General features: G+C 34.1%; 15 protein-coding genes and 2 pseudogenes across 28 annotated transcripts; 11 read left to right on the forward strand and 6 right to left on the reverse strand.

Moving 5' to 3' along the window:
* The first annotated feature begins 9210 nt into the window (after nt 1–9210).
* Nucleotides 9211–12840, forward strand: LOC114749585 (signal recognition particle receptor subunit alpha). Of its 2 annotated transcripts, XM_028938099.1 has the most exons (10): nt 9211–9315; nt 9659–10645; nt 10776–10860; nt 10985–11080; nt 11184–11336; nt 11446–11553; nt 11666–11785; nt 12032–12157; nt 12255–12338; nt 12436–12561. In XM_028938099.1, the coding sequence occupies exons 2-10, from the start codon at nt 9681–9683 to the stop codon at nt 12559–12561; spliced, it is 1863 nt and encodes a 620-aa protein (XP_028793932.1). In that variant the 5' UTR covers nt 9211–9315; nt 9659–9680. The 2 variants fall into 2 exon arrangements, with proteins under 2 accessions (XP_028793932.1, XP_028793931.1); XM_028938098.1 differs by lacking the exon at nt 9211–9315 and having other exon boundaries at nt 9681–10645; nt 12436–12840.
* Nucleotides 12841–15426: 2586 nt separating this feature from the next.
* Nucleotides 15427–16358, forward strand: LOC114749609 (early nodulin-55-1-like). Its single transcript, XM_028938131.1, has 2 exons — nt 15427–15672; nt 15970–16358. The coding sequence occupies exons 1-2, from the start codon at nt 15477–15479 to the stop codon at nt 16356–16358; spliced, it is 585 nt and encodes a 194-aa protein (XP_028793964.1). The 5' UTR covers nt 15427–15476.
* A 5454-nt stretch (nt 16359–21812) lies between these two features.
* Nucleotides 21813–27290, forward strand: LOC114749583 (probable cyclic nucleotide-gated ion channel 5). 3 transcript variants are annotated; one of them, XM_028938095.1, is made up of 8 exons: nt 21813–21968; nt 22771–22866; nt 23221–23803; nt 24477–24689; nt 24976–25277; nt 25446–25557; nt 26031–26267; nt 26399–27290. In XM_028938095.1, exons 2-8 carry the CDS (start codon nt 22787–22789, stop codon nt 27083–27085), a joined length of 2214 nt encoding a protein of 737 aa, XP_028793928.1. In that variant the 5' UTR covers nt 21813–21968; nt 22771–22786; the 3' UTR covers nt 27086–27290. The 3 variants fall into 3 exon arrangements, with proteins under 3 accessions (XP_028793928.1, XP_028793929.1, XP_028793930.1); XM_028938096.1 differs by having other exon boundaries at nt 21859–21876; XM_028938097.1 differs by lacking the exons at nt 21813–21968; nt 22771–22866 and having other exon boundaries at nt 23430–23500; nt 23589–23803.
* A 538-nt stretch (nt 27291–27828) lies between these two features.
* LOC114749638 (transmembrane 9 superfamily member 10-like) lies at nt 27829–31665 on the reverse strand (annotated as a pseudogene).
* Nucleotides 31666–34155: 2490 nt separating this feature from the next.
* Nucleotides 34156–37729, reverse strand: LOC114749595 (uncharacterized). The gene is given in 11 exon segments (XM_028938115.1): nt 34156–34387; nt 34390–34542; nt 34545–34625; nt 34704–34742; nt 34745–34762; nt 34765–34796; nt 35243–35457; nt 35564–35665; nt 35759–35841; nt 36925–36966; nt 37347–37729. Coding segments are annotated over 11 exon segments (936 nt in total). The 5' UTR covers nt 37489–37729; the 3' UTR covers nt 34156–34358.
* A 1765-nt stretch (nt 37730–39494) lies between these two features.
* On the reverse strand, nt 39495–44352 carry LOC114749589 (leucine aminopeptidase 1). The gene is made up of 10 exons (XM_028938105.1): nt 44119–44352; nt 43467–43881; nt 43185–43379; nt 42753–42978; nt 42363–42489; nt 42058–42153; nt 41249–41326; nt 40890–40950; nt 40360–40547; nt 39495–39835 (listed from the first exon to the last, which is right to left on the reverse strand). The coding sequence occupies exons 1-10, from the start codon at nt 44335–44337 to the stop codon at nt 39707–39709; spliced, it is 1734 nt and encodes a 577-aa protein (XP_028793938.1). The 5' UTR covers nt 44338–44352; the 3' UTR covers nt 39495–39706.
* Nucleotides 44353–45578: 1226 nt separating this feature from the next.
* Nucleotides 45579–48631, forward strand: LOC114749598 (26S proteasome non-ATPase regulatory subunit 9). The gene is made up of 5 exons (XM_028938117.1): nt 45579–45843; nt 45990–46050; nt 46300–46404; nt 47162–47519; nt 48361–48631. The coding sequence occupies exons 1-5, from the start codon at nt 45703–45705 to the stop codon at nt 48380–48382; spliced, it is 687 nt and encodes a 228-aa protein (XP_028793950.1). The 5' UTR covers nt 45579–45702; the 3' UTR covers nt 48383–48631.
* Nucleotides 48632–50055: 1424 nt separating this feature from the next.
* Nucleotides 50056–54017, reverse strand: LOC114749593 (uncharacterized). Its single transcript, XM_028938111.1, has 6 exons — nt 53608–54017; nt 52639–53158; nt 52003–52060; nt 51841–51924; nt 51546–51687; nt 50056–50747 (listed from the first exon to the last, which is right to left on the reverse strand). The coding sequence occupies exons 2-6, from the start codon at nt 53120–53122 to the stop codon at nt 50373–50375; spliced, it is 1143 nt and encodes a 380-aa protein (XP_028793944.1). The 5' UTR covers nt 53123–53158; nt 53608–54017; the 3' UTR covers nt 50056–50372.
* A 1832-nt stretch (nt 54018–55849) lies between these two features.
* LOC114749590 (probable WRKY transcription factor 32) lies at nt 55850–60680 on the reverse strand. Of its 4 annotated transcripts, none has more exons than XM_028938108.1 (5): nt 60248–60680; nt 60099–60148; nt 58978–59684; nt 58720–58881; nt 55850–56900 (listed from the first exon to the last, which is right to left on the reverse strand). In XM_028938108.1, the coding sequence occupies exons 1-5, from the start codon at nt 60603–60605 to the stop codon at nt 56558–56560; spliced, it is 1620 nt and encodes a 539-aa protein (XP_028793941.1). In that variant the 5' UTR covers nt 60606–60680; the 3' UTR covers nt 55850–56557. The 4 variants fall into 4 exon arrangements, with proteins under 4 accessions (XP_028793941.1, XP_028793940.1, XP_028793939.1 ...); XM_028938107.1 differs by having other exon boundaries at nt 56272–56912; nt 58720–58878; XM_028938106.1 differs by having other exon boundaries at nt 56272–56912.
* A 3332-nt stretch (nt 60681–64012) lies between these two features.
* On the forward strand, nt 64013–66834 carry LOC114749594 (probable purine permease 5). Of its 3 annotated transcripts, XM_028938113.1 has the most exons (3): nt 64014–64371; nt 65413–66524; nt 66625–66834. In XM_028938113.1, the coding sequence occupies exons 1-2, from the start codon at nt 64335–64337 to the stop codon at nt 66477–66479; spliced, it is 1104 nt and encodes a 367-aa protein (XP_028793946.1). In that variant the 5' UTR covers nt 64014–64334; the 3' UTR covers nt 66480–66524; nt 66625–66834. The 3 variants fall into 3 exon arrangements, with proteins under 3 accessions (XP_028793947.1, XP_028793946.1, XP_028793945.1); XM_028938114.1 differs by having other exon boundaries at nt 64013–64371; nt 65416–66832; XM_028938112.1 differs by having other exon boundaries at nt 65413–66832.
* A 3622-nt stretch (nt 66835–70456) lies between these two features.
* On the reverse strand, nt 70457–73886 carry LOC114749588 (probable LRR receptor-like serine/threonine-protein kinase At2g24230). The gene has a single exon (XM_028938104.1). It carries the CDS (start codon nt 73256–73258, stop codon nt 70694–70696), a length of 2565 nt encoding a protein of 854 aa, XP_028793937.1. The 5' UTR covers nt 73259–73886; the 3' UTR covers nt 70457–70693.
* A 5290-nt stretch (nt 73887–79176) lies between these two features.
* LOC114749592 (BTB/POZ domain-containing protein At4g30940) lies at nt 79177–81488 on the forward strand. Its single transcript, XM_028938110.1, has 2 exons — nt 79177–80171; nt 80503–81488. Exons 1-2 carry the CDS (start codon nt 79576–79578, stop codon nt 81239–81241), a joined length of 1335 nt encoding a protein of 444 aa, XP_028793943.1. The 5' UTR covers nt 79177–79575; the 3' UTR covers nt 81242–81488.
* Nucleotides 81489–85462: 3974 nt separating this feature from the next.
* Nucleotides 85463–86522, forward strand: LOC114749610 (uncharacterized). Its single transcript, XM_028938132.1, has 2 exons — nt 85463–86313; nt 86416–86522. Exons 1-2 carry the CDS (start codon nt 85746–85748, stop codon nt 86520–86522), a joined length of 675 nt encoding a protein of 224 aa, XP_028793965.1. The 5' UTR covers nt 85463–85745.
* Nucleotides 86455–89425, forward strand: LOC114749596 (reticulon-like protein B21). Its single transcript, XM_028938116.1, has 8 exons — nt 86455–86475; nt 86572–86674; nt 86794–86868; nt 86961–87105; nt 87632–87701; nt 87972–88037; nt 88525–88647; nt 89074–89425. Exons 2-8 carry the CDS (start codon nt 86583–86585, stop codon nt 89232–89234), a joined length of 732 nt encoding a protein of 243 aa, XP_028793949.1. The 5' UTR covers nt 86455–86475; nt 86572–86582; the 3' UTR covers nt 89235–89425.
* Nucleotides 89426–90927: 1502 nt separating this feature from the next.
* LOC114749579 (RNA polymerase II C-terminal domain phosphatase-like 4) lies at nt 90928–94798 on the forward strand. 6 transcript variants are annotated; one of them, XM_028938089.1, is made up of 10 exons: nt 91027–91113; nt 91199–91234; nt 91316–91461; nt 91930–92006; nt 92199–92314; nt 92524–92704; nt 93370–93659; nt 93884–94069; nt 94145–94183; nt 94266–94798. In XM_028938089.1, the coding sequence occupies exons 3-10, from the start codon at nt 91316–91318 to the stop codon at nt 94557–94559; spliced, it is 1329 nt and encodes a 442-aa protein (XP_028793922.1). In that variant the 5' UTR covers nt 91027–91113; nt 91199–91234; the 3' UTR covers nt 94560–94798. The 6 variants fall into 6 exon arrangements, with proteins under 6 accessions (XP_028793923.1, XP_028793924.1, XP_028793922.1 ...); XM_028938090.1 differs by lacking the exon at nt 91199–91234 and having other exon boundaries at nt 90928–91113; nt 91354–91461; XM_028938091.1 differs by lacking the exon at nt 91199–91234 and having other exon boundaries at nt 90928–91113; nt 91357–91461.
* A 2141-nt stretch (nt 94799–96939) lies between these two features.
* On the forward strand, nt 96940–103609 carry LOC114749611 (RNA polymerase II C-terminal domain phosphatase-like 4; annotated as a pseudogene).
* Nucleotides 103610–103626: 17 nt separating this feature from the next.
* LOC114749612 (uncharacterized) lies at nt 103627–105045 on the forward strand. The gene has a single exon (XM_028938133.1). The coding sequence runs from the start codon at nt 103627–103629 to the stop codon at nt 105043–105045; it is 1419 nt and encodes a 472-aa protein (XP_028793966.1).
* Nucleotides 105046–120077: the final 15032 nt, after the last annotated feature.

Below are 120077 nucleotides of genomic sequence, written 5' to 3' on the forward strand. Positions count from 1 at the left end.
ATTCTTAATCTATTCAAATTAGTTAGTTAGGTCTTACATTAAAAACCGAAGGAATCGTTTGATTAGGCTGCTTGATGCTACCTTAAACCAGGAGTAGTTTGTTTCTACCCACCATGCCCGTAGCAAAATCACTTAAAATATAATTATTTTTAATAAAATTACAATCACATATGATAGTATCTCAAATCTAGATTTAGAGGGTGCATCTGATCGATTATATGCAATTTAGCATTTTTGTTTGGAATTAACAAGCAACAATAGGTTCTTGATGAAGCCCTAGGAGCCGTGTCTTTCATTAAAACCGAATAGGTTGACGAAATATAAATGGTGTAAAGTCAAAGACACTGATTCTTTTCCTTTGAAGCACAAAACCAAAGTTCAATTATTGTTTTCTACTTACCGTATTCAGTTATTGTTTCTTTTTGTGACAATTCAATTACTGTTTTTACATATACAATGTCCGACGTTATACATGCCAACAGGCCCATCCAATTAATGTAACAAATTTTCTCGTGAAATACTCCTAATCCTGTTTAAGAGAGATTTTTAACATCATCACTAGAATTGAAAGAATTAAAATTTATTAACTCTATCGATTCATTGTGTGTTTGTAACCAGTAATGTGCTCCTCTGATCCTATTTATAAAGCACTTCCAGTATATTTCATAGAGATCAAGGAAAATCTTAAAATGCATTAACTCTCTATTAAAATATAACAAGTTTTCAACTTTAGTCATATTTAATATATACACATTTTAAAAGAAATAACTACCTACACTATAATAAATGAAGGACAAAATAATACATTTATGCTGAAAATTTAATGAAGTGACTTATAAATAGGACCAAAAAATCCTTCTCTCTCTACCCTATAAATAAGACCAGAGAAGTATATATTATAATCAATTAATCATCAACAAATACAATGCATGTGAGTTCATTGGAATTAATGTAACACAACATTAATTAATTGCATATAATAGACCACTTGGATTAATGCAAATCGATCACATCTCATTAGATGGCTACAATTGAATACGTTGATTATTGGCAATAAAATCTATATATAAAATGGTGAAATACATTTTTAGCTTCGAGGTCACCAGAGTTAAGATATGCTTAGGACCTAATGAGTTATAAGTTAATTCCTTGCTAACTATACCAACATTTGTTAGTAACTTCTTTCTTATTTTAAAAATATATACTTTAGTCAGATAGATATTAAATTTTTTTTATCATACTATTTTCTTCTAACCTAACTATTTTTTGAGTGATTTTTATACTAATAGGGATGAGAGAGAGAGAGAGAGAGAGAGACTATCAGTTTAGGTCCTTGTACATTGAAAATGAAAGTTTGTGTTTGCGAGTCGGATTTCTGTAGTCTAACGACAATCAAAAACTGTAGGGCAGGTGTTTGCTGCTCGATCTCATGCATGCACACTAATTTCTTAATTAATTCACTTTTGTCTGATTGAAAATTTCTCCTTAGGATCCCTTTTAAGTCTTTGAAACAAAAAATTGCGGGAGACTGAGTCAGTTTCGTCTTTGGTCGATTTTGATCTTGTAAAGTTATTGGTTTGCTAATTAATTTGTATTAATAAGATACTTTTAAGTGCAAAGCGTGTTAAAACTACAGTATCGATCCCTAATTATTGAGCTAATTTTAGTCCTATATATAAGACATATTCATCATATTTATCAATTTTTTCTAAATTATCCCTTGGATATTCCCTCAACCATAATCAAGTAAAAGAAGGAAGAAAGATATTAAGAAAGATGATTATGGTATTTTAGGAAAAACATGTCATATTTCTCATAATTAATTAACTTACCTAATTTTCTTAATCTAGTTAAATATGTCTTATATTAAGGAGATGAGGAGTAAGGTTTGACTGATTATTGCAATGTTAAATCAAATGCAAGAATTAGATGGTATGTAGCACAATTAATTATGGGGGCCTCTTAAGCAGGAAATTTGTGGACAATTTTTGACTTAGATTTTGAATTGGAGCGTAGTAGATACGGTCGATAATAACAAGAAGGGTTAATATCTTTTTTTAAATTACTATCACTAACCTTATATTCTTTTTATAAGAGATAAATAATTAAATCATCATTGTCAACACTAAGAAATATGATTAAAATTAATTGAGCTACTTAAATATGTTACAGATTTAAAATTGTTTCAAAAAATGCCCATATTAGATGTTTTACATAGTAACTTATTAATGACACTAACTTAATTATGTCATAATTAATAAGAGCATAATGGACATAATGCATAATGCACGCAAATAATTCTCGCACGCTACTTAATTCAATATTTTTTATGCTTTGAAAAAAATACTTCCATCCATTTTACCAGACTATCACTTGTTGGTTAATTATCTGTTTGACAGAAGAAATTGCTTCGCAGTTTAGTTGGTGTTCACTTTTCCACCGTATAAAATAAATTACATTTTTTTGAGGGAAAAAGAGCGTATAAATTCAATGATATAGTCCTTCCCCAAAAAAACTGAACTAATAAATATTTTTTTAAAAAAAGTTACATTTCAATTTCAACGTAAAAATTTTCATATTTTTAAGATAATAACATATTTGTGTATTTTTTTCATAACTATTTTTTACCCGCTTCTTTATTTTTGTTTGTATCCGTATTATTTAAACTATTGACTTTGCTTAAAAGATATCCAATTCTTTTAACTCAACTATTTTTTTTTTGGATTATTTTTAACTCAATTATTGATTGTGATTTTGTGTGCGGAGATTCTTAACTTTGTTTTGAAGATTTTTGGTTTTTAATTTTGTGAAAAACGGATAAAGAGTTATCACTTAACCCAAATGGATGTCTATCGGGCCTAAGGCTTTCATTTATTTCGTTTTCAAATAGGCCTGCATTTGGGTCGTTGGCCCAAATGGATGTCTATCGGACCTAAGGCTCTCTTAGGCGAACGGAATTTGGGTGTCGGAGCTCGTATCCAGATCATGGCTCGAGTTTCAGGTTTGGTTTTTTAAGTTTTTTATTTTATTTTTTGTTTTCACTTAGATTTTTTTTCAATACCAATTACTCCTTCTGTTCTTAATTATGACATAATTGTAAATAGTCTTTATCCTAAATGTAAGACTTATTTTTTATTTATTAATTTTTTCAAATCATTCATATTGATATTGATACTATCTCAATCATAATCGAATAGAAGAGAAAAGAGGATATAAAGGAAAATTATTAGAACATTCTAGAAAAACATGTCATATTTATTATATCAAGGGAAGTAGAGGAACCATTGAATTGAATTGCATGTGAAAAGGGCAGGAGAGGAAGAAAAAAGAGTAGATGCTAAGACTGGGTGCAAAAATCGCGTATAAATGTTCAATAAATAGGTGTAATAGGAAGTTCCCATTTCAGGTCATGTATGGCAGGTCACCTAACGGTGTGCTGGATTTGGTGTCTTTACCATTCAAGTCTCACTAATCCTAGTTAGAGATAAGTCCGAACTGAGTGATGTTAGAGAATTAGCGGATGAGTTGGTTAGGGGTAAAATATTACTCAAAACCAGAGCTAGCTGGTTCCCCCCGAAATGTATTGAGGCATAGCAGTTGACTGGACATACTTAACTCTCTTAATCTAATAAATTAGTTAAATAAATATTACATTAAAGATCATAGGAGTAACATTAAATATTAATTTGGTATTTAAAAAAGTACATTGCACCAAATAATACAAGGCAAGGCATATAAAAGCAAGGAAGGTTACCTAAGAAAAAAAGAAAAAAATAACAGAAAAGGCTGGTATAGGTGTTAAGAAAAACACTTTGATGGAGTGCTAATAGAAGAAAACAAAATAAATAAAGATGATATTCTACTCTCTCTTTTTTATATGTATCAAAGTAAGCATAAAAAAACAAGTCATATATTGATCACTTGTTAGTATGATTTATTTGTAGATTTTGTATTTTATATTAGCATATATTTTGATGATTTGAATTTCTTGTATTAGTAACTAGATTTGTCAATTGTATATCATTCCCCATTTTTATCTTTTCAAATCACATATCCAAAAAATCTATTTGCTTTTTCCACTAGAATGAATTGCTTCTTCACACAATATATTTTCCAAAAAATATGTCTTGTTCCAGAGAATAGAAAGCAACTTTTTAGTATAGGTGTTAAGAAAAACACTTTGATGGAGTGCTAATAGAAAGAAAAACACTTTGATGGAGTGCTAATAGAAGAAAACAAAATAAATCAAGATGATATTCTACTCTCTCTTTTTTATATGTATCAAAGTAAGCATAAAAAAAAAGTCATATATTGATCACTTGTTAGTATGATTTATTTGTAGATTTTGTATTTTATATTAGCATATATTTTGATGATTTGAATTTCTTGTATTAATAACTAGATTTGTCAATTGTATATCATTCCCCATTTTTATCTTTTCAAATCACATATCCAAAAAATCTATTTGCTTTTTCCACTGGAATGAATTGCTTCTTCACACAATATATTTTCCAAAAAATATGTCTTGTTCCAGAGAATAGAAAGCAACTTTTTATCTAGTTTACAGTAGCTCTGAGACAGAATAACCCAAAAAAAAAAGTACAGTTGAGGATCTTTTTTTCCAAAGGACACTTTGTATAGATTGACCTTAAAAACAAATCTATCTGCGACAATAGAGTTGAGAAAAAACCTAGTCATTGTTATTAGAACCACAAAATCTTTGTCCCATATGCATTGTAATAAAAAAGAAACACTAAGAAATTTTACACTAAACCTTGGTCACTAAATTCTAGAGTGAATATTATTTATTAGACAAAAACAGAAATTGTGAAAGAAAATGATAATAAGAGAATAAAAATTAATTAGAAGTAACATTGGTAAAAATATGTTTCATCTTAGAATAACCTCAAACTTGATCTTCTTTAAATTCATCTTTAACCATCCCAAATATTTCACAATCTTAATATTTGAAGGTATATCGGTATCAGTCTTCTGTATCAGTAGGAATAAATTTTGATCTACTGCAAAGTTGAGATACTGAGAAGAATGGCCGCTCAGCATCATCTTTAGCCCAGCAAAAGATGTGCGGATCACCCTAAAGAAACAAAATCTTTGTCCCAGCTGCATTGTAACAAACAAAAAACACTAAGAAACTTTACACTAAACCTTGTTCACTAAACTCTAGAGTGAATATTATTCATTAGACAAAAACAGAAATTGTGAGAGAAAATGATAATAAGAGAATAAAAATTAATTAGAGGTAATATTGATAAAAATATGTTTCATCTTAGAATAACCTCAAACTTGATCTTCTTTAAATTCATCTTTAACCATCCCAAATATTTCACAATCTTAATATTTGAAGGTATATCGGTATCAGTCTTCTGTATCAGTAGGAATAAATTTTGATCTACCGCAAAGTTGAGATACTGAGAAGAATGGCCGCTCAGCATCATCTTTAGCCCAGCAAAAGATGTGCGGATCACCCTAAAGAAACAAAATCTCTGTCCCAGCTGCATTGTAACAAACAAAAAACACTAAGAAACTTTACACTAAACTTTGTTCACTAAACTTTAGAGTGAATATTATTCATTAGACAAAAACAGAAATTGTGAGAGAAAATGATAATAAGAGAATAAAAATTAATTAGGGGTAACATTGGTAAAAATATGTTTCATCTTAGAATAACCTCGAACTTGGTCTTCTTTAAATTCATCTTTAACTGTTCCAAATATTTCACAATCTTAATATTTGAAGGTATATCGGTATCAGTCTTCTGTATCAGTAGGAATAAATTTTGATCTACCGCAAACTTGAGATAGTGAGAAGAATGATCGCTCAACATCATCTTTAGCCCAGCAAAAGATGTGCGGACCACCCCAAAGAAACAAAATCTCTGTCCCAGTTGCATTGTAACAAAAAAGAAACACTAAGAAACTTTACACTAAAATAAATTTTGATCTACCTTAAACTTGAGATACTGAGAAGAATGGCCGCTCAGCATCATCTTTAACCTAGCAAAAGATGTGCGGACCACCCTAAAGAAACAAAGAAGCTTAATAATTTGACAAGTAAAAACTCAAGTATGAACAAATCAATAGACAAAGAAGATAGGGAATTCTAAAAATTCTGATACAATTTTTAGAATATCTTTTATTATTGCATGACAAAGAAAGTGAAATAAGAGATAGAAAAACATATTTGCAAAAATACAGTAAAATTAATAAAATAATAGGTCAAATTAAAATAGAATATGTCATTAGGATCAAGTAAAGCATCGTAAATGATGTGTTATATGAAACAAAAATAGAAATGGCAGGAAGGCAGGTATTTACATACACTTCATGTTTATTTTTGTAATCTTTTGCAATCGGTTCTCGCATCACGTATTCACACTTGTGTTTAATGTACATATCATCATGAAAAAATTAAAATAGGAAGAGAATGAATATATGATATTACTCACACCTGGACTAATGCAAACAAATTGGATTTAAGGGAAGAGAATTTCTGATGCTAAAGTAAATATAAAACACATTTGGGCCAATGCAAATAGTGTTAATTTTTAGAGAGAAAATAAAAAAGGAGAGAGACTATGGGTGAGGGAGATGCATAAATAGGAAAGCTAGAAGGACAAAAAGAGAAAAATGAACAAAATTGAGGAGGAATATTCTATCTTCTCAATGAAAAAACTAAAGTATTTATTCATAACAACATCTATTTATAAACTTAAGATTTCCTTTCTACAGAGAAATATTCTATCTTCCCAATGAAAAAATTCAAGTTTGCTTACTAAGACAATCACTATTTGCCAAAATAATAACAACAAAAGTATATATAGGAAACTTACAAAAATAATTAAAGATACAAAACAAATTTTGCTACTTGCTAGCTATAATTAAAAGTAAATAAGATATTAAAGTAAGCTAGACTTCTTCAAAATAATAATTTTTATATTTCATCAATATATCATCTGTTTCCTTTAAAAAAGAATTAAGTCTTAACACTATTATTATATTTAGTGAGGGAGATATAACCATACAAGATCTGTCATTTTTAATCTATGAATAAACCTTACTATGCACATCCAAAGACACATACATGTCATGCTTGGCACTTTTAGTCATAATTTGAGACACTAAAAGAAAATAGTCACAAAACTAGAAACATCAGACTTACTAAACAATTTATAAATATAGCATGAAGGTAAAGAAAATAAATAAATAAATAAATAAACACACATGTAGGTACGTCCTCATAAATCATGTAAAATCAAAGTATCTAATGGAGTGCAACTTAGGTCAATTTAGTTGGTGATACGTACCTTTTTAGATTTTTTGGGTTAAATGTCAATGCAATTTAAAAAAATTATATGTGAATGTCAAATGATCCTTACAAGTTAAACCTAATTATTTATGTTTCCTGTATTGATTAAATGAACGAGATTATGAAAGTATGAAATAATAGTCTCCTAGAAGTGTGGCTTGTATTATCCTAGTTTAATTAAATTAATGGAGATTTGAACAAAAGTAGTTAGATTCTAAAGAAACATATGAAATAGAGAAACATTAGCGATAATTTAACAACAATTGTGACGCCACGTATTATTTGGTATCAAAGATAATATCCTTAATCAAAACTACCATACAATAACTAATTTTTAGAGTAAAATTTCCCATCTCACTTAGATGTCTATCAATTGGTATCAAAGCCAATACTCTTATAGTTTCTTCACTATATCTTAAAATTTTAATGTTTAGTTTCATGAATTATCACTTCTCTAATACAAAAATGTTAATAGCTAGATTAAAACTATTAGACACTTACTAACTAATTCATAAATACTAATATCTAAATACAAACTTACAGAAACTATGAATGCACACAAACACACAATTGTAAAATACAATAACTTTTTCAAACTTTTGTAAAGTTGGCACTGTGACAATTATATATATATATAATTTTTTTTGTAGAGCCAAATGAGTAGGAAGGCATATCATATCTGCAACCCAATCATGCTTATGATTAGCCTGATCCAAAAATACTCTCTTTTTTCAAGCTGCATTTTTTGGATCAGGCTAAGCATTTTTTCCCTTGGTTTAGATATAGGTATTGAGCCTCACGAACACCCATATTTTGCGCCACTAATAAAATGTTAAAATAACTAAATTATCAATTTTTATCAATTTTTTTAGAACTTTAGTAAATATGTTTACAACTTAGAAATTAAAATACTCAACAAATGACACAAAAAAAAAACTAACATTAAGTTCTATATATATATTATCAAGTTTTCTAAACACATATAATTATGTGTCCTTTTCTTATGTGAATTTGTAGTTTAATAATAATAATAATATTTTAAAAATATGACACACGATAAGTTAATATATTTAATATAAAATTTTGATTTAAATATTATTTTAAAATTAATATATTGTCATGTTACCAATAATTTTTTTTATCACAACTTTCTCTGAATCATATATGTTTGTTTTTGGTCCTGTAATTGCCATCTCGAAATAGAGTAATTTTCCTTAACCTAATTCATAACTTTAAAATAAAGAGAAAATTACACACAAGTCTCATAAAAGATAATTAATTCTGAAAAAGTCCCTCAGAATCCCCAAATGCTTCCTAAGTTCCCAGAGACTTTAGGAAAAAAAATTAAAATTGTAAAATTACCTACTTACCCTCACTGATAGAAAAGGTTGTGATTGGTTACTGTGTAGGTTGTGACTGTATGCTGTGCATGTTGTCATTCGGTTGAGTATGAGTTGTGATTGGTTTTTGTGTATGTTGTGAATGGCTTAAATGTAGGTTGTGATTGGCTGCGTGTAGGTTGTCACTGTAGCTGTGTATGTTATTATTTGATGAGGGCAAATAGGTAATTTTACAATTTTAATTTTTTGCTTTGAGGTCCCTGGGGACTTAGGAAGCATTGAGAGATTTTTAAGGACTCTTTTAGAATTAATTGTCTTATATAAAATCTGTGTGTAATTTTTTCTAAAATAAATTATTAGCAAGATTTTTGTTAAAAAAATTATTGGGTCAAAGTGGCGAGTACAGTTTCAAACCGAAAACAATCTTATTCTCAATTATTACCCTGAGAACCTTGGAAGAAACTGGCAAGCCGCCCTTAAAGTCACGCCCCATAAAAGGCCTTACTTTTCCACCACTTTCATTCCCAATTTTTATCATTCATGTTTATTCTTCTTCTTCCTCCCTTAGTTTCAACAAACGCTAGATTTTATTTTAATTTTCTTATCTCATTTTTATTTTAAGGTTTCTCTGAGCTCCAAGAAATCGCAGGTACCTTTCTCTCCCCGATTGTCTAGTTCTTCCTTGTTCTCTGCATCGCTGCATGAAACAACGCCTATTGAAATCGATTTTTTTCCTCTTGTTTTTTGTTTCCATTAACAACCCCTCCTTGTAAATTTGTGTTATTTTACTGTGATTGAATCTAATTCTGTTTTTTGCGATTCAGCCCGATCGAAGAATTAGAATGGCGACATTTTTTTTTCCCTATCGACTCTAGGTTTTAAATTATTGATTTTTGTTTAATTTGAATGAACTCAATTCATATTATGGTTTTTTTTTTTTTTTGGATTCTACAGTTTTGTAATCTGTGAATTTCTGGATTTTTTCCTTGCAGGGTATTTCGAAGGTGATCGAAGATGTTAGAGCAGTTGCTCATTTTTACTAGAGGAGGATTGATCCTCTGGACTTGTAAAGAGCTGGGGAATGCTCTTAAAGGATCACCGATCGATACCTTGATCCGATCTTGTCTTTTGGAGGAACGGTCTGGCGCTGCATCTTTTAATTATGACGCCCCAGGTGCTTCGTACACCCTCAAATGGACCTTCCATAATGAACTTGGCCTCGTGTTTGTGGCTTTGTATCAACGGATCCTTAATCTGTTGTATGTGGATGATCTGCTTGCTATGGTGAAGCGGGAATTCTCAGAGATCTACGATCCAAAAAGGACAGTGTATCATGATTTTGATGAAACTTTCAGACAGCTAAAGATGGAGGCCGAGGCTCGGGCTGAGGATTTGAAGAAATCAAACCCCGTTGGTAGGGCTTTAGGTAACAACAAGAAGCAAGGGCAGGGTCAGAAGACTGGATCTGATGGGGGAAATAAGAAAAAGAGTGAAGGTGCTTTGAAAAGTGATGGTGGGGATGGTGATAATATCAAAGGCTGTAAGATGGAGAATGGGCACTCCAATGACCGTGTTGTTGCTTCTAAAGAATCTAACTTGGGTGGTAATATTAACGGTAAGGAGAATGCAAGTTCCAATGTTGGAGCTTTTGATGTAAATAGGCTTCAGAAGCTTAGAGTGAAAGGAGGAAAGAAGACAGATGCTATTACCAAAGCCTCCAAGGTAGAGCCAAAGAAAAAGATGACGAAGAAAAATAGAGTTTGGGACGATTCACCTCCTGAAACAAAACTGGACTTTACAGATCCTGTGGGTGAGAATGGGGAAAGCAACATAGAAGTTGTGGCTGCTGATCATGGTGAAAGTATGATGGATAAAGAAGAGATTTTTAGTAGTGAAAGTGAGGATGAAGATGATGATGTGGAGATGAACAGCAAACCTGATGCTAAAAAGAAGGGATGGTTTTCATCCATGTTCCAGAGGTAAGATTGCTGACCTTGCAGATTCTTAGATTTTTGTCAGGTTCTTAGGTTTTGGTTGCTTATTTGTTTCTGCTTTTCAGACTTCACTGACTCGATTAGTATCAATATTCACACATATCCTTGTGCTCAGTATTGCAGGAAAGGCTAACTTGGAGAAGTCGGACCTTGAACCAGCTTTGAAAGCTCTGAAGGACAGGCTCATGACCAAGAACGTGGTATGTGTTTATAGTAAACAGTTTAAATTCTTTTTCTGCTTTACAAAACTTGTTATATATCAAGTCCTTTTGAATTTTACCAGTCAGCTAATATTGATTACAATATGTGGTTGTGCCCTTGTAGGCTGAAGAGATAGCTGAGAAGCTCTGTGAATCAGTGGCAGCAAGTCTTGAAGGCAAAAAGCTAGCTTCATTTACAAGGATATCTTCAACAGTGCATGTCTGTTCTATTCCTTTTCCTATCTGCATTAGATGCTTCCCTTTATAAATGTGTGTGTTTTTATAGCCAGCATACTGATAACATATTCCCAAAATCAATGCAGGCCGCAATGGAAGAAGCACTTGTTCGAATTTTAACTCCTAAGCGTTCTATTGACATACTAAGGGATGTGCATGCTGCCAAGGAGCAGAGGAAACCATATGTTGTGGTATTTGTTGGTGTTAATGGAGTTGGAAAATCTACTAATCTTGCTAAGGTGAAGAGAAGATGAGATTTTTCCCTACTCTTCTTTTAGTCGGGATTTCTTATTGAGGATATGCTTTCTGACCAGATAGAAATGGTCTATTTTCTTTGTCATTGTGTAGGTTGCTTACTGGCTTCTGCAGCATAACATCAGTGTCATGATGGCTGCTTGTGACACATTTCGATCTGGTGCTGTTGAGCAGTTGCGGACTCATGCACGTAGACTTCAGGTTTATATTGATCATACTCCTCAAACATCAGTAGAATTTTGCTGCACATATATTCATAGATCATGTCATAGTAAGTTGCAGAAAGCATAGATTGATTGTTTCCCCTTTGCAGATCCCTATATTTGAGAAGGGCTATGAGAAAGATCCTGCTGTTGTGGCAAAAGAAGCAATTCAGGAGGCTTCACGCAATGGTTCGGATGTGGTCCTTGTTGATACCGCTGGTCGTATGCAGGTACTATTTAAGTTCCATGAATCATATATCCCGTTTACGTGGGTTCAAAATACAAGGTGACTTCTGTTACTGTTTTTCATGGTCTCAGGACTCAATTTTTCTATTTTTCTATTTCAATTATAACTCTTCCTGCTATGAAGAGGATCATTGCTATATGGGACTGCTTGAACAACTCTGGCTCTTTGTTTGGAATAAGTTCATCTTAAAGCTGCTATATTCATCTGGTATGTCGCTACTGGTTTTCAGGATAACGAGCCACTGATGAGAGCATTGTCAAAGCTTATATACCTTAACAATCCGGACTTGGTCTTATTTGTCGGAGAAGCACTGGTTGGAAATGACGCAGTTGATCAGCTTTCAAAGTTCAATCAGGTTAAGTTCTATACAGTTAGACATCATCCAACTGCAATCCCATTATGTTTCTATTTCCTACGTCGCAGTTATTGAACTTTAAGTTATTTTGCTGCAGAAATTAGCCGACCTATCTGCATCTGCTAATCCCAGATTAATAGATGGGATTTTGCTCACAAAGTTTGACACAATTGATGATAAGGTATGAGTTCTGAAACTGCAAGTTGGAATGAAAGCTTCTACTTTTTCTTGGGAATATTTGGTGTTGATGATGATGATGAATCAATCCATTTGGGCAGGTGGGAGCTGCACTTTCAATGGTTTACGTATCAGGAGCTCCAGTGATGTTTGTGGGCTGCGGACAGTCCTACACTGACCTCAAGAAACTCAATGTCAAATCAATAGTGAAGACTCTCCTCAAATGATGATGCTGGTTTTAGGGTTTTGTTCGCATTGCTGTTCATCTGTCCTTGAATGTTTGTTTTGTGTTTGGATGAAGTATTCGATGTTGCTCCGTTTTGATCCCATCCCTTATGGACAAAATTGTGGCTATGATGACTTTGGAGGCTGTTTGGTTTGTTACCGTTGAAAGTCTTTCCTCGTTATTTAATGTTTTACTTGTGAAAATTGTAGGCACTTACCAACCACTTGCGCGCGCGCGTAAGGTACTTGTTTTCAATTAAATGACGTGAATTTTTTATATATATGATTATTTATCCTATAACAAAATCTTATCATTAATATTTTAAAATTATATTAAACATGGGCGGATTTAGTACCTAGATCCTTTTCATAATCACTTATTTCGATTTTATTTATAAAATATTTTCTTATTGATTTTTAATGCCTGAACCTTCATAAAATTTGGTCTGACATTTATTATTCAGTACAAGAATGAAGTTATAAGTCTATAACCATCCCCTAGTGATGGGAAAGAATTTTCAATTTTTAATTATCACTGAAATTTATTACTTTGTAAATGAATGATCTTGTAGTTCAGTGGTATGAAAAATATTTTATAAATAAAAGGTCACAACTTGTAATCTCATGCGGTTAATGTTTATCACTCTCTATGGTTCATTGCTGCCTCCAATGACTTCCATCTATAGTTGAAGATTCCCCACAGACTTACTTAGGATCATTCAAAATGCTGCTTTACCTCAAACACCCCCCCCCCAAAAAAAAAAAATCTCCTCTCGGTTCGTTGCCTTTATTTTCTGCAAGGTTAAATTTTTCGGTAAAATTTTGAAGTTGGGCTTAGATTTCAAGTCTCTGTGCTGTCAATTGTTTACGGTATGAAAATGTGGCCCGAGATCAGAACATGTGGCCGATGAAGTGGAAGATGGAGGCTTTTGAAGCTGCCACATATCGACGCCGATTTCAAAATATAACGATGGGAGTGAAATTGAATCGGTATTACCGGAAAGTCATCGTTTGTTGTCGGACTCCGGCGCCGACACTAGTGGGGCGGGTAACCGCCTTTCATTTTTGTCTCGACATTTTGAAAAAAAAAAAAGGTTTTTTTTTTTAGTTTAACCACATTAAGGTATTCTTGTAAAATTTTCTACTTTCATACATTATCGTAAATGTAATACTCCTCCGGTCCTAATTATAAGACCCAATTAACTTATTTGAAGAGATTAAGGAAGTAAGTTAAGTTGGTTATTTATAATAAATAAGTGTTGTCATTCCTAAAATATCCTTGCTAATTAAGTATATTGGCTAAAACTATCATTATTAGAAGGATTATATTGGGAAAAAATACATAAATATAAGAGACAAAATGGATTGGGGTCTTATAATTAGGACCAAATAAAAAGTCAAATGGGGTCTTATAATAAGGACCGGAGGAGTACTTTATAAAAATATGTAAAAGGCTTTTATACTCGATCCAGTTACAAAGTACTATCTCCGGTTCTAATTATAAGATCCAGTTGACTAATTTGAGGAGATTAAGGAAGTAAGTTGAGTTAGTTATTTGTCCTAAATAGGTGTTGTCTTTCCTAAAATATCCTTACTAATCAAGTGTATTAACTAGAACTATAATTATTAGAAGGACTATCTTGAAAAAAATTGAGTAAATATGAGAGATAAAATAGATTGGGGTCTTATATTTAGGATCAAAATAAAAGTTAAACATGATCTTATATTAAAGACCAGAAGTAATATTTAAAGTATGCGAAGTACATACCACTCTGGCCTTTTTTAGTTATCACTTGTAATAGTTTCTCACATATTAAGGAGATCATTAAATACATAAAATTTTTCACTTTTACCCTTATTAAATAGTTAGTATATTTTTTCTCATACATTTCCTCTCTCTTTATACTTTTATATTTGTCTTCTTTAATTAATAAGAATAGAATTAGAAATGAAGCATTAAGAAGACAAATGAAAAAAGATCAAAATCCCTTTCTACAAGTGACAATTAAAAAGGACTAAAAAGGTAATGTATTGGAGTAAAATTGGCTGTCCAGAACCCTCCATGACCCAAAAAAAAAAAAGTATTATGACAGACGGTGAAATTCAATTATTTAGCTACTTATCAAATTCTCATGGGAAAAGTATTTACATTTAATATTTGACAGTATCTTAGCTTGAAGAATACTTGTGCGTAGAAATTTTTTTTAAAAAAAAAATACACGAATGGGTTTAACTAATAAAATATTTTGATGTAAAACAGGAAGGGAAAAAGGGGAAGGAAAGGGATCAAAAAGGGTAAAGAAAGGGAAATAAAGAACGGAAAAGAGGAAATAAGACGAAAGAAAATGATAATTGCAATATTATTTAATAATCAAGTATGTCGTCTAATGAGAAATATAGAATTACTTATACTAAAATAATAATAAAACTGAAAATAACAACAACAACAACTAATCTTAATAATAAAATAATAAAATACTAAGAAATCTAAATAATCTAAATATCCTAGAAAATTCAAATATTCTAAAAATATAATTATTTTTTATATCACATCATATTTATAAAAATACTTACTATTTATTAATAAGATTTTGATACCAACAGCGGAATTAAACTCACCATCTTATAAATCATGAGCTAATTCTTACTAATTTGAGAAAATTTCAGTGAATTTTTGCTTGACAACCAGAATACTCCTGGAAAAGATCAAGCGTGATGAAACGTAACCAAAGCTGATTCGTTTTTGGCATAAACGCGTGCCACGTAGATCACATACAGAGGTTCGTCGCTTTTAAATACGAATCTCACCAATTCCGGCTCACTCTCATCTCTCAACTCTAAGAAAGTCGCAGTATTCACTCACTTTCTCACTCTCTCCATCTTGTTCCATATTGCCTTCTCCTTCAAACCCTCAACAATGGCTTCCTTCTCCATTCCACCCTCTGCATCCTTCTTATTCTCTGTCATGCTCGCTTTTCTGCTGATTCCTTCATCCGAAGGCCGCGATTACTTGGTCGGAGGCTCTCAGGATTCTTGGACGCTCCCTCGTCCTTCTCCAGATTCCCTCAGTCATTGGGCCCATAGGCGGCACTTCAGAGTCGGCGATGCTCTCTGTAATTCCTCAATACTCTGCCTTCTCTTTTCTCTCTTCTCAGCCTTATCTGTTTTAATTTCCTTCGGTTTTCCATTTGCTGTTTTCACACACACGCTCGCTGCTTCGCCTTTCGAAAAAACAATAACCGTTACGTTTGATTGTTCTTCACATTGCGCCTTTATTTCTATTCATTGCATTTAAGTTCCGATGAAATTGATTTATTAGCTCCAAGAGCGTGTAATTTTGTATCTCGTATGTATTATAGTATTTCATTCGCTCACATTCTCTGGACAAAATTTCGGTGAGATTTTTGCAGTATGGAAATACGACGGGAGAACAGAGTCTGTGCTGGAAGTGAAAGAGGAAGACTATAAAAGCTGCAACACAGCGAAAACGATATCAAAATACAACGACGGAGATACCAAGGTAGAGTTGAATCGCGCTGGTTCATTCTACTTCATTAGTGGATCAAATGGCCATTGTCAGCAGGGCTTAAGGCTGGATTTGGTGGTCCATTCCGGTCGGCACAGCGGGAGCGTTCATGGGTCGCCTTCGCCGTCTCCGTCGCCTGCACCGGTTCCTTCTCCGTCTCCTTCACCGGTTCCTTCTCCGTCTCCTTCACCGGTTCCTTCTCCGTCTCCTGCACCGGGGCCAGCAAAGAACGGCGCGTCGCTTTGGGCTGTGGTGGATTCGCGGGCCTTGTAACGGGTTTGGGCGTTACGTTGGCTATGATGATCTGATGTTAGCATGCGTCTCTCGTGATTATTCAGTTTTTGTCTGCTTGCGTCCATATTTGAACTAAGCAATTAGCTGGAATTGCGAGAGATATAGTAAGCTTAGCTTAAGAAATATTTCTCAATAAAGTTATTATTTAAAACAATTATTCAGTTTTTTGCCAATTAAATCTCTTGTCTTTTGCACAAAACAGTAATACAGCATATTTATTTGTCCCTCACAATAGTCAAAATTAAAATTTTAATTAAGAGGAGTCTTCATATTTAATACCCAGTAATATCTTAAACATTCCTCTAATTAAAAAAAGTATATGTGGTTAATTTAAAAAAAGTATATTTCATTTGTTTATTTATTAAATTATTCGAACATATCTTTTTTTTTTTTGCCGGAATATTCAAACATATTGCGCATATTGCAGGAATTATTTCGGCTTGTCGTTTTAGCATTATTGTCTTTTGAAATGTGGCATTAAACAAGTTCGGTTAAAAGTGTTTCACATGTTATAAAAAAAAATGTTTCACATATACTACTATCAATACATTTATATTTTACTGGCTGATAGTTTTGTGGCCTTAAGGAACATGCATCATTCATCTTTGCTTTTGAAGATTAAAAATTTTTTTTTCTGGATCTTATATAAATATTTAATGAGATCAAGTTATTCCAAAAGTGAAAAAGTTTAGATATTTGCAATCAATTATCTAAAAAGATGGTAAAATTGATAGTCATAAAATTCAAGTCGGGTGATTTACATGGAAAAAAGCAACGGGAGTTATCTGTAATTGGAAAGTATCTAATAATATCAAAGAAAAGTTTTATCGCATTGCTATAAGACAAACAATACTATATGGCGGTGAGTGTTAGGATTTAAAGGGACAAATGAATATAAAGTGGTTGTAGCCAAGATGAGAATGTTAAAATAGATGTGTCGTCATACAAGAAAAAATAGGATTCGTAATAAATATATATGCAGGAAAGTTGGAGTGACTACTATTGAAGAGAAAATGGTAGAAAACAGTTTGAAATGGTTTGGTCACGTGCAAAAAAGGCTTTTGGAAATGCTAGTGAAAAGAGTTGATCAAATAGTATGGAGTCCTCTAAAGAGTAGAAGACGGCCAAAGATAACACTTAAAAAAGTTATTAAGCTGTATTTTTCAATTAACAATATATCTAAAGATTTGGCTTTGAATAAAGACGAATAAGGTCATGTGATCCATTATAATTGACTCTACCTAGTAAGATAAGGCTTATTGTTACTCTTCCATCCAAAATATCCCTAAGAAAGGTGAAATTAGATGAAGAGGATCAATTACAATAAATGTAGGTAAACTTAATAAAACAACATAATAGGTATCAAATTAAAAATTGAAAGAAAGTATGCACATATATTTTTCCCTTTAAATTATCCACCACGTAGATGCTATTTTTCATGTTTCATGATTCTTGTCAATTTTAAATTCGAAGAATGCATTAAATTTTTTTTATTTTATGCTTTTCCCTTGATAGACTCTGTCGTAGGAGCTTATCAAAAATTCTAGTTTGCAGAAAATATGTAGTAATTGTGCAAGTCCTTGGTCGATCTCTTGAGGAGCTAAGATTCCTTGAAAATCAGTTAAAAGAGTGTTCAACAAATTAAGTTGAAGAAAAGTTATCCTATGCAAATTGTTGGTTCAGAAATTCCTTTGAAGAGTAGATTAAGAAAGAAAATGATCAGAAGCAGAGTATCAAAAGAACAGAATTGAAATCAACGAGTTGAGAAACTTCCTTCGGAGAATTCCCTAGCCTTCATTGCCTATTCATAATTCGTTTGCATTGATTAGAAAGATAAATCTGAATATGCCTTCACAGATTTAAGAACATGAAATGCATTCAGAGCTCCTAGATGAATACTAAACAGCATCCATTAAATTTCAATCAACTCAGTTACAATCTGATTTGAACAAATCGAAAATCACAACTGAATCTACTTCGAAACAAAGAGTATTAGACACCTAAACACATAGCACATTCGAAATCCTGATTTAACAATCATAAAGAAGTGCATAAACTCAGCTAATAAGATCAGAAATCACATGTTCTGAACAGAGAAGAGTATTTCCAAATCTAGAAAAAAAAATAATCTGAACAAACTCTCTTTCAAGCTCCATGACTCAGGCTTCGGTTGAATCTCCAAAGGAAGAAGAAGATTCAGCTCCTCATGGCCGCAGGAATGGCTTGGGTAGATCTTTGGATTTGCTTCGCCATTGTAGAACTGATGCGAACGGGAGGTGTGGCGGAGAAGGCGAGATAATCTGAAGTCGAGAGAGAGAAAAAGGTGCAAGTGAAAGAATGTGTAATACCCCCCGTGTGTATCTCTCTTTCTTTAATAATAATATATCATTTTCATAGATCCTCCGGTCCCCCCACTTCTTTCTTTAATTTCTGTCCAATTCCATTCGGTCCCCACAGTTCATTTTCAACTTGAATTCTTGGTCAAAGAAGAACTACCCACGTGTCCCTCAATGCAAGTTGAATTTGTGTACAGCTGGCTAGCACAGTTGGTTTCAGACTTTCTTCAAAAACTCCACATTTTGGTATTCTGAAGTTGGCTCTGTATTTTCCCAATTTGCCCCTAAAAAAATTGTAAATCTGAAACAATATTAAGGCTCTCAAAATATCATTTTTTTAACTTAATTCCAGTTAAAATTTTTCTAAACTCCCATTTATTTTATACAAGCAAAATGTGATTAAGGAGTTTCATCATCCCTTTATTAAATTTAGATTAAAAAAATAATTTTTTTCAAATCCAGCCCATCAAAAATTCCCCTCCATTTCCCCCCATCATTTCATGTAGCAACATCCATAGAAAAGGTCAAACAGTTACTATTATACATGAACACAGAACGTAGTAGAGGAGTCTCCTAATATTTCTTCATTAAACACTCTTAAACTTCCACGTGTTGATCTCACAAAGCCTCCCATGTCCTACAGGCTGCATCCTACATTTGTACACGATCCCATTATTTTTCGCCTTATATTCTTTCTCACCACTCCTATATAAAAACTACACAACCCATCAGAAACAGATCGATCCATAAAAGAAACATAATCAACATCAAAACAAGACTACTACGTTCTTACAACCGCCAGTTCGAGATCATCATCTACCATATTCAAGTTCTTTTCTTTTTTCTTTTTGTTTCAGACAAGAATACTATACTATAATATGGTTGGTCGAGGGAGAGTGAAGATGGCGGCTTCTCCTTCTTCTTCATCGTCTTCGTCTTCCTCAGGACGACAACATTCGACAGAGGTACTGGGCCAACGTAGGAAGCTGCCTGTGTGTCCCATGAGAATGGCCCTTGGTGGGTTTGCAGCAACAGTTGTTCTGGGTTACGTCGTCTTGTACGCCAACAAGAAGCCTGAGGCTTCCGCCATGGATGTCGCCAAGGTTACCACCGGCATGTCCCATCCAGATAACACCCATCCTCCTAAATAAAGACCCCCACATATTCATCACATGTGTCATTCGAAGATCATCGTGCGCATCGAGATTAAGAAATGAGCGGCCGTTCTATTCATCATGATTTATAAGCACTGTTATTTGTTAATGATTTTACATTATTTATATACTACATTCGGTTCTTAATATAAGACTCTGTTTGACTTTTATTTTGGTCCTAAATATAAAATCCCAATCCACTTTGTCTCTCATATTTATTCAATTTTTTCCAAGATAGTTATTCTAATAATTATAATTCTAATCAATACACTTGATTGGTAAGGATATTTTAAGAAAGACAATACTTATTTAGGACAAATAACTAACTCAACTTACTTCTTTAATCTCCTCAAATTAGTCAACTGGCTCTTATAATTAGGACCGGAGGTAGTATGTTAATTATACATGTAAGGGTCATATGAATATGATTCAATCTGTATATGTGATCAGCTTCACATGTCAGATTTACAAAAAGATTAAATCTTTGCCATTAATTACGCGTATTTGTGTGTTTCACACTTGCATTTTGACGAAAATAGATCACCCACTTCCATCCTTACTAAAGCATTATCGTCTTAAGACTATGGTTGTTGTTGTCATATATATAAATATATATCTGGTTTTCTTTACTTTTTGATATATTTCGTCCTATCCACGCATGCACATTTAGTTCTTTTATAATGTTTATCTGCTACATATAAGAGTCAGTATTTGGGTTTGTTTTCGTTTTAGAATCACCCCAATTTACTGTCTTTAAATTTCTAATTTTTCTTCTAAATTTTGCTATTTATATTATTACATAGTAAGGGGAATTTTTATAATTAAAAAGAATATTTTGAGAAAGCTAAAATATTTTTTTATAAATAACTAACTTATTTAATTTTTTCTAATGTTTATAAATTAGTTATTCAATTCTTATTTTTAGAACTTGAGAGAGTATATACTTAATTTAACGTTTTCTTTTAAACTATACAGGCACATATTTTTTGTTGCGTGAATGCATATATATTCCTCATGGAATTCATGGATGGCATATAATATATTTGCCTTTATTAGAAGAACAAAAACAAATTTAAATTGGTACAAGGCTGTTGGCACAACTCAGTGTTCTCTGCAAAATGAATAGTAAATTCCTAATATTGATTACTAATTCTCACAATTTGAAATAATAAAATTATAACAACTCTAAATTTATTTTAAATTACATTTTTTTTTTTGCCAAATTTTAAATTACATTTTAGATCATGTAAAAATATATCAAAATCATAATAATTATCAGATTCATTTTAAAACTTTTGAATTGAGGCCATCACAATAACATGATATTTGAGTTCAAAGAACAATTTCATTCTCTCCCCATAATTTCAGTTGAACTCAACCATTCAACTATTGGCATATTTTAAACCAATAATTCAATGAAACGTAGGCATTCCTTTTGCCCCGGGTGACATATGGATCCTCCATTCCTTATAATTTATCTTCAATTAATTCACATAAATAAAAAATTATTTAAAATCAGTTCATCTTCTTGTCTTATCTTTCCACAAATACTATTATAGGAAATAAATTCTAACTCAATCTTACTTTTTCAATCCTTTCTTTTATCGTGATTACTCAATGTTTTGGCTTTTAGACAAAAAGTTTGCCTTTTTATTTTTATTTTTTTCCCCCGCCCGCTGTACTGTATGATATAGATACGTTGATGATGAGTGATGATAGTGAATTTGCCATATCTTTAAAAAAGGTGGCAGGATCAAAGGAGATGGCTTTTGCATGTGCGACGGTGCATGCTTGCAGGCAGCAGTTCGTGCAGGCATCACCGTTTCGGCGGTTCATTGTTTCTCATTCTCTCTCTCTAGCTGTCTGATTTCCTTTTCCATTTTTTTAATGAATTTTTTCAATTTTCATTTCTTCCGTTTTCTTGTTCTCTTCTGCAGTTATGTTCCCTCTCTCTCTTCTTCTCTTTTCTTCCCACAAGGATGACGTGAGCCTCCCACAGATTCCGCTGTGAGATCTTACTGCTTCTCTCTCTCTCTCTCTCTCTCTCTCTCTATTCCTTTATATCACACTCACCGAAAGATCGCGTATTTGTCTTCAAGGTCTGATTCTCTTCTCTTCTTACTTGAATTTTGATGAAAACTAGTGTTAGAACTCAGATTTACTTCGGTTTATTGCTTGTGGTTCACACTGGACTTTTCATGTGGGTGCTACTGTTGAGAGTTGATGCATAATAAGTAATTAGTTTCTTGGATGAATAAATGGGATGTTGTTCTTTAGATGTATTGATTTGACTTGCGTGCACTTATGAACCGAGAAAACAGAGGTTCCTCTTGACCCCCTTTGTTCGGTTCGCGTAGAGGGGTTCCAGGGCGTGATGTGGGGTTCTTACAGATAAATAGAAACTCCAACACATAAAAATGGTATGGGGTTTAAATGGGCATTTCCTTGGATAATTAATATATCTGACTTGAGTGTGGATTTTAGATATCTCCTTGGCTGAAACGACACAGAATAATCGTATAATTAGTTGATCCGTATAATCAAAATAAGCGTCTACTTGAATAATGATCTGGTTCATTCGTACAGTGAAATATTTAAGTGCTAAGGTGACTGAGTCACCAAAATAAGATTAGTAAATTCAAGGGGAAGAATTACTAAATTTAAGTGCTACCAGTCATTGGCTTCTGTGGAAGTCAACTAGTATATGTTGGTGCTATCAATCTACATTATAGGGTAGAAGTATTTTCACGTTGTAAAACTTGAAGAGAGTAAACAAGAGCTTTACTTTCTTTATATGCATGCCATTATGATAATACTATTTTCCAGAACTTGAATTGCAACTAGCACCAGATTCATTCAGGAGATTTTTATTAGTCATTGTTACGTTTCGCTTGGCTGCAGGTTGTATATATCTGGTATGCATGATCAATATTCAAAGATGTTTGACTGTGGTTACAAGTCACAATACGAGGGAGGCCAGCGGGAGAAATTTGTGAGGTGCCAAATATAGTGCTGCAAGTTTACACTTGTAGAGATATGAATCAGAAGATTGTTAATAATATTTATATGTACTTTCACTTGATTCATTGCTTCAAAATTATCAAACTTGAGCATTTTGAAGTTGTACGTTGCTTTACATATGCATAATTTGGTGCTTATCTTAGTGATGGTAGTTTGGCAGCATAGACGTTTAACTGTAAGATGCTTTTCAGTTAGTAAATGTTTAGCTTATTGAGGCCTGGGTCGTAATATGTAAATGTTATATTTGATTAGGCACTCTCCATTTTGAGAACATGCAATTAATCATTACTTATATTGATATGTTTCTCGGACTCTCTCATTTAATTTTAGGTTGGATCACATGGACTCCAGACTATCTTCATCTTCTGATGTTGGACATAATAAGTGTGGATTTGGTACAATGAGATTAAGCCATGGCGGTTATGCACGCATTGGAACCACTGGATCCTTTAAAAGGGGGATGAGAAAGGGATCTGAAGGGCTGAAGTCAATTGGCCGATCACTTGGATTTGGGGTATCTAGGGCAGTATTCCCTGAAGACCTTAAAGTGTCAGAGAAGAAGATATTTGATCCTCAAGACAAATTTTTACTCTTGTGGAATAAGCTTTTTGTAATCTCATGCATTTTGGCTGTCTCCATTGATCCATTGTTTTTTTATCTCCCTGTGATCAATGACTCAGTAAACTGTCTTGGTATAGATCAAAACATGGCAATCATAGTCAGCACTCTGAGAACAATCATTGATGCTTTCTACCTTATACGCATGGCTCTCCAGTTTCGTACTGCATACATAGCTCCATCGTCTCGTGTTTTTGGACGAGGTGAACTTGTTATAGATCCATCACAAATAGCCAAGCGATACATGCTGCAATATTTCATTATCGATTTCCTTTCAGTGTTGCCCATGCCACAGGTTGAGAAGATTCTGTTAACCTGAACCAATCTCTATTTTTTATGCTGTAAGATTATTTTCTTTGGATTTTTAAATGATTGTTTTGTATTCATTCCCCTTGAAGTAGTAGAAAATCCGGATACATGGAAAATCCTTGGATAATACTCATAACTGAAAATATAAGTTGTCCATCATTTTTCATGTAGCAGGCACTTCTGTAGGCGTAGACAGATAATGAACTTGAATAGCATGTCTGTAATCTTCTCAAACTTTTCTAAATCCCAACTCAACCACTCTAATTCTACCATAACTAAAAATGACTTAAAGTAGCCCAATTAAATCTGTAAGCAAAATCACAACAAAAATTATATTTAAATTATGAAAATAATATATAATTGATAATGATCTCTTTCTCCTCCATCAAAAATCCAAGGAAATTGGTATTTATTGGTAGATTTGTTATCATCTTTTTTGTTTTGATTGGATTTGAACTACTAGCAACTCTTTTCTGGCCCTATGCAGCATGTATGTTCTTCCATAGGTATCATCTCTTTCAAAATTATTGACAATATATAGATTTTTGTATCACTGGAAAGATGGTGTTTCCATATTGCTGCATCAATTCTAAGGAGTACAAGGAAACTCAGCTCATATAGCTTCCCTTTCTCTTTACCCTTTTTGTCCATGTATCCAGATTGTAGTTTGGAGATTTCTTCGGAGGTCAAAAGGTTCAGATGTATTGGCCACAAAGGAGGCCTTACTGTTCATTGTCTTGCTTCAATATGTTCCTAGATTGCTTCGGATGGTACCATTGACTTCAGAACTTAAGAGAACCGCTGGCGTCTTTGCTGAAACTGCATGGGCAGGAGCTGCGTATTATTTGCTATTATACATGCTAGCTAGTCATGTGAGTGTTTGTTTTCTTTTCATCATGTTTGCTCCTGTTCCATTGTAAAGAAGAGTGGGTTACGAATAAAGCATAATGGTGTCATATAATTCATGTAACTGATTTCACTTAGTAGGATAAGTCTTGTTGTTGTTATGTCTGCTTCTGTTAGTATTCCAGCCTCAATGTAATTAAGCTATTACATATTCTCCAGTTCTAGCTGCATTATTGTGCTCGCTGTCCAATAATGACTTACCAGGTTTTCCAGGATTTAATTTAGTTCTTTTCGACTGATTATTTTTGACAGATAGTTGGGGCTTTTTGGTACTTGTTAGCTGTTGAACGCAATGACTCATGCTGGCAGAAGGCTTGTAGTGAAAATGGATGTAACAAAAATTTCTTGTACTGTGGCAACGAGCACATGGAAGGTTATAGTGCCTGGCAAAATAGAAGCAGAGATATTTTCAATTCACAGTGCTCTGTGAATACTGAAAATCCACCTTTTGATTATGGAATTTTTACCCAAGCATTTTCATCTGGGATCGTTTCATCTAAAACGTTCATCTCTAAATACTGCTACTGCTTATGGTGGGGGCTCCAGAATTTGAGGTACACAAATATGTTTATTCCCTTTGGAGGTTTTCTCCACTGTCTCAGAATTTATGACAAGTACATTGTGATTTTTGACACTTATATTATATCCTTTCTTCTTATACATTATGATAAAACTATTCATTGATTTTCGCTTAATAACTTCAACTTTTCATTGAAATACAGTACACTGGGCCAAGGGCTTGAAACCAGCACCTATTCTGGGGAGGTTATATTTTCAATAGCGCTAGCCATTTTTGGGCTTATCCTCTTTGCACTCCTGATTGGTAACATGCAGGTATACATAAAATAGTGTAGACTAGCATATCTGCATTTCAGATTGAATTATTACTATGTTGGTAATATACTAGATTAACCAGTCTCTGGAAACATGAATCATGCAGCATCTCATTACCTGCATCAAACACGGAAAGAAATTAGATGGCATTGAATGTTCCAACATGCAATCCATTTCATATGAAAGGTAGTTGAGTGAGATTAAATAACACTGAGTGTTGTTACCATGTAAGTGCCAGGGCAGTAGGAGATGCCATATGATATTATGTTACGTCGTGATCTTTTGCCTGTTAAATCATGTCTATATGACAATCATATGTATTCCTGTGAGAACTAGTTATTTTGATGCACAGAAAGATCCGAGGTGGTCCTGCAATATGCGTCTTTTATAATTGTCAAGGTTATTCGCAAAGGAGTGAAAAGCGATTGATAGTAAGAAATACTGAGGCTTTGTGACGTTTGCTTTGATTACAGACGTACCTTCAGTCTCTTACCATTAGGCTTGAGGAAATGAGAGTCAAAAGACGTGATTCAGAACAGTGGATGCATCATCGCTTGCTCCCCCATGAGCTTAGGGAACGTGTTAGACGCTATGATCAATATAAGTGGTTGGCAACGCGTGGTGTTGATGAAGAAAGTTTGGTGCAGAGTCTACCGAAGGATCTTAGACGGGATATTAAGCGTCATCTTTGTCTGGCTTTAGTGAGAAGGGTACGCTGTGAAATACTTCAATTTGTGCATTGGTCCAAAAGAACAGAGAAACACCTATTTGAGCAAAACATTGAAAAGACCATTTTGGACTCTCAAGTCATTATTCACTGACTGCTTCTCTTGCATTGCAGGTTCCACTATTCGAGAGTATGGATGAGAGATTACTTGATGCAATTTGTGAGAGACTGAAACCATGTTTGTTTACAGAGAGTACTTACATTGTTCGAGAAGGAGATCCAGTTGATGAGATGCTTTTCATCATCCGTGGTCGCCTCGAGAGTGTCACCACTGATGGCGGGAGAAGTGGATTTTTTAACCGCACTTTCCTAAAAGAAACAGACTTCTGTGGTGAGGAGCTTTTAACTTGGGCCTTGGATCCCAAGTCTGGTTCTAACCTTCCATCTTCTACTAGAACAGTTAAGACACTTGCAGAGGTTGAGGCTTTTGCATTGATATCTGAAGATTTAAAGTTTGTTGCAAGTCAATTTAGGCGGCTCCATAGCAGGCAGGTTCAACACACCTTCCGCTTTTACTCACAACAATGGAGAACTTGGGCTGCTTGCTTTATTCAAGCAGCCTGGCGTCGTTATTGCAAGAGGAAGATGATGGAGCTTCGTCGAAAAGAAGAATCCGAGGAATCCGGAGGAGCTCGCAACAATCCCAGTGGTGGTTCATACAGCCTTGGTGCCACCTTCTTAGCCTCAAGATTTGCAGCCAACGCTCTTCGTGGTATACATCGCAATAGGAATGCTAAGACTGCCAGGGAATTGGTGACACTACAGAAGCCACCAGAGCCTGACTTCACTGCAGATGAATGATGCAAGACTAGAATTTTACTTGTGAGCCTGGTTTCATTGACCTACCTTATTTTTGTTGGAGTGATCAGGAAATGCTAAGTGTAATGATTTTACAGTTGCAGTTTTGCGGCTTGCCAGAGTTTTTTTTTTCCTTTTTTTGTTTCCATAATAAATACTTTATTACCAAACTTACTGATATAGTAAATACATCAAGTACACTCATTCAGTTCCTTGCCTAATACCAGAAGCATCAGTCAGACTAATGCTAAATTACTTCCTTGCGAGAGTTGTGAGGCTAGTAAGAGTTATAGACTTACCTGTTCTGTTGTAAATTAAACAGTAAGCCAACTGTCTCTGTTAGGCCTGCCACTCTGGCCGTTTTCAATTGATATGTGGAGAAGTTTACGTGGTTTTATGATCGAAAACTTTTTTTGAACAAAAATTTAAGTGCTGGGTAGAGTTTCAGATATTTGCTTTTTATAATCTTTTGAATTAAGCTTCGATCTATATTATGACGCTATGAGGCCTTCATTGGAGGAAAGAAAGTACTGCTCTGCTTTTTAATCTTAGCTCGGCTATTGCATCATATAACATTTCATTAAGGAAGTCACTTTCAACTTGGAATTATTTTTTGGAGGTATTTACTTTTCCTTGTAATGAACCAACTTCAATAAGAAGTCACCAATGCAAGTGAAAGTCAATTGGATAATATATTACACTGTATTCATAAAGAGATTCCAGGTTAGTGCTTTAAATAACGGTTACCAGAAATATGAATGTGATTTAGAACAGGATTTATAAGAAGTTCCACATTGACTATCGATATAAACTGATTCAATTTCCCAAGACAATCTAAATCAAGGTGTACATTTAACACTTCCAATACTTTCTTTTTCAACATGGGTATGGTGGACTGCAAGATTACTTAACAGGATACATGAATGTCTCGTACAAAAATAATGAGGATATTCAACAAAAAGAAAAGAATTAGGGAAGAAGGATTCCTGGAAAAGCAAAAAAAAAAAAAATCTTTCGGAAAACAACCTATGCTGAAGTGACTAACAGTTCTTATGTTTAAACTTGAACCAATGTTCTAGCCTGGGCATGCCCACAATTCCCTGTTCCAAATAAACAGAAGAGCTGGCTCAAAAGATTCAACTACCCAGCAATTTCTTTGACATTGCCAGGATCAGTCAATTTTCACGGAGGAGTAGATAAGCCTGGTGAACCAAAAGCAGGCATAGAAGCCAATTGTGCCGGTCAACATAAAAAAGGCGTATGAAAGAATAAGCATGTAGCCAAAATAAAAAACCCCAGATACTGGTTTTGTGATCTCAAGTTTTGTGAAGAAGTAAAAGGCTGAATAGAGGAAAAGGTAGAGTGCTGAGGAACCTGCAGTCAAATAGGACCTCCACCACCAAAGATAGTCTTCACTACACAGCTGGAAGTAGCAGAGGACAATGGAGATCTCAGCACAAGTGACAATGAGGATTATGGAGACGATAAAGAGGAAACCGAATATGTAGTAGAATTGATGTAACCAGATTGATGTAAGAATGAAGAAAAGCTCGATGAAGACAGCGCCAATGGGAGTATTCCCCTATTAGAATGGAGAAGATTGGGTTCATGTACCATGCCTGCTCAGGTATCTGCCTGGCAATTTTGTTTGTCTTTATAGGATCCTCAGGCGCTGGCTTTCTGAAACCCGTATAGGCACCAAGGAAGACAAGTGGTACTGAGATTCCAAACCATAAGAAAACCAGAGCAAACATTGTTCCAAATGGCACAGCCCCAGAGGATTTCTGGCCCCAAATTAGAGCATTTAGCACAAAGAATACCGCGAAAACAGTGGCAGGGAACATAAAGGCAGTCTTGAGAGTGATCTTTTTCCACTCTGTGCCCTTGAATGTCTTATAAAGGCGTGCTGAAGAGTATCCACCAAAAAATCCCATAAAGACCCAGAGCAAGAGCATGACTGTCATCAAGCTCCCTCTATTTGATGGGGAAAGAAATCCAAGGGCAGCAAAAATGATGGTGACAAGAATCATTCCAAAAAACTGAACACCTGTTCCAACATATACACAGAGTAAGTCTGAATTTGACGGAGGCCTGAAAACATCCCCGTGGACAAGTTTCCATCCTGTCTCTTCTTGGGCTTCTTCTTGGGTCTCTAACTGGTTATACTTGGATATGTCACGGTAAAGTGTCCGCAACATTATCATAGCCACCATGCCCGAAAGGAAAAGCACAATCATTAAAGAGTTGATAATTGAAAACCAGTGAATCTGATCATCAGCCATTAGAAGATAGGTATCCCAGCGAGATGCCCACTTCACTTCACTCTCCTACAAGGTTAAATTCCAGATGTTATAAGAAAAAAAGATTAAAATCCGATCCTCACTGAAGATGTGCAGTAATTCAGTCATGGCATGGATTGGTTAACTAACTAACCTGGACATCAACTCATATGGATAATTTCTTATCTTCCACCTCCTGAGGAGATTCATTGTTGTAACTAACCTGGAACTCAACATCATATGTAAAGATATTTCCTTCTTCTTCTTCCACTCCTGAGGAGATTCAGAGCTGGTGACTAACTTTCTTGCGTGAGGATCACATGTAGTTAAGCGGGTTTTCTCATTCCATTCGCCTTCATATTGATGACTTACACTATATTAGGGAAATAATGTCAATTACGAGTAAAACCGACAATTAAAAAAAAAAATCAGAGGGAAAAGATCATAATGCAACCTGAAAGGCTTAACCTCAAAGCCTACAATCCTTGATGACCCTGTCACATGATCAGGATGGTGCTTAACCACGAATGTTAAGTGGTTGTTGATAAAGTACTTTTCTTTCCTTTTTCTGTTTACAATCGAGTACAGCAGAAGGTCTAATTAGGTTCAAATCAACCATTAAAAGTTAATATCATTGCATTCTACTTACTCCAGCATATTGTCCTTTAAGACCGACAAGAAAGCCATGAAGATACACTATAGAAGATTCCTGATCAGGCCTCTTAGAGGAACAACCAAAGGAAGATTGTCTAAAATCCTGCAAAAGTTCAAGGGCAGAATGCCAAAATTTATGTCCAAGGGTCGAGAGACACAAAGCTGTGATTGAAATTAAGGTCAAACACTCATTGACTCACATGTTCACGGGTAACTCATCATCTATCTTTTCCTTAAACTCTTTGGCTGTCTTTGCATTGAGAGTGATACGACAAAGAAACATTCACATTTGAGGTTCTCTCATCTTGAACTGGACATGGCATAAAATTTCTTTTAATTTCTGAGTAATTTAACATAATAAGAAAAGGAAGAAAGTCAGAATTTCTCCACAAACCACATAGGGAGAGTTTTCAATACGATCACCACGAAGAACTTCCCCGAGATTCTCTGCACTGTCAATGATTTTATCTGGTCGACAATAAGGCAGTGTATATAGGAGTAAGGAAGCTGTGTTTTTGTAGAACTCAGTTTTGTTTACTTTCACCATCAACGGATCCCCCTATGACCAATGAGCATAAGAATAAAAATTAATGATAATAATAATATCATTAGGAAAATTTCTCATGCAATAATTGAATCAGGTAAATGACTATACTGGTAGTTAGTAAGGGAGCTGGCAATTATGTCAGACTAAGACCTTGGAAGCTACCTAGGAAATGGCAAATTTAGTTGATAACATGTTAATTTATGATTACAGTAGATATAGAATGACAATATATAAAGTATATACAGTTATGTGAGAGAAAACGCATGTCTAATGCCCATGAATTCCATTGCATGATAGAGGCAGAATTACTGTAAAATGGAAATTAACGTTACAGGGCTTTCTCACTCCATTTATAATTTGACACGAACATCACTAATCAAATCCTATAATGGACCTCAATTCTAGTGTCAACTCTGTGAAGAACACATTAGTGCATTGAAGACAAATGCAAAACTGCCACCTCGGACATAAAACTTCTAGTTAGCAAGGATTTTATTACCCACGATCCCGAGAAGCAAAATACAACAACGAAATCGGATCTCACCAATTCACAAGATGATAGAGGACAAACTCATTGCATGTTGATAGAAAATCAAAATCACTATAATCCAGATGATAAATTAACTAAAATCACAAACCAAAAAAGGTAATGAACAGGGGGAAGAATCATAAATAAACCAATACGATCTAGCACTGATCTGACCCGATACTCACCGCAATTCCGCAAAGGCAAAGACAATAGACATGCATTCACATGGCCAACAAAGAAGGTGAAATTACCTTCTGGAAATCCTGGGGTGCCACACCGGGAAGGTAAAAACAACTACATGGACAACGAGCAGAACACATGCAGAGATCCATAGATGAAAGCGAGAGGTCCTCTCGCCATGCTTTCGACAAACGAAGATCCAAAAACTCTCTTTTCCTGTCTCTCTCTCTCTCTCTCTCTCTCTCTCTCTCTATCAATCTATTTGCGAGTTCTATGAATGTTTGAGTCTCCCTCGGCTCGCTGGGTGTGATGTCTTCTCATTTCTCGTTCATAAAAATTGGAACTTCCGACACACAGCTTCGGGTTCTCAACACAAAAATGGTGGGATTTGCGTGACATTTGGGTGATGGTTTTGGTGCAGTTATAGCCGTACGATCATCGATCGGGGTAAAGATGTCCGGCGAAGATTGGTTCAAATGATCAGATATAACTGAATTACTACTTACTAAGATTACTTTCATTAATTTCTACCAACTTTATAAATATTTTGGTAATAAATTCCTTTTTGTCTTTATTTATTAAATCAAAACAAAATTAGTAGACTGGTACTTTAAATTACTGAACCATTAAAAGTTAGCATCTTTACCCAAAAATTCTCAAAAGGCAGCTTTTTTCATACGGAAAGTAAACAAATTCTTTCATATTTCAAAATATTAACTTTGATCTAAAAACAAAGCCTGTTATCTGCCTCTCATATCTCTGGCTAGCACGCACAAGTATAGTAAAATTCGTTTGTTCCAATTGACAAAAAAAAAATCTATATTAAATCACATTCATAATGGGAAACTAAATTCATATTGCTTTTTAAGAATCATTTTGCCAAGGAAATAAAAATTCTATCAATAAGATAAATCATATAATAACTCAAATAAACTGAAGTGTCATTTCTTACATTTTAATTATCAAATTAGTTCATTAATAAAGCTAACCCATGTCAAAATAATTCTTTTTAAGAAAATACAATAAAAAGATATTAGACTGTGAAAAGTATACAAATGCTTACAAACATCATATATTTGTTATTGTATAATTAAAAAATAATAATAATACCAAAAATTCAAAAGTTAATTTCGATAAAACTATTATCACTATCTTTATTTCCCATTGTTTTTTGAAAATAACGACACACTATAAAATATGTTTCGTCACCTTTTTTTTTTTTTTAAATAGTATGTGTGTGGGTAAAATTGACAATACAGGAGAAAAGACCAAATTCAGTTGGTGAAAGTTTGGTAAATAGTAAGCCATAAGCAAACACCTATCCTTGCTTTGAAGAATGGGATTGATGTGAAAGCTCCAACTTTTCTTTGTCCACACGGAGAGCTTAGTTGGACGCCAAATAACTTTACAAATACATCAAACTAATTTTCAAAATATTACTTTCGATTAAAAATAAAAATTAATTGATTAATTTAAATAAATTAAAATTAGTTAAATTAATTATTTATAATACATAGATTTTTTTCAAAATTTCCTTACTAATCATGTGTTTAGTTAGAACTACTATAACTATAAAATATTTACACGTACACCTACTATAAAAAACTATTTTGAAAAAAATAGACCAATATGAAAAATAAAGTAAAATTAGAGTTTATATTTAATATCATACTCCCTCAAAAATCCCGTCTAATTAAGACCCAATTCTTGAGTTTGGTTTTGGTCCTAAATAAAGACTCATTTTTCATATTTTTTAAATTCTCTATTAATTACACCTTAAAGATCTTCCCTCAACCAAATCAAATAAAAAAGGGGAGGGATATTAAAAAGAACTTATTGGTATTTAGGAAAATGTGTCCATTTCTTCTATAAGGAACTACTTTACCTAATTCCTTAATCTATCAAATTAGTTAAATAGGTCTTATATTTAAAGACCAAGATTAAAAATCAAACCAGTTTTCATGTTAAATATCAGAGATAGTGTATACCCACAAAGAAGACACTAACGCCGGTCGATCCTGGCTTCATGCTTTGTCTGAAACTTCATGGGCATGGTTCGAGCTGGGAGCCCTCGTCCATGTCATTTGTCCATCGTTTGTTATCATTGTTTGCTTGTGCTATTACATACGTTAAACATAACAAGATACCGTCGGTTTCCTAATCTTAAAGTGGATACTAACTTTGATCTAATTATAAGACATTGGTTTCTTATTATTGAAGTGAGTACTACCTCCAGTCTTAATTATAAAACTTTTGTTGTCGATCACAAACAAAGTCTTATAATTAAGGACCGGGAGTATATTAAATCTTCTTCTCAATAAAATCTTATTTTATTTTTTATATTTATTTTTTCCAAACCGTTTTACCTAATTTATAAACTAATATGTAATCAAGTGCATTAAAAAAAATCAAGTCGCATTTATTATACTTAACTAAATTATGGGACTTCCTTAATTTGCCCAAATTAAATAACTCTTATACTTAGAACCAGAAATAACAACTTGAAATAACATGCATAATTAAAACTGCATTCTCCTTTTTTTTTTTTTTTTTGAGGAGCTTTCATGTTGCTTTGTTACAAGAACATTGGCTTGTGTTAATCTTACATAGCGCATTAATTGGTAATAGTTTTCAAAGTAACACAAGTGACAGGCCCCATATGGCGTGCCTCTCTACCAAGTAAATGGCCCCATAGCGCATTCCCACATCTTCATTCATATTCTTTTCTTTCCTTTCTTAATAACACGAATGAAGTCCATTAATAAAGTGACAGGCCCCATATGATGTGCCTCTTCACCAAGAATTATGATCAAGTGCTATTGAGTCCATGGAAGCGTCTAACCACCTTCTGGACCTGCTTATGTTAAAACTATTGACACGTTAATTGACAAGAATCAGTTAAAAAAACAACTTCATTCACAATCATATTGATCTCTGTTCAACACAAGAAACCTGGGGCAGGCACGGGGAGTGTACAGCTAATAAATTAATGCTCCAACTCAAAATGAGAAGCACAGAATGAAAGTTCAACACCACGAGCTATGACCACACAATGCATCACATTTCATAACCCAAGACATACAAAATTCAGTTATCCTCTTGTACAGGTGCAGGTGTGGCGGTGGTGGTTCTAACATCCTCACGGTGCGAGGAAGCATAAATTCGGCAAATATTGGATAATGAGAGGATGGGTAGTACCCATCCATGTTATCATTAACCACTTCACATGAAACAGGAATCAAAGACCTACCTCTGAAAAGGATCCAATCATGTGAAGATCTTGTGTTTGGCGATCCCAGCAGAGGCAAAGTGCTCTAAATAATTTGACGAATTCAAGAGCTCCCTGTTTGTCACCTAGAACCACCAGATAATACTCAGTATTGGCATAGCTCTGTCATGCACAGTAGAAAAGTGAAAGCAACAGAACAGTACCCTTGAATCCATGATAAGTTCGGATTAAGGAAACGTTTTCCTTACACGGGCACTAGGCATGCATCCCGCATATCCCCAACTACACCATGCTCTCTGCAAACAAGTGAGTTTAAACACAAGATTACAATGCAACCTACTCAATGGTACTTCAGTTAGAGATAGTTTCACAACGCACAACATATTTATCTTCCAATGAATTTCATAGAACAATGATAAAATAGGATGTGTTTTGCATTTTTCTTTTCTGTTTTTGAAAGAGGTGGCCCCGGGGGCGGGGGGGGGGGAATATGTCGAGTTCTTCCGGCAAGAATATGGGAGAACTAAGAACAATGATTGCTCTTAAATAAATTATCATATTATTCTCCATATCATTTTCTTTGTGCTTTCTGTATTTTACTTCTTGATGATAGTATCATCTAAAGGTACAGAATAATATCTCCTGGAAATATGAATTTGAACTCCTAACAGGGTAACATGAAATAACCTGGAAGATAAATAAGTGACTGAGGACTAGACCCTTTTTCTATTAAAGAAGCTACCTCGATCTCCCAAGAAGAAACCGTCCTGTAGTTGATTCCTTTTGTGTATTGAATCCTCCACAGTATACAACCGGCAGACTAGGGGGCAGAGATGCAATGTGCTGCCATGTGAGTAAAGCACTTCGTCTACGAGCACGAGGGCTGAATTGATCCATGTTTGTATTTACTATCTGAAATGAAAATCCTGGCGGTTCAACCCCTTTTAGTTGAAATGTGTGGACATCATGTCAAGGAACCAAGAATACCAAAGTTGTTTCAACATAAGTAAATTTCAGAACAGATTAGTTGACTTTGAAAAAACATAAAGAAATGTAAGGATATGGCCCATGTTGCTATGCAAGGAACTTCAGAACCCCATGAAATGCTTCCGGGTACAGAGGGAGACTCAGAAAGCCAGAAGGTTCCACCTTCCAGAAGCCCTACCTACAATTTTGAAAGCAATAATGGGGATCAACTGATAACTTCAGTGGAGGATAACTTAAAAATACGCCAAATAAATAATATTGAGCTAATTACCTTCTCCTTGTCATAGAAGATTGTGCACTGCTCGTCAGTAGTGTCTTCAGGGCCTTTTCTTGATATGCCAAACTGATCATAACCTGGGTTATTTTATAAAAGAAATTAAGTGCTCCATTAAGAGGCTGAATCAGGTTATACACTAATAACTGGAAGCTGCTCATTCTATCATAATACAAAAGATTTCTATGCCAATTCTTTTTCCATAGTAAACCTTTCAGCATTAGGTTGAAACAAACTCTCCAGAAAACACAGACCATCCCCTTCTTTGTTAAACAGCCACGCAAGCTTTCTCATTCAAGAATTCCCTTTGCTTTAAGCAGATTGTACTTTTATGGAGGAAAATATCTGAATCGTACTTGATCTAGTAAACACACAAATCCACAAGTAGCAGAAAACAGGATTACGAAACCGTTTCCTGGTGAAGAACATTTGTTTTTTGCAATGCAAACCATTTCCAATTATCACCGGATTTAACTTTATTTTATTGCGAAAGTAAATTTAAGATCATTATATCATGTTATGCTTTGGTTATTCTCTTGAATTCTTATGAAATCATCAGCAGTTTCTTTTACACAATACTTAAAGTTGTTTAAAAAATACTGTTGGAAATGATCATTACGACTGAAGAAAGGAAAGCCAGTAATTGAACTAAAACTTTCCCATTTAGAATGAACGGCTCCGAAAAGAAAGAAGAAATGTTGTCAGAAGCACATGATATTATTTCCTAAAAATTGCAATACATAACCATATTACTCGTAATCCAGGGGAAACCTACAATATCCCTCTTATTTTCCCTCTTTATATCAATTCGGTGGCTTCAAAGAATCACCATTTTGCACATATAGTTTCTTGGCACAGCTTTAATATCTTCTTATCTAACCCACACTGAGATTTTTGAATGATACTTGCAACCATTTCAAGACAAGCATATCACAGAAAACTTGAGCGGCATTTAGCAATACATTATATGATAGCCCCTTATCACATTGCCATAGCAACTAGTACCATATATTCCTTGTTGAAGCCTGTGGCTGTCTCCAAACTAGATTTGGTCAGGAGATGCACAATGCTTGGGCACAACCACGCATATAGTAGAGTGACGCGACCAAAAACTAACTATATATAGCTAAACTTGGAGAATAACTTATTTGAAAAGATGTTACCTGGCAAACCCTGCTGAAGAAAATCCAACTGCGATTTCACTCCTGTATCAAGGAATCGAAACAAGACATAGGAGGAATTAAACTAGATCAGAATAATGAAGGTAGAAAGTAGAAACTAGAAAACAAAAAACGATCCACCCAGATCAAATATCAGAGGGGGAAACCAAGTAAGCGAAGACCAGCATTTCAACGAGCACAGTAAGAACCTTCAAACTAAAACATCAGTTTCCCCTATCACTTATTCAATGGACAAAAGCAATAGAATATTGAAATCCAGCTTCATCCGAAAGGAACCAAGAACGAAACCGAAGAAATATACGGGCAACAAAAAGAAACCATATCTACCAAACCCAAATCAAAATCAGGATCCACATCCGCTTAAAAATTCTTCAAAAAAATGTTACACATATGAAAGGAGCAACCTTGTTGAGTGCAAAGGATGGTGGGGGAGTAATTAGTAATAACGCTGATACACAAACCCCTCCTCTTCTCCCAAGAATTAGGACTGTCCGGTGGCTGATCATCGTGGAGATTGAAGGTCATCACAGTCAAAGAGACACTCATCTTTATTACCTATCTCTCTCTATATATTCTTCCTACTTCATGATGATTGATTGATAGTCGATTGAATGAAATGGAAGGGAAGAAAGGAGAGGTTGGAGAGACAGTACAATTATATATTTACTCTTGTCAGCTCTTCCAATACAGAGTACCTCAGAGTCAGAGCGTGGTCGGACGCTTTGAGCAAAATGCCAGAGAGCGAACAGAACAGGAGTTTTCTTTTTCCTTTCTTTTTCTTTTCCTCCCCAAAGAAAACTAGGAAACTACAAAAGAGAGCCTTGACAGGGAGAAAAATGAGGCTTTATCTTTCTGCCTGAAACGCAGAGACTTGTAATAATAAAAATAACTAATATATGAGGAGTAGATTCGGTGCGTTTTGACAAAACGGTGTCGTACATGCTGGAGGCGCGGTGATAGATGAGCTTTGAACTTCGCGGGGGCGTTACCACCAAAACGCATTCCCGTATCGTGTTTGTGCCATCAGCATGTGACGTGATTCGTTCAACACTCGGAATCTGGGAAACCATGACGTCTTTTTCTTTTTCTGTCTTAGGTTTTGGTGAGGAGAGGGGAAAAAAATGATCCTAGGAGCTTTAATTTGAGTTATATACTCCAAAATATAATAAATTAAGATGTTAAATACAATTGAAAAAATATGTTAAAATGTTAGATGCATGTATAAAAATATTGATACATCACAAAATATTTTAAAATATTAAATATATATTCAACACTCGGAATCTAGGAAACCATGACATCTTTTTCTTTTTCTGTTTTAGGTTTTGGTGAGGAGAGGAAAAAAATGATCCTAGGAATTTTAATTTGAGTTATATGCACCAAAATATAATAAATTAAGATGTTAAATACAATTAAAAAAATATTTTAAAATATTAGATACATGTATAAAAATATTGATACATCACAAAATATTTTAGAATATTAAATATATATTAAAAAATATTTCAGAGTACAAAGTGTTAGATGCACCGTGCACCTTCACTGTTTTTTTTATTTTGAAAAGACGGTAACTTAGTGTAGATGAATAAGTTCTATAGAGCCAACCACCAAGTTTTGTTGCAATACATTATATGATATGCGCTGTCTAAGGTTAGAGAATTAAGCTTTACTATTGATAATTAATAAATAGCACATTTTATTAGAATTTTCTAATTTACATACGAATATGTAGAAGATTTGATCCTCCTTTAAAATTTAGGGGGTGTTTGGCAATACGATGAAACCATGGTTTGGGTTCCAAATTTACCAAACAGGGAGGAAAATTAAAAAATCGCGGTTTTGGGCTCAAAATCATGGTTTCAGGAGAAGTGAATTCATTCTGCTTTTGGCTTAAATAAGAGAGTATGATTATACTTGTCAGAGCAGATCTTAACGATAATATGACTTTAACACCCATTAATTATTTTTTATAAACATATTTAATCTTATGTTTTATAAATATACACACATATTAATTATTTATTAATTACATTATCTCATATATTATTAATTATGTTGGTAAAAAATATATTATTAACAATTTTATTCTTTCAAATTAAAATATATTATAAAATCTATCTTTTATATAATTATCATATTAACTCATGCTTTTTTTAGTAATTTACACATATAAAAAGTGTTTTTGATAACAATTATTCAAATACTCTCATTTTATTAGAATCACTTTTTCACAAAATCTATTCTCCAAATCATAATTTGATTTCATCTAAACACTCCCTTAAAAACTTGTCAATTCCGTTAGTTGAAACATCACTTGAGACCTTTTTTTTTGTCACTCAACCTTGTAGAAATTACAATATCTAACGATTTTCTTCCTTTTTATTTAAATGCAAATCTCTGAAATGAATCAATCATCACGGTATGCTTCCCTGATGGTGTCAATAATTGAACCAAGATTCTTTGATTATTATGTTTTTGGCCATAAAAGATTCTTTTGATTAAGCTTAATCCTTTTGATTGGGAAGATTTTTGTTTGTTATGCTACTAAGTAATGGAAACACGCAAGAAAAGTTCTACTACTTCTTATAAAGGGACACACTAAGAACCATGCAAGTTGAAGCAACAAGTCAAGGCTGCAAACTACACAAACCATGAGAGGCTATTTACTCATCATCATTGAACCAGAAACCCAGAAAAAAGCCTGCAATTATTTCATCCTCTCAGATTTACTCATGTTCTAACAGACTTTTATCCTTTTTATCATTTAAGGAGCATTTTTCAGAACCCATTCCACCAAGGTAGCGATGCCGAATCCTGTCGCCATTGCCTTCTTCTCACTCGCCACTGGACCAGCCATGTCAATATGCAGCCATTGAACCTTTTCATCAACAAACTGCAAAAGCACAGAATTATTATTATACTTCAGAAACATCAAGCATGCCTGTACAGGAGAAGAACAAAAAGAAAACACCATATTCTTCTGTTAACTGAGATTAGTTGTATGTTGCATGCCGCTATTAAACTCTATTAAAAACTTTCTAGATATATCATTCATCATGAGATTTCATTCTATATATAACTTCCTCAGGTGTTCTTAATCTTCTATTTATTTTTATGGAACTAAAACCAATCTACTCACTTTTCTTCGTTGGCACCTCTAACGTCCTTTGCATGTCCACATACCTTCCCCCCCCCCCCCCCAAAAGGCAGGGTATTCCGTGGAATGCCAATCCATTAGTATTATTCAACTGTCATGTACAATACCAACTACTGTCTTGTTCCAATTCTTCAATCTCGGTTTGTCGGTAGAGAATCATGAAGTGTAAGAAATGGGTACAGCATTTGGATGCATTTTCTTTCAAAAAGACATGAGCGGAAATAATTAAGTTTGAGGAGTTAAATGATTAGAGAATGTGCCTGTTTCAAGAAGAGAGCCGCATTTATAGCACCACCCTGTCGACCACCAGTGTTTACCATATCAGCTACTCCTGATTTCATGAATTCCCAGTAACTTTCCTCCATTGGCATCCTCCATAATTTTTCTCCACTCACTTCCGCAGCTTCAAGTATTTCTTTTGCCAGTTCATCACTGGGTGTAAACACACCTATAAAAAATGGTAGAGTTGACAGTCAGTAACAGGTGATATTCGTCAATATGAATAAATCACTATTAAAGTTCAGCAGATAATGAAATCGTCAAGTGTCACTGGTGGGAAAGCCACCACAATGTGGTCATTTTAATAGCTATATGGCTTTCAAGTCCTGCCTCTCACAAAATTAGCTTTTCTCTCACCCAATATGTGAAAAAAAAAAAGTTCCATTGCCGCCTAAATAGCTAGTGTTTTTCTCTTTTTTTCGTCATCTAAGAACACGTGGGTATACGGTTCTTAAAACTGATATCAGAACACTATGGAATTCATAATATCACTAGCTGATTTCATGGTTACCTGCAATTGAGGGTCCAAGTGCAACTACGCAGGCTCCGGTCAAGGTTGCCAGATCAACTATCTAGAAACAGTTCATCATCCTGTTAGCACAGTTCTAAAACCAAAACATACATCGAACAAGTTTAGATCTATAAGAATTGAACTTGAATTTCCCACATGCACTAAGAAAATTGCATAAACAAAGTTTAATTCAATCAGACTAACTAGAATGGTCTCAATATTCTCTTCTGCTACTATTTTAAGAAATGGATGATGAAACATGCCAAACATACAAAAGACATATTAATCGTCAAAGAAAGCAGATCTGATATGATTTCAGTAAATATTGGAGATGCATATGCATAGTTGTATAGATGTACCTTTTCAACACCTTGGTTGCAAGCATATACCAGAGCATCTGCTAGGGTGAGCCTCCCCTCTGCATCTGTGTTGTTAACCTATACAAAGAGGTTAAGCCAATGACACATACTCTACATGATTTCATACACTGATACTTAATGAGTAAACAAATTCAAGCATTTCATTCCTATTATTAACCTTCCAAAAGCTGGAAACTGAAATTCCATGATATTCAGAAGTACACCAGATATGTATTTGTACTAGATATTGCTAGCACAGGTTTGCAGCAATGATACACTGAAAACATTCTCAAAAGTTTCTAGAAAAATGCATGCAATATCTTGGGTCATAATTTGGCAGGGGGAGAGGGAGAAAAGCTTAAATATCTATGTGTCAGCTCAAGCTAATAATACAGTATATGGAAATTACATTCATCAAGGAATATCTCATAAAATCCATAAGTTGAGCTGCACAAATATCTCAAGTCCATTCACTAGGAAATGTCATTAAAAAAAACTAGATAACCTCAAAACTCCAAATCAAAGAGTCTTCGTCTTGAAATGATCTAGGGCAACCTTTTTTTCAAATGCAAAGAAATGATACATTCATCCAAATAAAAACAGTTAAAGAAAAGCTTGTTCTAGTTGCTTTAAATAATTTTGCAATAAGAAAAATATACAATACTAACCCTACCTAATAAAAAAGCGAACAGAATTAAGCCTTACTCAAAATGATAAGACCTTAATCAAGATCCAAATCTTTTTTATTCCATACTTTATGCAGTAAGTTAGATGATATATAAATAAGCATGAACCAAATAAATCCTCACCTCTATAGTCTTTCCATTTGAAGCCGTGACAATGTCTCCGGGCCTCATGCCAGTGCCACTTATCATATTCTCACAAGCAGCAACTATAAAATGAACCTGCACAAGCAAGCGTGCAAACAATCACATAGTATGGATACATTAGATCACCAATGAAAATTTGAGAACTGAGACAACCTTTCTGCAACATTTGTCCCCAAAGGGTAAGCAAAGAAAAAAGATTCAAAAAAGAAGACTACACATTAATCAATCAATTCGCAAGATACGCTGCATGAGAAAAGTCAAGGATAATGAAATAAACAACTGACCTCGACCCCAAGAGGTTTGATTTGACCCAGCGCTTTCGCTGCACCTAAAACTGCAGCTGAACCACCCATATCAAATTTCATGGTTTCAACTGCACAGCCTGGTCCTGTCTTGATGTTGTAGCCACCACTAATAATTTGCACATAAAATAACAAAAGATGATAAGAAGGAAAAAGAAGAAAATGTAAGAATTCACACTTAAACAACAAAAGAAAACATGTATGTAAAATCCCATGAAGTAGTTATTTATACGTAAAAACCCAAGAAGTAATGAAACCTCAGCTTTAAAACCATGAATAACAAACAAGGGCGTATTTCATTGCAAAATCATCACTTGATTATTAAGTTCTAGCTAAAACAGAGAGAGGCTTGGCTTAAAAACATTTAATTACCTGTCAAAGGTCAAACCTTTTCCAACTAAAGCCAACTTGACTTTGACAGTTCCGCTAGGAGGTTTATAACAAAGATGGATGAAATGAGGAGGATTTGCGGATGCTGCTGCTACACCAAGATATGACCCCATTTTCAACTCCTTGCATTGCTCTTCACTCAAAATTTTAGCAGTAAAAACATCACCATACATAATAGCAATCTTAGATGCCTCTTCTGCCAATACCGCTGCGGTGGACAAATAATCAAGGATCAGTCAACTATGGGAATAATTCATTTGTCAAGACTGAAAACTAAATAAGCATATGAGTATCATGAAATGAGTCTCCGCTTAATGTGTCAAGGAAATGGAACTATAAAATTGATCACCCGCCTGACCGTAACAATAAGGTATGAGGACTATATTTTTGACAAGCAAAGAATTTCCTATGAACCTGGTGTGAGCACATTAGCTGGAGAGTTTACAAGCTCCCTTCCGAAAATAATTGCAGTAGAAACATCTTCTGCATACTTAAGTTTCTTCTCCACTTGAGGCCCTGTTCCCAAACCAACAATGTCCACAGATCTCAGGGTTGGTTTCTTTGACTCTGACTTGTATCTGGTATCCTCAAATATCCCCAGTATAGTCCCTAACACAGTTCAACCGGCATGTCATGTTTAACACAACCACAGCTCGCACGACTATAGATAACTAGACAACACTATAAAGAACATACCAGATGCTATTGCAGATGCAGAATTAAGCTTTGATTCAGCAGAAAGCCCTTCAGAAGAGGCAAGAACAATGGCAGCATTGGTTGCCTGAGCAGACTTTACAGCAGCTGCAACAGCCTCGCCAAAGCTTTTAAAAGATGATGTCGTTGAAGCAGACTTTCCAAGCCCAATCAAACCAACCCTCTTGGATCCAAGCCCTGATATTCTAAGTATAATCGATTGGCCTACTTTGCCAGTGAAATCCTCTTCAGAAGAAGCCTCGGCTAATAGACCTCCCAACTTTGAGTCAAGCTTCTTTAGAATCGGATTCCCATATTTCAAGTTCCCATCTTTCTCTATGTCTTTCTCCGTAACACCCACTGCAAGTATGTCCCCTTTCCACTCTGTTACGTCAACCTCCTTTGCAGCAAAAGAGATCTTCCAGAATTTTTCACAAGCAGAAAATAGACAAATCAACATTAAAGCGATAAACTCAAGGAGAAACAGTCTCAGGTAAACAATGGGTATTTATATCTCGATTAACTAACGATTGATCAAATAAACTAGAATCAACCATGAATTCTAGGCAGATACATCAAACTCAGGATTGATTCAAAACAAAAAACGAAACTGTACTGAGAGAAAAAGAGAGCGAGAGAGAGAGATTCAATGGACCTTGGGGATTTCGATGTTAGCCGGCTGAGTAAGGCCAAGAGTGGCCCGAGCGAGAGTGTGAGCCATTAGCTTCTGCGTTGCTGGGCGCAGAGGGGCAGCAGAAATTGAAATGCGCGAAGCAGAAGCCGACCTCAGTGTGGCAGTGACGAGAAACAAAGACGACGACTTGGAAGAAGAAACACGCGATGTAGCGATCAAGGATGCTACTCTGGCAGTCATTTCTTGGTTTGCGAGCCTTTTTTATCTATTTATAATTATAACTACGACGACTTCGGAATTTTTCCCTGTAAACTTGCAATGTCTTTAACAAAACCGGACCGTAATTTTTTTTCCGAGCAGCGTAAATATAAATCTCGCTGAGAAATTCGGATAGCATGTTAGGTTTTCCCCTGATTCTACAAAATCTCAAGGAGCGAAACTGAAAAGCACCCAGTGCGAGAATATAAACTTATTTAGAATGATTTATAAGTGATTTACTTGATACCAGATAAATACATGTGATATGTTTTATTCCGGAATAAGCCAATCCAAACAATCACTAATCCTCCTTTGGAAAACTTAACTCCATTGTGTCAGAGATTCTTATCAAGATTCACCGAAACTCAGGTCTTCTGCCCTTGCGATGCTGGATCTTATGTCAATGCTCTGTAACTTTTTTAAACCAATTGGAAGAAACAAAATCTATGGTACTGGAAAAATCTCTAGGCAATGGTAATAAACAATTTTTTTGGGCTAATATTATATTTAAAAGGTGTTTGGATAGAATTAAAACCGTGATTTTAAAAGTACTTTTACAGTATACAAAGTAAATAAATATATGGAGGAGGTTATCTTGTTTTCCGGTGGAGGCTTTCAAACACCGTCTTAGTCTTTGAAATTTAATCATAATTTAACACCTTTATTTTGCTGGTAAAAAAAAAATTCTTTATTTCACTACTCATGCATTTATCATGCTCCTAGCTAAATGTTTAAAAAAATTATAAAAAGGCTTTTATGTTAGTTGGGGACCCATTTAAAATGATTTATAAGTAATTTTTAATTATGATTTATGAAATATAAGATAAGTCTGTAAGAAGAGTTTTATCTCAATTTATATAAAACGTGCTTATAAAATACTTATAAATGTAATTTAAAAAAGCTCTGAGTCATAGGTCTTAATACACAAATAGATGTTATTTGTCATAAATAGAGTTGTTTTTCCTAAAATATCTTTACTAATCAAGTGTATTGACTAGAACTACCGTTACTAAAAAGATCACCTTAGAAAAAAAAATGCATAAATATAAGAGACAAAATAAATTAAGATCTTATATTTAGAATGAAAATAAAAATCAAATAAAATTTTATATTAAGTATTAGTAATTCATTAGATTTTGTAAGCTTTTCGTATGAATAAGATGAACATGATAAAACCTTTTAAATTTTAAATTGGCCAAAACACAGACATATTGGCAAGCTATAATCAGGTGCAGCGTCGCATAACGCTGTGAGGCTGTAGCAAATTCCAGTTTAGCGAGCTATCGACTTCCCCGGCCTGTGACGGCGCAAAGAGCGGAGGAAGAAGAAGAAGTTGATTGCACAGAAATGGTTGCAACGAACGTGAAGGGGGAGACGCTGTCTCTGATGGACAAACGGGCTGCGATGGAGGCGGAGATGAACGCAATCATCGAGCGCCTCAATCAACCTGGCGGTCCGGGGCTTTCCGGCAATCTTGTTGATTCTGAGGTTTTCTTTTGGTTCCGACTATATAATTTCTCTTTTGCGCATCCATTTGGTATCCGACGGCTGATTATTGCAATTCGGTATATATTGCTTTCAGTTTAAAGTATTTTTAGCGTGCAAGCGTTTTAAATAGTTTGTTAAATTTCTAGGGATTTCCTCGGACGGATATTGATATTGCAGGTGTCCGAGCCGAGCGACGTCGTCTTGCCGGTATGAATCCCATTCTCAGTATTTGTTTTGATGAATAATTGCATAAACATGTGGGACTTCAAAACAAATTGAAGGGCTGGCTACGTCGAGTGACCATTGCGCCTAATGTTGGTCGCATGATTTTGCAACAAAATGTCTTGATGTAATTAAAAAAAAAAAAGGCTTTAAGGTAGTTGCTACATTAGCGTTGGTTTTGCTTCATTGTCCTGCCATTTTTCTCCCTCATTTCCCTTTTCCTTCTCTATGCAGAGCTGCGTAATGATCACAAGGAGATAAGTGAGAAAATAAATCAAAATATTGAAATTTTGCATGCAGCAAGACTTGGAAGTAAATCGTCACCCTTCAAAGTTTCAGGTACCCTTCCGCCAAGTTATGAATGGTGTTATATCACTTGTTTAGTGGTAACTTTGGCTTCTCGTTGATGTTACCTGCTGGAACTTCGTTAAGATAATATACTTTGCGCCCCACTCATCTACAAGTAAGATTGGATTGTTTTTTTCACTGTAGCCTTAGGATGCTTTTCACTTTTGTGAGTGAAGATGTCGGTCAGAGGATGAGAAAGATATATAAGATGGCTTTTCTTCACTGATAAGAAAGATGTTATATATATATATATATATATATATATATCACCTTTTCTTCTATGACTAAAAATGACTGTTGTTTGATTTAACTCATTCATCACCATTGTTAGGTTATGGCCTGCATGTTTGTGCGTCTGTGTTTTGATAAACAACTTGTGGTGCCCTTATTCCATAAGAGGCACGAGAAAGAAATTTTTTATGGAAGGTCTCTTGTGTGTCTGTCTTTAGAACCTCCATGGACCAAAGCTTTAAAAATCCATTGACGAAAGCTTCCAAGCTTGCTGGTCAATTTTGCTACCTTAAAGGTACCCAAAAGTTGATTTCAGAGTTCCCATGCAATGTCTCGACACTAGCAAAGATTTGTAGTTAAATAAGCTTTTGGAAAAATTACGATGTTTTAACTTGTGAAATTCTCTATGTTATCTTTCTTCCCTTTTTGGGTCTTAAGTTTGACCTAAAATTACTCTATAGATAAAAATAATTAATGGCAAATATTAAATCATGTTATATGTTTGCCTTTCTGCAAGGTAATGAAGATGGACTTAATACTCAGACCTCATCAGCTGTTGATGCTGGTTCGTCATTGCAAAATGTTCTTCTAAGGCATTCTCCCACTTCCATGGATGTGGATGTGGTTGTTAGCATACCATTTGCAATGGTTGATGAGATATCTGATTCGTCACCGGCTGCTGAGGATGGATTACAACTTGGGGATCAAATTTTGAAATTTGGCAGCGTGGAAGCTGGAGATAATCTGCTCCAAAGGCTAGCTTCTGAGTCACAGTCAAATATGGATCGTCCAATACCTGTTGTTATCATGAGGCAAGGTGCTATGATCAATTTAACTGTCACACCCAGAACTTGGCCAGGCAGAGGTCTATTGGGGTATGTCTGCGATACCTATAATTTTTTATTTTATGACTCGTATTATTTTAGCACCATCCGCGTTTTTATTTTGAGAGAATAGGTATAAACAACTAATATAACTTTTGCTTTCACACACTTTCCCATGTTCAAATAATATGGTCAAACGGATCCATTGTTTTACATTGACGTCTTTTCAAAAAAGTACTATTTTACTATTGACGTGCTTGAAAAAATTGCTGTGGTGATAAGTCTGTCCTTTCGTTTTTTCTTTTTACTCCTTGTGCTTCTAGAGGATACCTTATGCTTTGATTTCTACTTTTATTATTTCAGCTCAAACTATTTCGTTTTCAATAAAAAAATGCCCATCCTGTTTTGATTCTCCTTGTTTGGGTAAGCTCCTGTTATACATAAAGCAGTCTATTTTTACTGTGTAAACTCTCTTCCGGGAAAAAAACATTGCTAGATACCTATATTAGGATTCACCATTCTGTTTAACTGAATCTAATAGGCTGTGCCCTTGCTGATAGTTAGCTTAGAAATTTTTCCCTGTTCTTGCTCTTAGAAAGCTACGCCAGTAGGCATGCTTCAATTGTGGATTACCTTGTCTAGGCCACTGTATGCTCCTCCTGCTCTAAGTTTTCTATAATAAGTTGAATGCCATTTTTAGCATCAAAACTATCGTAGTACAAGTTATTGGTTGTGGCCATTAATTAAAATTAATGGGCTAAACTTTTGATTATAGCCAACAAAGAGAAGAAAATATTCCTTTAGCATGAATGATGATTAGTTTGAGTTACTGCTACTGCCAATAACATGCTCATATTTATTGCGAGGCTTCCTCTGTGTTGAATGCATGCAGATGTCATTTTCGGATCTTGTAGCTGCAATGGTTTATTGATCTCATGGTGTGACAGTTGGAAGAATTTTGCCTTGCCGGTATCCTTCGTCCCGTGTCTTGGTCCAGGCCTATAGTGCTTTATTTCATATTGGAATGTTTGTTTTTGTGTACTCAAAGCCATGACCTTTGATTGTGTGGCTGTCGGGATTCCAGATTTTCTATTCATATTTCAGTATAATATAAACGCATTTTGAGCTGTGCTTGTGGAAATATAGATTAATGTTCTTTATTTCCTGAAACTTTTTTTTTTCCTTTTTTTCTTTTTCATGCGATGGGAATGGACAATAGCCTAAAGGAATGTGACTTAACAGAAAAAAGAATTGAATATATGTATGTAAGTATAAAATTAAGAGTCTTGTAATCTAATTTACTCCTTCAGTCTTTAATATAAGATCTAATCGAAGAGTTGATGATGCCCTTATGTGTAAAACCTGTTTTACATATTTATCAATTTTTTTAAATTAAATCTATTAATATTCTTTTCAACAATAGTAACTTGAAGAGGGAGGGAAGAAATTAAAAAATATGTTTAGAGTGTTTTAAAAAACATATCATATTAACTAATTTAATTAATATTTTTAATTTATTCAAATTAATTAATTAAATTTTATAGGATGAGTAACATGTATTGATCTTCTAAGTCAATTTTTGAGGGGCCAATTTTATAGCTTTTCGAAAGACTGAATATCCAGGTCAACAGACCCGCCCTTCTGTAAGTCGCTTCAGGGTTCCTATCCTTTTTCAGGGGGAATCGTATTGAAGGACGAAATTTATAAATTAATTATTAAGAAGGCCTAAGAAGGTCTTCAACTTCATTATGATTAGTTATCATTCACACAATAGAAATTTATAATTTAAAATATATTTAACATTTTTCCATTCAAACAACACAAGTTCATAAAGAGAACAATTAATATTTATCATTAGATCCTTAAAAAAAAATATGAATTCGGTTCTTAAACAATTCTTTCCTTTTTGGCTGCCCCATGCTTAAGAGTTTTCTCTTTTCCCCGGGGGGGGGGGGAGTGAAAATCAAGGAGAGGACGCGTGCCAGGGTGAGAATAGAATAGTGGCCAAGCAAGAGGCTAATTGTTGGCGATCCAGAGACAAAAATGGTGCAAGCTTGTGTATGAACGAGGAGTACTCTTCGAGAGACAAGAAAACATAAACCCCCACTGTTTTTATCATTGTCATCTCTTTCTCTAGCTGTCCAACACACTTAAAGGCGTTGATAGGCAATCGCCACGCCCCACCTCTAAACCACTGACCTTGTACCGCACTCTTAACTCATTCAAATCAATCACTAATATTATCACACCTATTCTTCCAATATTATCATTTTTTTTAACACAAGGATGCTGGTTAAACCATGCAAAAAGAAAAGCTAGTTAGGATAAGAGTTAACACCACTTGACTCGACCTTGTTTGAAATTATGATTAGAGTCTTCAGCAGCAACTTTTTAATCGTAATTTTTGATGTATGAGATAAGTATGTGGAAAAAAATTTATCTCCATTTAGAAAAACATGCTTATGATAAGCATCTCTTATATGCAAGATGCAATTGAGAATTTTTGCACTTATTCTCCTTTTTTGGTGAAACACTTGTGTTAAAGAAGGTGTAACTGAGCATTTCACTCAATCCCTGCGGCCGCGGGTTTGGAAGAAAGCTTTAATAACTGGTTTTAACTGTACAGGAAATAATAGTACACCAGTTTAAAAGGCTGCCTGAAGAAGCTTCACACAACATTACAGACGCAGGGTTGAGTATCATTCACTTGAGCTTTAGGAAAAATCTACAATCTAAGAATCCATCATCATAATCAAGTTCAGGGAGAACATGAAATTTATACACAAATTCCCCACCATCATTACTTAATCTAATAAAAGGCTAGTATTAAATGAGTGGGCACTGGCCAGTATGTCACTGCTGATTTAACCTGGAGGGCTCTTATCAGCCAAGACAGTGAAACCATCATTCCGAGGAGAAACTCAAATCATCAATGGCGATGGAAAGATCTGATTCTATTACATTGTCACTCTCCTTTTTTTCATGAGCATTGTTCATGATTCCATTATTCTCTTCCTTCCCTTCTGCTGCAGCTATACACTCACTGAATCTGAAGCAGCTGATGAGATGGTCATTTGTTAACCCAACTACCTGCATGAAGGAGTACACAACAGTGGGCCCCACACCCCGGAATCCTCTTCTCACCAGGTCTTTGCTGATTACATCCGCTTTAGGAGTTTTTACAGGAACCTGCCGGGGATATCTGAATCTGCTAGCTATAGGCTTGTGGTTCACAAAACTCCATATATACTTGTCAAATGACCCAAACTCATCAACAACCTGCCATGAGTAAAACCTGCAAAAAGTTAGGTAAAGACACAATAATAGCCACAATGCAATAATAGCAGTTCAATTAAAGAGAAAAGGAAAAAAAGAAAGCATTGTAGGGATTGATGGTTGAAAAAGTATCATGACTGATAGAGGGTCACACCAGCAAAGCAAGCTGGCAGGATAAAGAATCCGAATAATTAGGTTACATATCACTCTTGTAAACTAGATTACTATAGGCTCAGGATGTACGAAGGATTATAGTATAGTTTGTCCCATATGGGTCATGCAAATTTAAAAAGGATCAGGTCCACCATTGCGATTACCTTTATTGCCTAACCTACCAGATTAAATGATAACTGGACGCCAATTTAAGTCATTCATTTGATCATTAGCCAAAAAAGTTTCATTTATTTGATCATGCTGAGAATTAAAAACACCCTAAGCGACTACAGCTATGCAAGTAAAAGCAACAACAGCACTTTTATACCGATGATCAATACAGAGAATAAAGCAAGAAATACGGCAACCAAACTTAAAAAGGCATTAATATAGAACACTAGGGTAACAACTTATTTATATTCGTACTCTGCATAAAGGAAGTATGATTTGCTACCTATCAGCTGCTAAAGTCTCAATATTACATTGGGATTGCATTCAAATATCAGCTTAAGGAATTACAACGAAATACCACAAACCTATATCTTGAGGTTCTCTTAGTTTCCAACGGTTATGGAAAAATGAAATAATTGCCAACCAACCCAAGAGTTACACTTATCCTTTGCAAATCAAGAGAAAATAATAATCTACCTTTAATATTTGACGTGCATTCTCGATTATAGCACGCAATTTAAGTTCTGAAAGAAGGGAACTTGCAGTAGTTCCTGGCGCAATCATCTTCTTTTCATTCAATTTAGAGACAGCTACCGGATCAAAGTCTGCAAATACTTCCCTGAAAAAAAATTCTTATTAGCAAAAATAAGAAGGGCAAAGAAAAGATATAATCCTACGGCTGAGGCTAAAAAGTTCTTATGGCAGCCACTTCATATTTGAGGCTAGAAGTAAATGGAAGCAATATTGAACCTCAAGCGAGGCAATACAATACCTAAAAATGTGCCTTTTATTCAGAATGACTGGCCAAGTGAGTTCAGATAGAGCACTTGATAGTACAAGAAGTTCAAATAGTTTCCTACATAAGGTAAATAGTGTCAAGCAAAATATCTAACAAGGTATATTAATAACATAATCAAAATTGTGTTTAACATACTTGTCATCATGCACTGGAAGTCCCCATTCTTCATCATGGAAGGCGGCATAACACGGTTCTGATTTCAATTTTCAACAGCTGAACTTAGTCAGCAAACAACTTTTGAAAGCTAGTCAAGTTCAAGAGCAAAAAATCAAAATATATCGAAGAATTTTCTAGTAAATGTGTGGCGATGGCATTCAGCTGGCTCACATACAACAGCTGTACGTCCATCAGCATATCATGTCTGTGCCTTTTATTTAAAATTCCCAAGTTTCTCTTCAAAGGGAAAATCATCAACTGAAATCTATGGAGAAGGTGCAAGAATATTTAATGTGACTGTTTTGAAACACATAAATCCAACCGGAGGCATGTTCTTAATTTAATGCATAATCTCTTCAAGAACTGAAACTTATCTCCAAGTTATTTGAGAATCACAATATCAGCTCTCATACATGTAAAATTCTTGACTAAAGCAAAATGTGTACTCTCATTCATGAGTCATTCTTAAAATTTAACCAAACCACAAACCGAGATATTCACTAAACAATGAAAAGTAAAGCTGATCCATTCATTAAAACGTGGCCCTGGTTTCCTCCATCATCAGAAAGAAATGCCACCTCAAGAACCTAGCAATAGTCAAAGAAGATTACTGACCAGTATTAGGAGTGACCCAGGCACACCTTTTCTTCGGTTGTGAACCATCAGGTAGAGATTCCAAAGAACCATCGGAAGAAACACTTCTTGGCTTTGACACAAATGACTTCCTTCGAGTGACTAGGCTATTAGACCGAGTCAATCTGCCTGTAGATGCTCTACTGTGGAATGAATCCGTAGAGGCATCGGATGAGCATGAAGCATTCAGAGACAAATTAGAATGCAATAGCTGTTCATGCCTGCGGAGTACTGAAGGAGCACTGATAGAATGTGACTTAGGAGTGGAAGTTACGTTTGAAGACTGATAGGAGTTTTTCTCTTTAGCTGATGCAACCTCGTCCCTCAATTTCTCTACCTTCCGCTGTAGCTTTGAAGTGGGTTTTCTTGAACTCAATGACCCTGTCTTGTTTCCAGTTGGTCCAAGCACAGGCCTTACCTCCGAATCAGCAACATTCGTTGACCTCAATCTGGGAGCTCCCGACATTTGTAGTTTCAGAACTCTCCAAAACTGGCAATCACCCTAAGTATTCCAACACCAGTCACCCCAAAGTGAGAGCTTGAAATTTCAATGCTCCATTAGGTGACAGTGAAATTCAATATAACCTTCACCCTTCATCTAGTTAAACGCTTAAAGAGAGCAGAAATGATAAAAACCAGAGTCACTAGCAAATTTTAGCCAACACACAGTGTGCAGTGACTTGGCACCCACCTCTCTAAGAACAGATCTCAGATTTCTACCTCCAAAGTGAGATAATTGTAGTCAAGGATGCTTGGGGGCATCACTCAAAATCCTCAAATCACACAAATATACAGTGAAAGCCATAAAAAAAAACTTGAAATTTAGAAGCAACCAAACACCCGACCCCATTCCCCTCATACCCCAATTTAACGTAAGAAAAAACCCCAGAAAACTTGAAGCCAATAGAATTAATCAACATGACATCATCAAAGTCAGTAAGATGTGTTCACCTTTTGACCAAAGCTAGGGTTCAAATGGATCGAATAGAGGGATACATTCCATATTCATGTAAATTTCAACTGAACTCCAGAAAGCCTTGAAACTCCAAAACCATTCTTCATTGCTGAAAACGAGAGAGCTTTCCAACCTTAAAGAGGAAATGCAGGCGTTCAAACTGAGGCCCTCAATTTTTCAGTTGCCCCACATGGAAAAAGGGCTGACACATTCCTTGCTTTGGAGTTCCCATGCTAAGTTCCCAGAGAAAACAGCACAGAAAGTTTTCAGGAAAATGCGAGGAAAAGGGTCATCCTTTACCAGCGTGACATAACAGAAGCGTTGGAGAGAGTTGGGTTTGATGATCTAACAACATAGGTTGAAATCCAACAAGAGCATTTGGGGGAGATGGAGTGAGAGAATGAAAGAGCGAAAAAGCCAAGGAAGCGAATGAGCGTAAAGACAGAAGAGTGAAAAGATTGGGTTTAACCCGGAAATCTGGTTCTTCCTGGAGTAATTACCGGCAGAGCCGGTGCCTTGGATTTGCCTCACTCCGGGAAAAAAAATAAAAATTCAACTTTTCCCCAGACTCGACTTTCTTTAAAAAAAAAAATGATTTTAATAAAAAATTTTAAAATATAATCTTAAATACACAACTTTTGTATCAATTATATATATATATGTTATTATTACGAAAAAAACACAGTTATTATATTTAATTGTAAAAACTAGTTCAAATTCAGATGATTGAACTCAGACGCGCACACGATAAAAAAAGTTCTTTTACTAATTAAGTATTCTTTCTGGATAAGTTTTCCTTTCTTTTATTCTTTATTTTTTTCCGCTTAAGTTTCATTTTAAAATCATTAACATTTATCTGTTAAGGCCCCATTTGGCCCCCCAAAAAAAAAGACAAATAAACTACATCAATAATTTTATTAGAATTGACTTAATAATTGATTATTAATTATATGTTATGTTATACTCTTCTTGTCCTAGGAGTGGAGGAATATAAAAAAATTAACCACGTCTTCATTGATAGTTATAGAAGATTCCTATAAAATTTTCAATTTACCTGTATTACTTTTTCGTATAAAGCTATTCCCCTCACCTAACATGAACACGGGCTACACAGCTATATCAAATAATTAATTTTGATTAAATAATTGTAATTTATCCTAAAAAAAGCAATATGATTAAATTTAAACATGATTTAAAAATCTTGATTAGGAAAATTTTCCACTATCATTGACTATAAATATATCTATCTTCGTTATTAACAGCGCATCTCATCGCTTTCAATGTGTTTAATTGGAGACTTGGAGGGGCACAAAGAAGATAAGGCAAAGGAGAGAAAAAAAAAAATTATTCAATGTTTATCATTTTTTTATAGAAATTGTTGTTGTTTTATTTAATTACATTACTTAGATTACTTGATTATTTTTTCACTAATGAACCGTGAATCGTTCACTGTTTTATATTTAAAATCCTTTTTTTTTTGGGGGAAAAAGGTTGTTAATTTTTTTTTTTGGGACACCGCTTCAGGTTCGGGGGCAGTGGCGGATGAACACGAGCAGAGTCAAATCGAAGTGTCAATTCTTAAAATCTCAATCACTTCTTTTGTTTGATAAGCTCATTAAGAATACTATAAATAAGTATTTAATTTAATAATTACAAGTTTACCTTGATTATTGTCACGAAACAGTAATAAATTGATTAATCAATTGTACAAAGTACAAACACGTGCCTAAATGGGTGAAAATACCCAGTAAGCAACACATATACACACAGATTTCGTATTAAACTTCTCTGAAAATTTGTATTAATTTTAAGACTAAATCACACAGCCCTCATAATAAGATTTACATAATACGTATACAATCTGCTTAACTCTTAAAATTTGATTAAGGAGCGTAACGCAAAATATTAGTGGTTGGTTCCCATCTAATCCCATTTGGTTTTTCTTCTTGTTCGCTTTTCTACTATTTTGACATTTTAGCCTATCCTCTTTGGGAACATCGCTACTACGAATAATAGAGAAATCATAACCATAATTTTCCACCATAAAAAAATAATAATAACAACAACAGACACTTCACACATAAGAGTTGATCTATTTCCAAATGGAACTAAAAAGAGTTGACCTCGTGTCTTACACATTTATGAATCAAAACCCACATCTCATAATGAAGAATAAGACCCATTTTTCCACTTTTTAAATGCACTACCTATATTCATTTTCTGAATGTAAAAACATCAGAAACAGCAGGTATCAGTCGTGTGTTTATTAAATAAAAACTAGTTTTGAAAGTGACGCTTCAACAAGTCTGGTTTATCCAACTCCCCAGGAAAAAAAAAAAAAACTACCTAAACAGATGTTCATACATTAAATAACAAAGTTTGAGGACGACAAGCCATTGACCAAAAACATATAATTGAAAAAAAGGCTGATTTTCATAGCCCCCAAATTATCCATTCTGTGGTTCCTAAATAAATATTTTTTAGGAAATAACAAACTAGTTGTACATCTGGTTTTATGAAATATGAAATAAAAAACACATATTTACCCAGGAACCCCATCCCCATTCAGATCCATCTTGTTCAGCTCTGCACTCAAAAGAAGAGCGAAAGAAACACAAAGAAGAAGAAAGCATACCAGAATATTTGCGGATACATGGGCCTTTGAGGATATATGATATGATATGCTATTTCTCACCCTCCATTGGAATCGAAGGGTACCAATCAACTCTATATTCATTCCTACTACTACTGATCCGTTTCAAACAGGTTAAAGGGGGTAAAACCAAACATGCAGTACCTGTTGCTTTGCTAAGAGGCTACATGGAGGATAAGGGGAAAAGGAAAACGGAAAGGGAAAGGGAAAGGAAAATGGGGTTGGAGGAGAAATATACGAAACCTATCAATCAACTTATAGCGATACATCCGCCCGCTACCTGAATGATGTATTCAGCAAGGCTTAATTTCACCCATGCTTAAAAGAGTTCGAGCCGACTCAATTGCTTTCTCACCCCCGAGGTCGGAAGCATCTTCAGTTAATTCTTCTTCAGAGTCCTCCGACCACTGAGCAGAATTTTCTTGGTTTTGCAGTGAATCAGTACTCTTGAGGTCCAAGTTGTTTGACGAAGCAGGGGCAATAGTAGCCACAAGAGGAGCACTTGGTGGGCCTTGTCGTTTCCTGGGCACAGGCTGGTCATGGTTATGTGCTCCTTTATATGTAATGATGACAGCAGTAGGATCATCTACTGCAGTCTCAATTTGCTTACGGACAGGACATCCAGCAGACGTGCATCTGTAGTAATTTCTGGAAATTTAAGAAGTTAGTAAAAGAAAGGTTTTGAAGCCCAATTTGAGAGAAAAGAAATAAACAGGGTGGGGATTTTGAAGGCAATGAAGCAAATAACAGAATAAAAGCATCTACTGCTTGAAGAAAACATCAGTTTCGATCATTGTTGCTTCAACACTTGATCCCATTTGGTATGAAGCATTGAAAATTATAGGCAAGGATGAGAATTGGGATTGTGAAAACCCATTAAACAAGTGTTTAATTTGAGAGATTGCTTACCACTTGGGATTGGAGAATACTACAAACCCATTAAAAGAGTGTTTAATGTAAGAGATTACATGCTACTTGGGATTGGAGAATACCGTGGTGGGATGATATTCTCCAATCCCATACATGGGTTTGCTCAATCCCAAGTAGCAAGCAATCACCAATAGTAAATGCTCTTTTAATGGGTTTTCACAATCTCAATTCCCATCCTCACCTCTTATTCTCAATATTTCATCCTAAACGGGATCTTAGTGTATTCCTTCTCTCATGACAACTAGGTGGTACTCCTTCTCTCATGACAACTAGGTAGAAGCTCCACTCAGCAAAGCAGAAAGGAATGGACCACACCACCACCAACAACACAACTTTGACTCCAGAAGATTAAAAATATTGTATCTCTCCCTGTGTTAAAAGGGATCATCCTCCCATTATTCCGACTACAGGATCCAAATAATCATTGAAAAGGTGGAAAACGTAACCTAAGCATGCAGAAAAGCTTATAAAAATAATTGATTTTTGGCAGCCAGGTTCCTTTGTTTAATATAAGGCCATATATGTTCCACACTCCAAACTTCTTAAACTTGCTGATGCCTAACACAGCTGCACAGTGAAAACGCATCTACAAGCCACAAGAATGATGCCACAGCAGCATGGAGACTTCCGGGGTTGCACTATTCATTGCCATACTCAATTCACAGCAGTGGTTGCAAATGACCTTGGTTCTTTGGCTTCCTTGCTCAATGACTGATTCTACAAGAGGACTTTCTAGCTTTCAACCCAAAAAAGACATGTGGACTTGGTTTGTCCAAGAATGTTCGGCTTGTCTTGGTGAATAATGTAGGGTTACTAGACAGGCATTAGAATGCTGAAAGGGTAATTCCAAAAAATTGTTTAATAACAAATCATAGCATAGGAGGTTTTTCAGCTATTTAGTAAACCTATGATTTGGAGCTTCTGCTTCTGGCATAATAGAGTGTAAATGAGAATACTTGCATCTTGATATTAAATTTGACACTCAAAATATCTGTGTCTTTATCGTCAATTGATGAATATAACTATGAGAGTTGTCGCCTAAGCAATCCCAAACAAGGAAATATAATACAGGTACTTTTAGCTTTAAAATAGATGAATATAACTATGAGAGCTGTCGCCTAAGCAATCCCAAACAAGGAAATATAATGCAGGTGCTTTTAGCTTTAAAATACTGGTTTAATGTTCCCAACCCACCTCCCCCAAAACATACACCAAAAGGAAACAAACTACCGAGAAATAAAAAATAATAATAAATACATTTTATAAGTCAGGGAAAGAGACAGGCCATTGGTTTGACATTCTCAAAGATACTTGCAGGTATGTTTATCATTCTTAAAACTACTTAAAATCATATAAATGCATCCTGCAACTGTTTATCTAATTTTATATTTCATATAAATAGTTATATTAAGCACCATTAGATTAGGTAAAATTAGTGATATCAAAGGTATGAAAACATGAAATATGTGAAAGAAGAAAATAAAGACAAAACAAAAAGGGAAGGCATAAAAATGTTGGCATGCACCTGGGATGGGAATTTCCTCTGACCATTTTCTGTCCATACTTGCGCCATCGGTATCCATCACCTGATATCCCAACATCCCCTGCTGCATGTACAACAAACTTAGATTTCTTTCCAGGTCCCACATGCGAGTCCAAGTTTGTTAAGTCACCATTCTTCACTCTGCTAATCAAATTAAAGAAGAACATCAGATCAAATGCTAATAAATCTTTCACGACAAGATTTGAAAAATAGCTTTTTACTTCTAAAGAAAAAACTTGCCTTCTTTTCAGCTCTGGTTCATCAACATGCTCCACCTTCAGAATAACTTTACCATTCTCACTAAGACCAGATGAATTTTGCCGTTTCTTATCAGCACTGCACGGTAAATGTTGTAGACTTTCTTTTGTAGAAGAGGTTGGATCTGCATCCTTAAGCCCTCCAATGGTCTGTTCCGGAAGATTGGCTTCTACTGTAGGTTCACGAGATGGCATGAACTTAATTTCCCCAGTGGTGTTAGTCTTCCGTAGTGGCTCATGGCTGTGTTGACCTTTATAAATGATCTCTATCATATGCCCTGACTGATCGCAAAATTCAATCTTCTTTGCACTACACCCTGAATGAGTACACCTGTAATAGCTTCGAAAACCAGTTGGACTCTTCACTTGCTTCTGACCATACTTGCGCCAGTTGTATCCGTCAGATGCAGATGCCCTTGCAACATTAACAGCAGAAAGAGCTTTACCACCAGAAGAATTTTTCTTGCCTGTTCCCGGCGTGTGCCCATTATTAGCATTCTGAGGAGATGGTATTTGTTCTGATACAGTTGAACTAGGAACAGATGATAAAGGTTGTGTAACAAAAGATGGTGATAGCACGGACAACGGAGTTGGATATACAGACACCGCAAGTCGATCTTCTGTCTGATTACAAGCTCCCTGAACTGTTTCTCTTACAATAATTTCCATCTTTGAAGGCCCATTTGGCTCCTGAGAGAGGATGTTAATTCATAAACTGGTCTATTTCAGAGCTCAAGAAACCAGATACAAGTAGGTTATATGGACGTGCCTTATAATGATGCAAACTGACTACAGATGCTTCCTTGGATAACGATGGACATGGATATCATCAACAAAGCAACCAAATGACTAATTTCTCATAAACTTCGGCTTCCCAAGTGTGACAATTTACAATGACTATAGAAAGTTACTTTCAGTGATAATAATTTTAATTTATCATCCGATATGTAAACCATTTCACCACACCGTGACCATCCACGGATAAAGTGATTTAGATGCCAATTTTAAAGTTCAAGACAGTGTAGTGTAGCTCGTAAACCACAGGAAGGAGAAGAGTTGACAACAAAGCCAAAATTAGATGATCACAGAGGTAATTGCTCTAACCTTACTTTCATCTCTGCCATCAATCCGCGTACTAGAGCTGGCTTGCAAATCTGTGGCACATCCCTCACATTTCACTATCTTTAAAAAATAAGACATGAAAGCACGACAAAAGGAAAGACTTTAAAGCGCCAGTTAAAAATGAAGCTTACCAGCACTCTTACTGGCCACCACCGTTTCAACCGAAGAGGGAGTAGCTAGGGTTTCTGAAGCAGATTCTTGCGGCTCTGCCTCCTCATCCGTAGGTTTACAATTCCGTAACTCGCTAGACGGTTCTTCACAGACTCGTTCCCGGTGCTTCTTCTCCTCATCATCGTCGTCGTCATCATCATGCTGCCCTTCATTTTTATCACGACCGTCTCGTTTATCCTCTGGTTGAGCAGGACGATCAAGGGTTCGAATTGGAGGCGGCCGGAGAGCGTGATGCTCAGGCATGGCCGCATAGGGGATGGTTCGGAAGAGAGAGGAAAGCCTTTTTATAGGGTCGGATGCATGACTCTGAAGCGGCATGGTTTTTGCTTGGAAGCAACGAGAGACTAAGGTTGGTCTCTGTGTTGTGGTGCTGTGGAACGTGACTCTCTCTAAGTCTCTTTGACTGCCATTGACTCTCACAGAGCTTGGTTGAATAGTTAAATGGAACCCCAAAGTAACGGTCATCGTCAATTTGGCCGTCAAGTTTAACGATTTGTTTCGCGGGTTGCGGATGATGTGAGTTGACGGAAGTTTGACTCACGCACAGTGAGAGAAGTGTGTCTTTTTTCAAATGGATTCTTGTTGGACCAATTCATTAAAGTCGTTGGAATATGAAATGAGAAGCACTTTCTTTTCTGGGCCAATGTAGATAACTTTAGTAACAAGGCTTCTTGGCAAGGCGCCTCGTCATCATCCCCCCCTCCCCAAAAAAAAAACAAAAAACAAAAAAAAAATTGGAGTGGCTCTCCATTTTAAAGGGTTTTTTTTGTACAGTAAAAATTTAGATAACTTGAATCTTAAAAGTCAGAAGTTAGAGGCTCCCAGGCATCAGGGTATTCTTTTAGGTTTGAAAGCATTCATAAGAGTACTTACAAATTCGTTATTAACTAGGTTTTCATATCAGTAACAAGATATTATATTCGGTCTTTAATATAAAAATTAGTTTAACTTTTAATTTGATTCTAAATATAAGACTCTCAATTCACTTTGTCTTTCATATTTATTCATTTTTTTAAGATAGTCATTGTAGTAGTTGCAAATGTTAAAATTTTCATCAAATAGTAGTTTTAGCTAATACATATACTACATCCGGTCTTTAATATAAGACCTTATTTAACTTTTATTTTGATCATAGATATAAGATCTCAATCCACTTTGTCTCTCAAATTTATGCATTTTTTTCCCAAAGTAGTCCTTCTAACAATGGCAGTTTTAACCAATACATTTGATTAGTAAGGATATTTTGGAAAAAACAACATCTATTTATTACAAATAACTAACTTAACTTCTTTCTTTAATCTCCTCAAATTAGTTAACTAGCCTTATAATTAGGACCGGAGGTAGTAATTAACAAGGATATTCTAGGAAAAAAAACAACACTTATTTATTACAAATAACTAACTTAATTATTTTTTTTTAATTTCTTCAAATTAGCCAATTAAGTCTTTTATTAAAAACAACAGATAGTGTGAACTTATAATTTTATGAGTTATGAACTAACTTGAATAAACTTTTTGTTGGCTAATTTACAGTTAGTATGTCTGATAAAATAAAATCATTTCTAAAGGAAATGAAGAGACATTCGTAACAATATAGTTAAAACTCTCATTACTTAAACAAGTAGTTGGAATCAAATTTTAATTCTTATATATATATATATATATATATATATATCAATTTAACTCGAGACCCCGGAGAGATTAGACTTTATTGTCATGAACTACACTCCACGTACCTCACCCAAAAAAAAAAAGGATATATGAACTTTTATATGTTCCTTTGAAAAAAAATATCTAAAATATACAATTTTGCTTTCATTGTTTTAGAGATTTTTTTTTAAATATTGTATAATTTTTAAATGTAAGTAATAATTAACTTATAATATTTTTATATTATAGAATTACCTTAACAAATGATTTATTTAATATATATGGACAAATGCCTCCTCTCATATCTTTTCCTACCTCCAACCTTCAAAGACCTTAAAAAGAACATAAAAGAGTCAACCAATACTCAAAAAGCTAGCCCATTCAAATAAGGGGCCTGCCTATCTCTCCCTCCAAAACCTCAACTAACAAGCAAAATAAATTAGTCTCTGATAACACGATGAATTAGTATTTAAATTTTTATTAAGAGAAGTGTATGCATTGGTCCATTCAAATAATGGGCGCAACCTACCTTCCTCATTTTGCCTTATGAGAGGCATTCCTCTCCTCAAATCTCAACCGACAAGAATTGGGTCTAGTAAAATAAATTAGCTTTTCACAATATAATGAATTAATGTTTAAATTTTTATTAAGCGAGGTATTCACATTTAGTGCTGGTGTCTCCTATGCTTTCCCCACTTTTTCCCCTCAGGTTCCTCCCCAAACCCTAATTAATTAATTTCCACCCAATCTATGTACGCTCACAGATTTCAAAACAACAAATTTTTACACAACCCAATAATCTGCTAAGTTAACATGTTCACCAATGAGCTTTTTTTTTTTTTTGGGTAAGATCACCAATGAGCATCGTTGATATAGAGGGGACTAGTTAATTTTAATTTTAATTTACATTTAACGCCATAATATCTTGGGATTGAAAGGGAACACTTGCCGACAACAGGAGGGGATGAGGATTCATCAATCATCATTCATCAGCCCATTTGTCTTCATACTTATGGTTGGTCTCTCTCCCGTCTTGGTTTGCTTCTACTTCCTGTCTCACTCCCCTGGCCACCACCAAAGCATGTGGTGACGGTTAACGGGACCACTTTCTTCCTAATTGAAGCCGCAGCCTTCTGAAAAGGTCAAGATAGTCCTTAGAAATATACGCTCTGCAATTAAATACAAATTAATATAGGTGGCAAAAGCTAATTGGTTAACTGAATTAACTTGACCTTGTTAACTGGCCCTAAGTTCCGTCCTTAGAAGTTAGAAATATACTCTCTGTAATTAGATACAAACTGTAGATATCTCGTGGAAAATGAGTGGGACATGTCGGCATATATGTTTTTGTTTGTGACGTGGAGCCTAAATTATTCATAGCATTGTTGACAGTTGACAAAATTGAGCGAATCTACATGTACAGGGACCCACAAGGGTCAATTTGTTTAAATTCCTGGATTTTTTTAAAACTATAATTTACAGATATTAGTATTTAAGAAAAAATTGCTTCACCCACACAGCCTAATAATCAAATAATCTCTAAATGATTACAGTTTGCTAACCGACAGAGAGAGAGAGAGAGAGAGAGAGAGAGACTAAGTGAGTTGAATTCTTGATTTTATTAATATAGGTCTAGTGTCTTAAAATTCAAAACTTATTTTGTCATTTTTGGAATTACTTACAAATTATTTGTATTCAAAATTGACATGCTAGCCGTAAATAGGTCACATAAAATCTTAAATTAATTTTTTGCCATTAAAAAAATATAAAAATTATTTACACATAATAAATTGCAAGAAACTGGGCAACTTTAAATTTTGAAAAATAGCAATTGTCTTGTCAATATATTTTGTTAAAAGATTTTGTCCAAAATATAAAAGCCAAAAGTCAAAACAAAGGAAATTTTTATTAAAAAAAAAAAAAAAGAAGTAGACGAAGTCGTCTTTATAGAAATTGAAGAATTAAAAAGATCATAATGTACTAAAATCCAAATGAAAATTAAGCATGCGACAAAATCCAACCCTAATTTTGGGTCGCCAAGAAAAACGTAATCTTGGGGGTGATTTCTTTCTTTCTTTTGCCTGACTCAAAAACGTTGTTGTCATTGAATTATTGATCGATAAAGGTAAATCAAATCGGAGCGAAAATTTGTGGTGGATGCCATTAAATTATTCATCGAGCGTAAGCGCTTACTAATCACTCCCGTCCCTGATCCACTCGTCTTCTTTCATCCACTTCCCCCACCATAATCCTCGCCGATGAAAACAGAGATGCTGTAACAATCAGCTGAACATATTCTATAATTTTAATTCTGAATTCAAAAAGGAAAAAAATGATACCCAGACGCGTCAACAGGGTGATGTTTCCTACCACGAATTGAAAAACCCCTGTTTCGGTGATGGCCGTCGTCATTCAGCGACCCTTACTGGAATCAGGTATCTTCCCTCTACTTTCTTCTCTGGTGTTACTTTTTGTAGTTACTTTAGTCATTTCTAGCGTTAAAAAATTCCTTGCTTTTAGGAGTGGGAAAATTTCCCTGTTTGTACATTTTGATTGTGTTTCCTGATTTTTATTTATGAAGTTGGGATGAAGTGTTGCAGACTCTGGATATTGTTGTGTTGTTTGGAAAAGGTTTATGTCTGCACTTCACTGGTCCTGGTTTTTTAAGTAACCCGGGAAAATAGAGATAATTTACCGACAATCTGGGGCACTTATGCCCTTGAATCCCTTGGAAATGATTAACTATTGGATTATACTGGGAAGCCTGAATTATTTATCGGTTGAGGTTTGATATCACTTCTTTATTGTCTCATCGTGTAAACGAGGGTCCAATGGAAATAATATGTAGATGCAGTATTTATTGGGTTATCTAAATCCTAGAAAACTATCTTGCTGTATTTGATTGATCTTTTCGGACACATGTATGAATTTGAATTCATTTTGTACAATTATTTGGGTATTTCGAACAAAAAGCTTGGATGAAAATAGAGAACATGAAACAGGCAATACATGCTTCTACTTTGGGGTTCAATTTTTGGTTTTCTTCTGTCATAAATGAGTGATGTTAAATTTTCTCATCTTGGGCTGGCTTCTATATCAGTTAGGTTTGAGAATTAAAGCACGCTTGAATTCACCTGTACGGCACAGTCCAGGGATGTAGTCTGGAAATTTGATTCTTACATCACCATAGCTCAATTAATACATAACAGCTCAATGCAAAGAGTCCACTTTCCCTATACGCCTTGCTGTTTGGAAATTGCACGTGTTTTAACCTCATCTAAACCAAATGTATTTATATATTTCAAGCTTCTTGTTTTATGGCTGTATTTATGTAGCTGTCTTTGTTGACTTCTCATTCATGGAAAAATTTGCTTTTGTTCAAAGTATAACAGCCGTGTTCATTTCTTTATAATGGTGTCCTGACTCCTGAGCTATTGTTATACTCTGTTGTTCCTGATAATCTTTGATCCTATCAGCAGAATCTATGGAGGACGAGCCAACCATTCCTGCCACTTCTCTGTGGAGCCAATTATGCTTGTTTAAAACCCAGACTGTGGAAGCATACAAGAAAAAGCCAATTACTTATTGGATTCTTCTTGTTCTCAGCATCTTAGCGATGCTCATAGCATTTCCCGCTTCCAGCATTCTGTCTCGTGTTTATTACTCCAATGGCGGCAAGAGTAAGTGGATCATTTCTTGGGTTGCTGTTGCAGGATGGCCATTAACTGCTTTAATGTTATTCCCTACATACTTTGCCTGCAAAACTTTCCCTACTCCTCTGAACTTCAAACTCACTCTGTCTTACACTTTGCTGGGATTCTTAAGTGCTGCTGATAACCTCATGTATGCTTATGCCTATGCATACCTCCCTGCATCTACAGCTTCGCTTGTAGCATCATCATCCCTTGTGTTTTCTGTACTTTTTGGCTATGTTCTTGTGAAGAACAAGCTCAATGCCTCAATCATAAATGCCGTTGTGGTTATAACTGCTGGAATGACCATCATAGCCTTGGATTCAAGTTCAGACCGATATGGTAACATCACCGACAGCCAATACATCATGGGATTCATTTGGGACATTCTGGGATCTGCTCTTCATGGGCTCATTTTCGCACTCTCAGAACTGGTCTTTATCAAGTTACTGCAGAGAAGATCCTTCCATGTTGTGCTAGAGCAGCAAGTCATGGTCTCTCTATTTGCCTTTGTGTTTACCACTATTGGGGTCATAGTGAATGGTGATTTTCAAGAGATGGCAACAGAAGCAAGATCTTTTAAAGGCGGTAAAACCGCGTATTATCTCGTTCTCATTTGGAGCGCGATCACTTTTCAGTTGGGAGTGCTAGGTGGTACTGCTGTGCTTTTCTTAGCTTCTACTGTGCTAGCTGGTGTGCTTAATGCAATAAGAACACCCATCACAAGCATTGCCGCTGTTATACTGTTGCATGATCCAATGAGTGGTTTCAAGATCCTCTCTCTAGTTATCACCTTCTGGGGATTCGGCTCATATATATATGGAAGTTCTATGTCTGAGAAATCAGCGTGACATGTTCCTAGATTTTACTCTCCTCTATCCTCCAGAGGCTCTCAAGTAAATTCATATCATAAAATTAAGAAACATGTAGGCATGCTAAATGTAAATCTGTTCTGTTCAATAATAATTCCTTTTTCATGTCTCTCTATTGATGCAGATCCAGCTCTAATCTTTGTGCACACGCACGCATGTGTGAAGATTTAACATTCGAGATAAGACTCGTTGCTAAATTTGTAATATATTGCAATTTATAATTATGTCTTAGATTGAATGTATTTTTCATTTTCATCTAAGAGGAATGGAGAACAGAGTTTCCCAAGGATTGAAGGTGGTCCACTTTTAAAATTCAAGTTGAATATTGTATATATTTGTTTGTCCTTTCTGTCTTTGTATGAATTTAATAAAAAAACGGTCCACTCTTAAAAGATTCAATGTCTTAATTCAAATTCCTGGTATGATCTGGACATTTCCTTGAGGGTCATATTTATTGTGATTCTCCCCATATAAGAGATGAAATCCTTCTAGATATTTATTAATTATCTAAATCGAATTTACTAGACTAAGAAATTAAGCAGATAGATTACTTTAAATAGTTCTTTTAAAAAAAAAAAAAGATAAAGCAAGATGAGAAATCAGTTATCTTTTCTGGGTGCACGAGATTGATAGTGCCAGGACCAACTTTGCAACTGCATTGAGAAGGTTAAAGCTATATATCCATAGCAAGGATGCAGTTTATCTGCTTAATATCTCATCGTAACCTTTAAGCATCTTTTTATATATCATTTTGTCTCATTCCAAGAAAAAAGTCTCTCATGCTCCATAGACGCTTTAATAACGCGCATCAATCAAGTTGTTGCTTAAATGACAATTTTATTATGAGAGCACATTTAAAAAGATCAGTGTAATCTATATAATAAAAATTGGTACAACATAAACTAAAGAGAGAATTTCGATCCTGCCTACATTTATTGTGAAACCCAGAAAATATAGCAATTCAGATTTTTCACATTCATGGAAATAAATGTAGATAGTGGATTATGAAAGCGATGAAAAGATGAAGAAGAAGAAAGAAACAATGAGTATAATTATGAGATAAACACCTGTTTCCAAGTTCTAATGCATAAATATATTAATTCAAGGCCCAAAAAAATGCATAAAAATATTAACGGGAAAAAGTTCAATTCAAGAGCACAGTGATACCATGATGGGTTATTTGCATGCTAATAGTAAATGCAAGTGGAGCCTCCCATAAAAATGTCTTACGAGTATCTCAGAAAAATTTTAGATTGTTTCACTTTTTTAATGCACTTTGAGAATGCTGCTTCAGAAAAGAAAATCTAAAGAATGGAACTTGAAGATTTGGTTGCACGTGAATTATGAAGATACTCCTCCGATCCTTAATATAGGATCTAATTATTAAATTGGTTTGGTCCTAAATATAAGACCCATTTTTCATATTTATCAGTTTTTTGTAAATTACTCATATGAATACTTCCTCAACCATAATCAAGTAGAAGAGGAGGGGGTATTAAGAAAGATGATTATGATATTTTAGGAAAAACGTGTCACATTTTTTATAATTAACTAACTTACCTAACTTCCTTAATCTAATCAAATTAGTTAAATATGTCCTATATTAAGGACTGGAGGAGTATATGTATATGTATATGTATATGTGTGTGTGTGTGATAATGCGGTCCAGTCATGGCAGAATTAGTCAACATTTTGCACTCTAATGGTTCTGAATCCATTGCTTCATCACGCAATTCAATAGTGGATTAGAAATTTCCATATCACGCATATTACTCTTTTAATAGCTTAAGAAATAAAAACAAACTCTGCAAGCTCATAAATTGTCCTTAGTGCACTTATCAGTCCTCTCTTGCTCATGAATTTTCCACTCAACAATGAATCCGGCCTCTCACTATAATTTCAACTTGAAGCTTGCAATCATCATCATGCTTCGCATGTTAAAAATTATATATATATATATATATATATATATATATATCTCGTGTGTGTGTGTGATTCACACTCCATTCCAGCATCATTATGATTCATGAACATGCCTCTATCTTTTACTTCAGAAGAAAATTTGCTACTCATGTTTTAAATTAATATAGTTTCAATAAGAAGTGAGACTCATTCAATTTATTATTACCTGAAATATTAGAATAACAGTATCAACTAGTCTTGTTTTATTAAGTGGAATTGGCTGCATGAATCATGTGGCATCACTGTGCTTTACCAACAATCAAATCTTTAAATAGATTGCTAATCAAAATGTTCCATTCAATAACTTCATCAAGGCTTTTAAGTGCTTTCTTTTGACACATCCGAGCTACCTTAAATGATTTTTTTTACCATTTTTCCTTCAACCAGTGCCATGTCTACTCAAGGGTGAGCATCTGATTTTTCGATTAGGTTTTCGGTGATAACCAAATTAACCGAATAACTGAATAGAGTGAATTTTAAATATCAAACTAACACCGATTAATCAAACTAATCGAAATCGTATTAACCAAAATATCTTGGTTTGATTAATCGATTAATTGAAATATATGAATATGAAAAGTGATTTTTAAATTAAAAATAATAATAAAACACAATTACAACCATTAATTAATAAATGTTTCATCATTTAATGTGATTTATTATAGGAAAAATCTCAAAAAATAACTGTTAAACTTCAAAATTCTAAATTAGGAATTGCTACAAAAATGTGTTATCATTTGCTTTTCAAATGTAGTCATTTTCTTTACGAGTGTGGTAATCAATATTGATTTAGAATTTTAAAATTCAACAATTATTTTTTTGAGATTTTTCCTTTATTATAATAGTATTTATTATAACCATATTTGTTGAATATAAATATATTTAAAGAGTTTACATATACCTACATATATATTTATTTCAGTTTTTAAGTTATAACTGAATTTTTTCTACTAACCGAACCGAATTGTTAAAAAATAAAAATCACATATGTAATTGAAAACCGAAATAACCGAACTGAAAAATTGAAATTAAATTCGATTCGTTCTGTTTTTTGTTGCAATTCAGTTTTGCTCACCTTGTGTCTACTCTTCCTTTTATATAATCATTCCGAATTTTATTTTTTCTTATATAACCACATAATTATAATATTAATTGAAATACTAACAAAAACGCACAACGAAAGATGAACATGCAGTTGTGTGAAAAATGGGCCTCATTGAATTCCGCTTTATTATAGTTAAATAGTCCAGAAATAGTGGTCCATGCACGTTTCACTTTCTTCTTCTAGACACTGCAAGTGGTCCCTGCAATGAAGAAAAGTTGAATGGAAATGATGCACTAACAGTCACTCAAATTGCTCCCTTCAGTTTGTTTTGTGGAAAGTGAACAAGTTGGAAGAATTCTTAAGTGTTTATTATCATCAGATTTGTAACAGAAGTCTTCAAACGCGGAGAAGAAATTTGTTTTCTAATAGCCCACAACGTCACATGATGTGATGCCGAGTTGTTAGAAGGATCACATGCTGTGTTCCTTGAAGAAAACTAGATTACAGGCATAGATTTCAAATAAATTTTGTCTTAATTAATAGGTACATAAAGCCAAATTCAACTTACTAGTTGGGGCTCAAGGACTATAGAATCAAATCCAACCGGATATCACATAAGATAATAAAAAAAAATTAATGCAAAATTGGCTTCAGTGCCATTTGTTTTATTTGGTGACACAAGGAAAAAAGAGCAGGAGGATTAAAGTGGCTCATGTAATACTCGGTTCCCTCTCAGATGCAAAGTTTCGTCAGTTTAATCAATCCAGGATAGTTGCCAAATTGACTCCAAAAGTATATAAAAACAACGATTGTGAACATATTTTATATCAGTATTATAATTGATGGGTTTTTAAGAATTTTTTCTTTCAGTGTCGGATGGGTTTTTATGAATTTTGAAGTGGAATGATAAAACTTCTGTTCTGAGGATTAAATTAGTGGAACATGCATCTTTCAAGAACACCAAAGATAATATACATAATGAAGAAAACAAGCAGAAAAAGATTCAAAGATCAAGTTCAGGTGTGTATATTCCTCCAAGCTTTCTTCCCCAACTAAGCATGGAAGCCAAAAAAAGAAAGGAAGAAGAAACAAACAAACATTTGAAACAACCCCATGGTAGCAAATTCAAAGGGAGTGAAGATAAAAAGAAAGAGACTAAATTCTTTGTGATTTCCCCCCTTCACTACTAAGCAGCAGGCTCAATATCTTTCAAAAGTCCCACTATCTGCTGCATGCTAGGTCGCTTAGAGGGAAGATCAGCAGTACAGAGATAACCAATCTTAAGGGCTTCTTCAATTTGATCATCAATTCCTCTATCATTAATTTTTGGATCAATAGCTCTTGAAGCTAGGTTCTTTCTTACTAGTGCTCTGACCCAACTCACCAAAGTCCCCTCTTTCTCCTCAGGATAATCATCTCCAACTGGTTTTTTGCCTGTTATTAGCTCAAAGAGAACAACCCCATAACAGTAAACATCAGATTTTGGTGTTGGGAGGTCATCTTCAGGTTGACAAAACTCAGGTGGAACATAGCCGGGAGAGCTTCGAGCCATCTCCTCATTCAAGCTGCTTCCAAAAATCTTGGCCAGCCCAAAATCTGACAACCTTGGTTCCAAGTTATAGTCCAAGTAGACACTGCTAGCTTTAACGTCCCTGTGAATAATTGGAGGGTAGCAGCCATGGTGAAGAAATGCCAATGCTCGAGCAGTACCAAGGGCAATTTTGTGTCGAAACCGCCAGGATGAGAGTGACAATCCCTCAGAGCTGGCATTGTGAATTCCATTCATGTCATCTCCTTCTTCCCATGTGTCTGTGCTCCAATCATCAGTCCTCTGTACCCCAAGTGGCAAGTCATGAAGAAAGTTTTGCAAGTTCCCATTCTCCATGTAATCATATATGATAATTCTTTGATCCCCAGCAAAGCAATATCCAGTTAGGGGAACAAGATTGGGGTGCTTGATTCGACCGAGATACTCAAGCTCCTTAGCAGCTTCTTGATCCGTCAATGTAGACCCAACAACCAAAACTTTAACTGCCACATGAATGCCACTGGGCAGAAAACCTCGGTAAACAGGCCCGAACTTGCCTTCAGCCAAGAGGGTACCCCGATCAAAATTTGAAGTTGAGTACAAGAGATCCGCAAATGTAATGTTGAGTAATGGCTTCTCAAATATTACTACTGGGACTGAGTTTGCTTGCTTGACATCAGCCACCCAGGTAGTTGAATCAGTCTGGAACGAGAAGGGACCTGAAATGTTCTGCTCTTCTTTGTAGGAAGTTTGCTTAGTCGCCCATGATTTTGTTTTCCTTCTGCAACCAAACGCTAGAAATAGAAGACCAGAAAGCAAGCAGACCATTGAGAGGGTCAATGCCAGAGCTAACTTCATTCCCCTGCGTTCATTGGTTCTTTTGAAAAGCTTCGGATTTGCAGCAATTGGGCAATTGTCTGATGATCCATAGAATGCTGTTTGCAGGATACTGGGGTTGATTCCCAAAGAACAGAAGGTTAAGTTATTATAAGAGAAGTTGTATTTCTCCATTGATGGGAGTTTCTCCAACACAGTTTGAGGGATTTCTCCACTCAAATTGTTGTATGAAAGGTCAAGAACTTGGAGGTTTTCACTTCTTAGAAACGGAATTGCCCCAGTAAGATAATTCAACGAAATATCAAGTGAAGTCAAATTACTCAGCCGTGATATTTCAGCAGGAATGTGGCCATGCAGATTAGCTTTGGACAAGTTCAGATATTCCAATCTTGAGAGGTTTTCAATTTGCGGAAATTTCTGACTTGTAAACCTATTGTGAGCCAGATTCAGGTGTTTAAGATTCTGGGCTTCATTCAGATACTGGAAAATTTCCCCACTAAGCCTATTCTCAGACAAATCCAGATAAATCAAATGAGACCAATTGTACTTGAACTTTACCTGAGAAATCTGACCCTCAAACTGGTTCCTGCTAAGGTCAATTACCTCCAACCGTTCCTGAAACATGCCCAAAAAAGAACCCTGAAAGGAATTTGCGGATATGTTAATACTAGAAATGGATTTCAATCCTGAAAAATCTGAATCATGACCACGAAGATTATTCCCTGCAAGGTTCAAGCTTTCAAGTTTTGGAAAAGCAGCTCCAAAACCTTCAGGAAGAGTGCCATTAAGCTGATTTAGTGAAAGATCAATAGAAACTAAAGACCGACACTGTAGAATCCCAGAAGGTATGCTCTGCTCAAACTTGTTTTTGTCAAGTTTGAGGATCCTTAAACTCACAAGGGAGCTAATAGCTTCAGGAATTTCCCCAGAAAAATGGTTGCTGGACAAGTCAAAGGTTTCGAGGAGACCAAAGTTGCCAAAGTTGCTGGCAAGTGAACCTGATATCTTATTGGAGGAGAGGTTAAGAATCTTCAAAGAGCCTAAGCTCCAGAAATCAGAAGGTAAAGCAGTGATTTTGTTGCTACTAAGATCCAAAATTTGTAGCTTGCTGAGCTTGCCAATGGTGTCATCAGGAATAGGCCCAGAGAGTGTCATACCAGAAGTTTTCAACTCAACAACATGTTCTTTATTTGCATCGCAGGAAACGCCTGGCCATGAACAAACAGAAGCAGAGAAGTTGAAGGCTTGTGAGGAAGGTGATGCTGCTAAACTCATGTTCTTCAAGAACTCAGACACAAAGAAACCATCAGTATTTGGTTGCTGGCAAGCCAAATGCTCAAAGAAAAACGTCAGAAGTACTATGGAACCAAATGCCCCAAAGCCCATTTGGAGGTAATTTCCGAAACTGAGAAATATGAAGAAAAGTGATCCCAAAACCTCCAAGAGCACTCTTAACACACCTTTTAGAAGGTCAAGAACAGAGTGAGCATATCTTGGAGAATGGATAGTTTCAAATTACACAGAGGCCAAAAATTTTACTGCATTAAATTATGAAGCTCCATGAACCCAGTAAACAGAAAAGCCTCGCTGAGCTAAAAGTTACAGAGATAAGGAGAGAGAAGAAGAAGAAGAAGAATAGAAGCAGAAGGAGACAAGATAAGTAATACTTTTTATCTGGAAAAGAAATCGATTCTGAAGAACAAGAAAAGCTGTGGGCTTTTAACGAGTTTTCCAAGAGAAATGTGACTATCTGCACAAATCCCTAAAAGCTCAAGACGAAGAAACAAGCTTTGTCTGATTGAATGGTTTTGCCTAGATAGTGAAACGCTAAAGAAAAGAAAAACGTTTTTCCCAGAGGAACAAGAAACGAAGCCAAGTACAGTTTTTCCAGAGGGAAAAAGAGTACTCAGATGGAAGGATTTGGATGAGAGCTTTATACTCAGATTGAAGGATTTGGACGAGAGCTTTATAAATTAAAAGGAACTGAACTGGAGTCTCACCGGAACAAGCTCAGTGAATTTTGTCGAAAGCTTTGTTGGGGAATTCAATGATGAAATTCTTGCCTGAAGGGAAGTGCTTATCACCTTTTTCACTTTTGCTTTTTAATGAAAGCTATTTTCTTTTCACACTTCATTTTCCTTTTCACACCTCATTTTCCTTTCCCATTGTTTTGTTTTATTTCTTTTAGTTCATTTTCCACTAGTTGGCCAGAAAGTAAGGTTAATTTTCCACTTGAGAAATTCATAATTTATTTTGTATGTAGTTGAATGTCTTTGAATTTAATTATCTTCTTTGGGGAGAACGTAAAATCTAAATGTCATGATGTATGATTATATATATATATATATATATATATATACACACACACACCTCTCATGTTTTGTTAAAAAAAATAATATTTAAAAACTAGGACCTTTTTTTTTTTGCCAAGATAAAAACTTGGACCTATATTTTATACTTGTTTACTTGAATGCTCACTGTAACAGTCCTAAAAACGATTATATAATTTCAATGGGTTAGCTAGGAGTTTGGTAGAAAACTGTATAAATTGTTGACTTGTAAACTGTCCTAGTTCTTATGCTTTTGCTTTTTTTGATATGCTTAATCATTCATATAATTCTGGATTTCTGGCTCATCAATCCACCATGCGGGGTCATCCTTTCTTTTCTGACAGTTCAGATTTTATAAAGTAAATTGCAAAATTTTTAAAATTATTTATTAAAAACTTTTATATCAATTTTTTAAAAATTTATTATGGATTTTTTTCAAAAAAAACTGTTACCACGCTTTAAAATTTACAAAATACATGTTTTTCTCCATATTACATGAAACATGCATGAAGATTGAACCATACTAGTGATAGACAATAAAGATATATGATATGATGGAGTTCATGTAGTTCTTTTTTCCAAAAAACATTAAGCTGCCTTCTTCGGTTATTTTCTTTCGTTTTTTGTTTTTTTAAATTTTCATTTTATTTATCCTAATGATTTTGATAAGATGCAAAGCGATCATATGTGCTCATCATTAAATTTGGATATGCATAATTGCATCCAGATGCTATAATCTATAATTGTGTGTGTGTGTGTGTGGACAGTTAATTAAGTTGATAATTTGGGTTATTCTAAGCAATATTTATGTAACAAAATATATATATAAAAGCAACAATTTTCAACCAAGTCATATATATATTGACATGTAAAATTTATAACTTTGCGTTATATATGAAAACAAATAGCATTTTCTTTGTCTAAGAATTATGTAGAATTCGTATATGGGGGAGCCAGAAAATTCTGCGTTTTGTATTGGAAAAAATGAAATAAAATTTCTTGTAATAATGATGATTGAGTTGATTATTGTGTCTTGGAATGTAATTTTTTTTTTTTTGAAGAAAAAACAGTTAGTGTTATTATTTGCGAAGACATAAATGCCACAGCGGTATCTTTGTCTGTTGAGTACAACTATGTAATGCTTTTATTATTGGATGTTTTATAAGTTAAGTTATGAGTGCTGTTCAATGCAGAATGATGATAAAATAGAGCATATCCACAACATGAAACATTATTATTCATAAATGTTGTTCACGTATGTTTGTGTATTCTTGTTTACAATATACACAGCATTTACTAAGCAAATCTGGCCACTTGATTTGCACATGGCAAATTGACATCTTCATTAAACTTATATATATATATATATATATATATCTGTGTGTGTGTAATGGTTTCATACATCTCAAATTTATACATGAAGCAAACTAATGTCAATGTGTCACGGCAAATTATCTGACATGGACAAATTTACGTGCGCGGGTTTAAATTGTATAAAACAAAAAAAAAGTGATATTTCACCTAAACAATACAAAAACAAAATGAAAATATTAATCAATTCAATAATCTTATCGAGATGGTTGAAATGAGATATATACATATGTGTGTGTATATCAATTTATGATTTATGATATATTTAGATAGATATTACTTCGTCTGATTTTAAATATAAGTATGATAGCTTTTCTGATTTAAAGTATAATTAATATAATCTTCGGTCATTTAAATTTGCAGAAATTTTGATTTTAGTCCATCAAATTTCAAACTATAAGATTTAGTCTGTTGAGACAAAATGATCCAGATTTTTATTAAATTACAATGACTAATATTTTAGATGGAAGAAAACCTGATAGATCAAAATCTATAATTAAAAGCTTGAGGGATCAAAACCAAAATAAGAACAAATTTAATGTATTAAAAATTATAACCCTTTAAAATATAAATTACTTTTTCAATTCTAAATGTAAGACCCATTTTGTAGTAATGGGTCTCATACTACTTTAAAAAATATATATATATATTTAGATCATTACACGCATCTTTTTCTTAAACACCAATGGTTCATATTTGGAAGATTAGTCAAATTATCTTTAATTAGTTTTTTTTAATGCTTGTAAAGTAGGCATGGAGACTTGTACCATACACTGTAGAGACTGTGTGCATAAAGAGAGAGAGAGATGTGAGAGTTTGAAAAAAAAAAACGAAGATGAAGCTGAGAGAGGGTAATGATTTAGGTAAATTAAGAGGAGGATTAATGAGTGAGATGGACATAATTAGTAGTAGTATTGATGATCATGACAGCCACTCTCATTCACCACTTATATTTGTTTCCTTTTATTTTTCTCCCTTTAATTTCAATATTGCGTTTTGTGTGTGTGTTTGTGTCTATATAGTATGAATATGAATTTTCCTAATCATGGTAGCATACTTATACTTCAAAAACAAGTTAAATTAATTATTAGCATCAAAAGCTTCTGAATCTGAGATGGGACCATATAGATGTGCGTATTCCTAAATCCTATTACTGTATTTTTTTCATCAACATATATAAATTAAAATGCAATAAATGTATTAACTGTTTAGCAATATTATTACGAATATATAGCATATGCAAATAAATAACTTCCCACAACTTTAAAAAAAAAAAAGTCATGATTTTGCCGTGATTGATGACCTGCCTGGCTTGTCTGTTTGGGACTGTAAGTGGCGAGTGGGTCAGGTGCTTGGGCTCATATTCATAATTTTTTTCAGCACTGACGGCTATTGAAACCCCATGGCCCATGATACTGCTACTTGGTTATAAAGTCAAATTTTATGTTCTTTTTTGCCAACCAAATTATATGCTAACATTATCAATATATGTAGCCCTAGCCCTTTCTTTGTCCATTTTCTCAAGAGTTGTTGTCGCTGTCTGTATACTAACTCAGATTCTAATTGATTAATTTAAAAAATTATTTTATTATAATATATATTACATAATATTTTTAAAACAATGACGTATATCATTAGATTATATGCCAGTTTATAAGTTGAGAAAAATTAATTTGAAGAAAGATAATAAATATAATAATTTAAAGTAATCTGTTTAACTTTTCTAATCTTTTCAAATTGATCAACTGAGTCTTATATTAAAGATAGTAGTAATACCATCTAATAACCTGTTGGCACACCCGTCAAGAACTAGTCCTTTATCAGCGTGTACATTAGTTGATGAAGCATTGTGATGTAGTTGGAGAAAGAAAATGCCGCACTGAATCTACCTTTTTCTTCTTCTTGTTTTCCTGCTGAAGCTATGAGAACACTTGCATTCACATTAATTTTCATATTCTCCTTTGTGTGTGCGCGCGTCTGTGAGAGAGAGAGAGGATATGGGCTAGGAATGATTGGAGGGGCCCAAGAAGGAGGTCCAAGCCTTCTAAGTGTAGGCTTCTCCTGTTTTTCTAACGAAAGCTGAGATACCTCATTCAATAAAATGAATTACGAAAGCACAAGGCCAAGTTCCCCGTATCCGATCATAAATTCACCACCTTCCTATAACAAGGTAGCTAATGCAAAAATAAGCTTAGCTTATTTTAGGAAAGACGACTTTAGTTCTCTTCAAGTGGATCTAGATTTCAGGTGCAGAAAGGAAAAGAAAGGGATTTATGAGTCCCAACTAATGCGCGAGGTCTACCACAATTTTTATCTCTCTCTTTCAACTTAGATCCTCTTCTCTTAGAGAGAATCCTCTTTCATTTTAGGAAACTGGTGCTTAACTGAGAAACTCCCTTCTCTTTGTGGCTTCTCTTCTTGTTCCCTGTGATTATCTTCTGCCTTCTGAGCACTACCCCTCTTAAGCGTTTCTTCTACCACTGGAGATTGGCTTTTTTCTTTTTTCTTTTTAAGTACCATTCTTGAAAATTCATGTTACCAACTACCTAAATTCCAAGGCCGAGGGCTCCATACCAAACTGTTAATTGCTCCACCTTGGTGTATCAAAAACACATACAAAACTGTTACAAATGTACTTGTGCTTTTAACATATTCCCAGGTTTTATCTTATGTCCAAACTGTTAACCGATATACCTAATCATCTCCAAGTTTCTGTTAGTTCTGACATTTTTCACACGCATTCCTCTTAGAAGCAAGAAACAGATTGCAGATACTGGATTTATAGAAATTAATTGTAAGATTCTCTGGTAGATTCTTGAAATTATTGAACTAAGGATAATTTTATGATAGCAGCCCAGATACCAGGAGAGGCAAGTCTCTTGGTTTTGCATGTTTTGATAACATCATCAACGAGTTGTTCAATAAAGTTTCCAAGTATGACAAGATTGGATGTGATACATTTGGCCACACCAACTGAGAAAAAGTAACGTCATGATTTCTATCTTTCCTTTGAGTTCAAGAATACCTTCGTATTATGTCTACTCTAAGTTGATTTATGCTTCATTTGTCACTAATATCATATGAAAAACAGACCATTCCATGGCTGGCTGGCCACCAACCTTTGATCAATAATAGTTGCCTTTACTCCTTATCCTTATAAGGTCCACCATTCCATCTTCGTTCCTAGTACCTCTTCAGATTGATGACATAGAACACTTCCAACAGATATAACACATATTAAAAAAATTTAATTTTTCATCATAATTCTCATAAAAAAATTGACTTATTTTTTCAGTTTTATCATTGTCCACAACTAATACCCACAATTTCTCATTGATAATTATTGAGCGCATATTAACTAGCACAGAGGTAAAAATGGAAATATATTTCTTAAAACTACAAAATGCCCTACATTTTGGACCAACCCTAGCTTGTAGAAAATGTTTTTCATTATGGATTCACTAGAGAAAGTATAAACTGTAGATAAAAGATAACTGAAAATATGTGATGTCATATTATTGAACGTATTTTTCGATGCATTAGATGAATTTTTAAAAATAATGTACTAAAGTTTACTCGTAATTGCTAGTAATGGAATGGTCAACTGTATGTCTGGCAAGACGCGGAAGGAGGAAAAGGAAAACAAAAGAATTCGCTGTGATGAGTGAGCAGAAACCAATCAACTATATTTCGAATCGCAGCCCTTCTGAATCCTTTGATTCCACTTACCCAAGTCCGACAAATTTTAAAAATCCCACCTCTCCTGCGAATCTCACGTATTCCTGCAATCCCTTCGGCATTTGCGGGTTTTTATTCTTTCGAGTCGAACGTTAATTTATTCGATCAAACCCGTTATTTTCTTCCACTTTCCGGCAAGTATCGCCTTCAAAGTTTCCTGCTTTGTGCTTGTTTATACTAACCCTTTGCCCCATTGAGTTTCTAGCTACTGAACCTCATCGGGGGTTTTCAAATTTGTCTTATTCTTCTTAAAGAAATTCGATCATGGGGATTCAGAAGGACAGGGTAAGATTCAATGTCGGAGGAAGAATCTTCGAAACGACGGCCACAACCCTCGCCAATGCCGGGCGTAATTCAATGTTTGGGGCAATGTTCGACGAGAACTGGAATTTGGTCGCTGATAATTCCACTGAGCACTTCATCGATCGCAACCCCGATTGCTTTGCCGTTCTTCTCGACCTCCTCCGATCCGGCGAGCTCTACATTCCAGTGAACATCCCGGAGAAGCTCCTGTATAGGGAGGCTCTCTACTACGGCCTTCTCGACCACGTCCGTACTGCAAAATGGGGTCCCTTTGATGGCAATAGATTGACCCTTTCTCGCTCCATAACGGGTCAATCCCCCGGCGACGGAACCGCCATTCGCGGCGGCCCCGATGGTGGTTGCTGCGTCGCTCACGGAAGCATGGTTCATGTCTACGATTGGATGCTCGACGAACATCCCCCTTTAAACCTCGATTACCAAAGGGTCAACGATGTGGGGTGGGCCGACGCCGATCATGTTGTCATCGGCGTCAGTCAGCGGCTCGGCCGTGGCGACGGCGGATTGGGTCTCTTCCGTTCGTCAACGGGGGAGCTCAGGTAAACACACAGGCTATATTCGTTTTTTCGTAATTGAGTTTTGACTTGTTCAGTCTTATACTTCCAATTTAGAGACTAGATTCTGTTTCATTTTGAATTGTCTGGATAATATGTTGGATGATTATATATATTGTTTCAGGAGTTTTAGCCAAGTTAGAAGTATATTCGATGTTACTTATAACTTGCTGGCCATTGTTTTGCTTATCCATTCTTATGATTAATTAATATTGGTATAGGTAACATTATGAGAAATTTGGATTTCTCTTTTGTTAGTTACCTTCTTATTCTTCACCAAATTGATATTTAAACTACATTGATTCTACATCATCAGGCATAAGTTCCCAGTTCGCCATGAGAACGAAGTGAAGAGTTTCACAGCAGGAGCATTGAGCTTCAGTTCAGATTACAAGATATTCTCTAGCTGCAAAGGAAGAAGCAACGAATATGGCATCGGTGTTTGGGATCAGATCACTGCGAAGCAAATTGATTTCTTCTATGAGCCTCTGGGGTGGTCACTTGGTGAAGCAGACAAGCTTCAATGGCTAGAAGGGAGAAACTGCTTACTGGTTTCTACTCTGTTTCCCAGAAAAGATAACTGTTACATAAGCTTGTTGGATTTCAGAGACAAAAACATGGTTTGGTGTTGGTCTGATCTGGGAGGTCCAGTTCTAGCCGGAGACGAGAAAAGGGTTCGAGACGCGATAGCAATGGAGGACAACAACTCAATCTGTGTTGTGAATGAGTATGAAGATTTAGGGTTTATGGATTTGAGAAATTCTGGGGTTGCTTCTGGTATAAGGTGGAGTTCAAGAAGTAGGTTGATGAAAGGGAAGATGCCAGAAGAGCCTTGTTATCCCAAACTGGCTCTGCATAATGGTCAGCTTTTCTCTTCTATGAACGATTGTATTTCTGTGTTCTGTGGCTCTGACTGGGTTTTGACTTCTAGGCTTAGAAGGGGCTATGGAGGTTCTATATGTGATTTGTCCATTGGAGGGGATAGGCTTTTTGCTCTTCACAGTGAGGAGAATGTGTTTGATATATGGGAAACTCCAAGGCCTCCAATAATATGATTCAAACTAAGTTTAAAAAACAAAGAGCTTGCTTGTGCTTTACATCGTTCTTTTTGTTTGTTTGACCCCTTTTTTCTGCTTCTTCTGAGGTAGTGCCAAGGCTTTCACTTGTATATAATGAGTTTTTTGGGTTGTAACTAAATGGGTTGTTTTGTTTTGTATGAAATTTGATATGTGAGTTTTGTAAATAGAACTCACGGCTTGTTATAATGTTATATTTTACTGCTGTATTATTTTGTGCTTCAAATCTTTGGTCATCTATAAAATGAAGAGGCATGCCCTATGAGATGAAATTTTTGGTCATTTTGGGGGAGATATAATGAAAAAATAAAATAAAAAATCAAACGCATTTTATGAATTTATGTTGTGTTATTTCGTGAGAGTAGATTTGGATTCATTGAATCTGAACTGTGAATATCATCCTAAGAAGGTAAACCCATTGCTTATAAGCTTAATATATGCTAGTGCTTACTTCCGCACCATCCTAAATAAAAGGTTAAATTTTCTCTAGTCTCCTGTACTAATTATTTCTTTCCTATAATACCTCAGTTCATTGAAATATTTTATTTTTGTGTATTAAATGCTAAGAATTAAATAGCAGGGACGTTCTTGAAAAACTGGAACAAATTCTCTATATATTAATTGAAGTATGTTAACTATTTTTTAATTATACAAATTAGTTAAAAAAAACTTAATACATATATAGAGGATTGAAGAGAGAAGTTAAAAGCCCGTTTGAAACGATTTATAAGTAATCTTTTAATTGTGATAATAGATTCATTGTTTATGATCTGATCTCAATATGTAAATATAAGTAACCGATAAATAAATCCAACTAAAACGTGTAATGATAGTATGCTCAAACTGTCCTACATCACTGTTCAATGTTCATTTACCCTTTTTTTTTTTTCCCCCCCAACGTCTCTATTCATTTGCTACTTTTTTGTGCGCAGAGGGTATCAAATGAAGACAGAACGTAATAAACAGTAGCAGGACTGTACAGTACTCTTGTTAAAACCCTAAATATGAACTTAATGAAGGAATGGCTCCCCCCCCCCCCAAAAATGTTAAGAATATTTTTGCACTTTGAAGTTTGTAAACAGTTAGATCGCGCATAGATAACTCTGCAATTAAGAAAACATTGTCAGTATTAAGATAATGACCGCTGTTGTCTCTTTTGAGAGTAACCTGAAGGGCCAAGATACTCTATTTTAATAAAAGAAAATAAAATTAGGGGCACCATATTTTAAAAAAGAAAAAGAAAAAGAAGAAGCTCCGTTACAAATATATTTTAGGAAAAAATGATGTTGTGAATAGTAATTATGTAATCTCAAATTTCATAAGATTCCTGCGTCATCTGAAACCTAATATCTAAAAGCTTTTGTAAAAATCATGAATCATATGGTTGGAAATTAAAAAATTCCTATATTTATAACTCAACTTTCAATTTTTGAAAAAATTACTGTAGTTTCAATCCATCTAGTTCTTAGATTTTTTGTTTTTTTAACCAGAGTTTGATCCTTCGACATTATTTATAAAATTTAAGATCGTGAAGTGCCATTGTTATGTGCCATTAAGCTGTGATGGTGATGCATTGTGATGAAGTGTTCCAGTCAATTAAATTATGGGAGAGGTATGTGAGGGGCACCATGAATGGTTCACAACAGCAGAATATGCCAAACACGAACTCAGTACCTAAATATACAAAATACTTAGGTCTACCCCATTAAACATTTCTTGTGTACCCACTTATATTTATCGAGAAAATTATCCATAAATTGCAGGTAAAGAAAATTAAATACAGAGAGGTTTCAAAATATCCACATTTACAAGTTAAATTTACATATTTATAAGTCAAATTTAACAATGTAACTTTACAAGTCATGTCACCAGAGGCCTTTGCAGCCTAGTAGTATGGAATATGGATGTTCTCTTTTAAGTGGAACATCGTGGGTTTGATCCTACTTATAACCTTCAACTATTAATTTTTCCCGTTAATTTAAAAGAAACATTTATAAAACATATCTGAACTGAACTATTAACATGCTTGGTTTTGACATAGTTCTGAACAAAATGTGAGTTTAATCAAAAGCCACTCTTAAACTAGCTTAATTAAACAGGCATGTCTCTTTCACCTAAAGGACTTGTAACTTAAAGGTGGTAATCATAAATTAATGAAGTGAGGAAGCATTGTTGAAGAGTCAAATAAATGTTCTTTTTGGGACCACTTTTAATTAAAGTGGATGTTTGCACGACGGGGATGGAACATTGCCAAAGTACTATCATTTGTATAATTGGCATCAAAGCAGTTGGATTTTTCATTCAATTGAATCCAGAAAAAAAAAAAAGCTTTAAAACATAATAGTCAAAGAATTGAAAGGGCATCAAGGAAGTCCAGATTTTGCCACAAGTAATATTTTGCAAAATTTGGAAATAGAAAAAAAAAAATCAATGTTGATAACAATAAATGATAAGCCGGGTAGGTAAAAAGTTCTGATAAAAAAGGTAAAATAATGATAAGACAAGAACTTCCATTTGAGGCCTGCGTGCTTAAAGTTGCGTATTCACTGGAAGTGCAAATCCCTCCCTCACAATGCACAAATCACTCTCCAAATGGTCCATTGGATGTTGGATTGTCATTCATTAGCGTCGTTTTCCCCTTCCATGAGAGAAACCGCTTGCTAGTTTCTTTTATAAACCGCTTGGAATCTCCAAAAGCCCTTATTTAAGTAATTTGAAATAAAACTCTTTATATGTACTTACTTACATTGTATTTCACAAATCATGGTTGAAATGGTGGTGACGATGAAGTTTGATAACTGATAAAGTTTGATAACATAAATAAGAATCCGTTTTGAAAATATTTTCATAAAATAAGCATATATGATATGAGGGCGATATGGTCATTTGGTCAAATTTCAAAATTTCTTTTGTTGAGGTGATTATTTGGTGCCTTTAAAATTGAGGTGTCATTTTATTATGAATTATGATTTTCCATTTCAACAATCAGACTGCTTTTTGCTAGAATAAAACAGTTAGACTACTTAAAGTTTATCTCACATTGAAATTATTTTCCAAATATCCTCTCAATTAAATGATTCTTAATTAATAACTTCTCTGATATAAAGAAAACTAGCAAAATCCAGAATTAGGGTTTTGTTTTGTTTTTTCCTTTGTTTGAAAAGGTTTTGTTTGTTTATCTGTCGGTGATTCTCTCTCTGGTTGCATCTTTCACACCAACCTGATCACTGTATATTTTTTTAAACAATGTGTTCCCTTGACATAATGACCCAAAAGATATCACATTTCTAATCTCTAATACTATTTTTGGTTCTTGACATGAAACTCAATTAGTTAATTAAAAAAATTTAAAAAAATCATAAGTTAGAAAAGAAAAAAATATAAATAATTTAAAATAATTTTTAATGTCCCAAACATTAGGCAATGGTTGGAGGTAATATTATGTTGTACTACTTCCGATCATAATTATAAAAACTAGTTGACTAATTTGAAAAGATTAAAGAAAGAAATTGAGTTAGTTATTATAATAAATATGTGTTGTTTTTTCTAAAATATTTTTACTAATCAAGTATATTAGTTAGAATTACTATTATTAGAAAGACTACTTTAAAAAAAATACATAAATATTAAAGAAAATGAATTAGGATATCATATTTAAAATAAAATTAAAGTGAAACAAGTTTTTATATTAATTATTGAAACTAGTATTTTTTATTCAATGTGTTCGTGTTGTTTCGCTGCCGAGCCGTGAATCTGAGATCATTATGACTATTAGATGCTCTATGGGAATGATGAATCAGGGAATCCGATTATAAAATCCTCAATAAAGGCTTCTTCTTTAAACATTACAATCATTCAATTCTACCCAACAAGCCCCCAAACTCCTCCTTGGCTTTTGCCTTCTTTGTATTACCAGGTACCTTAACTGAAAGAGGAAGGAAAGTGAAACCAGAGCTGTCTCTTACCACACGGTTCTCTGTTTCTCTCTCTACGTACGGCCATTTCTTCTACCGGAAGCTTCGTATATCCGTTCATCATCTTGGTCCCATTACAATACTGATCGTTATTGGAGTGAGAGGGAAGGAGAAGAGTGTTACAGAGATGGATGTGGGGAGAAGAAGAGGTGGTGGGGCTAGAAGTAGTGTGGTGCCGGGGTCGGTGTGGAGAGCAGGATGAAAAGTGACGAAGTAAAAGGGGGGTTAAGGTCTTTAATGGAGAAGAAAGTCCTGAAGAAGGAGGGGATGGTAGGAGCAGATTGAGAAGAATCTCAAATGGGAAGAGGAAGACCTGGAAATCGGAGAGCTCTGAGGGTTTCGATAGGAATCTAATTCATGTAGCTCGACGAAGATCATCGGAGACACTCAAGAATTGCGATGAACTGAGCAAGGGCCTTAGTGTTTCTTTAGATGGAATTAAGAAGAACCCAATTCTTACCAGGAAAATTTCTTCGTCCGCGGAAAAAATCGAGGGAAGCCCCATTCTCATGAGAAAGCTAAGATCCACATCCGCTGAGGAACCGGAAACAAATTCGAAGCAGCTGAAGAAGTCGAAATCAGAATCTGTTAATCAAAATGTTGAGGATGTCGATGGGCTAGGTGACGGAAATGCGGAGAATTCAATTGTGCCCAGGAAGGCGAAATTAGTACCGGACGAAGTTCTAGATGAATCTAAGAACAAGACTAATGGGGTTTGCAAGGATTTCGGTTTGTGTCAAGAAAAGAGCATTTCAATCCGTTCAGTAAATGCAGGCGTGGTAAAAAATCCTCCTGAATTATCGGTGAAAGTTGATGGCGACATTATTGCTGATATTGACGACGAAGCAGATGAAAGAGATGAAATAGATGAGGAGATGAAGATGGAGAAGGAGAATGTGAAGGAAATCAATGTTTCAGAGCTCAAGACTGTGAATGAACCGCAACACAAGAAGGTTCTGATCCAAAGGCGATTTCAACATGATGAAAGGCCTGTGTCAATCCTTCGTACAGCGAGACAATCTTCCCCAATTAAAAGGCATTCTACAATTTACAACAGTTTCAGCAAATCTCATTCAAGTATGTTCTTTCAGGTTTACATACATTTTTGTTCTTTCAATCTGTTTTTGGTGCTTCTGTGCTTGTCACTTACAAGGCTGACTAATTCTTACTCTTGATTAGTTCCAACGGCTGAGAAGCACCATAGCCTTCCACATACCCAGAACAGGTTGCAGAGTCTAGGTGATGATCTATCTATATTTCACAACCATGGAACTGGAACTTGTTAAAATTTCATTCAATTTCTGACAATTATTCTACGCATTTTTCACTTCTCAGTGGATTTAATCATGTGGAGAGAGGTCTCAAGATCAGCATTTGTCTTTGGGACTGGAACGTTCATCATAATCTCATCTTCTTACCCAAAGGATATCAATGTGAGGTCAGAAACAGAAGTTCACTGTACACAAAATTTATTTTAATGTTTCTTGTGATTACATATATTCCTGTTGTCTCAGAACAGAGCCCAGAACTGACATACTTTAATCGTTGATTCTACAGCTCTATTTCCGTGATGTCCTATCTTGGCCTTGCTCATCTCGCTGTCATCTTCCTTTACAGATCCTTCATCTGCAGGTAATAACCTAAAAGAAGAAATGATAGATGACAGAAATTTACGAATAAAATTCCATCTGACTCTCTTTGCTGGGGTTCAACTTCATAATCAGGGGAGTTATAAATTTTGATCGCACAAATCATGTATTGGGAGAGGAAGAAGCAATTTGGGTAATAAAACTGATTCTGCCTTATTTGAACGAGTTCCTGTTAAAACTCAGAGCCCTCTTTTCTGGTGATCCTGGTACCACCATGAAGGTAATTTTTACTATTATTAATTAAGACATGTTAATCCAAATTTGTTAGACGAGCGGTCGTTTAAATCGTCTATATCAACATAAAAACTGTAATAAATATTCTGTTTATGAGTCATGAATAGTCTAATTTATTGCTTTGAAATTTTTTTGTGGAAATTGAATCTAGATAGTTTGAGTTGATTGAATTTATTTTATTAAAAATAATATATTTTGTCATATTATACTTGGTTTTTATTTTATTCTGTTATTATATTGAGCTTAAATTTCGATGTAATTATTAAGAGTATTCTCCAAAAAAAAAATTTCTTGGGAAGAAATTACAGTTAAAGACCTCAGGTTACAAATATTCTTATTGAAGGACTTTAAAATTTAAAATTACTCAAAATCTTGGCTTAAAAAATTTTTAGTTTGAAATCATAAACTGTAAATTTCCTGCACGGTTTAAATTTTTGTCTTTATACAGTAATTTGCAGCCTACACTCCTCAGCTCAAGTGTAATTTTTCTAATATTGTACAATGAATTACAGATGGCAGTTTTGCTCTTTGTTTTAGCCAGATGGGGCAGCTCCATAACTATTTGGAAGATGGCCAAATTCGGTAAATTTCCATGAACTTGCAAATTTCGCTGGATAGAGTTCATAGCTTCATGCAGAATATAAGTACTTACTACTACTTAATTAAGTTAATGTTGTGGGGGTGCCTAAGCCTATTCCCATAGACTCTCTGCTCTATTTGACTTCATCTGTAAGCAAAAAGAAAATGAATCTCACAAGTATTTCACTCGGTTACGCAAAGTTGCTTTTTCTTTTTCCATCGCTTGCACTGCCATACTGACATATGCTTATTTTGTTTTGCTCTCTGCCTCAGGCTTCTTTGTTGTCTTTATGGCGCCAAAGCTTTACTCTCTCTATTCTGCACAGTTAGCTTCATACGGTAAGCCCCTGACTGAATATAATGTACCTCTGATGTCAAATTATTTGAGTAACTTCAAAATACTTCTCACATTTTTTTACAAATCAGGATAAATTTCTTTACATATTTATTTGTAGATCCTAAAAACACTTTAAAAACATGTTTCTGTCCGATTTCTAACTCTATAACTTTAAGTTGTAAAAAGGCACAACACATTATTGTCACCAGTGCTTCATTGTGCATAATGTACTGTCTGACTCTTCAGTGTACTGGTTCTTCTTTCTTAGGCCCACGGCAAAGCCGTTTTGTCTGTATCTATCTATCCATGTCGGCAGTTCTGAGTTTCTCTATAAACATAAAAAAAAATCTTCTATTCCTACAGTGGGACTATTTTGATTGAAGAACATGTAATAATGTTTCCGAATAATGATGATTGGGGATTATATTTATAAGTAGGTAGTTTTGGTGATGATGATGATGATCAATGGAGAAACGTAAATTTGTGCAGCAAATTCTTGGGTGAAGCGAGTGAGGGAAGGTTGGGATTCATGTAGTCACAAGAAAGCAGCGGGTATCGGCATCTTTGGCCTTGTGTGGAATTTGTCATCAGTCGTTGTTCGCATCTGGGCAGGTAAGAGCACAAGAACTCCCTCTAATGTAATTTAAGCACTCTGACGTTCAAATGATGCTTAAATGATAGAAAGACTTAACAAAAGGTATAAAAGTGTGTTTGTGACTCATTTGATCTCTAATAATTTTTAGAGATCCAAATCTGACATCACACTGCATTTCAGGCGTATCTAAGAATCAAAAGCTCTGAGTACAAAGGGAGGCAAATGAATGTGTGAACTTGACTTACAACTTCAATTATGCAATCATACCGGCATTAATATACCCGTCATCTGACTTGTGACTTTAATGCATATCATGAAGTCTCCTTTATTTTGTTTAGGTTGTAAGAAACGGTTGATTGTGATGAGTAGATGATTTAGTATCCTCTGCTTGTTGTATCCATTAGCTTTGAGTGAGTAATGGATTGATATTATGAATTTTGCAGTTTTTCTGCTAATAGTAGCATTAAGATATTATCAACAAAATCAAATGGGAGGAGATGAATGGGGGGAGGAAGAAGAAGAAGAAGCAGCATGTGAAGAAGTTGGAGTTGGAGGGCATGGACCCACTTTTCTTCAAACAAATAAACCCAAGAAAGCATTTTAAGGGCAATCCATGGCGGAGTTGGTCCCACATTTTGAATGTGGTGTTCCAATCTCAGGTACTTCATTCAACCATGATAGCAGGATCTGAATCTCTCACAGCTTCTGATAGTGATAAGTGATAGCAACTCACAGTGTTTTCTTTTCCCGCTGTAAATTTTTGTTAGTTAGAGGGTTATTTTGGGTAAGGAAATTAGGAGACGTTATATTATATTCTTTTATCATAAAGAATGTTGTTCCGTGGTAACTGCTTAATTATATTAACTTATTAAATAGCTTCCAAAAGCGAATTCAATTTTCTGATCATCAGTTTATAACGAGATGGATATTAACATATGTGAAAAATATTGTTTTTATGTTAACCAATATTTAACAATTTAATTATTATTATGTCATAATTAAGTAATATGGTACTGCAATGAGTGTTTTAGAATTTAGACGCCTGTATCTGTCAAAACTGAAACCTATAAATATGATATCCGTATTTTTTGTATATATAATTAATTTTTCTTATAAGTTATATGTAATTAATTGATGAACGCAACAATTCAACCTTTTCATTTTCACTAGATTTTTGCCTGAAGGTGTTTTTTTTTTTTTTTTGGACCAGAAGAAGGAGTTGTTGATGTTAGTAGTTTTTGAAACGAAAATAACCATCCATATTCAATCATGTTAATAATTAGTTTGTTTTGGAAAGTAGTAAGCATCAAATGGGGAGATTAATTTATTAAACGAAATGAAAATAGATTGATTTAGTGCGTTGCCAAAAAAGAAAATAGATTGATTCAGTAATATTACATGTATACACACAAATATCTATAAAGATAGGATTAGATTTCCCTTTTATTTTTATTTTTTTTTGTATTCTTTTTTTGTGCTCACAATATTCTTCCACTCAAATGATAATAGACTAATCTTTCAAGATATTATCAAGCGCCATAGTAGAGGCCCTTCCCAACAGTGTTTGTTCCATACACACCATTCTAAAGATCGAACCTAAGATATGATATTTAAGGTGCACAAATCCTTTTTATTTGGATCAACACTTGTTGATTTCTCTTTTATTTTTATGTTCAACAATTTTGTCTTCCAAACGTTAAGTGTCATTACCAGCACCATGGTTTCGAACAAAAAATAAAACAGCAAGTATGGGCTGGACAGTGTGAACAAGCGAATGTAAATCCGCCCATTAAACATTACTGAACATGCTACCGTTTCTGAATAATAAAATCAATTATTTGATAATCACTATTTTTTTTTAATTTAATAACCATCACTAATGACTAATGCACTGAAAACATTAAAATTTTGCTCTATTTAAATTTAAATTTAAATTTCAAACTAGTCCTAATTACAATTTTGAACAAATTAATAAACAGATTGCGATTAGACATTTGGCGCAAAAAAGAAAACACATCCACCGTCCCGCCCTAGCCACCGAAGACGGAGAGAGGCCCAGAGACCAGATCGGCGATTCAGAGCCACCCCCCGATTTCTGCAATTTAGGGCATTCAACTCATCCATTTCACGCCTTCGGCAACTCGATAGGTATGGGTTCTCTTTTCTCTCTCTTTCTTGAGATTTCTGACTTTCCCACCCTAACTAGAAACTTCTCATCCCTCAGCCTCGTCCCTATCCTCGCCGCCGCCCACCTTCCTCACCATCGCTCTCTGCGATTGTATTGGTCGTCCTTAGTTCTGGCAGAGCACAAGTGGAGAACCTTGGCACCTCCTCTCCAGTAATCATCCAGTGGTCTCGTCCTTCACCTCGTCGTCCTCGCAGTCGCAGCCCCCTCTGCTCGTCTTCGCCGTGGTTGGTACTGACAAAGGTGAACTCCAAATCCTCGTCTTCACCGTTCTCACCGTCGCTCACAGTCGTTGGAGGTAATGTTCCATTCTTCCATAATGCTCACTGATTTAAACTTCTCAATGATGAATGTTCGTTGAATTAGGATTCTTGTTGGTTTAGAATGTGCAGGATATGTATAACACATTGTGAATAAAGGTTCACACCTTCGAGCATAATACTCACCTTGAATTCTGAATTTCACTTGCTAATTTGGTTTATTGGGTGGGTATGACTCAGATGAGTCTTGTGACGGATTCTCCAGTAAATTCTTCCAGCAGTGATGACTTTATTGCGTATCTGGATTCTGCGCTAGATGCAAGTTCACCAGATGCTACGCAATTGAGTAAAGAAGCTGAGAATCAAGATGAATCTGAGACTATCAGGTGCTATTTACAGTCTGTTTCATGTTGCTATTTGTGATACTGGAATGAGTTGTTGTTTAGCTTTGTCCAATTTTATTTAGAGTACTGTGGCAATTTGGACCTTATTTCATGGTTTTCTACTTGCAAGCTGTTTCATTTTGTTATATGTGATACTGATCATCTATGTGCATGGTGATTATTCTTTTTTAATACTCCTGGCTTTTTAGGGAGATAATGATATTAAAGACAAAGCTTAATAAAGTTTCTTGACTGTATGCTATTAGGTTTTCTTCTCCAATGAAAACCTAATATTGTGATACCAATCGCATTGTTGTTTGTTATGTTTTTATTATAGAACCTGATAACAAGTATCCAAAATAGTTTCTCCTAAGTTTTGTCCTGGTGTCAATTTTCTGGTTTTTCTATTTTACGTTTTTGTCAAATTACATTGATTTCTGCTTCAATTCATAAGTTTATAAACTGATGCAGAATTAAAAGACGTAAAGTTGAAGGCATAGGGGAGGCTGGGGGGTCTACTTCACAAGGATTCGTGGAGGAGAGTTTAGGTGAGTTTGATGGTCTTATTTGTTCTGTTCATTTACTTTGCTGAGCCCAGAATCCTTCTCATTGTAAGCACAATAAAATCTGACCTCCTGGAGTTTTTCTGTGCGTTACTTTTAGATTACAACTTGGTCACTTTTGCTCAGAAATCTTATGACTTGGAGGTTTTTTCCCTTTTTTGTTGATTGTTGTCACAGAGGTGACTGTGAAGGAAGATGCATGTACACATCCTGGTTCGTTTGGAGATATGTGTATACGTTGTGGACAGAAACTAGATGGGGAAGCTGGCGTGACATTTGGGTACATACATAAGGTATGGATAATCTAAATTTTACTTTTTAGGGTGAAATGTTGCTACACTGAACAAATTGTTATTGTTGATCATGACAAAATTTCATGATTTGATTAGCCGATGGTTATGGCTTGTGATTAACATTCAAGGGAAAGTCTATCTAACCGGTCTTAGTTGAACTGTCATTCATTGATCAATAACTATGGTGGAAATTTTTTTTGAATTTACAGGGATTGAGACTTTATAATGACGAAATTTCTAGATTGCGCAATACAGACATGAAGAATTTATTGCGCCATAAAAAGCTGTACTTAGTTCTTGATTTGGATCACACTTTGCTGAACTCTACTCAGCTTGTTGATTTGAACTCAGAAGAGGTGTATTTACTGAACCAGGCAGATTCTCTGGCAGGTTATTATGTTGACTGTGTTCTTGCCTCTGACAACTATTGTTTATATTATTTGTATATACTGGTTTTATCTATGCATGATGAAGAATTTTCTTTTTCTTCTGCCTTTACTGTTTCTATTGAGTATCAAGCAATCTACCTTGCTGGTTGTATTTCTCATTATAACATTGAAGAAGCCTTGATATATTTCAGCCATTTTATTTGTTGGTGACCTTGATATTGCTAGGACAGAATGGTAGAAGAACGAATGTGCCGTTTTTAATTTAGGTGCTGAGTGCATTGAGATCAATATACTCATCCAGTCTGTGTACAATTCTGATAATTGTATCACTTTGAAAAATTTTGTCCAATAAGCTTGGTGAGCGATCAGAAACTGAGGACACCATTTTTTATTGAGACCTGAGGGTATTTCTCCCATACAGATGATGATTGGCATCCATCACATAGAAAAACAGAACTTATGAATATTCATTAGCATGTTATACTGAATTTGTAGTTTGATAAAGTGGGATGCGCCAAATTTGTGAACATCTTAATTGTGTAAATTTATCTTTTGACACCCTTCCATTATTTCATTTCATCTTGTGTCCCAGTCTTTTCATCACTTTTTATATTTTGTTTTTCATATATCTTGCCTTTCTGAATCTTGGCATGATGAAATGAATAGATGTGTCTAAAGGCAGCCTCTTCAAGTTGGATTATATGCATATGATGACCAAGTTGAGGCCTTTTGTGCGCACATTTCTAAAAGAAGCGAGTGAGATGTTTGAAATGTACATATATACCATGGGTGATCGGGCCTATGCATTAGAGATGGCTAAACTGCTTGATCCAAAGGGAGAATATTTCCATTCTAAGGTGATTTCTCGAGACGATGGCACTCAAAAGCATCAGAAGGGTCTTGATATTGTCCTGGGGCAAGAAACTGCCGTTCTTATTCTTGATGATACAGAAAATGTGAGTGTATTCCAATTCACTTGCAATTTTGATTTGTTTAATTGTCATGTTTTAATGAATGGGTGGTTGTCCTTTATTGAATGTTTTACTTGTTTTATAATTAATTAATCTAATCAATGACAGAACCAAAAAGAAGAGGGAAATGCCCTTTTATGCTATAGTATACTGCTGTTTTTTTGGTGTAAAACTATCTTATCTTAAGGGAAAATTTTTACTACTTGCAGGCATGGATGAAGCATAAGGACAATCTTATACTGATGGAAAGATATCATTTCTTCGCTTCGAGTTGTCGACAGTTTGGTTTCAATTGCCAATCTCTCACCGAGTCGAAGAGTGATGAATGTGAATCTGATGGGGCACTCGCAAGAATTCTCAACGTGCTCAAGCAAGCCCATCACACGTTCTTTGAGGTATGTTACTCATTCTGTCAATGTGTGGTAATTTCTGATCTATGCTGAACTATTGGAGCTGGGATCCTTTTGTAGGAACTTAAAGATGATCTTGCAGACCGAGATGTGAGGCAGGTAGTTTATGTCGTTCCCATAAGTGGGTTGTGCCTTCTACATTTTGATGGTGGAAACTAATTTAATTTAGAAATTCTTTCAGGTTTTGAGAACTCTTAAGGGTGAAGTATTGAAGGGATGTGTGCTCGTATTCAGCCGGATAGTTCATGCCATGTTACCGGCTCTTCGGAAGATGGCAGAACAGATGGGGGCCACATGTTTGACAGAAGTTGACTCCTCAGTGACACACGTGGTTGCAACTGATGCGGGGACAGAGAAGGCGCGTTGGGCAGTGAAGGAGAACAAGTTTTTGGTTCATCCAAGATGGATAGAGGCTGCAAATTATTTTTGGCAGAAGCAGCCTGAGGATAACTTCACCCTCAAAAAGAAGCAATAGGGGCCTTCTTTTCCACTCTGTTAAACTGTTTTTTCTTGTAGTTTGCTTAGATGTTATTATAGCAACCCCAGGTTTTGATCTAATTGTTAACAAATTAACATTTATCAATCCACTGAATACCACACGTAGCTAGTGGGGATGTTAACGGAGTCAATGCAGTATTTTCTTGTGGGAAGATGTATGCTGATTAATCATGCTTGTTTTTGTAGATGTCTTTCTTTAACAAAACTTAGTTCAACCTTCAGCCCAATTAAAGTCTAGTTGGCCCCAAACATTCTGTCGACTGGATTGAGTGGGGTCCCATAATTGGTCTGTGTTGGGCATTAGCGTGTTGGTTTGGTAGCTTAGGTTGACTTGATTTCACTATGGTTGAGTATTACGAGGTTCAACACATTAAGATTTTATGTTGAGCTTTGAGGATATAAAATACTATATTGGGGAAGTTGAATCCGAAATTGAATCATATAATGATTTGTTTTTGAAAGCAAAATTCTAGTGATTTTAAGAAATTATTTATAAAAAAAAAAGTTGAAATACATGCTTTTACCACTTGGTGAAATACGTACTATAATCTGCCATATCCTCGTTCCCATCACATCTAATTTTTAATATTGTTCTAAATATTTTTGTAGTTTCTTTAATATTGAAAACGTCGATTTAAAATTTATTTACATGAGCAGATCGCGAATTCACTTAAAGGATATCGAAATGTCAATCAATATGTAATTAAATCCTAAATTATATATATATATCCCACTTGGCAAAATGATGATGATGGCATAAGATCTTTTTATTGGTTGCTATTGTTTCTTAATTAAAAGTAATTATTTCAATCTCTTAATCTAAGTACACGATTCTCATTTACCTCAATTTTAGGAAAAACAATTCTTGAGATGCCTATAGTTTTCTTTAATTTTTAATTTGGTATCCAAGTGTTTTTTTCCCTCCTTATTAAATTATTTAATTTTACTCTTTTAACATCATTAATCTCTTCTATTATGACAAAAGGAAAACACTATTAATCTCTATAACTTTACTCTATTAGATTTATTAGACCGTGTACAAAGCCTAATTTTGTTAACAAAGTAAAATTAAATGATTTAATATAGAGGAGAAAACCCATAAGGACTAAATTAAAAATCGAAGAAAACTATAGTTTATTATTCTACTTCAACTTCTTCCCCTCATCATTAGATTATACACTCATTCTTATTATTATAAATTAGATGATGAATCTCGCGGAGTCTAAAAAGAATAAATTGCATAATACTACCTCCGGTCCTAATTATAAGATTCTGTTTGTAATCTATAAATGGGGTTTTATAATTAGGACTGGAGATAGCATATTTGAGATGATGTTTCTATATATACTAATATATTGATTTATATTGATTCCTTTGATCTTAGCCATATTCAAAAATATTTTTTATAACAAATTATTAATTAATAAAGTAACCATCAACTTTGGAAGCATTTCTCAATTTTCCTTATTATATATATATATATATATATATTCCAAGCGCATGCTCTAGAAAATTTGAGAGAATTATGGTGTTGTCATTTTCAATCTCTTAAAACGTATTATATATATATATCAATACTATATATATTTTTATTATTAGCATATATAAAAAATAGTGGAGACCATCACTTCTCATGTTTCTTTGTCTTTCAATTTAAATAATATTTATTGACCATCACATTTTATAATGCATGTTCATTACAAATATTGATACATATGAGCTACTCATTTTGAATTTTAGAACATATTGATCCGTCCCTAATGAGTTGGGATGGGTCGGAATATTTAATAAGGTTATATACATGATTAAATATAACATAAATTAAATAAAAAAAATTTAATTCATACTACTTCCGGTCCTAATTATAAGAGCCAGTTGACTAGTTTGACGAGATTAAGGAAGTAAGTTGAGTTAGTTATTTGTCCTAAATAGGTGTTGTCTTTCCTAAAATATCCTTATAATCAAATACATTGACTAGAACTATCATTATTAGAAGGACTACTTTGAAAAAAATATATATAAATATGAGAGACAAAGTGGATTGGAGTCTTATATTTAAGACCAAAATAAAAGTCAAATAGGGTCTTATATTAAGGACCGGTAGTATTATTCTTATACATATGGTAATGCATATGGATTAAATAAGCATTTAATCATTAGAGAGCTTATATCTATTGATGGGATATTGCGAATATTTTGCTTTCTCAAAGCATGTCTGCCCATCACTACTATATAAAGGGCTTCCCACTTGAAAAATGCTTAATTAGACTCTAGTAGTCTAAACTTTAGGTGAGTTCTTAAAATCCGACCAGAGATCCTACTGGGCAGTCTTTTCATATTTGTTTCGTTCCATTCAGATGATTCTCGTGGCAGATTCTGCAGTAAATTTATCCAGCAGCGATGACTTTATTGCATATCTGGATTCTGCGCTCGATGCAAGTTCGCCATCATGTAATAAAGACGTTGGGAGTCATTATGAGTCTCAGACTATCAGGTTGCTAAATAAATCTAAGAGACATAGGGTTTAAGAGCTCTTGTTTTCACAATATATTTAACCAAAAATTCTGCGCTATATAAAACTCGTCGAATAATGAGTTAGGGTTTCTTATGGCCGTCTATATTCAATAAAATTTATTATTTAGTCAATTATATTAAAGACAAAACTTAGTAAAGTTTCTTGACTGTATCAATTTTATGGTTTTTAAATTTTCAGATTTATAAATTACTACCTCCAGTCCTAATTATATCATTTGTAATTTATAAATGATATCTTATAATTAGAATCGGAAGCACTATCACAGAATTAAAAGACGTAGAGTTGAAGGCAGAGAGACGATCCACGGGCCTACTTCACAAGGATTTGGGGAAGAGAGTTTGGGTGAGTTTGATGGCCCTTACTTGTTGTCTTCATTTACCTTGCTTGCTGAGCCCAGAATCGTTCTCATAGCTTTTCTATGCATTACCTCTATTTCTAGAAAGAAATATTATATTAACTTCTAAGAAATATGTATTAACTTTACATATATTGCTTCTTTTTTTTTGTGCATCTAAAGCACCCCTCAAACTATTTTAATCAAATATTCATATCGTTTATGTTGTGCGCGAGATCCTCCTTCTCTTTTAGACCCATTCACTAACCTAAGAATATGAGATAATTTAGATACATTTGAATCTTCTCTTGAGCAACGTGAGATTTTACTTTTGACACACCCACCTGTATTCACAACAATTTTCATCACTTTTTTTAAAAATATATGTCGCCTTTCTAAATCATTGCATGATGAAATGAATAGATGTGTCTAAAGGCAGCCTCTTCAAGTTGGATTATATGCATATGATGACCAAGTTGAGGCCTTTGGTGCGCACATTTCTAAAAGAAGCGAGTGAGATGTTTGAAATGTGCATATATACCATGGGTGATCGGGCCTACGCATTAGAGATGGCTAAGCTGCTTGATCCAAAGGGACAATATTTCCATTCTAAGGTGATTTCTTGGGATGATGGCACTCTAAAGCATCAAAAGGGTCTTAATATTGTCTTGGGCCAAGAAAGTGGTGCTCTCATTCTTGATGATACAGAAAATGCAAGTTCATTTCAATTCACTCCCAATTTTGAGTTGGTTAGTTGGTTTTTACGGGGTAAAACTATTTTTCTATCTACATGAAAATCGTCTACTACTTGCAGGCATGGATGAAACATAAGGATAATTTGATACTGATGGAAAGATATCATTTTTTTGCTTCAAGTTGGCGGCAGTTTGGTTTCAATTGCCGATCTCTTGCTGAGTCAAGGAGTGATGAATGTGAATCTGATGGAGTACTCGCAAGAATTCTTAATGTTCTCAAGCAAGCTCATCATACATCCTTTGATGTATGTCACTTTCATTCTTTAAATCTTTGGTAATTTCCGATCTATGCTGAACTGGGTTTAGCTGGGGATCCTTTTGTAAGAACTTAAAGAAGATCTTCCAGACCGAGATGTGAGGCAGGTAATTCATGTTTGTTCCTATTTAACTGTGTTTTGCCTTTTAGATTTCGATGGTGGAGATTCTTTTAACTTAAAAATTCTTTCAGGTTTTGAGAACTCTTAAAAGTGATGTCTTGAAGGGATGCGTGCTCGTATTCAGTCGAATTGTTCATGTTATGTTACCGGCTCTTCAGAAGATAGCAGAACAGATGGGTGCCATATGTTTGACAGAAGTTGCCTTCTCAGTGACACGTGTGGTTGGACCTGACGTGGGAACAGAGAAGGCACGTTGAGCAGTGAAGGAGGACAAGTTTTTGGCTCATTCCAGAGGCTGCAACCTATTTATGGCAGAAGCAGCCTGAGAATAACTTCTCCCTCAAGAAAAAGCCATTGGGGGCCGTCTTTTCCAATGTATTAAACTGTTTTTTTTTTTTTTGGGTCGTTGTTGATGTAGTTTGCTTGTAACTTTGATCCCTCAGACTTAACAACCAATTGTTAACAACTTAACATTCATCAATCCCACTAAATCCTATTATACATAGCTAATAGGGAGGTTAATTGAGTCAATATAATATATTATGTGAGAAATAAACGGTGATGGGTCCTATAAAAATATTTTGAATTCAATTATATACATAATGTCCATTGTGTGAATATGATATTTTCTTAGGGGAAGCTGCATGTTGATCAAATTATGTTTGTTTTTATTTAGCCAATGGCTTTATCTTAATGACATAAAAATTTTCTAATAAATGTAAAGCCATGAGTTTGATTCCAAAAAAATCGTACTAGATAGAGTATTTGGGTTCAAATTTACACCATGTGGGCCTAAGCTAGGGTTGACCTGGCCCAAAATTCTAGATTGGGTTGGGCTAGGCCATAGGATTCTTAAAATGAAAATTAGGCAAACTAAATCTGGAGCCAGCCTTAATTTGTCTCAAGAATTAACTCAGTCCAATCAGAAACAGACGAAAGAAGATCAAATTGCCGTTGTTTTCTTCTTCTTTTTTGGGCATTAATACCGCTTGCCACCGTAGTATGTAGATTTAATTCCACTATTTTTTAGGCTTTATTGAGTTTTATCCACAGCCACAAAGTCACATGTATCTATTAACCAATTTTGTTGTCTCAAGTGATGTGTGTGGGTGTGAAGAGTTGCTGTCTGGATTTGTTCGGTTATACATCCCTTTCCATTGTTGAAATGGTCCTATAACATCCCAAGAATTTAAAGGTATCTTGGTTTGCTTTATTTGTATGTCTTTTCTTTGTTATCATCTCAAATTAAAACTTCGAGCTGAGATATTACCTCCTGAAAATGATAAACAATATTTTTCTTTGAAAATATTAGTGAAGAGTTCCTGTTTGAAAATTTTATTAGCTACAAAGATCTGAATTGGAGTACTAGTTTTTTTTTAATATGAAATCTTGCATAATACCAATATTTTCTATGTATAAAAACACATTAGGTTCTTTTGACTAATAAAATTTTTAAATGAGATTGTTTTTCTACCCATTTTATCAGTTTTCAGGGTAAAAAAAAAAGGAGTATTTGAGCTAATAATATCGTTGCCGTTGTAGGATCAAATAGTGACGGAAGGTTTGATAATAAGCTTTTTTTAAAACAATAAAATTGTGAATTCGTGTAAAACACTAACATGATTTTACTACTATTTATAGAAGTTCTTGTATACATCTGATTGTTTCATATATTCCATATTTCTTATGTTTTTTATTTTCAAAAACTTGTCTTGTTTTAGAAATCCAAAGTAAGGTATGATTAATTTTTTCAAAAAAAAAAATTATAGCCTCATTTAGTAATCATATATTTCTTATTATCTGTTTTTTTTTTCACCTTTTACAGTTTCTTATGTTTATTTCATTTTCCATTATCTCCTTTAAATTAAGAGATGCAATTAGAGCATGTTATTTTAGTCAGTAATATAACACAACATTTTATATTTATTAAGGATTCCTTAATCTCTATGTCCTGAGTCATAACCTGAAAGAACACACACACACACAATTATAAAGATTCCTTTAATTCTCTTTTGAAGCTTTTGCTTTAGGCCGTCAATTCTCTTTCTAACTTTATGTCACACAAAATTGAAAGAATAGAGACATGTGTGCATATTGAATAATCAGACAGCCAATTATGTTTATTAATGTTTAATTTGAAACCATTCATATTAAACGGAGAATATTAGCCACTGTTTTTTCATCAATTTCTTTTTATTTTAATTAATTAGAGTATTTTCTATGACTGGAAATTGGTAAGTAAAAATTGGTTCGACTGATGAAGATGTGACAAGTGGTGGAGCATGGACCAGCAGCTGCAAGTAATGATAAAGAGATTGAAATCTCACCAAAACCACCCAAACTATTCAAAAATGCAAACTAATAATAAAAATAATATCTCTTCATTAATTCATTGCTAATTAATGACCTCAATTTTAAGCAATCATTAATTAATTAAAGCATGCGTTTTAACCGTGACTAAATTGTGGCGTGAGAAAAATGTGCTGGGATGATTACAGAAATGAAATGCAATAATATTTTATCATATTGCATGTTTCTCCACCATTTCAATTCCCATAAATAATTCTTGGTAACCAGTTTTATTTTCATTATATGATTCTCATACTGCTATATTTTTTTTCATGTTATAATTACTCGTTGGAATATCCTGAGAGAATTAAATATAAATTTTAAAAATAGAAGAAAGATTTTTGTAATTAAGATAAAAATGAAAGGAATATAAATGTATTCTACTCAATGTATATGCACGTTGATATTTTTTACAATAGTACTCAGAATCTAGGGTTTTCACTGATCTCAAGGTGGGATTATTGTGGGCAGCAGGTTTTCCCAACAAGTATTTAATGTAAATGTATACTTAGAATTTGAACATAAAACTTCTAATTAAACTAATACAACCCGCTTCCCAACTTAGCCATTCATGTTCAATATATTTTGCTTTTCTTTCTCCTTTTTTTTTTTTGCAATAGTACTTAGCATGCATTAAGAGTTCTGTCTCAGCCGAGTAAAACTTTTGCAGGCAGCAAGCTCTCCCAACAAATATTTAACACAACTGCATAAATAAGCCTTGGACATGAGACATCTGATTAATAAGCTAGCTCTATACCAACTAAACTTTGGACACGAGACATCTGATTAAGCTAGCTCTTTACCAGCTAAACTATGTGTTAGTTCGTCATGGGCCTATGTTAACATTACCTTATGTTCTTAATATAAGAACTGGTTTGACATTTAATTTGATTCTAAATATAAGATACGAAACTGTTTTGTCTCTCCTATTTATCTATTTTTTTAAAATAATCCTTATAATAGTTATACGTGTTAAAAGTTTGGGAAAATCCCTTAAAAAGACGGTTTAATAACCCAAATCCCCATTTGGGCTATTAAATTTCATTAATTCCTAATTAGGTTGCATAGCCCAAATAAGGATTTAAAAATTTAATAAAATTACTGTAATGTCCTTTTATTATAAACCTAAAGAGATGTATATTATTTATCACTCCTGCCTAACGTAAGAGTTCTGAAGGAGCGAACTTGACGTCTATCATTCCAAAGTCGAAAAATCAAACAAGAAAGCAAAGGTAAGTTAGTTTTTTATATTAAGTCTTTTCATCTTAATCCTGAAAATTTCATCATGCTATCTTGGTCCTTCCTTTTCTTAGTATGGATTGTGGGCGATGGGGTTTTTGTAGGGGAGGAAGGAAAATTTGCCGTACAATAAGAAGTGCATCATAAAAATAGCTAAATGAGAGTACGGAGTGTTGCTTTTAGGATGAGTAGGAAGGTTGATGTATCTGTGTGATGCAGCGTTTACAATGAATAGATATGCATGATGACTGATTATATTTGCTTGATCGTAAAAGTTTAATAGAAAAATGCTATGAGGGTTGTGTATGTTGTTAATAGCTAAGTATAACGTGTTAAAACATGATTTGAAGTTGTTAAAATTTGAAGGTGGATTATGTTATGTTATTGTAAGAAGTGATCATGATCATAACTATAAGGGCTATGTTTTATGTCAATAGCTAAGTGAAATGTGTTAAAATCTAAGTTGAAGTTAATAAATTTTGAAGGTAGGTTCTGTTATATTGATTGTAAAAGGTGGAAATTATCATGGTTATGAGAGACACATTAGTGCTAATAGCTAAGTGAAACATGTTAAGATCTAAGTAAAAGTTGTTAATTTCAGAAGCCATATTCTATTTTGTTGATTGAAAAAAATTTATATTATATTTTGTTAATCGAAAAAATTGATAATGATTATGACTAGTTAGTAGTCCCTTTTTTATTGCAGGTTGGCATAAAAAATGGCATCTACTTCAGGATTAACATTAGCAAAAGGATTATTTTGTTATTTTCATGTTGGTGGACAATTTGTCAAGAATCTTGAAGGTGAAATTCAATATGATGGGGGGAGTGTTAGGGTAAGAAACATAAGAGAGGGTATGACACTTGAAGAAATGAGAGTATTGGAAATGACATTAATAATAGTGAGATGAAATACACAGTGTCTTTTGATCAGAAGACTCTAATAGATCTTGTTGATGATGAGGAACTTGCAAATCTTTTTCAATATAATGAGAGGAGTGGTCATGTCTATATAGCATGTAAAAGGAATGGCAATGCAGAAGAAGCAAGTGGTGATCCACAAATGTAAGTTAGTTGTTTTTCTCAAAAAAATAAGCTGTTATTTGTTAGAATATTCTTGTTAATAAAATAACAAACGTTGTGGTCATATAATGCAGCATGCATACAAGCGTGAGGCAGCCAGAACAAAGCTCTTTTTCTCCAAGAAATTTCAATAATGAACCTGAACTTGCATCTCATCAAAATGGTGTTACTTATGAAAGCTGTGGGGGACCTAGTAGCACACCATGTGGAGTACAAAGTGCACCCACACCTTTTCCTGAGTTGAACTCATTGAAATGGAAAGAGATATTTTCAGGCTTATCACAAATCTTTCCGAACGCTGATGCTTTCTACACAAATATAGTATTGCTAACAAGTTTCAATACAAGTTTGTGAGGAATAACAAAGAAAGAATGTCTGTGAAATGTAAAATCGAAGGATGTCCTTGGAAGATAACTGCAAATGCAGTAGGAAAGAATACCCCTTTCCTTCATGTGACGCGATTCAATAATGAGCATATTCACCATGCACAAGATTGTCTTCAAGTAAACCATGGGGGAAGAGCTGCTCTAACATTATCTATTATTATTGAAGATGTAAGATCACACATAGATAAGCGCCCTAGTGAAATTATGAAGACATTACAGAGAGAATATGGAGTAAATCTGACATATAAACAAGCATATGCTTCTAAATTAAAAGCAATGGAGGATATTCAAGGCAGACCAGATCAATCTTATATGCTTATACCATGGATATGTCAACGACTAAAGGAAAGTGATTCGACAACAGTTGCTGAATGGGAAGCTTCAAACAATTACATATTTGAGCGTGTTTTTATAGCATATGGTTGTTGTATTGAGGGGTTCTTGGTTGGGGCAAGACATATATTATATATAGATGGTACTCATTTAAGTGGCCCATATAAAGGAACCTTGTTGTCAGCCTCCACATATGATGCAGACAATGAGTTACTACCATTTGCAATTGCTATTGTGAATGGGGAGATATTAGAGGACTGGACATGGTTTTTATCCAAGATTAGACAGATAACAGGGTCAATTGAGCTGACCATAGTTTTAGACCGTCATAATGCTATAATAGGAGCTGTACGAGTCATATTTGGTAGTGATAGACATGCATTTTGCTATTGCCATGTGAAGGAAAACTTTAGTTCAGAATGGTTGAAAATAAATAGAGGAAGGGGAAGGACAAGTGCTAAGAGTAAGGTTGATGCACTAAAGTTGCTTGATGATATTGCTTATGCAAGACTTGAAACTGAGTTTGATAAGGCAATAGGACATATGAGGGATATGTCTCAAGAGTTATTTGAATGGCTTGTGAATCATGGTGATATTGATAGGTGGGCTTTAAGTCAATTCCCATTTAAACGATGGGATAATATAACAACTAATATTGCTGAGTCATTCAATGCATGGATGGTGAAGGAAAGAAGGCATAATGTTGCACAGTTAATCCATGAACATCGAGAAAAAGTAGCAAAGAAGATGCACGCATCAGCCATGGCAATCAGTAAGTGGAGGAATGGTGTTGGGCCAAACATCGAGGCTGTATTGATGGAAAATGTGATGAGAACTGAGCACATGTTTCCTGTATCTTATGGAGGGAATAGGGCATGTGTTCATACAGCTTATGGAGACTTAGAAGTTGATCTAGGTTTACATGAATGCAGCTGTGGAGCATGGCAAATGTCAGGGATTCCATGTGCACATGCTTGTGCAGCCATCAAGCTTGCCCATGGAAATGTGTATGATTATGTTGAGGAATGCTATAAAATTAATCTCAACAAAAGATTTATAATCGGAGCATGATTCCAGTTGTGACAATTGACATGCCAGATATTAATGACTATAGGATGGAAAATATTTTAGGCCAAACCTTCCTCCAACCACCCCGCACAAGTCGACCTCCTGGACGGCCAAGAATTAAGCGACGTGAATCACAATTCCAAAATAAGAAGACTTACTACTGTGGAACATGCCATGAAGCTGGTCGCACAAGAAGGACGTGCAAAAATCCAAACCCATGTTGAAATTTTTTTAGTCAAAAACATATTGCAAGTATGCTATAGGAATAGGGAAGTTGTTAGTTTAGAACTTAAACTTGTTAATATGTAATTGAACTTGTTATTTGTCAAGATTTTATTGTGATCAAGTTTTAGCCCAAGACTTATTGCAAGTGTATCATGAAGACATAAAGTTGTTAATTTAGAATTGAAACATGGTAATTGTGAAATCGAACATGTTAATTTTCGAGGATGCAGTGTGATATGGTTTTTGTCAATACTTACTACAAGTGTGCTATAGAGATAGGAAAATTGTTAACTACGTAGTTGAACTTGTTATTTGTCAAGGTTGTATTGTGATCAAGTTTTGGTGAAAAACTTATTGCGAGTGTGTCATGAAAACATGAAGTTGTTAATTTAGAATTGAAATATGTTAATTATGAAAGAGAACGTGTTAATTTTCAACGATATAATGTAATATGGTTTTTTGTCAATACTTACTGCAAGTATGCTACAAGGATAAGGAAGTTGTTAATTTAGAGCTTAAACTTGTTAACAACGTAATTGAACTTGTTATTTTTCAAGGTTTTATTGTGATCAAATTTTAGCAAAAGACTTATTGTGAGTGTGTCATGAAGACATAAAGTTGTTAATTTAGAATTGAAACATATTAACTGTAAAATAGAATATGTTAATTTAGAACTTAATTGTTGGTATGTTATGTAACCATAAATTGTTAATTTAGAACTTAAACTTGTTAACTATGAAATAGAACATGTTAATTTTTATATACTATGTGGCATCTAAAAAACTACAGCAAAACAATATATCAATCCAATAATTCCAAGAGAAAAATGACAAAAATACAAGGCAAAGTGGCTCCTAAACAAAGCTATCAACTTCAAATACTTCAAAACGTTGCCACCTAACCTATCAGCATACACACAGACAAACCCCTACATCCTACATTCCAAAACGCCTCCTTTTCCCAGGAAACGGGTTCTTTGGATTTGAAAGCAACTTTATAGCATCTTCACGTTTTGAATTTTCATGATGATTGACAAGCCACTGACAAAAGATCCCTCCTAAACTTGGAAATTTCTTCCTGCATACGAGTGAAAATTACATGTTAATTTACCAAGTAACATACACATTATAAAATCAAATCAACATTACAAGTCCATAATTGTACGTCTGTGTAATTTAATACAGCGGATGGGTCCCACGATCTCAACCAATATAACACATGGACACCACAATCTCTACTGCACACATAAACCAATAAAAAGTATTAATTCTTCTACTCATAACCACATGCAAAATATCTGTTAAATGATGTAAATCATAACACGTACAGATTATTTTGTTGTGGTACAGCAGCCCAAATTATATCACTCATTGGCTTCTTTCTAATCAGCTCAGGCTTAACTAAATTAATAATATCATGGAATCTATCTCTCTGCAAACACAATCAATTCAATAATTAGACTACAACTTATTCAAACAAATATATTATCAAAAAATTAATAAAGGCATAAAATATCCATACACATGCTTTCGCCCTAGTGATCCTTGGATCTTCTGTGATACTCTATTTCTTCCGCTTCTTCTTATGTTGGTCATTTACATGACCTTTCAATGAATCTAATACATAAAACTTCATAGTCCTCACCTCAAGAACATAACAAAACCAGTGATTGTCTACAAGAGATGGACCGAATATCAAGTCACAATCGCCTAAATTATATCCCAAATATGTAGGCAAAATTTGCTTCTCATTGTCTGATGCTTTCCAATCATAGGGGTTGATCAACATTTTCATCTACAAACATTGCACATCATCTAATTACAAAAAAATGACAAGATAAAAACTAAAACAAGTGATGGAATAAGATCAAAAACCATGAAGTCAGCATCAAATATGTGTCGCCTAAGTTGTCCCTTGGTTTTCATTTCGCCCATTAATGTTTTACACACCATTGACATCACCTGTGTTTGATGAAAAACATGTTCATATTCATAGGGATAATATATCAATTATCAAAAGTTCATTTCACAAGTAAGATACTGACCCTATTATTTACTTTTTGAATACCACCCAAACATCTAAGGTTGTCGCGAGTCAAGCTGTCATCATACATTTCTACCAATATCTTTTTACCCTCTTCAATCGTGCATGTATGAGAGACCAAGATGGAAAAGATGTCCTTCTCATCCATCTTTGTTTTTGTCCTCTTAATCGGCTTTGAAAAAACCCAAGGGGACTTAATTGTTGGCCTTTTAGTCCTCATTGATCTCCGGGGTTGATCTCTGTGCTTAATTTGGTCCTCTTCTTCATTTTGAGATTCTGTACTTGATCTATCCCCTCCATCTCCACTAAACACATCTTCCACATTGATATTTTCCTGGTATGATGCTTCTTCTTCCTCCTCATTTTTAGCTTTAGAATCTGCACTTGATTCATCCCCTTCATCTCCAATAAACTCATCTTCCACATGAATATTTTCATCATCTCCATATCGTACATCTTTATCTTCATCATTTTCTTCATGTCCATGCACCCTTTGCTCTGATTTTTGGTGTCTCTCCCTCTTTAGTTGTACCTTCATGAGTTTCTCCTCAACTACACTAATGAGCCTTCTATGGTTTTCTTCAATCGCATTCATCAAAGTTGAGTGTAACTCCTTCAACTCCTACACAAAACAATTCAAAGTATCAGACGTAACAAGAACTAACACAATAATTATAATAATCATTTCTATACCGGGTCTAGATAGGCAATTGTTGCTCTTTCCTCTTTCCTAGTCCTCATTTCAACACCACTTCCTTCATACAAAATGCCCATACAGCTTGTACTCTCTTTCTTACACATATTCCATACCCTCTCATTAGTCCAAAACGCAACTGCATCCCTAGGCTCATGCTCATCAGCTTTAAGCAGTGGGAAATACTCCAAAAAATAGATCTGCATCATTAATCATACAACTTTAAACAGTATCTTATAGACAAAAAATAGTAGAAAATAGCATAATTGGATATATATACCAATAATTGGTCAAAAGAAAAATGCATACCAATAAGAAATAGAGGCACCCACCCACGTTGAACTGGCCATCCTTCTTCTTCCTCATCACTTTAACATAATCTTCTATTTCCTTGCATAGCTCATTCATCACATAGGTTGCCCAATCATACTGTTGAAATGCATTATTTGTGCACCACACAACCCTCAACAACCATTCACTGACTCTTGCACTCGCAGTGGGACATAAAAGAGTCCCAAGAGTGTATAGCACAAACAAAAATTCAAACTTCTCATTATTTACACCAGATTTGATCATGGCCAATATTTTGTTATATGGCATTTTAAAATATTACCCCTTGACCTCCTCATATGCTGGATCATGATCACCTACTTTCATATTCACCTTTGCCCCGCTATGGGGTAGGCCGAACAAAATGTGCACATGTTGCAGTCTCATTTCTTCTGTCTTCCCCCGAATACGAAATTGATATGTTGGTGGATCATATGCTCTTATCAAACTTACACAAATGTCACGGGGGAGTCTATCACACGACACATTAAGCAACCTTCCAAATCCAATTTTTTCCACCCTCTCCCTTAAATCATTGTTCGCCTTTACAAATTCAGCCAGATCCTTGAATTGTCGGAGAGAGGTACGCGTTTGAAAAGCTGACTTACAATTCCTTCTGATCTTTTCAGGCCTTAATTGCTTTCCCTTCTCAACATATTTTTCTTTTTCCTCATTGTGCATTCCCTTCCATGCCTTTAACACATCGTTATGTCCTTCCCTCAATCTCTTATACTTCTTTTCAGCTTTATCATAAAAGTCTTTCCTAAACAATGCCAACCCAGTCTTTCCGTGTATGAGTTTTGATGAACCTTCCTCATTCACCATGTTTCTTCTCCTACCAAAACCAAAAATTTAAGAACTACTAATGCTATCTAATCAAACAAAAATTTAAGAACTATTATGGCTATCATTAACATCACAACTTGAATAAAGAATGAACTGGATATTATATTCGAAACTGAAGAACATTCTAGTAGCTAGTTTTTTGGTTTCTTCAAAATCTATTTAGATGAATGATACATTTTGAATATAGGATAAAATCTACGAGTACTAATTCCCAAGAGATTGTGGCATGTTTACCATTACTTTGTTTAAGCAAAATATTTCACGATAAACATGAGAACGCATACTGCAAATATATGTGAAGTATAATGACAAGACGCTTATCATAAGAATGGACCAATTTGGATTTATGTTTATTTACATACTCTCATGTAATTCGATATTGCAATATCAGCTTACATGAATCCCAATATCAGCTTAAAGATCATTCATCCATGTCTGGATTGTGATACCTCAAAAAAGAAAGAGCAAAAGAAAAAAGACGTAGTTCTTTATTTTAAAAGAAGAAAAAAACATATTTAAAATTCAAATAGGCAATATCTAACCATATAATGCATGCTCGCCTAGGCAATTTTCCTTCCAATAACACAATCAAAACCCAATTGATACCATTTTCTTTGCATGTCATTAGCTTATAAAGAAAATCAAGTCCTCTTCAATTAATCCCCTGTGCACTCAATTCCTATTTTCTCCTATTTTCTTTTACTATTACCAGAGGTAATACAAGGAAGGAAGGAGTGAAGAACTGAACATAAATAGCCCTTCTATATTTCTAAGACTTTTAACATTTATCTGCAACATACGGAGATAAATACCCATCTTTATGAATATGGGGGAGGACAGGACATATGCAAAATTACAGTAAAGCTTTTGTAGGTCATTCTGTTGTATATTTTCAATATGTTATAGTCGTTGGTGTTGTTGAGAGAGCAAGAGTGAAAAAAATTAAAGGTTGGAGGTAAAACAAAGGGAAACTTGAAGCTAAGAGTCTGAATCTCAAATTTCCGACAAGTGTTTGAAAATTTGAATTTTCTCTTTACTTTTCTCCTTTAGTAAGATCTGAGAGATAGAGAGAAACATCAAATAATTCAGACATTGAGTTTTGAAGTCTTACCCTCTCTGCTAAAATTTTCACGCTGAAGTGGCCACTTGAGTTTTAAAGCTCCTCCGTATAATGGCAACAACGATGGCGACTCCTCGCGTCTTCTGAGTTTTAAGTCTTCCTAATCACGCTGAAGTCTTACCCTCTCGCGTCTTCTGATTTCTAATGGCAGCAATGATGGCGACTCCTCGCGTCTTCTGAGTTTTAAGTCTTCCTAATCACGCTGAAGTCTTACCCTCTCGCGTCTTCTGATTTCTAATGGCAGCAACGATGGCGACTCCTCAAAGCTGCGTTGTGATTTGCAGATTCAGACGATGGCTATGGTGGCTACTCAAGGCTGCGTTGCGTCTTCAGATTCAATCGATGATCTCTCCCTTGATCTGCCTTTTCTGTTAGGTTTAATAAAAGGGCACTACAGTACTTTCATTAAATTTTAAAATTCTTATTTAGGTTATGCAACCTAATTAGGAATTAGAAAAATTTGATGACCCAAATATGAATTTGGGTTATTAAACCGTCTTTTTAAGGGATTTTCCCTAAAAGTTTCATCAAATGATAATTTTAGTTAATACACATTATTAATAAGGATATTTTAGGAAGAAAACAACAAATATTTATTATAAATAATTAACTTAACTAATTTTTTTAATCTTTTTAAATTACAGTCTTATATTAAAAATAAGAGATAGTAATGATTATCTACCGTGGGTGTTTGTACGGTTGTACCTACTGAGATGAAATCAAGATTGTATGGGACCATATCTAAAAGCAATCATTCTGTTAATATACCGATAAACAAATATATAATTATTGAAGCTTATTTATACGTGGAATCCAAAACTTAATTGATTGCTTAACAGAAGCAATCATACACATATATATAAACCGACCAAGAAATATATTGATGAAAATGAAGACTAGAAAACCCCAAACACAAGGAACTATATAGCCCTAGAATGCCACACCCACACAAGTGGCACCATTAAATTATTTTGACCCTACAACTTAAAAGCTGTACGTGTCAACGTCCTTGTCCAATTAACAATGTCATTTTGCAAACAATCTCAAAATCCTAAAAACCAGCTCTCCTGTGGTAAAATGGGGAAGACGATGACGTTCTATGGAATCTTCTAGATTATTTTTGTCTCTTCTATCAACTCAACTCTTGACAGCCAGACACGTAGTGTACTACCTTTGAGTTTGACCGGTATGTGAAAGTGTATATTAGCCACAATATGTGTGTGTGTGTGTGTGTGTAGCTATGGTTAGGCAGCGTCTCATGAATAAATAATTATCACAAGAAGTTTGATACTATTGTGTGGCCAAAATTTGATAGCTTGTGTCTCAATTAAAAGCACCGTTTATATTTTAATTTTGCATGATTTTTACGTATAATTTTCTCATTTTCTACATTAAGTATTATTATTAATGTTCATTATAACAACTTATTGCATCAATTTCATCAAGGAACGGTCTTCTTTGTCATCTTAATGCTATTGTAATCGAAGTTAATAAGGTTATATGTAAGGATGAATCATTACACCGTACGTGATGAGGATCAGTAGATTTTCTGGTATATAACTTTTATTAATTTATACTTTAAATAAAATAAAATTTTAATTATATCTTAGGTTGGTATATTGAACATTTTATTATGCCACATAATGATTTGAAGCTCAGATATTGATTGATAAAGAAATATGGGAAAACAGAACTCAAAAATCAAAAGGAGACATATATATTAGGCAGCAGATCAGATGGAATGTTTTTTAGACATCTGGCAAACCAGAGTTTGCTGTTATTTTTCACACGTCACAATTTCAATATATATCAAATGAAAAGAAATAATAGTAGTAGTAGTAGTAATGATAATAATAATAATAATCTCTCGTTTCTCTATAATATGGCCAGAATGAAGATGGCTCTTCATTGTCAACTTTATGCGAGGAAAAATGTCTATGCTGAGGTTTATCAACGATGTTGATTTTTTTTCCCAAAAATATGTTTTTAATTAATTAATAACATATTTAATGAATTATTAATTTATTAGTAATGCCTCTCAAAAGCGAAAAAAAAATCACCTTTGCTCTTAAAAATTATATATACAATGTAAATATGTTTAAAATTTGTTTCTTTTGACATTGAATGAAAAATAAATAAATTTTTGTAATATTAAGTAGATCGTACGAGTTATAATTTTAGGTAGATCTTCCTTAAAATAATATCAGTAATAATCTTTCTAATAGTGAAGCCTTAAGATCCTAAAAAATTATAGCCGTATATATAAATAATCCCACTTGCCAAAATGATGATGGCACATGATCTTTTTATTGGCTGCAAATGTTTCTTCATCAAGAATAATTATTTCAATAAATCTCTGAATATGTGGCTCTCATTCACCTCAATTTAATTATTTTGCTCCAACTTTCATCATTAGATTATATACTTAATTAAATTCTTATTATACTCTCTCTAATTCTTAATATAAATTACTTTAAAGTATGTATATTTATCATTTTTGTTGAAACTAATTTGTCTAATTTATAAATGGATATATAATTTAATGATGCATATAAATATTTCAAAGAGATATTGTGACTTATGTTTTAATGAAGTAGTTTATTTAACTTCTTTAATGTCTTTAAATTAATTAATTTATCAATTGAATCTTATATTAAAAATTAGAGGTAATAATAAATAGGCAATGAGGCTCATGTGTCATTCTAAAGTCCTAAGAAAACAAGACACATATATAATATTTATGAATATTTCTTCCCGTGAATTTTTTTTTATATACACTGATATATATTGATGAATACTAATTTTTTTGATCTTAGCCATTCAAAAAATTATTTATTAATAACGTAACCATCAACACTGGATGCATTCGTCGATTATCCTTATTTATTTCCAAATGCATTCGCTGGAAAAATTGAGAGAATTTGGTTTGTTGTCATTTTCAATATCTTTAAATATAAAGACTATATATATATATATATATATATATATATGTTGTTGTTATTATCATATACAAAAATAGCGAAGACCATCACTTCTTGTGTTTCTCTGCCTTTAAATTTTAAAAAAAAATATTTATTGACCAATTCATTTCCTAATACATGTGCATGTTACATTATAATTAAATATTATTGATACAATATGAGATGGTCATTTTGAAGTTTAGAACATACATACATACGTGTGTGTATTTATTTTGCATATTATTTCTTCTCTGGTTTTTTTCTCTTCTTTTTTTTAAATATAAAAACAACATTCATTGACCATTTTTATTGTTAATTAATCGAGATTATTAGCACATGACTATCGTGTCACGCCTAAAAAAATGTGTGTGAATGTAATGGATGGTATCTGGCTCTAGCTCGTTAATCATAATATATTGTAGAGTATAAATTGCAAATTAAATTTTAAGAAAATATAACTTTTGATTTTCATACTTTTTTCTCCTTTACTGATTCAGTTTCTATAGCGTTTTTACTCCAAAAAAAACTTATTCGTTATAATTTGTTGACTCGCAATAATTTAATCTCTATAATTAGTTATAATAAATTAAACTTAAAAAAACACATTTAACAATTAAAAGTTGCTATATTTTTCTACAATTTTTTTTAATTACGTCATTCGGTGGATGCAGCTAGCTAGGCTGGGCTTTATTGAATCGAATTACCATGCAGGCTGGTTAATACCTTAAACTCAAAAATATCTTTTGACCAAAAAAAAAACTTAAAAAAATCTAAAATTTATTTATAATTTTTGATTCTTTTCTATTGGTAATACTTCTTCCGGTCTTTAATATAAAAACTTATTTGACTTTTATTTTAGTCTTAAATATAATATCTTAATCTACATTGTTTCTCATATTTATCTTTTTTTTCAAAGTAATTCTTATAATAATAGTAGTTCTAACCAATACACTTGATTAGTAAAGATATTTTAAAAAAGACAACACATATTTATTATAAATAACTAACTTAACTAATTTTCTTAATATATTAAAATTAGTTGACTAGCTCTTATATTAAGGACTGGAGGTAGTAGATTGTAAACTTTTATGCTGCTTGGGATTATGTCGCGCTCTAATTTAATATCATAATTACACAATTAAGTTAATTAACTCGGGGAGATAAAAAAACAAATTTAGTATTCAGGACAGAAATTAGGTATTCCTAGGTCTAGTCAGACAACTACATAATATTGATCAGCTCTAATATAATATTATAATTTAATTATGTTTCTTTGGCAAAAAAAAAATCACTATTAAACTAATTCCAACGAATAATAATACTCGTACTGACGACAATTTCGTGTTTTAATAAACAAAATATCTTAGTGCACTATCACTTCAAAAATTAATTAATTCACTAATCTTTTGTCGTTTACTTTAATGCGATTATTAGCATTATTTTAAAAAATTGAAGGTGGACATTAATTTATTGGACAAATTAACATAATAATTTTTCATAATAACGTATATTGGCGGAATCGTGTACAGCGACGCACATTTCCCTCCAAATCTGTGCCATTCCGACAATAACCTACCTCCCTTTCAGGCCAAAGTTTATTACTCTCTATCTTTAATATAAGACCCATTTAACTAATTTGATTAAGTTAAGAAAGTTAGGTAAGTTAGTTAACTATAAGAAATATGACACGTTTTTCTTAAAATACTATAATTTATATTTACAGACTAATCATATAATTTAACAATTTATATCCTTCTAATAATATCTTTGACTTAATTAAAAAAAACCACTTACAATGTCTTTATAGCTTTTAAGATTAATTCATTTACTTGTTACTTCAGAAATACAAATAGTAAACCTGATAACGTATAACTAGAGCTGGTAATACGGGCTGGGCCCGCGGGCCCAGCCCGCCAACCCGCCAAAAATGGCGGCTCGGGTTGGCAAAATGCCAGCCCGCCAAGGTGCGGGCTACTCCAGCCCGCTCCGCTGCGGGCTAGCCTGCTTTTTTTTTTTAAAATTTTAATTTTTATATAATTTCTATATGTTATACAACATAATTGGAGGATTTTAACCCCAAATTTCATATTACATCTTCTCATCCATGTAATTGCATATGTAATACATACATAAAAGATCTACTTAATTAATTGATAAGAAAAATAGTCAAATTAATTATTTAGAAAAAAATATGTGTTAGTTTTTCTAAAATATCTTCTCAAATTATAAATTAATCCTCACATTATTTTATTATAACTCATTACTCAAATTAAAAACTCCAAATCCAATTTTAACATTACAAACTAAGTCCAATTTATACAAGTAATAATTTTTTTTAAAAAAAAAAGTTAGGCGGACCGGCGGGCTAGCCTGCCCGCCGCCAGCCCGCCTGGCGGGCTCGGCTGGCATTTTGTGGCTACTTCAGCGCACCGTTTTGGCCCGCACCGCTGCGGGCTGGCCCGTATCCGCACCGCCAGCCCGCATTCCCAACTACGTATAACCCAAATGGTTAATTTTCAAAATATTTATTTTGATGTGATGTGTTTAGGATAATATTATCTCCTAATCTTTAATATAATAACTTATTTGACCTTTATTTTGGTCCTAAATATAAACCCCAATCCGTTTTATCTTTCATATTTATCCTTCTTTCCAAGCTAATACTTATAATAATGATAGTTGTAGCAAATACATTTGATTAGCAAGGATATTTTAGAAAATATAATGTCTATTTATTACAAATAACTAATATAACTAATCTCCAATCTAGTTCATAAGATATATATATATATATATATATATCATAATTTACAAATATCTTCCATACAATAAGAGAAATTAAAAAAAAATATTTTAGTTTCTTGTAGTTTAGCTCGAAATTATTTTTTCTTCTTACGTAATGAATGACATAAAACCTTATTGTCATTTGCATCCCTTTCTATTTTGTGTTATGTATTTTTAATTTAAACATTCTTAAAAATTAGATTGTGGGCCATAGTTTGCACAAGGTCTAATATACTTTTATCTATGTATTATGCATAGAATATTATTACAATTACAATTACAAATGTATAGATGGAGAGTGACTATTATGAGTTCGGACATTAGTTGTTAACGATAATTAAAGTAAACATACAACATTAATATTATTTATTTCTCCGGAGATCTAATTAATACAATATTGTAGACACAAGTAATAGCCCAATATATAATTACAACATTTAAGCAAAATATGTGATGTGGTATGATATAACGAGCAACCCAAAGGAAAAAAAATATATTATAAAACTCATTCAGTTTTTTATATTAGCAATTTGCAAGATACTAGAATACCCGTTGAAATATTTCTGATCTTCAATATAAGATATAGTTTGTCGTTCAATTTAAACTGTAAACTAGAAGATTTTGTATTAAGGAGGTCGTAGAAATTTAAGAGTGACCAATGATTTGACTGTAGATGGTAATTAAAATATTAAAATATTTATATATAAGTAATATTTAAATTCGTGTGAATGAATGCATCTTTACTAGTCAAAAAAAATTTAAATAAAAAAATATTCATTTGCAAATAAATAGAACATTCATGTATGATAATCCTCACATAATTCAACAAAATAAAATTATGAAAATACAAAAAACTGCTATATTTTGAAAAATTAAAATGATGTTTTCAAACTCAACAATACAATGAAAGACAAAATATAAAATCCAAGAGACTAATTTACCAGTTTACTAATAGAAAATCCGTGAGTTCATTTTCAATCGTGGTTATTAAACTAAGCTATAATCGTGCATGATAAATATCATACTGGTCCCAAAGTCTAAATTAGTGATGAATATATATATATAGACAAACTTTAAAGTGGTTAATGATGATTTTCTTTAAAAGATTGCCTAGCTATGACATTAATTGATTAATATCTCACTTTTACTAAGTCCATCATATATCATCAACTAACAATAAATAATTTATTGCATTGTGAGAAAGAGACAAGCTAATAAGGTTCAACTATATATAGCTCATGATAAAAGGGGGACCTTCCAAAATAATGAAAGGGTACGATGGCTTTTGGTCCAAACGACTCAACTTCTTTTTGCATCTCGTACTTTTTATGCATCATATGCACATCAATTTATAACTTGATCCCTCGAATATACCTCTGACGTTACATTAGATATTAATTTATAAATTAAGTAAATTAGTTCAAAAATAATAATAGATATCAAAGGCAACAAGTATTGAGATTTTATGATCAGATCGAACCTCCTAACTGACTCTTATATTAAAAAAAAAAAAAAAAGCCAATACATGTAGGATTGCAAATGATCTATTGTGTGGAAATTGAAAATGGTACGTGTGGGAGATGGTGACTGCACGAGGCAATGCATGTTCTCAACGCAAAGCTAGAAAATGATATGAAATTAAAGACTAACAAGGCTTTTCAATTCAACACAACCAATCACGCACAAACATGTTTCAAACATTCTTTTATATATATATATATATTTATATATGGGGCACACAACCCATCTTCCTTTCATCATTTCACATGGTGCATGCACACACACTCGCAAACACAATATTCACATCATCAATTATTTTGTACTACTAATCAATCATTAGTTGCTCTATGTCAATTTTATTTCCATTTTGCATAGCATGTGAGCATGGGTCTACAATGCAATGAATTCCTATCTCCCCTTCAAAAATATATATATATATATATATATATATATATATTACTAGAAGTAATTATATTCAAGATACTGTTAAATATTAAACATGGACACCGGTTTGAGTGGAGACTCAAAACTTGATTTATATTCTTTTGATCCTTAATATATGAGCTGATTAGGAAGTTAATGTTGGTTTTACATATAAGATATATTTTATATGTTTATTAATTTTTTTTCAAATTAATCCTATTGATATTTTTTCAATAATAATCAAGTGAGAGAGAAAAGGAGGGAGAGAATTAAGGAAGACACTTAAGATATTTTACAAAAAAATATATTATATTAACTAATTTAACTAACATATTTAACCTACTCAAATTAGTAGAGCTGATAATACAGGCTGGGTCTGCATGACCAGCCTGCTAGCCAGCCAAAAAGGGTGGGCTGGGGTTGGCATTTTGCCAGCCCGTCAAGGTACAGGTTGCTCTAACTCACACCATTTTGGGCATGCAGGATGGTGGGCTAGCCCACTTTTTTTTTTCCCTTACTTTTTCATGAAATTTCTATTATATTATATAATATAATTGGAGAACTTTGACCCTCAAATTCCACATGGATATTACCTCATTCATATCATTGCTTATGCAATTAAGCACTTTTTATATATGTGTAGTTATATAAACTATAACTACACACATATAAAAAGATTAAATAAGATTAAATATATATACACCTTTATAAGATTAAATAAACATGTGATGCTTATATATATACACACACGTAAAAGATCTACTTAATTAATTTGAATAAAAAAACTAGTTAAATTAATTATTTATAAAAAAATATGTGTTTGTTTTTCTAAAATATCTTCTTAAATTATAGATTAATCCTCATATTATTTTATTACAACCCACTACTCAAGTTCAAAACTCCAAGTCTAATTTTGACATTTCAAACTAAATCCAATTCATACCAACAATAATAGTTTTTTCAACCAAAAAAAAATTTAGAGCCCACCACCTTGCTGCAACGTTTTTGGCTTGCACCACAGCAGGTTGGCCTATATCCACACCGCCAACTTGTTTTACCAGCTTTACAAATTAGTTAATTAAGTATTATATTAAAGATCGGAAGAGTTTATATATATATGTATATATATATATATGAGGGATTAGTTTATTTCAGAACTCAGCTCCCGCTATTGATTCTTTTTTAATCGTATTTATAAAATAATTGTGGATTTTGAATTAGAATTTTTTTCATTATATTATATATGCATAGATAGAATTAATTAGGACATGAAAATTTGCCATGAAAGTTTTTTTCCAACACAAATCTAATACATATCTGTCACACACTAAATTTTTTGTGACGGAAAATTTGTGCGTTGGGCGGAAGAGTTTTACGACTCCCTTTTTTGACAAAGGAACAATTTGTGCAAGAATCAATTTATAATAGATCATTCTTGGAATCAAGTTGCTTTAGGAAAGATGAAGTGTCCAATTAAAACATGTGTTTGGGTCCAATACTTGTGGAAAAATACGTTGGACATGTCGTGCAAATACTCACTCCCCTTTGAAAATCAACCTACCTAACAGGTATCTCTCTTTAAGTGTCATACTACCTCCGATCCTTAATATAAGATCCCGTTTGACTTTTTATTTGGTCCTAATTATAAGACCCCAATCCATTTTGTCTCTCATATTTATGCATTTTTTTCCAAGATAGTCCTTCTAATAATGATAGTTCTAACCAATACACTTAATTAGTAAGGATATTTTAGGAATGACAACACTTATTTATTACAAATAACTAACTTAACTTACTTCCTTAATCTCATCAAATAAGTCAACTGGGTCTTATAATTAGGACCGGAGGTAGTATTTAGGACCGGAGTAAGTATTAGCTTAATATCCTTATTTTGCTCTCTCTTCAACAACATAATAACCACCTTTGTAAATACTCTTCCGATCCTAAATGCAGGAGCTAGTTAAGGAGCTGATTTTAATTCTAAATATAAGATTTTTGATCCATTTAATATCTCATATTTATCATTTTTCCAAACTAATTTTTCTTATTCATAAACTGATATATTATCTAATATATAATGTTACAATTGAAGAGGCATTTTAAGGAGATC

Source organism: Neltuma alba, unplaced genomic scaffold (assembly GCF_004799145.2).
Source record: "Neltuma alba isolate B1F8T4 unplaced genomic scaffold, ASM479914v2 tig00006103_pilon, whole genome shotgun sequence".
Taxonomy (NCBI): domain Eukaryota; kingdom Viridiplantae; phylum Streptophyta; class Magnoliopsida; order Fabales; family Fabaceae; genus Neltuma; species Neltuma alba.

What these genes read in the sequence shown, in the direction of transcription:
- LOC114749585 (XM_028938099.1), top strand. Translation starts at nt 9,681, where the DNA reads ATGTTAGAGCAGTTGCTCATTTTTACTAGAGGAGGATTGATCCTCTGG. An exon ending in AATCTACTAATCTTGCTAAG is followed by an intron (nt 11,337 to 11,445) that starts GTGAAGAGAAGA and finishes GTCATTGTGTAG; the next exon opens with GTTGCTTACTGGCTTCTGCA. An exon ending in TTGACACAATTGATGATAAG is followed by an intron (nt 12,339 to 12,435) that starts GTATGAGTTCTG and finishes CCATTTGGGCAG; the next exon opens with GTGGGAGCTGCACTTTCAAT.
- LOC114749609 (XM_028938131.1), top strand. Translation starts at nt 15,477, where the DNA reads ATGGCTTCCTTCTCCATTCCACCCTCTGCATCCTTCTTATTCTCTGTC. An exon ending in CAGAGTCGGCGATGCTCTCT is followed by an intron (nt 15,673 to 15,969) that starts GTAATTCCTCAA and finishes AGATTTTTGCAG; the next exon opens with TATGGAAATACGACGGGAGA.
- LOC114749583 (XM_028938095.1), top strand. Translation starts at nt 22,787, where the DNA reads ATGCATGATCAATATTCAAAGATGTTTGACTGTGGTTACAAGTCACAA. An exon ending in TATACATGCTAGCTAGTCAT is followed by an intron (nt 24,690 to 24,975) that starts GTGAGTGTTTGT and finishes TATTTTTGACAG; the next exon opens with ATAGTTGGGGCTTTTTGGTA. An exon ending in GTCTGGCTTTAGTGAGAAGG is followed by an intron (nt 26,268 to 26,398) that starts GTACGCTGTGAA and finishes CTTGCATTGCAG; the next exon opens with GTTCCACTATTCGAGAGTAT.
- LOC114749589 (XM_028938105.1), bottom strand. Translation starts at nt 44,337, where the DNA reads ATGACTGCCAGAGTAGCATCCTTGATCGCTACATCGCGTGTTTCTTCT. An exon ending in CTAACATCGAAATCCCCAAG is followed by an intron (nt 43,882 to 44,118) that starts GTCCATTGAATC and finishes AAATTCTGGAAG; the next exon opens with ATCTCTTTTGCTGCAAAGGA. An exon ending in AAAGGTTTGACCTTTGACAG is followed by an intron (nt 42,490 to 42,752) that starts GTAATTAAATGT and finishes GCAAATTATTAG; the next exon opens with TGGTGGCTACAACATCAAGA.
- LOC114749598 (XM_028938117.1), top strand. Translation starts at nt 45,703, where the DNA reads ATGGTTGCAACGAACGTGAAGGGGGAGACGCTGTCTCTGATGGACAAA. An exon ending in GCAATCTTGTTGATTCTGAG is followed by an intron (nt 45,844 to 45,989) that starts GTTTTCTTTTGG and finishes TTAAATTTCTAG; the next exon opens with GGATTTCCTCGGACGGATAT. An exon ending in CGAGCGACGTCGTCTTGCCG is followed by an intron (nt 46,051 to 46,299) that starts GTATGAATCCCA and finishes TTCTCTATGCAG; the next exon opens with AGCTGCGTAATGATCACAAG.
- LOC114749593 (XM_028938111.1), bottom strand. Translation starts at nt 53,122, where the DNA reads ATGTCGGGAGCTCCCAGATTGAGGTCAACGAATGTTGCTGATTCGGAG. An exon ending in CTTCCAGTGCATGATGACAA is followed by an intron (nt 51,925 to 52,002) that starts GTATGTTAAACA and finishes TACCTTATGTAG; the next exon opens with GAAACTATTTGAACTTCTTG. An exon ending in ATGCACGTCAAATATTAAAG is followed by an intron (nt 50,748 to 51,545) that starts GTAGATTATTAT and finishes TACTCATGGCAG; the next exon opens with GTTGTTGATGAGTTTGGGTC.
- LOC114749590 (XM_028938106.1), bottom strand. Translation starts at nt 60,605, where the DNA reads ATGCCGCTTCAGAGTCATGCATCCGACCCTATAAAAAGGCTTTCCTCT. An exon ending in GGTGGCCAGTAAGAGTGCTG is followed by an intron (nt 60,149 to 60,247) that starts GTAAGCTTCATT and finishes GATGTGCCACAG; the next exon opens with ATTTGCAAGCCAGCTCTAGT. An exon ending in ATGGCAGAGATGAAAGTAAG is followed by an intron (nt 59,685 to 60,098) that starts GTTAGAGCAATT and finishes ATCCTCTCTCAG; the next exon opens with GAGCCAAATGGGCCTTCAAA.
- LOC114749594 (XM_028938113.1), top strand. Translation starts at nt 64,335, where the DNA reads ATGGCCGTCGTCATTCAGCGACCCTTACTGGAATCAG. An exon ending in GCGACCCTTACTGGAATCAG is followed by an intron (nt 64,372 to 65,412) that starts GTATCTTCCCTC and finishes TGATCCTATCAG; the next exon opens with CAGAATCTATGGAGGACGAG.
- LOC114749588 (XM_028938104.1), bottom strand. Translation starts at nt 73,258, where the DNA reads ATGGGCTTTGGGGCATTTGGTTCCATAGTACTTCTGACGTTTTTCTTT.
- LOC114749592 (XM_028938110.1), top strand. Translation starts at nt 79,576, where the DNA reads ATGGGGATTCAGAAGGACAGGGTAAGATTCAATGTCGGAGGAAGAATC. An exon ending in TCGTCAACGGGGGAGCTCAG is followed by an intron (nt 80,172 to 80,502) that starts GTAAACACACAG and finishes CTACATCATCAG; the next exon opens with GCATAAGTTCCCAGTTCGCC.
- LOC114749610 (XM_028938132.1), top strand. Translation starts at nt 85,746, where the DNA reads ATGAGAAAGCTAAGATCCACATCCGCTGAGGAACCGGAAACAAATTCG. An exon ending in TTTCAGCAAATCTCATTCAA is followed by an intron (nt 86,314 to 86,415) that starts GTATGTTCTTTC and finishes ACTCTTGATTAG; the next exon opens with TTCCAACGGCTGAGAAGCAC.
- LOC114749596 (XM_028938116.1), top strand. Translation starts at nt 86,583, where the DNA reads ATGTGGAGAGAGGTCTCAAGATCAGCATTTGTCTTTGGGACTGGAACG. An exon ending in TACAGATCCTTCATCTGCAG is followed by an intron (nt 86,869 to 86,960) that starts GTAATAACCTAA and finishes CTTCATAATCAG; the next exon opens with GGGAGTTATAAATTTTGATC. An exon ending in ATCCTGGTACCACCATGAAG is followed by an intron (nt 87,106 to 87,631) that starts GTAATTTTTACT and finishes AATGAATTACAG; the next exon opens with ATGGCAGTTTTGCTCTTTGT.
- LOC114749579 (XM_028938085.1), top strand. Translation starts at nt 91,307, where the DNA reads ATGACTCAGATGAGTCTTGTGACGGATTCTCCAGTAAATTCTTCCAGC. An exon ending in ATTCGTGGAGGAGAGTTTAG is followed by an intron (nt 92,007 to 92,198) that starts GTGAGTTTGATG and finishes TTGTTGTCACAG; the next exon opens with AGGTGACTGTGAAGGAAGAT. An exon ending in CCCATCACACGTTCTTTGAG is followed by an intron (nt 94,070 to 94,144) that starts GTATGTTACTCA and finishes ATCCTTTTGTAG; the next exon opens with GAACTTAAAGATGATCTTGC.
- LOC114749612 (XM_028938133.1), top strand. Translation starts at nt 103,627, where the DNA reads ATGTCTGTGAAATGTAAAATCGAAGGATGTCCTTGGAAGATAACTGCA.